The 137,040-nt window shown below is 33.6% G+C and overlaps 20 protein-coding genes and 3 long non-coding RNA genes across 27 annotated transcripts; 11 read left to right on the forward strand and 12 right to left on the reverse strand.

Moving 5' to 3' along the window:
• The first annotated feature begins 360 nt into the window (after positions 1 to 360).
• On the forward strand, positions 361 to 3,135 carry LOC105795361 (bZIP transcription factor 29). Of its 2 annotated transcripts, none has more exons than XM_012624966.2 (5): positions 361 to 593; positions 725 to 1,982; positions 2,063 to 2,195; positions 2,279 to 2,363; positions 2,575 to 3,135. In XM_012624966.2, exons 2-5 carry the CDS (start codon positions 730 to 732, stop codon positions 2,772 to 2,774), a joined length of 1,671 nt encoding a protein of 556 aa, XP_012480420.1. In that variant the 5' UTR covers positions 361 to 593; positions 725 to 729; the 3' UTR covers positions 2,775 to 3,135. The 2 variants fall into 2 exon arrangements, with proteins under 2 accessions (XP_012480420.1, XP_012480421.1); XM_012624967.2 differs by having other exon boundaries at positions 361 to 560.
• A 1,030-nt stretch (positions 3,136 to 4,165) lies between these two features.
• On the reverse strand, positions 4,166 to 6,335 carry LOC105795362 (amidophosphoribosyltransferase, chloroplastic). Its single transcript, XM_012624968.2, is given in 2 exon segments — positions 4,166 to 6,129; positions 6,132 to 6,335. Coding segments are annotated over 2 exon segments (1,746 nt in total). The 5' UTR covers positions 6,190 to 6,335; the 3' UTR covers positions 4,166 to 4,441.
• A 3,568-nt stretch (positions 6,336 to 9,903) lies between these two features.
• Positions 9,904 to 13,641, forward strand: LOC105795364 (uncharacterized). Of its 3 annotated transcripts, none has more exons than XM_052628734.1 (2): positions 9,904 to 12,835; positions 13,198 to 13,641. In XM_052628734.1, the coding sequence occupies exon 1, from the start codon at positions 10,188 to 10,190 to the stop codon at positions 12,810 to 12,812; it is 2,625 nt and encodes an 874-aa protein (XP_052484694.1). In that variant the 5' UTR covers positions 9,904 to 10,187; the 3' UTR covers positions 12,813 to 12,835; positions 13,198 to 13,641. The 3 variants fall into 3 exon arrangements, with proteins under 3 accessions (XP_052484694.1, XP_052484695.1, XP_052484693.1); XM_052628735.1 differs by having other exon boundaries at positions 13,207 to 13,641; XM_052628733.1 differs by having other exon boundaries at positions 9,905 to 12,835; positions 13,195 to 13,641.
• Positions 13,642 to 24,390: 10,749 nt separating this feature from the next.
• LOC105795366 (indole-3-acetic acid-induced protein ARG7) lies at positions 24,391 to 25,195 on the forward strand. The gene has a single exon (XM_012624974.2). It carries the CDS (start codon positions 24,503 to 24,505, stop codon positions 24,968 to 24,970), a length of 468 nt encoding a protein of 155 aa, XP_012480428.1. The 5' UTR covers positions 24,391 to 24,502; the 3' UTR covers positions 24,971 to 25,195.
• Positions 25,196 to 36,967: 11,772 nt separating this feature from the next.
• On the reverse strand, positions 36,968 to 37,650 carry LOC105795368 (auxin-responsive protein SAUR50). The gene has a single exon (XM_012624976.2). The coding sequence runs from the start codon at positions 37,571 to 37,573 to the stop codon at positions 37,244 to 37,246; it is 330 nt and encodes a 109-aa protein (XP_012480430.1). The 5' UTR covers positions 37,574 to 37,650; the 3' UTR covers positions 36,968 to 37,243.
• A 9,057-nt stretch (positions 37,651 to 46,707) lies between these two features.
• Positions 46,708 to 47,327, reverse strand: LOC128039877 (auxin-induced protein 15A-like). Its single transcript, XM_052628744.1, has one exon. The coding sequence runs from the start codon at positions 47,169 to 47,171 to the stop codon at positions 46,932 to 46,934; it is 240 nt and encodes a 79-aa protein (XP_052484704.1). The 5' UTR covers positions 47,172 to 47,327; the 3' UTR covers positions 46,708 to 46,931.
• Positions 47,328 to 48,649: 1,322 nt separating this feature from the next.
• Positions 48,650 to 49,326, reverse strand: LOC128039874 (auxin-induced protein 15A-like). The gene has a single exon (XM_052628737.1). The coding sequence runs from the start codon at positions 49,178 to 49,180 to the stop codon at positions 48,839 to 48,841; it is 342 nt and encodes a 113-aa protein (XP_052484697.1). The 5' UTR covers positions 49,181 to 49,326; the 3' UTR covers positions 48,650 to 48,838.
• A 584-nt stretch (positions 49,327 to 49,910) lies between these two features.
• LOC128039880 (uncharacterized) lies at positions 49,911 to 57,891 on the forward strand. Of its 2 annotated transcripts, none has more exons than XR_008194633.1 (2): positions 49,911 to 50,133; positions 57,680 to 57,891. It is a non-coding gene; the product is annotated as an uncharacterized LOC128039880 (long non-coding RNA). The 2 variants fall into 2 exon arrangements; XR_008194632.1 differs by lacking the exon at positions 49,911 to 50,133 and adding an exon at positions 57,088 to 57,377.
• LOC128039879 (auxin-induced protein 15A-like) lies at positions 50,177 to 50,701 on the reverse strand. The gene has a single exon (XM_052628747.1). The coding sequence runs from the start codon at positions 50,627 to 50,629 to the stop codon at positions 50,390 to 50,392; it is 240 nt and encodes a 79-aa protein (XP_052484707.1). The 5' UTR covers positions 50,630 to 50,701; the 3' UTR covers positions 50,177 to 50,389.
• Positions 51,795 to 52,348, reverse strand: LOC105795376 (auxin-induced protein 15A). The gene has a single exon (XM_012624985.2). The coding sequence runs from the start codon at positions 52,234 to 52,236 to the stop codon at positions 51,997 to 51,999; it is 240 nt and encodes a 79-aa protein (XP_012480439.2). The 5' UTR covers positions 52,237 to 52,348; the 3' UTR covers positions 51,795 to 51,996.
• On the reverse strand, positions 55,895 to 56,413 carry LOC128039878 (auxin-induced protein 15A-like). The gene has a single exon (XM_052628746.1). The coding sequence runs from the start codon at positions 56,321 to 56,323 to the stop codon at positions 56,084 to 56,086; it is 240 nt and encodes a 79-aa protein (XP_052484706.1). The 5' UTR covers positions 56,324 to 56,413; the 3' UTR covers positions 55,895 to 56,083.
• A 1,048-nt stretch (positions 57,892 to 58,939) lies between the features above and the next one.
• On the reverse strand, positions 58,940 to 59,496 carry LOC128039876 (auxin-induced protein 15A-like). Its single transcript, XM_052628742.1, has one exon. The coding sequence runs from the start codon at positions 59,377 to 59,379 to the stop codon at positions 59,140 to 59,142; it is 240 nt and encodes a 79-aa protein (XP_052484702.1). The 5' UTR covers positions 59,380 to 59,496; the 3' UTR covers positions 58,940 to 59,139.
• Positions 59,497 to 64,032: 4,536 nt separating this feature from the next.
• On the forward strand, positions 64,033 to 64,830 carry LOC105795377 (uncharacterized). Its single transcript, XR_001134238.2, has 2 exons — positions 64,033 to 64,195; positions 64,486 to 64,830. It is a non-coding gene; the product is annotated as an uncharacterized LOC105795377 (long non-coding RNA).
• Positions 64,831 to 69,242: 4,412 nt separating this feature from the next.
• On the reverse strand, positions 69,243 to 69,678 carry LOC105795375 (30S ribosomal protein S31, mitochondrial). The gene has a single exon (XM_012624984.2). The coding sequence runs from the start codon at positions 69,626 to 69,628 to the stop codon at positions 69,356 to 69,358; it is 273 nt and encodes a 90-aa protein (XP_012480438.1). The 5' UTR covers positions 69,629 to 69,678; the 3' UTR covers positions 69,243 to 69,355.
• Positions 69,679 to 75,720: 6,042 nt separating this feature from the next.
• Positions 75,721 to 76,274, forward strand: LOC105796042 (auxin-induced protein 15A). The gene has a single exon (XM_052628743.1). It carries the CDS (start codon positions 75,828 to 75,830, stop codon positions 76,065 to 76,067), a length of 240 nt encoding a protein of 79 aa, XP_052484703.1. The 5' UTR covers positions 75,721 to 75,827; the 3' UTR covers positions 76,068 to 76,274.
• A 10,223-nt stretch (positions 76,275 to 86,497) lies between these two features.
• LOC105784858 (auxin-induced protein 15A) lies at positions 86,498 to 87,529 on the forward strand. The gene has a single exon (XM_012610778.2). It carries the CDS (start codon positions 87,103 to 87,105, stop codon positions 87,346 to 87,348), a length of 246 nt encoding a protein of 81 aa, XP_012466232.1. The 5' UTR covers positions 86,498 to 87,102; the 3' UTR covers positions 87,349 to 87,529.
• Positions 87,530 to 90,241: 2,712 nt separating this feature from the next.
• Positions 90,242 to 90,792, forward strand: LOC105784859 (auxin-induced protein 15A). The gene has a single exon (XM_012610779.2). The coding sequence runs from the start codon at positions 90,353 to 90,355 to the stop codon at positions 90,590 to 90,592; it is 240 nt and encodes a 79-aa protein (XP_012466233.1). The 5' UTR covers positions 90,242 to 90,352; the 3' UTR covers positions 90,593 to 90,792.
• A 3,212-nt stretch (positions 90,793 to 94,004) lies between these two features.
• Positions 94,005 to 108,314, reverse strand: LOC128039881 (uncharacterized). The gene is made up of 2 exons (XR_008194634.1): positions 108,274 to 108,314; positions 94,005 to 94,538 (listed from the first exon to the last, which is right to left on the reverse strand). It is a non-coding gene; the product is annotated as an uncharacterized LOC128039881 (long non-coding RNA).
• Positions 95,255 to 95,810, forward strand: LOC128039875 (auxin-induced protein 15A-like). Its single transcript, XM_052628741.1, has one exon. The coding sequence runs from the start codon at positions 95,368 to 95,370 to the stop codon at positions 95,605 to 95,607; it is 240 nt and encodes a 79-aa protein (XP_052484701.1). The 5' UTR covers positions 95,255 to 95,367; the 3' UTR covers positions 95,608 to 95,810.
• LOC105795367 (auxin-induced protein 15A) lies at positions 100,203 to 101,005 on the forward strand. Its single transcript, XM_012624975.2, has one exon. It carries the CDS (start codon positions 100,362 to 100,364, stop codon positions 100,791 to 100,793), a length of 432 nt encoding a protein of 143 aa, XP_012480429.1. The 5' UTR covers positions 100,203 to 100,361; the 3' UTR covers positions 100,794 to 101,005.
• A 2,424-nt stretch (positions 108,315 to 110,738) lies between the features above and the next one.
• LOC105795374 (auxin-induced protein 15A) lies at positions 110,739 to 111,336 on the reverse strand. Its single transcript, XM_012624983.2, has one exon. The coding sequence runs from the start codon at positions 111,226 to 111,228 to the stop codon at positions 110,950 to 110,952; it is 279 nt and encodes a 92-aa protein (XP_012480437.1). The 5' UTR covers positions 111,229 to 111,336; the 3' UTR covers positions 110,739 to 110,949.
• An 8,208-nt stretch (positions 111,337 to 119,544) lies between these two features.
• Positions 119,545 to 120,073, reverse strand: LOC105795373 (auxin-responsive protein SAUR21). The gene has a single exon (XM_012624982.2). The coding sequence runs from the start codon at positions 119,975 to 119,977 to the stop codon at positions 119,687 to 119,689; it is 291 nt and encodes a 96-aa protein (XP_012480436.1). The 5' UTR covers positions 119,978 to 120,073; the 3' UTR covers positions 119,545 to 119,686.
• An 8,260-nt stretch (positions 120,074 to 128,333) lies between these two features.
• On the forward strand, positions 128,334 to 128,900 carry LOC105795371 (auxin-induced protein 15A). The gene has a single exon (XM_012624979.2). The coding sequence runs from the start codon at positions 128,437 to 128,439 to the stop codon at positions 128,725 to 128,727; it is 291 nt and encodes a 96-aa protein (XP_012480433.1). The 5' UTR covers positions 128,334 to 128,436; the 3' UTR covers positions 128,728 to 128,900.
• The last annotated feature ends 8,140 nt before the right edge of the window (positions 128,901 to 137,040 follow it).

A 137,040-nucleotide genomic window follows, 5' to 3' on the forward strand; every position in this document is an offset into this window, starting at 1 on the left:
AAAAACGTGAGTTTGAATGTGTTAAAATAGATTGGAGATGAACTATGAATAATTTTAAATATTCTGTTAAAAAGAACATATATTAGCAGAACTTGTAATGAAATTATTAAAAAAAAAAAGTTGGATCTTTAGATCTCAAAATTGTCTGATGGATTCATATCATTGCTGCCTCTAATGTTGGTATTAGGATTTAGGACTTTGGCTGAGCTAATTAAGCTGCGGAGACAAAGGGGATTAGAAAATTTTGCGAAATGCAGTCGGAATCAAATTGAAATTCAAATCCCAAATGCAAATTTCACGCGTAGAAATTAGATTACGTGCATCTCATGAAATCCAATCTTTATTTTTTCCAAAAAAAAAAAAATCCCCTCCCTAAAAAGGGGTATTTCGTTTTTCAACAGTGAAGAAAAAAAAACAAACAAAAAAGCATCCTTTTCTTCTTTTTGTCAAAGTTTCTAGAGCAAGAAACACAATCCCAATAACCCCTTTATTTCACCATTTTTGATGATTCTATCCTCTAAGAAGGTGGTAAAGTGTTTGTGTATATGTGTGTGAGAAAGGTAGCAGTATAGCACTTGTTCTTTGTTTTTAAGGTACTTTAAGAAAAAACACTACTAAATGTTGTTTTTGTTTCTTTATCTGGGTTTAATTTTAGTATGTTGTTGTTGTTTATGGCTTTAATTGAATTGGGTTAAGCTTAAATTGTTTTCTTTTTTTTGTTAAGGAAAAATGGGAGATAGTGAAGAAGGTAATACTGATTTGATGCAAAGGATTCAATCATCATTTGGAACATCATCTTCTTCGATTCCTAAACAAGTTTTATCAATGAATCATCTTGAAATACCTCCACTGAACCCTAATCAAATCAGGGCTGTTAGGCATTTCTCTCATTTTGGACAAAACTTTAACGGCGGCGGCGGTGGAGGTGGCGGCGGTGGTGATGGTAATAAAAGAGTTGGTATTCCTCCTTCACACCCTAACCAGATCCCACCCATTTCGCCTTATTCACAGATCCCTGTGTCTCGTCCATCGAGCCATCAAATGGGTTCTTCTCAGGGTTTTAGTCCCGGACCGACTCATTCTCGGTCTTTGTCACAACCTTCGTCGTTCTTTTCGTTCGATTCGTTGCCGCCGTTGAGTCCTGCGCCGGTGACCCAAATTTCGAACGATGTGTGTATGGAAGATTCGCATTCGTTGTTACCACCCTCGCCTTTTCCAAAGGCGAGTTCTCCTCGGGTTGGAGAAAGTTTGCCACCACGAAAATCACATAGGCGGTCCAATAGTGATATTCCTTTCGGGTTTAATACGGTAATGCAATCTTCACCCCCACCGTTAAGGGGCAGCGGTTTCGAGAATTCGGGTGTGCCTAGGCCAGTTCAGTTGGTTAAAAAGGAAACGAGTTGGGAAAGAGGTATTGATGGTAACGTTGAAGGAATGGGTGAGAGGAAATCGGAAGGGGAAGTCATGGACGATTTGTTTTCGGCATATATGAATTTGGATAACATAGATGCATTAAATTCTTCCGAGGATAAGAACAACAATAACGAGAATCACGAAGATTTAGATAGCCGAGCGAGTGGAACAAAGACCAATGGTGGGGATAGTAGTGACAATGAAGCGGAAAGCAGTGTGAACGAGAGCGGGAATAGTGTGACACAAGGCGGAGTTTATTCAACTCAGAAAAGAGAAGGGAACAAAAGGAGTGCAGGGGGTGACATTGCTCCTACTTCGAGACATTATCGAAGTGTTTCGATGGATAGTTTTATGGGGAAGTTGAACTTCGGTGACGAATCACCAAAACTACCTCCTTCACCCGGATCTCGTCCCGGACAACTCTCACCAAGCAATTCAATTGATGGGAATTCAGCTGCCTTTAGTTTGGAGCTCGGAAACGGTGAGTTCAATGAAGCTGAACTGAAGAAAATTATGGCAAACGAGAAGCTCGCAGAAATCGCAATGACTGATCCAAAGCGTGCAAAGAGGTATTGTATTGCTTGATTTAATATCTTTTTCGACTGTACTAAAGCATTGCCACTTAACTTATCAGTTGTTTCTTTTGAAGGATTTTGGCTAATCGTCAATCAGCTGCTCGTTCCAAAGAAAGGAAGATGCGGTACATTTCCGAGTTGGAGCACAAGGTTCAGACCCTGCAAACTGAAGCTACCACATTATCGGCTCAATTAACACTTCTACAGGTTGAAGATTTAGAGCTTTTTAATGTTATAGGATATATTCCTTACTTTCCTGTTTCTCATCCTTGAACTTTAAATCGATGCAGAGAGATTCAGTTGGGCTTACCAATCAGAACAATGAGTTGAAGTTTCGTATTCAATCCATGGAACAACAGGCACAACTCCGTGACGGTATAATCAAATTTTCATTAGCATGCTCTACTGTTTGTATCTTTTAACTTGTTTTAGATTGCATGCTACTTTCGGGTCGTAGTAGTATCGATACACATCTAGTAAAACAAAACACCAAGTCTGTTCCCACTGTTTACGAAGTCTCGTACATGGGAAAACATGATTGTTCTTAACTCGTTCCTTGCCTTATTGTGTTGCTTTTTGGACACAGCTCTAAACGAAACATTAACCGCGGAAGTCCATCGATTAAAGCTTGCTACTCAAGAACTAGGCGGCAATTCTGATCCATCCAAAGGCATGGTCTCGCAGCAGCTTCCCATTAGCCGCCAGATGTTCCAGCTACACCAGCAACAGTTCCACCAGCAACAGCAGAACGGGAACACAGCTGCAAAATCCGAGTCGAATCAGTAGCTCCCAAGTTCCGGCATTTGTAAGATTTGAAAAAAATCACCGTATGCCTCATTATTTCATAACTTCATCTGCATCCATTCATTGGTTTCTGATTTCCAAGTTTGACGAGTTTCATGGTCGTGGTAAAATCACGGTTCAACCTGCCTCAGGTATCCATCTCGGATAACGGAATAAAGTAATATATATATAGCTTAAACAATTATATATCATATATAGCTATAGTTTTTTACTTATTTATGGTAGATAAATTATATTGGAATGTAAGCAGCAAGTTTGACATGATTTGTTGCATTGACAACACAAAATATTGGCTTTCTCTTTGTTTGTTTCTATTAATTGAGTATATTGATATTTCATTTCAGATTGTTGCCATTTAAGTTTTGGGGTTTGCTTAAAATTTTCAAAATTTTTGGGGGGTTTAATTAGAATTTTTAAAAATTATGAAATGCACAATGAAAATTCAGTTTTTTATTGGTTCGGCTTTAGATTTTTTGGGTTCGGATCATTTAAGTTTGATATTAAAGTTTTTTGGGTCGGGTCATTACAAGTTTAAATAAAATATTACGGCTGTAATAATTGTTGCGATCAAAAGTACTTTTTAACAAAAATTGTAATATGTTGCGTAATTGAAAAGCCTCAAACGTTACAATAATTGCTGTTTGGTTGAATTGACCATTTGTACGAGTTTGGAAACATCGGATGTCATGCATGGCTTGGATTAATGGCAACGTGGTAAAAGTATCATATAGGCTCCTATAATAATAGTAAGAGTTTGATTATATTTCGTTTTATTTAAAAATGGACAGAGTAAATTGAATTTTTTGTTATTAATTTAATTCATTTTTACTGTTAAAAATTATCGCATGTTTTTCATTCCGTGTATAGAGACAAATTTTAATTGTATAAATGAATGAAGTTTTAAAAGATTAATTTACTTTTTGATTTAATATATCCATTTATTAAGTAAAAAGATAAAATATAATCAGATTTCTAATGTAAAGGCCCATGGCACTTTTATCTAAATTTTGCTATTATTAGGTATATCAATGCCTAAGTTATGAATTTAGTCATTAACAATTAAATTTACTTGGTTAAATTTCACTATTAGTCTTGCATTATGTGTAATGTTATAGATTTAGTTCATGCTTCCGATTTAATCATTTTTAGATTATATTTTTGAATTTTAAAATTTTAATCTAAATGCTAATGACTGTTATTAAATTAATATAGCATTACACAATTTTACAGTAACAAAATTTAACAGATATTTTGTGATTAAAATAGAAATTTCAAAACTATAAAAATAATCAAAGGTTAAATTCACAACATATGTATAATAAAAGGACTAATAACATAATTTAGCAATTAATTGTGAAGTTCTTAAGCTCCCATAATCAAAAGAAAATATATAAAAGGAAACATAAAGGCTTGCAAGAAATAATTGTCAATAATTACAACAAAATCCCTGTAATAATATGATTTCATCTATTTGTCCATTGTTTATAAGCAAAAAGAAATCAAAACCCAATATATATAAAATGGAGATTAGGTTTTTGCAAAAAGAAAATAATGGGGACAAAATTGTATAAAGCTTTCATATGGTAGAAGAACCCTAAATAAATCACTGACCAACACATAAATTATCAAAACGAGTTAAACCCTAAACCCTAAATCTTACTCTGTTGATACAACGGATCGATTTCTTTCTCAACATCAATATTTTTTGGACCTGTAACCCAACCTCCATCGATGGAATCCATAGGTCCATTCAATCCATCATCCAAGAAATCACCTACTTTTTTCACTTTAACCTCCTTCGGCATAACAGGATACTTGCCGGAGAAGCAAGCGTAACAGAACTTTTGAGAATCGCTAGCCAACATTTTCTGCAAGCTATTGAATGGGAGGAACGCGAGGGAATCACATCCAATGAACTCTCGGATCTCCTCAACACTCATTCGGTTCGATATCAATTCCTCCGCGCTTGGCGTATCCACTCCGTAATAGCAAGAACCGATAATCGGTGGGCTAGCAATCCTCATATGAACTTCCTTAGCCCCTGCTTCCTTAATCAACCTAACAATTTTTGAAGATGTGGTTCCACGAACAATCGAGTCGTCAACAACCACAACCCTTTTACCTTCCAACACACCACGAACCGGGGAAAGCTTAAGCTTAACCCCAAAATCTCTAATCTTTTGCGAAGGCTCGATAAACGTTCTTCCAACGTAATGAGACCGAATCAACCCTTGTTGAAACGGAACCCCTGCTTTAGCTGCATAACCAAGAGCAGCTACCACACCAGAATCCGGCACTGCAATCACAACATCACAATCAACCGGAGCTTCAGTAGCAAGTATTTCACCAAAAACATGTCGAGACTCGTAAACAGACCGTCCGAACACAACCGAATTCGGCAAAGCAAAGTAAATATGCTCGAAAATACATTGCTTTGGTTCAGGGTGAGGCAACAAGCAGAGTGATTGAACACCATCTTTTTTATCAACAACAAGAACTTCACCGGGATTCACTTCTCGTTCATACGTCGCTTCGATTAAATCGAGTGCACACGTCTCGGAAGCAAACACGACGGCACCATTGGTTCTCCTTCCCATAACTAAAGGCCTAAATCCATAAGGATCACGTACAGCAACAAGTTTATCTTCAGTTACAAACACCATTGAATAAGCACCTTCAAGCTTTTCACAAGCATCAACAATTCTTAAAAAAAATGGCCTAGCTTTTGAAATAGCAATTAAATGAAGAACAACTTCAGTATCTGAACTAGTATTAAAAATTGAACCATTATCTTCAAGGGTAGCTCTTAAAGTTCTATAATTCACTAAATTCCCATTATGTGCAACACCAACAGAACCAAACCTGTAACCAGCTACAAAAGGTTGTACATTTTTTAACATTGATGAACCGGCGGTTGAATATCTTACATGTCCGATTGCCATTTCACCAGGTAATTGACTAAGTTTGGTTTCATTAAACACATCGGAAACTAAACCGACACCGGTGACCGATTGAAGAACATTGTTATTCACTGCTACAATACCAGCACCTTCTTGTCCACGATGTTGAAGGGCATGGAGGGCTAAATAGCAGAGACGTGAGGCTTCTGGGTCACCGAATATACCCACAACGCCGCATTCTTCACGGGGCTTGTCATCGTCGGTGAAAGAAGGGATAAAACTGGGTTCTGGGTTGGGTTTGTTTGCCGGAAAGAAGTCGGCGATGGGGTTTTTGGAGGAGACGGTGCAGTGAGGTTTGTGGGTACGGAAAAGAGGTTTGAGAGGGAAATAAAGGGGGTTTAGTAGGGTTTGGGGGACGAGATAAAAGGGGGTTTGTTAGTGATGGGTTTTGATAGATGTGATGCTAAAGGAGAGAGGTTGGTGGTGGAGGCAGCCATGGATGTAAAACACAGTTCGAGGGAGGAAAAGGAATTGGATTTTGAAGGTAGAGAGGGAGGGGGTAAGAGGCCCTGTTTTCTCTCTCTAGGTTTTTGGAGAGAAGAATCAAAGGAAGATGTGAGGTGGCTTAGTCGCCACGAGATTCTCATAAAAGAGATCTGTGAGAATTTAAATTTAGTATAATAATAAATTTAGTTAGATTTTTTTATTATTTTGGTTTTAAAGTTTTTCCAATTATTTTAATATTAACTTTCAATTTTTAATCAGTTTTACTTTTATTTTATTAGAAAATTTGATTGAAATGTTAAAATTTAAAAGATGATAACATCGTAACGCATGTGATAATTCACATGTATTACATAAAATTTAAAAAAGTAAATAAAAAATTTTAAACTTTCCAAAAAAGTTCATAAAATTATTATCCACATCAACATTGAACTATACACGAATTGCTAAGCAAGATTCCATGTTGGTTTCATTGCCAGTCAATTTTTTGTCTAAATAAAAGAAAATTGATTAATTTTTGAAGATTGGGGATCAAATTGATCTAAAATGACGAATTATTGTCAAAGTAATTGATAGCAAGATAAATTCGTATTTTTAATATATTTATTTTTGGCTAATTATCGGATAAATGCTATTAAATTTGAGTTTTTCTTATCTAGAATGAAGTTGGTGTGTTGAATTCAAACTCTTATAAAGAGGGGCTAAATTGAAACAAAAAGCAAAGAGGAAGACTTAATTGAAAGATTGAAGATACAAGATAGACTGGATAAGGATTGAAAGGTTAAAGATTTTTTTCATTGTGACTGGATAAAGATTGAAGGATTTTTCGATATTGTTAAAGCTCTGTAATTAGTTTAAGTTTAAATTTAATTTTTAAATTTTAATTTTTTAGTGATAATATTTAGAAAAAATCTAACTAAAATTTAGCATTAGAAGTGTGTATAAATACTTTATACTACAGCCAATTGAACACACTTTTGGCCTTTGTTAGATTCTTTATTTTTTTTTCCATCCCTGTATCATACTCTATTATGTCATTTCTAACTCTTTTACTTTTACTTTTAACTTTTTATTAATTGCCTACCAAGTCCTCCCCTTTCACACTTTCTACAATTTCACTTAAACTATTTATTTTTAAGCATGATACTTTTCGTGGTTAACTAAACCTGTTTTAGCCTTAACCTAGTTATTGCTTCAACAAAGTAATTGTGAGATATAAACTCACACTAAATACTTTACAATTCGATATTCGTTATCTCTTCGGTATATGGAATAGTACAAATTCGTCCCTCAAAATTGATTCGATTTCAATTCAAAAAATGTGCGTTGGGTTGAAATCGTTTGGCATACAGTCGGGAAGTTGAGTCGGCGGTGCTGTATTTAAAACCCCACGAACAAATTGGCGTGTTCAATTGGAAAAAACTAGTTGGATTCCGTCAAAGGAGATAGTGGTCGGATTTAAATGACCCATCTATTTTATTTTCTTATTTTTTTTTGCAATTTTGAATATGTTTTATTACCCCTCATTTTTTTCCAGCATTGCTACATACAAGTCGTGGGCACGACTGTGACCGCGACAACGATTCTGGTCACGAAAAAAAGGCGAAATTAGATAACTAGTCCCCGTGGATTCGACCTTACTGCTCTATATTGCTATTACTGTTATTTGTTGTGGGAATTTATATTTGATGGTTTCAACTTTTGACGCCCATAAGTGACAAAAGTGGTAAATGTTGATGAACAAATTTATTGATGTGCCTTTAGATTTTGGCAAACCTCTCTAATTAAATTGTTTGGTTAAATCATGTGACTAGTCCCTATACTCTATATATTTGAAAAATTTTAGTCTCCTTCCTTTTATTTGAAGGAATTTAATCCGTCTATTTTCTATGATTTAAAAATACAAATCTAATTGTTAACATTATTAAAAAACTTTTATTAAATTCAAATTCATTATAATGTCATTTTTTAGGTATATGGCTACTTAATGAGTATTTTATTTTATGTCATAATGTCACAGTAGTGAGATTAAGACCTTCACGACGAAAAAACTTGAATTAAAATAAAATCTAAACTATCATTGAAATAGTTTTAATGACATTGTGGAGGCGTTAGTAGCTTTGAGATCGCATGTTGGAGTAAGTTTTTTAGATTTATGTTGGTTCATGGTAAAAGTACCATAAAAGTCTCTACTAAAAAAATGGGTAAATTAATTCATGTACGTTAGGCCATGTCAAAATTTAATTGTAGAAATGGATAAAATTTTAACAAAATTTGATATTTTTAATTTTCGAACTCTTTAAAATTTAAAATTTTTAGACTCACCAAATGATATATTTTAAATTCATTAAATTAAGTTTGTTATTTTTAAAATTTGTTATGCCAAACATATTATCATATGTGTGATGCCATGTCAATTTGTTATTTCCATTTATTACTAGCTAAAAGACCAATTAATGGATTAACAAGTATCGTTTGCGTCAAGATTGAATTCAAAATTTGCGTCTTTGAATGTTCCAGTTGAAGAATTTGGACTAAATTTACAACTGTATGCATATAACAAAACTAGTAATTAAATTTAAACAAGCAAACTTAAATATTACTGTTTGGGTCGAAACTAAAATTTCAAAATTTGATATAAAGACTGAAAATGATCAAATTAAATTGTAGAGACTAAATCCTCAATTTTGTAAAATATAAGGACTAAAACAAAATTTAACTTTCTTACAATTACTTGTTTGGCTTTGGATTTATCGAGGATAATATTTGATATGATGTATTATTATTTTATATTTGTAATTATAAAGTTTTTAAAAATATTATTTTTATTTTTATAAATATATTTTATTAAACATCTAATACAAATCATTTAAAAAATATTTTATAAAATTTAATTAAGTTTCATATATTTTATATAATTCTTAAATCATTTAAATCATCTAAACTCTTTAACTTTTAAATTGAATGATATTAGACAGTTGAGTACGTTCAAATGAACGATTTTTGAGTTGATGTAACAATAATAAAGATGTAAATTAAATTAAATATTATAATTAGCATAAATCTTATAATTACTGAAAGTATCTTTCTTTATTTAATTAATTTTTAATAACATAATAAAATTGATGAGATAATAAATAAATTTTTTTATAGTTAGACTTGATCAGAAGTCGGGCTACTCATCCAAGTCCGAATGTTCACCCAAAAAGTGAGAGGGTTTGAGCAAAAATATAAACTCAAAAATGGATTTGGACAAAAAATAAAATATATTTTCTAAACGAGGCAGGTCTTGGGTAACATTTTTCGCCCAGACCATCCATCAAGGCCTAAAGGTCCATCAAAAAAATGGATGGGTTTGGGCAAAGTAATATAAAAAATTAATACGGATTAGTCGAGTCAGACTTGGGTTTAACATTTTTTATTTTGAGTCATATTTGAGAAAAATTTTAGACCAATTTTGAACCGGACGTGGATCTAGAAAACGTGCCTAAAATTTGGCATTAACTTGGCCTTACGCGACCTATAATCTTATCAATTAAATTTTAGATATTAAAAAAAATGATATGAAAAGATAAAAAGAGATTAAATTTTAAATGTACAAAGAGTATAGGGATTAGAAATAAAATTAAACTAACATAAAAACTAGAAACAACCGCAGAGGATTAAAACCCCAAGAGTGAAAAAAGCTTCGGTTTCGTTTCGTAGAGATCGGTGTTCTTTTTTTTTTTTTTTCTTTTAACCGTCAATGCAGTCTCTCCGTCGCCCAAATTCTCAAACATTCAAACAGATCAAAGCAAAACGATGGCGGCGCCGCCTCATGGTCCTTACACCGCCACGAACCTCTCCTTTCCGTAATTTCTTTTCACTCTTTTGTTTCGGTACCGTGTTAAACGTTCCATTTTTTTGATTTTTTTTATCTGCATGTGATTTTGAAAATCCGTCGAACACCTAAAGTGCACCAAAATTTTTTTTTTTTTCAAAATTTTCCGGTATGAATTCAACCATGGAAGAACCAGAAACAAGCTTAGTTGAAGAAAGGGAAGAGCTCATGGTTTCACCCGATAGCGAAAACGAAAACAAAAACCCTTGTTTAAGAACAGCTCATTTCCTCAAACCTATTTCAAGTTCCCTTGAAACCCCACTTCCTAAGCTTCCTTCACAACGTTTTTCTTCAATTGAACCTAAAGATCTGCCTTTAAGTATCAGTTTCCATGGGTGGAGATGCAGGGCAAGTAATTGGTCGGCATGGGTTGAAAAGATGGTTGTTTTACATGAATCAACTTGGAAGGAAGCTGGTATCTATGAAGCCATCGTGAATTCAACTTATCAGATTAAGAGAAACAGTGATTTAGTTCTTGGTTTAGCTGAGAAATGGTGTTGTGGGACTAAAAGTTTCTTGTTTTCTTGGGGAGAAGCTAGTGTTACACTTGAAGATATGATGATCCTTGGGGGGTTTTCTGTTCTGGGTTCCCCTGTTTTCACCCCACTCGAAGCTGAAGAATCGAAGGAAGCCGAAGAGAATTTAAAGAGTGCAAGGATCGAAATCGTGAGAAGCAAAGCTAAAAAGGCTTGCCCTCGTTTATGGATGCAGAGATTCATGGACAGTGGCAATGAAATCGAGCATGAAGCGTTTCTTTCCTTTTGGCTTTCGAGGTATGTTTTCACTAATGCACACGAAACGATTAGGGAACATGTTTTTCCCATTGCAGTTCATTTAGCTAGAGGGACAAGGCTTGCGTTAGCACCTGCTGTACTTGCTAGTATTTATAGAGATTTGTGTTTGTTGAAAGATGCAATTACCGCTTCAACTAAAATGGGGAAAGAAGAGGTGTTTAAGCTTACCCTTTGGTCACCATTTCAATTAGTTCAGGTTTGGGCTTGGGAGAGATTTGCCGAGTTAAGACCCAAACCGAATCCGATAGTGAAAGGTGAGCAAAGGTTGGTTCAATGGCACGATGTGAGTTGCAAGGTTGAGAATGTGAGGTTAGCTCTAGAGTTAGCTAATGGAAGTTTTGAATGGCGGCCTTATACGATGCAGATTGATAACTGGAAACAACCTAAGTTTTATAGGGAGAAGGAATTTTGTATATGGACTACTGCACGTCTCGATAAAGAGCTAGAGTCCTTTGTTCGTTGTTTGAAGGTCTGTGAGCTAGTGGGGCTTGATTGCATAGAACAATACTTTCCCCATCGAGTTGCGAGGCAATTTGGAATAGATCAAGATATTCCCAGTTGTGTTCCTCAATCAAAAGATCAGACTCCTGAGCTTGCCTGGCTCAATTACTGTGAATCACTCACTGGTGTAAAATTATACATTCCTTCTTGGCTATATAAAGCTGGTGTTACGGCACGGTACTTGAAATGGTGGAACAAGTCGGTATTGGAGAGCAAAGGAGCAGCTAAGGGGTTGAAGAAATCAGCAAAGAAGCCTAAAGGAAAGAAACAAGAGAAAAGTTCTTCTGGTTGCCTTGGCTTTCATCAGACAATAGAGAGTTTCCCTGGAAAGGCTGAAGCTAATGATCCGTCGGTTTCTCCTAATTGCTCCACGAAGAGCTTGAAGAAACAAGGAGACAATATCAACAAGACTACTAATGCTAGTGGTTCCTTCTCTCGTTTTCCTCTTAGGAAATCAAAGAGTGTATCCCAGATTTTAGAAGAAAAGCAAGTGAGCAACAATGATTCTATGTCCAGCTCTTGCAGAAGGACCTCTATGAAATCAGCCAAGAATCTGAAAAGAAAGAAAGAAGTCAAGGAGAAATCTACTTCTCCCAATGTTCCTTTGGGAAGTTCCAAAGAATCAGTACAAACTTTGAAAAGAAAGGACAAAGATGAGAAAGATTCTGCTTCTCCCGGTTTCATTAAGAAATGCATGAAAAAATCCGCAGTGAGATCTAAAGGAATGAAGGAAGATACTCCTTTGTCTGCCTCTTCTAGATTTGCTTCAGGAAGCTCCAAAAAACCAGCATCGGTTGTGAAAGACAAGGAGGAAGGTAGCAGCGATTCTGCCCATCAGGTTTTACCTTTAGCGAATGCAAAAAAATTACCCAGCACTGTTGAAAGGAAGAAGGGACCCAGTGCCGATGATCCTATTTGTTCCGTGCGGAAGTTTGATGGAAAGGAAGCAGAGGATTGTCTTGAGGATAATAATCCAACTATAGCAGAAATGATGAGATCTTGCAAGAAGCGTCGTAAGGTCAAAACTAAAGATTCTGATGATGATGGAAACCCATCAGGCCATTCTCAAGGTCTTTCATCAACAATTGCAGATGACGAGGTTGTTAAATATTTGGAGCCATTAGCAATATTGGCCGAAAAGGTTATCGAGGATGAATCTGTGCTAAGAATAGGGGAAACTTTTGAAGGTCCCTACAAGGATCAGAGAGAACCAAAGATAGTGCAGGAGGAAATTGTGATGGGAGAATCAGAACAAACAGTTAAAGATGCAGAGGATGGCCTGCCAAAACAACCAGTTCCCGAAATGCTAAGCATCAATGGTGTTGAAGGAGAGTGCAGTTGCTATGCAGTTGACATACCGGGATTAACACTTGAAGCTCGGATTAGCAGGCTTGAGAAACTGGTTGAAGAGCTAAAAGCAATGAGATCTGCTTGCAAGTAGTCCATAGCTATTAGCATCAAGATGTACTTTACTCATTATCCTTTTTTCTTTTTCATTTTTAATTTACAATTAGAATAATGCATGTGTTTTTTTCTTTGATTTAGCCAAACATTGTATGTCAAAACATGTCTATTGATTAGGATAAATTATGACTGCTATGAAATTTTAGTGATTTGTGTGATTTGATAAGTTGTTTCACCCTGATTATCTGACTTATGTTCTTAATCATCACTCAGAAGATAAGTGTAAAATTGGAAAGACAACTTCCCAATAATGTTCAACCGATAATAAATTTACATATCAGCAGAATACATAAGGTATTGATATTTGTTCTTTTTTGAGTATGCTTTGGCTATGGTACTGATTTTTGTTTTCTTGATAGGAGTTTGCGCAGCTACAGCAGATTGAAAAATTGTCGGCATGAGCATTAACCACAGTCTTCTTGGATGCAGCATCTTCTTCCCTCAGGTTGCTTTGCCTTTTTATTTTTCGTTTATCTTTTCCGGCTCTTTCTTTTTAACCCTACTTATGTATCATTAGAGGTTCATTGTGTTCTTAGTTTATGTCTGTGGAGTATAAATATTCGTCTTCGAACAAGCTGTTTCCTTGGGATGCATTACCTTCTTCCGTTGGGTTGTATTGCTTTTTTATTATCTTTTTCATTTATAGCTCAATTTTTGGTTTTGAACCCTACTTACGGGGTTATTAGAGTTCGGTTGATGGTCTTCTTAGTTTATGGTTTAAAGCAGACAAACTTGTAAAGCTCAAACTCCTGGATGTATACTTGTACCATTATCTTTCTAAGCTATATGAATTCTTTTATAGGGAAGATGGAATATATTTGATGATGTTTCAGTATTGTTGAGCCTTTAGCAGGTGAGTTACGAGTTTCACTCACCGTAGATGTAGCATGTGATTCACATTGGAAGCTGCGGGTCAGCTTGCATGGCTTTCAGCCATTTCTGTTCCGATTTTGCATGACTAAGTCCATAAACATGTTTAGGAAGGCTGCTATATGCATATACTTGAGGGAAGCGCCCTATCATCTTTTAACTAAGGTTTTGACCATGAAAGCTTACCAATAGTTGTAAAAGATGGGGAAGTCAAGGGTAAAAGTATCATGGAGCCCTTGTACTAAGGGTCAGATTGCATTCTAAAAAATGGGCAAATTAGTCCATGTACGTTAGATTAAAGAGCAAACCGGTCCTTTTATTAAAGATTACATCCATTTTTACTGTTAAAACAGGTCTTTGTACGTTAGCATAAGGTACACGTGGCACGCCACATGTAACTGTCTAGTTATTTCGTTAGTCATGCTAGTTTTAACAATAAAAATAAATGAAAATTTTAATAGAAAGGAACAATTTGTATCCAGGGATTAATTTGTCAATTTTTTTTTAGTAAAGGGATAAAATGCAATATAATGCAATCTAACTCCTAGTATAAGGGCCGTCATAGTACTTTTACCGGTGGTCAAGCATTGCAGTTTCTTTCTGTGACTGATAATCGCCCGAGTAGCCAAATGTGGCTTTCGAATATTGAAAATAGTTGGATTTGAGAATCTGTGACTGATAATCGCCCGAGTAGCCAAATGTGGCTTTCGAATATTGAAAATAGTTGGATTTGAGAATCCTGTAACCATTCGAGTTCTTGGTTTTTTTCATTGCTATCAGGTAGAGACTTTAGAGTTCTTGCGTTTTTGTATTAGATTTGCTTGATGCTCACACAGGATTAGTGTCTGATCTCGGGTTTGTTCCCAAGCACACACCATATGCTAGCTTTAGGACAGATTCAACACTAAACTGGCCTTACAAAGACCCCTTCTTTATAGCCTTTGAATTGATCAGTGATTTTTAGTTTTGGGTAAACTACACTTGTAGTCACCCAACTATAGGTAAGTTTTTTTTTATTTACCCAACTATGAAAAGTTTTAAAATGGTCACTCAACTATGAGTAGTTGGGCTACCAAAAAAGAAATTTACTCATAGTTGGGTGACTACCAAGTAGTTTACCCTTTAGGTTTTAGTACTTTGCTTTGCATGAAGATCAAATTGCCATTGCCAGGTTCCAAGTTTCCAGTCATGTAATCATGTAAGGCTTTATAAACATTTCCCTACCCCTTCATTCTCTTCACTTTTCATTATGAAGGTCAAAGACCATTGTAAACATTATGGTCCATGAGAATGTTCATAGTTCACTTCTCCAGCTAAATGAGAAAAGGTCTAATTATGCTCTCAGACTATGTACTCTTCGCATATTTGAAATCTAGTCCCATTACTTTTAATTTCGGTAATCTAGGTTTTTTTTTTGTTAAATTCAATTATGTAGCATTTTTAAAACAAAGAACTGCTCAAATGACCAATATTACATGGGAAAATTGATGTTGAATTTTGGGGTTGTAACTTGTAAGGTTGTTTTTGAATCTAGGGTTGTAATGTTCTTTGCAATTGCTTTAGTGAAGTAGAATGATATATATATTAATTAATGTGACACAATGTCTAAAATTATTTATAACTTTTTCTACCCATAAAGAGAAAAATAATGCGTCATCAGCATTCAATTTATATGCTTCTGTATTGATAATAATATCTATATCAATTGAGTTAAAATTATTAAATTTTAAATCTATAAAGAGTAGAGAGATTGGGAGCATTATTAAATCATGTGAAAGTGGCTTTTTTGTCAATTAAGTCCATATGAAAGGATAAAAAAAAAGAGATTCAAGAAATCCATACATTGTCATGAGAGCATAAAAAGGCCTTCTAATGTTTTAGATGTGACAATGGTTTTATCCCTATTGCTCTAAGAGACAATATGACCCTCGGACATAGAAGCACATGCCATATTTGGTTGTACTTCTCACAACAAGATCCTTTACTGTCACTTCCGATGGAGAACGGAGACCGGTGACCTTTCAATCAAGGCTTTCCGTCAAGTGGAGAGGCCTTTTGTATGGATTCTTGGGATTTTAGAGCATGAAAACCACCCATATTAAGAGCTCTTCGAGATAGAAAAATCCACTAAGCAATCTCGACTGCGGTCAAGAACCATAAAAGAACCAAGGATGTATTGACATCAATTTTTTAAAAAAAATTATGGTAGCATTTTTAAAATTAGGCTAAAATTTTGGGCTAAAAAGAATTTGTTTAAAATATGTATTGAGTTTCAACCCAATATTCACTACTTAAGGCTTGACTTGACTTATGTTTTTAAGTTTATGCTATGTTTTTCTTTACTATTTTTGTAATGTAAAACTAATAAAATATATCATAATGTAAATATTAAAAATAATTTATAAAGTGTGTGTTGAAAAAATTAATAAAGAAACAAATATATTAACGATACTAGAGTAGAACAATATAATTTTTTTAAATATTAAATAAAAATAATATTTTTTAAGAAACTTAAAGAACTTGGATTCTCAAGTTACAAATTTTAAATAGTGTTACACTTGAACAACTATGTATGGTATTATTAGTTTGACTTGAATCCCATCTAACTTGACCAATGAACATATTTATTTGACAATATGTAATGGAGGGGCGACAGGAGGGGCTGACGTGGCCCCTTAAAATGAGAAATATAATATTGATCTTTTGAAATTTCTAAAATTTTAAGTTAGTATATTAAAATGATTAAATTGCGTTTTAACTCTCATAAAAATATACAATTTAATTTTGTCCCATCAAAAAAATTCTTGATTTCACCTCTGAGCGAGGGCGTGGATTGTCTTGTACATCTTCACCTCACTTTGCATTCAACATCCATAGATATCAATTATGTCTTTAATCGTTTTTCCTTAGTGATAGTTTAATTTAATACTATAAAATTATATATTTATAGATTATTCATTAAGATATTTTTGGTACAATTAATTCTTTTGTATGTGTATAATATAAGTATATATGAAGTATTCACAAACCTAAGATTTTGTAAATGTATTTAATATATGTACTAAAAATATAAGAAAATACATTGAATTTACTAAAGAAGTAAAATAGTAATTTAGAAATTAGAGTGAGATGAGAGGTATTTAATGGCAAATTACACTTAAGGTTATTAAACTATTAGTAAATTTACATTTTGGTCATTTAATTTTGAAAAATTACAAAATAGTCTCTAAACTATTCAAAAGTTTTCATTTAGTGATATTAAATGTAATTAACCAAAAAATTATTAAGTTAAGCTACTAACCCACCATCAAATTCTCAATACTATAGTCTATAGCTATATAACAATACCGAAATAGTTGACAAGTTTGGACTTTTTGAAGTGCATTGGCCCAATGTCAAATATCAACCCATCAGTCAACAAATCTTGATCCAAAGATAAAGTTCATTAAAAAAGAAAACAGGGTCTGGAACCAGTAGCCATTGAGACTCGAGCTGTCGAGCATGGCAATTCTCAGTTGTGTTGTGTAATGCCCTCTGCTATTTTTAATTACAGCTGAGATTATGCTTTGAGTTTGAGACAAGAGCTGACCAAAAAGAAGTTTAACTTTCAAAGAAGAATCCACTGTATTATATATAATATACATATACATATATCAGACATAATCTTTAGACAGCAGATTTTATGCTTTGTGATGACAGATAGAGCACGCCTACTTATGTTTCCCCTTCATGTCAGATTATCACTCTTAACTGAACTGTACTAATAAATCTTCTTATTTATATCACTAATTAAAGGGTTAATATATCATTTGGTACCTATATTTGGTTTTAATGTTCAAATCAGTACCTATGTTTGGTTTTAGTATTCATTTTGGTACCCAAACTAAACATCGTGTAGTCCAACAAATATTTGACGTGTACTCTAGTAACAAACAAAGGATAAACTACAATAGAGATCACCCAACTATGGCACTAAATTGAAGAGAAAAACTAAATATGGGTACTAAATAGTATATTAGCCCCTAATTAAACCCCTGAAAAACAGAAATTTATGATACTACTCTTATCATTAAACATCCCAGGGTCCCGGTTTTAAAGTTGCTTAATTTTTTTTATAGAAATTAAAATATTATAGTTGGTGTGTAATGCCAACTCCTTTTGTTTTTTCAAAGGACAGTACCTTTAAAATGCCACAAAGATGGTTGCAAAATACAGATAGATGAAAAAATAAAGATTAATTTAGTTTATGTGTTAATTATATTAATTTTAGTCCCTAATTAAGTTTGCTTTGATAAATACAGATAGATGAAAAAAATAAAGATTAATTTAGCTTATGTGTTAATGTAAATTTTAGTCCCTAAACTTGATAATTAAGTTCACTTTGGTACCTGTACTTGGCAATTAGGTTCATTTTGGTCCTTTAACTTTACAAATGTAAAAGTTTGATGATGTGAATGTCATCAAATTTTGATGGAATCCAAGTTTAAGGACCAAAACGAATCTAGTTGTCAAGTTCAGGTACTAAATTAAACAAAAAAAGTATAGGTACCAAAGTGGATCTAATTTCCAAGTTTAGGGACTAAAAGTTATATTAACCCTTAGTTTATATATGGAAATGTTAACCATTGCTTAATAATACTTGTTAAAGTGATGGTTGAATTCTACTATTAGTTCTAGTATTATGCATAAATTGTGGATTTAGTTCATATATTTTATTTTAGTCATTTGTATTTTTCAATTTTGAAATTAAAAAAACCAGTTCTGAAGTTTTCGTTTACATCAAAATTGAAATTTCAATTTCAAAAAGTATAGGAACGAAGAATGATAAAATTGGAAAACATGGATTAAATCTAAAACTTTATGCATAATACAAGGCTAAAACAATATTTAACCAAACAAATTTACCCATTACTGTTTGAGATTTTAGGACTAAAATTTGAAAATTGGAAAAGTAAAAGGACTAAAATTGACCAATTTGTAAAGTATATGGACTAAATTTACAACTTACATATACTATAAGGACTAATGGCAAAATTTGACCTAAAAGTGATATATATCAAATAAATAACCCATTATGTCAGGCTTTTGTTGGATGAAATATGTCAAAATCTCTAAAAGTGGCATTTTTCTTCGGTTGATAATCTTCCTGTCGGGTTTTTGTTCTTTTATTTATTATTTTATTTATTTTAATGAGTCCTAACGATTAGGGTTTCTCAAATTACAACTTAAATTTTAGATTAATTTTAATTTTAAATTATTTTAATTAAAATTTCAAACTATAAAATCCGAATTAATTATGTTGTTTTTCATAACATTAGTTCAAAATTAATATGGAATATATTTAAAATTTATGGATTAAATTTTAAATATATATATACTTATATCATAGACAACTTAAATCGGACATACTAAAAAATATTATAAATTTTAATGATTGATTTTTTTAACACGTTAATCCTTATGTTCAATATAAAATTCTAAGATCCCTTAATTTAATTAGGAATGGCAAAAAAAAAAAAAAAGACGGATTCTGATCCGACCTAACCTGATAGAATTGAATTTTTCTTGAAATCAGGTTTCGAGGTGAGTTTAGATTTAGGAAAAACTCACTCCGCTCCGTCTTGAGATAATTACTAAAATACTTTATATATATAATATTAGCTTAAATAAATATATATGATAATAAAATTTATATTAATGTTTGCTCTAGCATAACTATATCTAGGAAACAATTAATAGTACCATTAAAAATAATAGTAAATTAAAAAAATATTATTCTATTTTAATAAAAATATATTTTAAAAAATGTGACATAAGATAAGGTTGGAGTCAAATGTAGATTTGATTTTTTGTGGTGGGTTTGGGATGGTAAATTAATATTTAATTGCGGGTCAAGTTTAGGGCAAAAAGCAGTCCTGCCCCATTGTCATCTCTACTTAAAACTTGAGCAAAAGTCTTAAAGTCGATCGAGTCATAGTTCAGTTGAGATCGTTATTGTTGTAATATCTTGGAGAATGTGGACTCAAATGTGCTTAAGCACATAATATCCTCCAATTTTACGAATTCCATGTCGGGTCAATGTCAATTTATATTGGGGTGTATTGGGTCAGGTTCAGGGCAAAAAGCAGTCTCAACCCATTGTCATCTCTACTTAAAACTTGTGTAAATACCCTTATATATAAATAGATCAAGTCATGGTTGGGTTGACATTGTTGTTGTTGTAATATTCTGGAGAACATGGACTCAAATGCGCTTAAGCACATAATATCCTTCATTTTAAGAATTTCGGGTGGAGTCAATGTCAAGTTAAGTTGGGGTATACTGGGTCGGGTTCAGGGCAAAAATCGTCTCGTCCCATTACCATCTCCATTTAAAACTTGTGTAAATGTCTTATATAAAACCGACCGAGTCATAGTTCAACTGATATCGTTATTATTGTAATATTTTGAAGAATGTGAACTCAAATACGCTTGAACGCATATCTTTCATTTTAAAAATTATATAAAAACTTATATCCTTTATTATATAAAAATAAAAAATATTGAGTAAATGTCCCTAATTAAAATTTATATCCTTTATTAGAGCTAAAAGATTCGAAATTATAAACAAGCCTAAGCACATATTCCTAAATCTTATATTATTATTAAAAATTAATCAAGATTAATTAATATGTTTAAAAGAAAAGATAAAAGATACTGTACAGACAAAATATGATGGGATCAATTAGAGGACAAAAACATCAATACACCCAAAACATGTTTTGTATTGTTTCTTTCCATTTTCATGCTTTAAATCCATTCTTGTAATAAATTGAGCACTATGGTGGGTAACGTTGTTGCCAATAGTCTCTTAATATCTATCTCGATTGAATTTTAGTTCGGTTGATAACGTTTTATTACAATAATTTTATAAACATGAGTTCTTAAATGTTTAAGCACGTAATATCAGATAATGTGATTATTATTGAAAGGAGGTCGGACTCATTATGAGAGAAGTCTTCGAAGTAGGGACGGCACCAAGGGGGCTGGTAGAGACCCTGACCCTTCTCAAATAGAAAAATTATCATTTTAGTCTTTTGAAATTTTAAAAATTACAAGTTAATTTAATGGCAAAAAAACACTTTAACCCCCCAATGATCATTTTTTTTAGTTTAATCTCTTTAAAATTTTAAAATAACAATGCATATACAAAGATAAAATTGTACTTTGATCCCTTTAAAATTTTATAATTTAATTTTAGCCCCCCAAAGATAAACTTCTGGCTTCGTCCCTGCTTCAAAGTGTTGTCCGCCAAGAGCCAACTGACCCCTCAATGGTAGAGGTATTGTGTCTAGCGTATCTATGCTCAGTTTTGTCTCCCAACTCCAAAGAGAGTCTTCAACAGGTTCATGGAGTGGGAACGCCTCACCCACCAATGAAATGTGAGCATTTGGCCTTGGTAGAGTTCAAACCCGTGCCCTTATATCTTACCCACTAATGCTATATAAAGGCATGGGTTCGAACCTCACCAAGGCCAAATGCTCACATCTCTTTAATGATTATGGGATTATGAATGGTTTAGACATTGTATAAGAAATATATATATGCTTATGCACGTAATACCCTCCACTTTAAAAATTATAGGACTATGAATAGTTTAAATATTGTGTAAGAAATATATATATATATATATATATATATATATATATATATATATATGATTATTCAACCATGATGTGTGACATGGTGGTTGCTCACCTCTAACCATGTAGTCAGGGATTCAATCTCTGTTCAAAAGAATAAAAAATATTTCATGGCCAGTTGCTTACCTTTTCAAAGAGGATTAATAGTGAGAGAATTAGTTACTGCTAATTCCTTTAATCACAAGTGTCTTCTCAATAATGATGACTTCAAGATTCGAAATAATTATTGTTATGGATAGGGATAAATATCAAAACTATACATGAACTTCGAGTTTGTGCGAATTTTGATTTGATTTAGTTTTACAAATCACTAACAACATTATTGAATTAACACCATTTAACGTTGATATGTTGCATACACAAACAATTATATTAATCCAATATGAAAATATATGTATGTATTCATTTATTTAAATATGCACAATTGAATCAAAATCAAAGTTTCATATATGCATATGAACCGCAATTTAAGTTTCATGTGTATAATTATACCAAATCAAAGTTTATGTACCAAATTACACATTTAACCAAAGTTCATGTGTAAATTTGATATTTATCCTTATAGATATAGAAGAGGTTGTGAAGGCAAGGCATGCTTAGGATTATGAGATGATAATAAGGTTTTTGTTTTTGCATTTTATAGACAAATAAAATCTAATCAAATTGTAAAGGTGAAAATATGCTACTGATTCTTATACTATAATAAAATTTGAGATTTAATCACTATCATTAAAATTAACCATCTTATTTTTTTATATTTTAAAATTTTATCTCAAACATTGGCATTATTAATATTTTCCATCAAAATTTGTGAATCTGACATGTTTAGCTTTCATGAACCATGTGCAATATGATACGGGGGCAATCTAATTAACATGTCAAGTTGACAAATTTTGACCAGAAATACTAATAATATTAATGATTAAATTAAGGTTTTTAAATAAAAAAGGATTAATTTTATCTTTTTAAATACAAGGACTAAATCTATGCTTTTGCCAAAGTATAAGGACCTGCGACATAATTTAACCTCTCATAAACAAAAAATCATGAACCAACAATGGCAATTAATAGCTAATATAGTGATTTAATTCATATATTGTTCCTGCAATTAAAATAGTATAATTATTTGATTAATATTTAAGAAAATTTTCCATTTTGTTGCCCCTACAAATATTTCCTGATTTATTCCTTTTTAAGTAAGAAGAAAACATGAAAAGAACTTGCACATTTTCCTTTAATTTCTTTATTTTTCATGATTTCTACCAAACACAATAAATAAATAAAACAATCCTTCCTTTTATATTGATGTTTTTGTAGCTGGATTGGTTAGTACACTGGTTTTCAGTCTGATCGATTGGTTTAATTTAATTAAAAAATTATTAAAAATTATAAATAGAAAAAATAGAATAACTCGATTTAACCAATTTGTACCGGTTCACAATAAATCATTTCAACCTCTTTTTCAAAGTGGTGTATCAACTGATTCTCGATCCAACTTATCTAACTAACCAATCAGATCTTGTTCCATTAACCTTGGATCACACATAATATATTCATCCTAAAAATAAGCAAAATAAAGAAAATAACTAATAAAAAAAATAAGTATTAGGCATTTTATTTGAATGAGATAAAATAAATGATAAATATATCGTTTGAAACATTCGTTTTGAACTAAAGGTTGATAAAAAAAAATTTTGAACATTAATTTCAATAGGTTCTATCATATCTGCTCTTTTTGATATAATGCCTAGAATTACCCTTAGGCCTTCCCTAACCCTTATATAAGAGGATAATGCGTTTCAACGCATTTGAACCCGCATCCTTCTGCACTAGCAACAATGCCAATGCTAATCGAACTCAGACTCAATCAGCAAAGGTTACCTTATGTGTAGATATAATAATAATAATAATAATAATAATAATAATAATAATAATAATAATAATAATGGTAAAATTGAGTGTGAGCTTTCATATTAGGGTTACATTATGTGTGGATATATTTATTTTATTTTGGTTTAGATTCGAATACATTCCGTTTTAGTTAATTAGATTATATTGATTGTATGTAGAGTAATAAAAACGATATAAGTTAATTAAATTTCAGTTCTTAATTTGTTTGTGCTATAATAACTTGATACTATTTTATGATTAATCGGACATACATTTACATTTGTATTTTAATTGTATTATACTTGTTAACTTTTAAAAAAATATTTTTAGGTCTAGTTATAAATTTGATTCCTCTGCTTCACGAAAACTAAGAACTTAGTTTTTACTTGAATTTGTTAAAATTTGATTCTCGTACTTTATGAAAACAAACTGAAAAGTTAATCCAATTTGATGACAATTTAGCAAGAAACCACTAATTTAGCAAATTGTATGAAAACACAAATCAACAGTTTAACAATTTATATCCGATGCATTATTAAAAATCTAACATTTCAAGTTCATGTGTTAACCAATAACTATACTAATTTCTTAATTAGCACTAAATTTTGATAAATTAAAGGATAAAGCACACTAGTAGTCACCCAACTATTAGTATTTTTTTTTTGACTGCTCAACTATGAAAAGTTACAAAATAGGCATTTAACTATTCAATTTCTTATTTTTTGGTCACCCAATTATCTTAGATTTTTAGGTGTTCCTATTTTTACATTAGTCGGTTGGTGAAAAAAGAAGACAAAATTTAATAGTTGAGTGATTATTTTGTAACTTTTTATAGTTGGGCAGCCAAAAAAGAAGTTTACTAATAATTGGGTGACCAAAATAGAAATATACTAATAATTGAGTGATTACTAAAGTAGTTTACCCTAAATTAAACTATAAGATGGAAACTTTTAGGGAAGAGATTTTCATTAAATGATATTTGATTTTATAATTAAAAAAAGCAATGGATACAATCTCGTAATTATCTCCAACATCAATGGCAGTTTCTTTAACCCTTGACTTTATAACACCTCCCTTACCTTTCAGTCAAAATTCAACTCAAAAACTTGAGTGGAAAACAAATTCCCTTCGTTCACTTTTTTCTGTCACTTTCTCGAGAAATATATTTTCTTTTCCAACTAACATTCCTCTCCTTTTTTTTTTCCGTCACTTTCTTGAGGAAAAAAATGTCTCAGCGGACCGGAAAGTGCCGGAAAATCCGTCACATTGTCCGAATCCGACAAATGCTGAAGCAATGGCGAAAGAAGGCCCGCATTACGGCCAATGACAACATCGGACACGCACCGTCCGATGTCCCGGCGGGAAATGTGGCTGTCTGTGTGGGGACCGGTCTCAAGAGATACATCGTACGAGCGACGTACCTGAACCATCCAATCTTCAAATCACTCCTCGTACAAACCGAAGAAGAGTACGGTTTCAATAACGTTGGACCGTTGACCATCCCATGCGACGAGTCACTCTTCGAGGAGATTCTCCGTGTCGTGTCTCGTTCTGACTCGTCGTCGAACTCGGGCCGTTTGTTTACGTTCGAGGATCTTCAGAGACGATGCCACGTTGGCTTGAAGAATAAACAACAGATTTTGAGTGAATCTCGACCGTTGTTTCATCGGGTCGGCGATAGATCAGTCTACTGAGTTGGCTCATCCGAGTCATCCGAGTTGGAAGAATTAACAGTCGTAATTTTAAATTGTGAATTTCATCATTTTTATTTTATGAAATCTAAGAAACTAGTATTTTCTAATTTAGTTCATCTTAATTTGGTCCTTTTATTTTAAAAAATTGAAAAGCTAATCGAATTATTTGTAAATATATGAAACTGAATTGTTGATACATATAAATTATTAACTTGTTGATTTTCATATTGCCCTACTTTACTAGTTTAGCAATATGACTATTGGGTTGACTCATCTGAGTTACCCGAGTTGGAAGAATTAACAGTTATAAATTTTAATTCACAATACACTAATTTCATGTTTAATTATTTGTAAATATATGAAAATCGCGCGTTAATATTTGTTAATTTGTTGTACATAAATTGTTAATTTATTGTTTTTTTATTTTCTTATGTATAAATTATTAAATTGTTTGTTTTTCTTTCAACAATTTTAATATAAGTTCTAATCATATTTGTTCTTTTTAACACAATTTCTATAACTATCTATAGTCTCTATCTAACCCATAATTTGGAGGATAATGTACTTCAACGCACTCGAACCCATATCCTCCTTTTTATGGGTAATTCTAAGCATTGTGTCAAAAATATCATATATGATCAAAACTTATAATGATATTTTTAAATTAATATTAAGACTCAATCGACTAAATTGTTGATTTTAAATTGATGATTAAAATAATTTTTTCCTCTATTGTTTTAATTAATATTATTATTTACCTCACATTATACAAAATTTTATATTATATATAATTTTTATGTTTAAAAACAAAATTTCGTACATAAATTCTACATGTTAGAAAATTAATTTTTCTTTCTAAGAAAAATGAGTAGATAACTTTTCCTAATTATTAGAAGTTGCTTAAATTACTCGGAGAATTTTATTATAAATTTTGATAATATTTGTTTTTTTTACACAATGCTTAGGAGGATAATGTGTTTCAGCGTATTCGAACTCACGTCTTACTGCATTAATAATAATGTCCATGCCAATCTAGTTAAGACTCAGACAACTTTTTTATTTTTAATTAGTAGTGTTTTGATATGATAATCTTCTCTTAGCTCATTCAAAGGTTTTATTCTTAATATACATATTATCATTTATTTGAGTGATTAGGGCATAAGGATAAGCATAATTTTAATTATTATTTAAATATTATCCTTCTAAATTAAATTTCTTTGTTAATTGACTAATTTTAGGAAATATTTCAGATTTTGTTTTTGCATTATTTTTTTAGAATTTTTTTGGTCATAGTTTCTTTTTTGGCATAAAATTTTCTTTGTTTCCTTTTAGTGAACATTTATAAGGTAAGTGTGCTAATTGTGCAATTATTGAAATATTTCAACTATGTTTGTGCTTTTTATGTACCAAAAGAAAATTATTACAAATTTGGAGCAACTTAATTACTAATTTGCATTGTTGTCAAAGCTGTAACTGTTGTTTTTGGCGCATAAAACAGTTAATAAAATCTTTAAAATATTTTCTATGATTGCAAAAAAATCACACTTATTACTTTCCATGTAAATATATTATTTTCATTTTATTAAAATATTCACTAAAATAGTATATGATATGATTTTAAGATTTGGTTTGTGTGATAGGAATTATAAATAAATATGTGAATAAAAAATGTATTGCCGATTGAGTCTTAGTTTGATTGGTATCGACATTGTTATCGGTGTATGAGGATGTGAGTTCGAGTGTACTGAAATTCACTATCTCCCTATTTAAGAGTTAATCTTACTGCTAATCACATACTTTTATTAAGTTGATCTCCCTATTTAAGAGTTAATCTTACTGCTAATCACATACTTTTATTAAGTTGACATCTAGAATAAAATATTTATAAAAAAAATTAAGAAAATGTAAGGAAAAAGAAGTGTTGTATAAACAATAAATAAAATAAATGATGTTGTTGAATAATAAAATATAGAAAAAAAAAAAGCACACAAAATCTTCTAGATTTGACATAGTTTGTAATATAACCACTTGTCCTCATAAAGGGTAAACTACATTCAAGGTTACTAAACTATTAATAAGTTTACATTTTGGTCATTTAATTTCAAAAAGTTACAAAATGGTCATTGAATTATTTAGAAGTTTTCATTTAAGTCACTTGGATGTTAAAATTGATAATGTTGTATAAATTTCTCTGTTCGCACCGTTAGCACAAATAAAAAGTTTTCCATTCTTTTTCTTGCCCAAGTTCAACTTTTTTCATGAAATAGCTTTGAATGTCACAAAACTATAAACTAGAATCCAAACAACTTTCTCCAAACTTTGACACTGACCGTCAAATTGACTTGAATCTTAAGTATGTTCTTCTAGTCATCAATGGGTACTGGTTCGTCATACCAATTGTTTAATCGTTGCTTGGAGCTTCCTAGCCAAACTTTAAGGAAAAAAATTAATAGTCCAATGACTTAAATGAAAACTTTCGAATAGTTCAATGACCATTTTATAACTTTTTAAAGTTGAATGATCAAAACGTAAACTTACTAATAGTTTAGTGACATTGGATGTAGTTTACCCAATAATAATTTACAAGGTGAATTTTTTTTAAACAATTTCATTATAAACACAATGTCTAGAACTACCCATAGTCCCCCCAGCCCATATATAGGAGGATAATGCGCTTCAGCGCATTTGAACCCCATCCTCCTACATTGACAATAATGTCCATGCCTATCGAGCTAAGGCTTGACATTTACAAGGTGAATTTTAAATAAAAAGATAAATTTATCTTTTTCTAATTACTATTAATCGAATTATTTTGGGTATGTTCATTATTTTAATTTTTTTATTCAAGAACTTTCAAATTTAAAAGAATGAAAACCTATAAAATTTAAATTATTCTAAGGAAAATATTTGATACACTATCAAGATCAATGGAGTTTTATACCCCACAAGTAGAGTCAAGAGGTTACAAGTGTCCTATAGGGGTATAGTAAAATATTAAAATAAATATTTAAAAAGAGAGACACTGATAATTTTTAATGCTACTCATAGAATAAAAAGGGTAAACCGCCAATATACCAAATACTAACCCTTATTTTAATTTTCATTAAATTAAATATTATTATTTAATATATTGAAGGTGAAGTTTTTAACTCCACAAACAAGGTTAAAATGTCTCGATATGTATCACTTATTTTTAAAATATTAATTAATGACATGTGGCGCTTTCTTAATTAAAACACTCCATTGTCTATTTATCAAATAATTATATTTAAATTAATTATGATTTTGTTATTTTTTCATTTATTTCTCTCTTTTTATGTTTAATTAATTTTATTACCATTTAAAACTTTTAAGTACTGATAATTATTTTAAATTAATTTTATAAAAAATCTCAATTTAATAACTTCAAATTTTTATATTTTAATTAAAGTAAACTATAATTTAATTAAATTAAATTTTATATTAATTCAATGTAATTTTTTGTAATTAATAATTCATTTTTATATTTTAATTAAAGTTTAAATAGTATTATTAAATAAAATTAATAGTAGGTGAAAAGGATGGGCAAATAATAAGTCCATTTAGTTGAGGGCGTTCAAGCCCAAGTTCAATAATAGTATTAGCATTTTATCTATTTTTTTCACTTTGACGCTAAATCTTTTTATTTGTATCACTTTGATCCTTAACCTTTAAACTTTAGTCAAATTATTTTTTGCTTGATGGAAAAGTTATTTGAATTGAAATTGTAAGTTAATAGAAGGGTAAAATTACACTTTAACTCCAAAAATTATAATGGAGTAGGTAAGGGCCTTGGTCCCCTAGGTTTGGTAAAATTGCTTGTTTAGGCCTTTACATTTTGGTAAAATTTAGTTAATAAAAGAGTAAGTTTCTGCTTCCCCCCCCCCCCAAATTATCATATTCAATTTTGCCCCCAATAAAATTTCTAGTTTTGACCCCTACTAGCCCCTAAAAGTATTTCTAAATTCACCCTTGAAAACTATTATCTAGATTCTAAATTGGTTCTCAAACTTCAAAATGTTCTAATAGAGTCCTCAAACTACCGACATCTTATCAACCAAGTCCTTTTATTTCCCTAATTGTTAGCTCGAGATTAAATTATAGCTATTTTTTTAACACGATAGATTCAAGCTATCCATGCAATGGATAAACATGTATTTATTCGATCCATGTATTTTAAACATATTAACATCATACTCGAGATAGCGTATTTAACACCTAATCTAATATCCAAGTTAATAAGCTAGCAACAAAACATGATTGATACGATATTAATAATTTTAAAAAATTATGACGAAAATAATGAAAATAAAATAACAAAATATTCATATATTAACTTTAAAATGGTAAAATACATTGCATTATTAAAGAGAGAATGCAAGTTCGAATATTGAAAATAACATTGTTGAAAAAAACAATCATAAGCCTCAAACAAGCACAATAAAACGAATATATACCAAAAGGAAAACTTAATCCTAAAAAGATGTCTGACGACATCTGCTCAAAGTATCTCTTGAAAGATTTTTTTTTTTTTTTTTTGGATCCCAACATGTCTTCCCCACAAATGCACTCCTAAGTACACCGATTCCTCTTACCAAGGAAAGACAACTTAAAAAATGACGAACCAAAAATAAAATGGTTAATTTTCAAACAAGGTCCTTCTCTATTATAATTTTTTCCCTTGGAGGGACCCTGATATTCGCATATGAAAATAAACCCAAAATAACTCGACCTGAAAAATAGAACTTTAAATCGAATAATTCAAACCTAAAATAATTCGACCTCGAAAATAAACCACTTGTTAAGCAATGAAGTTGGTCGTTGGAACTTGGCATTCATGAAAATAAACGCAGGTCCCCCCACGAAGGGTCGGCATATTTTGCTCTAGGCAATTCTCCCACTATCAACTTATGCAATGTTGGGATTGAAGAGAATATACGTTGAAAATGATAGGATAAAAGGAAGAAAGTATCTGATATGCCCCTTTATTATTAAGATCTTATTAATTTGGTCCTTCTATTATTACACGGACCAATTTAGTCCATATACCATTAAAAAAAATCAAATGAGGCTGAATTTAGTAGAGTTAACATTTATTGTTTGATAGAGTTGACAATTTTAAATTTTTAATAGTTATGCAAATGAAATGTTTTTTTTGAAGTTGAACTGCAAACGAAAAATATAATTTTCATGTAATTTATTAAAAACAATATTATTTAATTTTTTAATAGTATAAGGACTAAATTGATTTATTTAATAATAGAGGGACCTCTTAGATAAATACGGTGAGCTCTAAATAAAACATATTAGAAAGGATGAAAAAAGGGTATGAATGCCTAATAGAGATCAAGGGAAATATCGATAGTAAAGTCACTAAGATATTCAAATGTTTTCATTTAGGCATTGAGTAGTTAAAATTAAATCATTGTTATATGGCCTTCTCCATTCACACGGATTGCATTGATTGAAAGCTTTTCTTTCTTTTCTCTTCTACGGGTCACTTTTTTTTAGCTTCGTGAATTAATGAACCAAAATCCAAAAAAATATCTTTTACTCGTCAACGAGAATTGATCCACCATACCAATTGCTGCTTGGAGCTTGCTAGCTGAACTTTAAAAAATAACTTAATAGCCTAGTGACTTAAGTAAAAGCTTTTGAATAGTTCAATGATCAATTTTTAACTTTTTAAAGTCAAGTAACTAAAACGTAAATTTACTAACAGTTAAGTGACTTTAGATGTAATTTAACCGATTAAAATACATGTACTAAATATTTATGTGGAAAGCTCCTCCGAAGAGAATAAAAACCACTTGCAAAGAAGGCTTTGATTTTTTACTAAACGAGTAAACAAATGATTAGTACAATATGGAGAAGATAAACTTAAATGTACAAGTTGTACATTATCCAAAACTTCGAATACAAAGCTCTAACCCCCAAAAAGAAAACCGGTAAACAAAACCCTAAATCTCATAGGCCACTCACAAAATGGGTATAAAATACTCTCCATAATTACCACAAAACTCTCACCAAAACTCATAGGTGATTACATCTTGTTGCCCTCTAAGAAAAACCCTTGCTAATTGACATATCAAAACAGGAATACAATGACCCTATTTAAATAGGCTTAAATTATCATACTAAAATATCCCTAGAACAATTAGAATTTGACTAGAAGAAAAAGTCATACGTGGAGAATACGTCACGTCGTCATGACGTCCCATGCATGCTCTCGTCACAACGTCGCCCTGGCCTTAAGTTGGAAGTTCGTCGTGTCGTCCGACCCCAGTCCTGTTTTGGCCCTTTTTCAATTGCTCGTCTAAGGTATCTACAATATGTCCGATAACTGCGAAGCACACCCCACACAATTTATGCAAAATAAAGGATGTAATAGCAAAATTTGACCAATTCTAACACTACGAAGAAACATAAATGAAAAATAAAAAGAAGCAACAAAAAGGGCATAGAGTGAGATTTGAAGTGACAAAGGCTCCTTCCATGAATTTACGTACAAACATGGGAGACAATATGCAGAAGAACCATGCAGCCAACTTGACTGGAGACTGTGTCTTTTTTTTCTTTTTCTTTTTTAATTTCCAACTCATTTTTTTTTCTGTAAATGATGTGAAAGACATGACCTGTTTTTTTTCATTAATCTTACCTATTGGTACGTACATGTCACTTCTGTCCCCCATCTTAATTTATTAGGTGCTTTAATTATTCCTTTTTTTAATAATAATTTTGTTTAAATAATTTTAATTAGCTAAAACAAATATGATTGTAGCAGCCAGCAGACAGTTTATTAATTGCAGTTGCACACTACATCTTAAAATATGAATACATTTTTTAATAATTATGCTTATCTAATGGTAAAATTTTGATGGAAGTCCTTCCATTAAGAGTTGGATTACATTTTATTCATTATATTAAAAAATAAGTAAATTAATTCTTGTACATTAAATCAAAGAGCACGTTGGTTATTCTATTAAGTATTGACGTGACTAATGGAGTAATTAGACAATCACACTCAGCGTGTCACGTGTACCTCATACTGTCATAGAGAGACTAATTAAAATCAGAATGGAAGGAAATTTTAATTAATTGTGAAATGGATGAAATTTTTTACTTGCAATACCTCGTTACTTAATAGTGTAAATGAATGAAAATTTTAACAAAATGACTAATTTACTCTTTAGTCTAATGTATAGAGATTACTTTAATTATTTTTAAATAAACGAGACAAAATACAAGGCTCTCCATGTCACTTTTACCTTTACTTAACAAGCTAACGAGGCATATCTGAAAAATACAATAAATATCATATATTATTATATACGATAAAAGTATCATTGAGGTCGTTATACTAAAAGTCAGATTGCTTTTGCTTCTTTTATTAAAAAAAGGAGTAAATTAGTCCCTGAAATTTAGATAAAAAAGCAAACTAATCTTTTTATTAAAATTTCCATCCATTTTGTTGTTAAAAACTGATCTTTATATATCAGTATGAGGTATACATGACATGTCACGTCTTACTATTTGGTTATTCCATCAGCTGCCCCAGTTTTTAACTATATAAATAGATAACATTTTTAACAAAAATGACCAATTTGCTCATTGATCTAACTTGCATGGACTATTTTACTAATTTTTTGAGTAAAAAATTAAAATACAATTTGATTCATAATATAACAACATTTATAGCACATTTACCATATATACCAATAAATCCGAACTCTTCCATTTATTTAATATTTTTCAAATAGGACCCGTGTGAGAGCAATGAGAGAGGGAGAGGAGCATGGGCAAGAAGAGCTTGAAACAACAACACAACCAAAGCAATAATAATGGTGGGGTTGAAACTTTGAAAGATTTCTTTTTTCTAAGATGGATTTTGTTTTAGCTTTATATACGTACATATAGGTTTAACTTGAATTATGCAATCAACATGAAAGAAAATTAAGAAAATTGGGCATAAATATTTACCTGAAAAATACTTCTGAAGAGAATAAACAAATTACGGATAAATAAAACTTCACTAAAATGACAAAAAAAAATCTAAAGAAGAGCATAAGATGGAGAAACAAATAAACTTTGAATCTGAAATACAAAGATTCTCCAAAATTCTCTTAATTTTATCGTTGTTATTCTTAACTATCTAAAATTCGTGTACAAATATAACTAAAATATTCCTAGAATAATCAGAGTTAGACTGAAAAAAATTTATTAGAATTTAACTAAGAGAAGAAACTCGGTTAAGTGGGAAACATGTCACCACGTTGTGACGTCACCATGGGCTCGTCGGGATGTGGTGTTACTTCTCGCCGGTACATTATAGTCGCGTCGCCGGGACGACGAATCTTCTTCATCACGACATCAACTCTGTTTCATCTTAAATGCGAGTCACACTCTATATATATATATATAATTGTTATGGTTGATGAAGAAATTGCAGAACATGCATAGACATATTTGAAGAAGATGAGCCTGTGGATGTCAATGTGCAATTTCGTGGCTGCAATTACAACGGGCAAAAAAGATTATTGCATTAAAAGAAAATGGGGATACATAGAGGACCAGTTTAATCAGTGGCAGCCTTTGCTTCCTTACTGGTCCATGTATGGAAAAGAAAAAAAAGGTGAATGTACTTGAAAGGTACTTTTATTATAGAGTTATGATCAAATTAATCCTTTACTATTAAATGAATCAATTTAGTCATTATACTGTTAAAAAGAATCAAATAATGCGAAATTTGAATAGAGTTTTTTCCTTTCCAGAATACGATAAATAAATTTGAATAGAGTTAACATATGTTGTTTTAAAAATATCTTTTACTATTTAATAAAGTTAACATTTTTAAAGTTCTTATGGTTCTATAATTGAAATATTTTATCCGGAATTGAATTACAATTGAAAAAAATTTGAGACAGTTTTTACACAATAAATGTTAATTTTGTTACGGTTTGGACTTATTTGATTCTTTTTAGTAGTATAGAGACTAAATTGATTCATTTAATAATAGAAGGACTAATTTGATCCATTCACTATAATATAGGGACCTTTCAAGCATTTTACCCAAAAGAAAAGGCAATTCAAGTAAACAAAGGTAAATGTAATATTTAGTCCTTTAATTTGGTAATATTTTCCAATTTGATCCTTGAATTTTTTTCTTGGTTTGCATTTATTCAAGAACTTTAAAAATTCCGTTAAGATATAATAGTGTGCGATTGTGTCATATTATAACCTAAAAGTTTTAAATAAATTATATAAAATATAAAAAATACAAAAATTTTGTTAAAAATATAAAACGAAAATTTAAAAAAAATCAAGTAATGGCATGGCGCAATATCATAGTGGTATGTCATCTTAATTTTATAGAATCTAAATTGAAATATCATATCAGGAAAATCAATCGAGTTCTTGACAAGGGCAAAGCTCTCTACAAATGAAAATTTGTTCCTTTAGTTTTAGAAATTATAAAATTTTAAGTTAATTCAATGGTAAAATTTTATTGAACTCCTCCTAAAATTTAAAATTCAACTACGGGCTCTCCAAAAATGAAAAGTTTATAGTTTAATCCCTTTAAAATTATAAAATTTTATGTTAATAGAATGATAAAATTACATTTTATCTCTAAAAAATTATAATTTAAATCCAGCTCCTCTAAAAAGATTTCTGGCATCGCCCTTGGTTCCTGGATTAATGTGGACCCAAAAATTAAGGGACTAAGATGGAAAAAATTGCTAAATTCAGGACTAAATATTACTTTATCAAAAATATATATATGGCTCTAATGGTTTGATCATATGGTCCCGGTCGAGCTAAATTATACCACCAATGACCAAATTATAATGTACTCTGTTGTGAGAATTTGTTTTTTGTGCACCTGAGAGGTTGTCTATATAGTTTACAAGATGGGTTAGTTTTGGGTTAATTGTACAATATGTCCCCAATGGTTCAGATTCTAAAGTGATCCCAGAGTTCAAAATGTTTTAGTTTCAGTCCCTCTAATGTGCTAAAATTTTAGATTTAATCTCTATACTTTAAAATTTAACATAATTTAGTCCAAATAGTTAATACAGTTAACTTTTTTTATTAAAGCATTACACGGTCATATATATAATTTGAATACCACATTTACTTTTATAATGTCATAAGTTCGTATTTCAATCAAAATGATGACGTTAATTTTTCTCAAGAACACCATTCCATTATAAAAAAAGTATTTTATCATGATGATGTGGTACAATCTCAGAGTGTCATTTCAATATTTCAATAACTAGATTGGTGGTCGAATAGGTCTAACCATTGATTTCCGATTCAACTAGTTCAATTGGTTTGATTGCTAGACTAACGATAATTAAATAAATAATTAAAAATTCATAATTTTTTTAAAAAAAATTAAAAATAAAAACAATTTTTTTATTAAACCGGTTCAACTTTCAATTTTTACCAATTTCAAATAATTTTCGAGTCAATTATTCCAACCCATTTGTTTGGACCATTATATCGATCAGTTCTCATCCGTCCAATCTGGTCCTATTCTAGTAACACCGGTCACATCATCAAATCTTGACAGAATCTAAGTTCAGGGACTAAAATAGCTATAGTTGTCAAGTTTAAGGACCAAATTGGACAAAAAATTTCAGATTCAAAAATGAACCTAATTACTAAATTCAAGGACCAAAAATTATATTATCCATAATAATAACCCAAAAAATTATTAGAGTTGTTAGACAAAAGAAAACCATGTTACGATTCAACTAGTTCAATTGATTTGATTGCTAGACTAACGATAATTAAATAAAAAATTAAAAATTCATAATTTTTTTTAAAAAAATTAAAAATAAAAACAATTTTTTTATTAAATTGGTTCAACTTTCAATTTTTACCAATTTCAAATAATTTTCGAGTCAATTATTCCAACCCATTTGTTTGGACCATTATATCGATCAGTTCTCATCCGTCCAATCTGGTCCTATTCTAGTAACACTAGTCACATCATCAAATCTTGACAGAATCTAAGTTCAGGGACTAAAATAGCTATAGTTGTCAAGTTTAAGGACCAAATTGGACAAAAAATTTCAGATACAAAAATGAGATTACTAAATTCAAGGACCAAAAATTATATTATCCATAATAATAACCCAAAAAATTATTAGAGTTGTTAGACAAAAGAAAACCATGTTCCTGTTTATCCACGTTCGAATGTTTTCCTTACATGTCCAGCACTACATTTGGCTAAAGTAAAAGGTTAACTATATATATATTTTGACATATTTGATATTTTAATTTATATATACAAAATATCATTTTAAGTTTTAAAATACATAAAATATTTATTAAATTTATTGATAAAGAGTTTAATATTCTTTTAACACTCGAATTAATTTGAATCATGTAAATAAAGAAAACATTACAAATATAACTTTGTCCTTTGTTTATGAGTTCAGTCGAGTTCGATTTTGAGTTTAGTAACGGACCAATATAACTAAAATCTCGTAATAGAAAAGATTAATATACTTTTTGAAGCTTGAACTTGGAAATTGTTCGGCATAAACTTTTTTTTAGTCTACTTTAGTCTTTAAACTTGACAATAATTCTCATATTAGAATTTAAACTTTATCTAAGTCTCCGAACTAGCATTTAGTACCATAGTGAGGTTGAACTTTTTTTTTTTCTATCCAGTTATCACGTTCAAGCTCTCATATGAGAATAGTTGTCTAATTTAAGCCCCAATGTGAAGACATTTGTAAGTTATCAAGTTTAAGCTCTTATATAAGAATAACTGTCTAATTTAAGCCCCATGTGAAGACATTTGTAAGGATTAACTTAGACAAAACGGATCTAATAGCGAAAATGGATCTAATTATTAAGCTCAAGAATTAAAATAGACAAAAAGAAAAATACAAGTACCAAAATGAATCTAATTACAAATTTTAGGGAGTAAAAGTTATATTAACCCAAATTAAAAAAAAAATCGGAGGAGATAACAACATTGCTTTCCTTAACATTTCAACATCTCTCACAGCAATGCAAACCGTGAGGAAACAAAGGTTTGTACAAATTATTTAAAACCCAGAAAAAAATTTCATAGTTTCATGGGCACAAAGTTAGATTCCCTAATCACTAAACAAACATTAAAAAAAACCCAAATTAATGGGTTCAGAATATCATAAAAAAAAACAGAAAAATCGATGTTAAAAAAGAAGAAGCTTAGCGCCGTACAATGACGATGCCGCCGTGCTATGCTTTTCATCTTCATCGGAGCGTGGAGGTGAGAGATCGAAAAACGACTTCTTCACAAGGGATAGTGAGTCCCATATCGTGATCGAACCCGAACTCTTCTTCGGCTCGTCGGAGTAAGCATTGGAACTCGGGGTGAGTCAAGAACGAGATGGGTACAATGTACCTGCTCCTGTTTTCGCCGACGTAAACGGCGAAGTGACCTTTGGGTACGTCTAAGGGAGGGGTGAGACCAACGTCGTCGTAGCCACCGCCGTGTGGTTTCTTGCCTAAACTCGAACATCGTTTGAGGATTTGTTTGAGGACGGCGGTTTGTGGTAGCTTGGATGATTTTCCGATCGCCATTGTTGTTTTTGTTTGGTGAAAAAAGGAGAAAATAGAAATAAAAATGAAGGCTTTGTGGTTGTGGAGTGTGAGAGGGTGAGAGAGGACGGAGAAAGGGGTATTTATTTATGATGAGAGTTGGAAGGTGATGGTAACCGTCGGGTCGGGTCGGGTCGGCTTTTCAGATTTCGAGTAAGTCCTTTTAGAATTTATCCCTTTAATCAATTAATTATTGGTAAATTTCTTTTTTAGTCATTCAATTATTTGATTTTTTATCACCAACTATTAAATCATCAATGATAGCTTTTAAAGTTAACCCTTAATATTTTTATTTTATATTAATTTAGTCTTGATTCTAAAATATTTAACCCTTACCACATTGTGTAATTTAGTTTTTTCTTCAATTTTACTTTTCTCTATATCTCTTCCACCTAAAAAGCTAAAAAGCAAATCTATCAATTAAATTTAAACTAAAATATATGAAAAATCTAAAATAATAATTTTTATCTTTTCTCATTCTTTTAAAATTAACCTTTAATGTTACAAATAAAATTAAAATTGCAAAAAAAAAAGAGATCACTTTGACATAATATATAAATGTTGAGAGTTAAAGTTGTTATTTTGCCAATTTTAAAAACTGTCAAGTTATCTTTCCGTGGTGACCCCCTCCCCAAAAAAATTGAATGCTTGGGTGACTATTTTGTAACTTTTCATAATTGGGTGACCAAAAAAGAAATTCACTAATAGTTTAGTGACTACCAATGTAGTTTACCAGTGTATAGTTTGGTATTTGACTTTGATATTTTTCTTTAATGTGGTATTTGTATTTGACAAAAATTACACATTTTGGTACCTGAAAATAACAATGTTAAATTTTTAATGTTTAATTCACTTTTGAAGTTGATTCGATGAAATTTCATAATTAGATAATAATATCAGCAATTAACTCTCATTAAATCAACCCTAAAACCTAAACTAAACCTCATCCGTCGGGCTGTTATGTGACAATTAAATGTAAAATTAAGCAAGTACACCATTAATACTAAATTTATTCTATTAACAAAATCAGATACCAAAAAGCCGATGTATCAAATTGAACATTGAAGTCAAACATAAATACTTAACTGAGACAAAAAAAATTACGTATCAAATTCAAAAAATTCAAATACCAAAATGAACATTAAAACCGAACTTAAAAACCAAATCAAGGGTGTAGCTAGGGGGTTGACAAGGCCCCCGACCCCCCTAAAATAAAACTTTTTTCATTTAAGCCCTTTAAAATTTTAAATTAGTAAAGATAAAATTGTACTTTGGCCTCCCTAAAAATGATAAAATTTGATTTAATCATTTAAAAATTATAAAATATAAAATATTAAAATGATAAAATTATATTTTTATTATCGTAAAAAATACAATCTAATTCTAATCCTCCCTAAAGAAATTAACTAAATTAAATATTAAAATCAAATTTAGATATTAAATAATATATTAACCTGAAAAGTTCACTCACACAGTTTATACAATAAAACATGTTTACATTTTAAAGGGAAAAAAAAACAAAAGACGCTAAGGTCAATAAAGATACTGAACAGTCGCAATACAGTATAACGTTGCATGTGTCCTTGTTTAGTATCCTAATTCCCAGGTCTCTCTGTTAATAGTTACAAAACAGAACTAGATTCTCTTACACGACAATCAACTAGTCTTGGTGAAATTATATTATTATTAATTACCACTAATTAAGTTGGTTTTTAACTTGTTTTTTACTCTTCTTTTAAAAATAAAACGAAAATTTTAATTAATTTATTATAACCTGTTTTAATCTTCAATTTATCTCTTTCTCTTTCTTCTACCTTAAATCACGGACCGATGATGACTTTTTACTGTAAAGTACGACAGTTTTTTTGTTGTTGTTGGCTCTGGACTTTTGTGGTTACTTTGTCTTGTGATTTTTTTTATTCTATGGTTAAATTAGTTATATATGTCAAAATAATAATAATAATAAAATAAATTGATCTTCTTAAAATTTAAGAAAATATATCGTTTTTTAGAGAGTGTGTGAGAACGCACTCAGCCTGTTGACATGTCAGGAAAAACGTACTTAATTGGACGTGCTTTCTTTATAACTATCAGAAAACGCGTCCAGTTGGTTGTGCTTTCCCTTACATTTTTACAGGAAATCTTGTCCAATTGGATGCACTTTTCTTGACATGTCAGTAGGAAAGCTCATTTAACTGGGCGTGATTTCATACACTCCCTTCAAAAATAATCTATTTCTCTAACTTTTAAAAAAAACGACCTATTTAGCTAATTAACTTTTTTTTCGGTATATTCAACTAATTTAACCCCATTTATTAAGAGTTAAATTGTATTTTGTTCATTTTATTCAAAATATAAATAAATTAGTTCCTATATATTAGATAAAAAGTAAATCGGTCATTCTGTTAAAAACTGATCTATATATGTCAAAATAAGGTACATACCACACATCAATTTTTAACAATAGAAATAGATGAAATTTTAATAAAAATGATGAGTTTGATTTACTTATCTTTTTAGTAAAGGAAAGAAATTAAAATTTATTTTTTATTACAAGAATTTCTATAATATTTTTACAGGTTTTCTTATTTGGGAGGGAAAAAAAAACACAACACTTCATCAAAGCATGTCTTCAAGGCTTTTTTTGGGGTTTGCAGAAACCCATGTGTGTGTGTGTGTTCTCTTTTACTAATGGATTTGCAGGTTTTGACCACAGTTGCATTGTTCTTGTTCTTTTTCATGGTCAGTTTCAGTTAGTCATATTTCATTTGAAAATTGCAAAAAGAAAAACCCTTTCTCTCTCTGAAATTATCTGCAATTTCTGGGGTTGTGCCATTGTTTATTGCAGAGCCTATGACACACACATTATATATTCGGGGAGGGATCATTTGGTGGAAAATTAAATTGATTTTATATTATTTTATAATTTTTTATATTATTAATATTTTAACAATTTAATTATTAAATTTATTATGATATTTATATTTGTCATGCATGTAAATTTTTTAATCGATCTGAAATATTCATCATATGGATCTAAAATTTATTTATATTAATATATATTTAATGGTTGAAGATGTTTTCATATAAAATGAATAGTTAAAATATTTAATTTATGTCAATTTTGACGTGATTAATCTACATGAATGAAGTATAAAATATGACAAATTTTAAAATATTTATCGTATAAAAGTTATAAAATTATATAAAATACTTTAATTTTACACTGGTTTAAGTGAATTCCTCCTAGTATATATAAATATACCTTTTGTAGTTTTATCTTATATTGTTTCTAATACCTAATAGTTGCATACATTAGACAAAATTTACTTAAAATACATCTATATCGTTGATCGCTAAAAGTACTATGGAAATCTCTATACTAGGGGGTCAGATTGCATTTTGCCCTTTTTACTTAAAAAATGGGCAAGTTTGTCATTGTATGTTAGATTAAATAGCAAATTGACCATTTTTGTGAAAAAAATTCATCCATTTCAACTATTAAAAACTAGCATAGCTGATAGAATAATCAAATTGTTACACATGGTGTCCCACATGTACCTCATTTTAACGTATAGGGGTCGATTTTTAACCGTAGAAATGAATAAAATTTTTAATAAAAGAATCAATTTACTCTTTGATCTAATGTACGTGGACTAATTTACTCGCTTTTCAAGGAAAGATGACAAAATGTAACATGACTTTTAGTACACATGCTTTCATGATTCTTTTATCCTTTTTAATCACATCTAATATTGCAGTTTATTTCAGCAGCAATACCAAGCTGCCTAAACCAATTAGTGGTGAACCTTGGAACTAAATTTTAGGGCTAATTAAATTTTTTAAAAATATTAGGAGTTCAATGAGATTTTTTTAAAAAAATTGGGGTCAAATTATTTCTTTTTAAAATTTTGTGAAATTAATGATAATTTCCCAAAATTTTTAGGAGAGTTTAATTAATTGTTTTTTTAAAAAATAAAAGGTATAATAAAAATTGCAAAATTTTGAGGGAATTTAAATAAAAATTTCCAAAATTTTGGGTAGGCAAGACCCCATTGGTCACCATTACCATTCGCCCCAGAAACTAATAAAATTGGTGTATTATAAAAATGGTTTTTAAATCGGACCGATAGTTGAATCAACCAGGTCACTAATTTGTCAGTTCAATTGGTCCGATTAAATTTTTAAAAAAAAATTAGTTCAACTAGTTCAGCCGTTGATTTAATTAGTTTGTATCGGTTTCTAATCTAACCGGTTCAAAGTCGCTTTTCAAACCTCAACCTCAACCAATTCTCAATCCAACCAATCAGCCCGATTCCATTACGGTGAATATAGAATCAATAAGGAATGAAGTTATGGTTTATTATTATTATTATTATTATCCATTAGAGAAATGTTGGGTGCTGAGAAAGTAAGTTCCAAAAGCAGAGATGTGTTTTCAATTGCATATGGTACAGTGGAGTTGTCCACCATCAAAATAAGGAAAAGCTTGGGTCAAATTATGATTTTGATCCTTTTAGTATACTTAAATTGGTGATATAGTCCATACACTTTAATTTGACATAATTTGACCTTTTTACTTTTATAGTATCATTAATTAGTCCATATAGTTAATACTTTTAATTATTTTACTTAAAACATAGATGTGAATTTTAACCTCAATAGTTAATGGTATCATGTTAGTATGATGAGTTGAAAGGAGTGTTACGTCAACATTTTAACCGCAGTAATTAACAGTGTTCACCATTTGAATTAACTAATGATATTATAAAAGTAGATATACAAAATTATGTCAAATTAAAGGCAAATACTAAATTTCAAATTTGAGCATTGTAGAGGGACCAACACCAAATTTAACCAAAAATAATTGTTACACTTAAAATGTGCACCACTTGAATATTCCTTGGCCTGACCTGGTTCCATTTCAAGGTTTAAAAAAAAAAGAGAAGCTTTTTCTCCATGTTCTTAAGGATCATAAAGTGATCCAAAATTTTGGAAAATTTTCATGATATCCTTTAAAATATTTGAAAATTTTAATTAGGTCCCTTAAAAAATTTTAGAAATTCTAATAGAGCCTTTCAAAAATTTTAATTAGACCCTCCAAAATTTTTGAAAATTCTTATTAATCTTCTCGAAATCTTTTAAAATTTTAATTAAACCCCCTAAAGTTTTTGAAAATATTAAGTAAACCCTTCCAAGATTTAATGTCACGTTTCGTCGCCGCCAGTGGCAGGGCCCCAGCTCCCCTAGAATGAAAAATTTTCATTTAAGCCTTTATAATTTATAAAATTTTAAATTAGTAATGGTAAAATTGTATTTTGACCCCCCAAAAGATAAAAATTTAATTTAATCATTTAAAAATTATAAAGACATAAACTATTAAAATGATAATATTATATTTTTAGTATCGTAAAAATATACAATTTAATTCAGCCCAAAAAAATTTGTGACTCCGCCACTACCATCGCTTTTCCTAAAAAAAGAAGCAGCTATTATCTCCATGTTCTAAGGCTCATAAAGTGCTCCAAAAAGGCATAAGATTTAATCTCTAATACGGCAATGTCCTTCACATTTTCATCTTCATCTGTCTTCTCTTTTTGTTTTTCTCAGACCACAAGACACAAAAATATTAGTACATTATTTGGTTTTAAAAGGTGAGGCCAACTGTAATGCATTAATAATAATATTATTATTAGAGGTCAATTCCTCAATTGATTCCAAATCTTCTTTAAATCAGCTGAAATGAAAGACCAAAACTCAAATTCATAGTACAGATATAAAGCATTTCTTTTTTTGAGATTATAATGCATGATTTACGGCGAAAACAAAGAACAAAAAAAAGGAAAAAAAGTGATCAATTTAGTCCCCATAAAGTCACCATCTACATGAGGGACACATTTGCATGTTCTGTGAATGATATTGGGTGGGGAAATATTGGATGAAAAAGAAATAATAACAAAGGCCCACCATTGATCACCTAAATAATGTGCTCTGTTGAGCCATGAGAGGTTGGGAGGAATTGTGTTTTCTGGGTACACTGGTGGATTTTCGTATTAAGTAGTTTAATTGATTTTTTTTAAAAATTTTTGGGAGTTTAATGAGAATTTTTAAAAAATAGAGAGACTACAAATGACATTTTGAAAAAGTAAAGGACTAAAAAGGATCAAATTATAATAAAGAGATTAAATTCGCAAAAAATCGATAACATAAAGACTTTCTGTATAATTTGATAGCATAATGATAAATTTAGTTCCTAATACTTATATTTTTTCACTTTTACCCCAATTTCTTTCTTTTTATTTTTGGATCACTTTAGATCCCAACTTTCAAAAACTAATCAAAATGCATTCATTTGGGTCGAGAAAAAATTTCATAAAAGAAGTTCAGAAAGTTATCTATATTAACAATGAATTATATGAGGATTACTAGTATTGTAAAAAAATAAATAATCCAATCAACTTTTCTTTTCAACAAAAAGCATTTTGACTGAACTTTGAAAGTCGGGGATTAAAATGATAAGAAAAAGTTAAGACTAGAGCGACAGCGACAAAAGTAATAAACATTAGGGGTCAAATTTGTTATTATGCCTAATTTGACCGGTACGTGAAGGCTATGTTACTCTAACACCCCTACGCTGTCCTGAAAAGCCAACATAGTAAAGTCCCGTGAGAGCATTTCCCAACTGCTTTTAAACCGAAAAAAAAAAAACCATAGTTTTATTATTATTTTTCAACCATAACTCAAAAAACTGTAAACTGCCATCTTTTGGAATCTTTTAACAGTACCTCAAAATTGTAAAACATCATCAGTTCCCTAAATCATGTTTTGTCCTTTCTACCACCTGCTTTCTTTTTACCACTTGAACAGTTGAACTAGATATATGTACAAGATGTAATCTTGTCAAAAGAGGTATTATGGTGTTTATTATTATCGATCCATTACTCAAATAAAATCGACCCGGTTCTCTTTATTGTAATAGTGAAAGTTTGCATCATCATGCAAGCCACCCTATAATTTAACCATATCCCACAGAATCAAACATTTGAGTTCATAGGATTTGTTAGTTAAGATTCATGATTGTGTTCTAGGAAGTTAAGCTAAATATTTGATATGAAAGTATATGAGGAAAGGTATCTTGCAAGTTGCTAGGTTTTTGGACCCACTATAACAAAGAATATTAACAATATTTTTGAAATTAGAGGATATATATATGGAAGTTGTTAAGAGATCCCTGTATTATAAGAATTATATATATCTAATTAGTATCTTTATTATTAAATAGATTAATTCAACCCACGTATTATTAAAAAGAATCAAATAAAATAAAATTGTAATGGAGTTAATATTTACGGTTTAACAAAGTTGATATTTTTAAAGGTTTTATGATTTTATAGAAGACTTTTTTTGTTTAGAATTGAACTAAAAATAAATAAATTTTAAGATATTTTTAATACGTTGGACTTATTTGATTTTTTAATAGTATAGAGATTACTTTGATATATACAGTCCCTATAATACAAGGATCTCCCAAATATTTTACCATATATATAAAGGGCTGTACCTGGTTTGTTCACAAAGCCAACATGATAATGGCAATGGAATTTATAATATTGAAATGAGATTTGACAGTAAAGGCAAGGACCCCTTTTAAAGGCCAAGTTGTTGACCCCATTTTCGTGTACAACCTACAACAAGAGAGCATCATCATAAGGACTGGTTTTAGTAACACACTACTAGGGGAAGGGCCTTTTTGCTTTATTGAAGATTTTAAATCTAATATAATGATTTCGGTGTGAGATTATTTGATGGTTAAGTTTACTAATAAATGTGTATTTTTTTAGTACATTAAGAAGGATAAAATCATAATTAAATTAGACGGGCCAGGTTATTTCAGAGAAATCATTATGCAAGTTTTGAAGGGGGTTGCATATACCTATATATGTTCAAAGGTCTTGAAAATGCTATTACTGTTAATCAATCGGCTACTCGGTTACGTTCTCTAAATACATGTGTCACTTTAATCATTTAAGGCAATTGAGTAATAATAAATATGTAATTTTAAAAAGCACATCATCAATAAAGTAATGAATAATTTTAAAAGATCATTAAAAATAAATATAAGTGCATGTAGGTTCGTATAAACCTGTTCATGATCTAAACTACTCGCCTAGGTCTGAAGGTTTGCCCAAAATTTGAGAAAGTTTGGACAAAAATATTAAACCTGAAAAATGAGCTTGGGCAAAAAAGTTAGGCTCATTTAAAATATGAGCTGAGCCCAAGCTTGACCTGGCGTGACCCTTTTTTAAGTTTGTAGTGTTTTACATTATGTTATTTTTTATATGTTATGTAATTTATAACACATAAAAATTAATCTATAGCAATATATAATAATATAATGTAAACATTAAAAGATATTAACATAATTATATATAATATTTTTTTTGGTAGAAAATGACAACATTAGCGATTACATTAGATAAAAACATAATCAAGAGTAAATAGACATGTTGCGATCTCTTCCCAACAAGTTAATGACCGAAGCTGGTGGGGATCTAAATAAATGTATCAAAGAGCTACCTGTATTAGTACATTTAGTTATGTGATCAACAACACCAGCTCAATCCATGAACACCTCTAAGCTCATACACTATCAAAATATTTAGAAATTCCCATGACTATTTTTAGTAATGAAAAGGAAAAATTTTCTATTAATTTTGAAGAGATCTTATTTTTTATAAAAGTTTTTATTTATCTTTGTAATTTCAAGTTTAAAATTGTATTATTTTAAGTTAATAAATATGCATTTTCCTCTCGCATTGATTTTTTTTTTGTCAATAAAAATTATATTTAAGGACTAAAAATCTTACTGTTGTCTGCTTGTTGACAAACGGTGTCCTACAATTGGAAAGGACTAAAAAAATGAGAGTCAAATATGGATATGCAGTTGCAGAAATAATAGACCGGCATGATCGAGAGCTCGAGGTTGCAGACATTAGCTCTGGATTTGTTGAATGTCATTTCTTTAGAGTGGTTGCTTAAAACGAAGTTTTCATAGATAACCGGCGTATGTGGTTCTTTGAGCTTGGCTAGAACATGCAATTTTGGACCATAGGAGATTGTGAAAAGAAATAAAATTTCAAATGAATTATGTGTTTGGAACTGTAATTTTCCATGCTGGTTAATCTAAGTTACATTAATCACCATCTGTAATTTTCCACTTAGGGAGACTTATTATTTGCTCCACAAGGCAAAAAAGGATGGGAAAAAAGTGTTTACATAGTATTAATGATGTTTGCTTTACAAAAATGTATTGACTGATTTGTGTTAAATCTATCACAAGTCAGTTCAATCGAGAGGTAACATCGAGAAAGATGTCTTCATTGCAAGGAATTGTGAGACCACCAGTAGGATGACTATATCCAAACTCTTCTTCTGACTTGCCTAGAAAATCTTGAAATAAAGGCTGGTTCAAGAACGACACCGGTATCACGAACCTCTTCTGGTTTTCTCCGACATAAACCGCAAGGTAGCCCTTGGGAACTTTCTTAGAGCTAACGATACGAGGCAAGCGGATAGCCATTGTTGTTTTCCGATAGACGTATGCTTTGAAAAAGGAAGAAGAGGGAAGATTTCAGATAACTTGGGGAAGCAAGCTTGAGAATGTTGAAGGTAGGTGTTGGCAATGAACTTAATCTTACTTGTATATATAGATGTAAGGGGCAGAGAGGAAATCATGTTCATCTACTATTAAGTGGGGGATATGGAATGAGTGGTGAAGGTGCAATTGATGGGGTCTGATCCGTAATGAGAAAGACATGGGTTCATGGGGAATCACATGGTGTTGTCTTCCAAAGGATGATAAAGAATTCCATGGCTAAGGCTTGAAAGAATAACCGACTAAGGACAGACTGCTTTGCCGTTTATTTCAGGCTACATTTGAGACATATAATCTGTCAGACAATGACAGGAAACATATAACATGGGTGACCTTGACCTCTCCTATTACACTCATGTCTTCCTTTGGTGAGTAACTTGTAAGACAAGCCCTTCTGAAGAGCGCCTTAAGTGTGTGGACATGCTACAACTAGTCCTCATCGGAACCCCAATTGGTTGCATTTTATTCTGGTTGTTGTCTATGCCATGCTACAATCAAATTGTTCCATTACAATATTAAGCCTTGACAGCTAACCAAAATTTTCTGGTATGTTGTGCTATATATAGATATGAATAACCATAGAGATGAATCTGTTTTTAATCCACATTTCTGATATTGTTGAGTTCTCTGCATATATAAGTTCAAGTCACTTTGTCTATATAGTTAAAAATTGATTTCTGGCTTTTGAAGAACAGTGAGACATAGGTATTAATTCTTTGTCAAATCTGCATTAAGAAAATTACTTTGAAATTTATGAAAGAAAATTTATCATTTAATAACCTTACTAATATGCAAAAAAGAATACTTGTAGTCTATGTTACCAGGACTTGAGCTTGAGTATTTACGGGTGTTCTCGAATTTTTCTAAGTTTTTTTTTTCCTTATATTTGGAGGATCATATACTTTATATTCGTGTTTGAATTTGTGCCAGACACTTGTATTTTGAAGAAAATGAAGAGTCCAACTACAAATGATTTTATCTTGATTTTAGAGGCAAGCTTGAGACATGTAATGTGTTATACAATGACCAGAAGGAAGCAAATATGGACTACCTTGACATTCTATGTAGACTCGACTAAGAAAATAAATATAAAAAACAGCAAGATTTTATCTTTCTTTGCTGTTGAAACACAACTAAAAATTGGGGATAAGACACTTTTCTTCAAGGTCAAAATCTTTTATATATTTGGAGGATCATACTCTCATACTTACAGCCAAATATGTGTTGGATATAGGTGTTAGAAGTTAGAACAGATGCTTTAAGAAAAATGAAGAGTCTATATAACTTAGCATGTTGGTTGAAGTAAATTTTGAACAATGTAGATCATTTACAGTAAAAATAAAGATGAAACTAACAATAACAGGGGAAACTCTGAAAAGAAATAAAATTTGAAATGGACAATGTGTTTAGAACTGCCATCTTTTGTACTGATTGATAGAAGTTACACTAACAACCATCTCTAACTTTCCACTTAGGGAGACTTGTATTTGCTCCCCAAGGCAGAAAAGGATGGGAAAAAGGTGTTTACATAGTGTTAGTTTTGTTTGCTTTACAAAAATGTATGGGTTGATTTGTGTTAAATCTCTCACAAATCAGTTCAACCGAGAGGTGACAACGAGAAAGATATCTTCATTGCAGGGAATTGTGATACCGCCGGTAGGATGACTATATCCGAACTCTTGTTCTGACATGCCAAGCAAATCTTGAAATAAAGGCTGGTTCAAGAATGACACTGGTATCACGAACCTCTTCTGGTTTTCTCCAACGTAAACTGCAAAGTAGCCCTTGGGAACTTTCTTAGAGCTAATGATACGAGGCATGCGGATAGCCATTGTTATTTTTGATAGATGAATGCTTCTAAAACGGAAGAAGAGGAAGATCTCAGAGAACTGTAGTACTTTGAGAATGTGAAGATAGGTGTTGCCAATGAACATTTTCTTCTTTGTATATATAGATGAAAGGGGTAGACAGAAAAATCATGTTCCTGTGTTGAGTGGGGATGTTCAATGAGTGGTGAAGGGGAAATTTCTGGGGTCTGATAACTAATAAGAAAGACATGGCTTCATTAGGGGAGGATCACATGGTGCTGTCTTGTAACTCATTATCAAGAATTCCACGGGAAAGGCTTTGAAAAATTAGTTTGCCTATCCCTTAAGGCAATAGAAACCGACCAAGGACTGGTCGAATGAAAGATCTGGGCCAGTAAAATTCTTCTTTACAATAGGAGAGTTGTACCACTTCACCATTTATGCCAGTGCCTACTTTAGAGACATATAATCTATCAGAAAATGACAGGAAACATGTAACATGGGTGACCTTGACCAAGCATGTTGATTTTAATAAGGTATGGATCTTGTAAGACAAACCCTTGTGAAGAGCACCTTAAGTGTGTCCTACAGGTTGCAAGTAGTCCTCATCAGAACCCAACTAGTTGCATTTTATCCTTGTTGTTGACTAGCCGTGCTGCAATCAAATAGTACTATGGAGTTGAAGACAATATTCAGCTTGACAGCTCACTAAATTTCTGGTATGTGCTGCTATATATGGATGACCTTGCAGATGAACCTGTTTTTAGTCCACTTATTTGATGGCATGGCATGTTAAGTGTTCTCTGCATATTTTGACGATTCATTATTATATATAAAGACTAATTCCTACTTGAGAAAAGAACGAAGCTTTAACTCTTTGGCTAAAAGATTGCAATAAGGGGATATAAGACTATTCATTATTATAGTCTATGTTACTCGGGCTAGTGCTTGAATGTTGAATACATTTTCTATGTTTTTTCATATATTTGGAGAATCATGCTATTTTGGACTCATGTTTGAATATGTGTTGGATGCATGTATTCTAATGAAAATGAAGAGTCCGAATAACTTAGAACAAGGTAGATCATTTACAGTTAATTTAAAGATAGGAAATTCTGGAAGTAAATAAAATTCCATTTTATTGATGCGTTTTGAATTGTCATTTTCCATACTGATTGATAGAAGTTACAGTAAGCACCACCTCTATTTTTTCACTTAGGGAGACTTGTATCTGCTCCCCAAGGCAAAAAGGATGGAGGAAAAAATGTTTACGTGGTGTTAGTGATTTTTGCTTTACAAATTTGTATAGGCTGATTTGTGTTGATTCTCTCACAATCAATTCAAACAAGAGGTAACATCGAGAAAAATGTCTTCGTTGCAGGGAATTGTGAGACCGCCTGTAGGATGACTATATCCATACTCTTCTTGTGACATGCCAAGCAAATCTTGGAATAAAGGCTGGCTCAAGAACGACACTGGTATCACGAACCTCTTCTGGTTTTCTCCAACATAAACTGCAAAGTAGCCCTTGGGAACTTTCTTAGAACCAATGATACGAGGCAAGCGGATAGCCATGGTTGTTTTCCAATAGAGGTATGCTTCAAAAGGGTAGAAGAAGATCTCCGAGAACTGTAGTACTTTGAGGATGTGAAGATATGTGCTGCATATGAACATAATCATACTTGTATATATAGATGTAATGGGGCCAAAGGGAATGAGTGGTGAAGGGACATATTGCTGGGGTCTGATCAGTAATGAGAAGGACATAGGGTCATGGGGAATCACATGGTGTTGTCTTCCAAAGGATTATCAAGAATTCATTGGTAAATCACATGGTCTGATCAGTCATGTGTTAACTTCAATGAGTAACTTGTAAGACAAACGCTTGTGAAGAACACCTGAAGTGTGTCTTATAGGCTGCAACTAGTCCTCGTCAGAACCCAACTTCTTGCATTTTTATCCGTCTTGTTGTCTATGCTGTGCTGCAATCAAATTGTACCATGGGGGAGAAAGACAATATTAAGCCTGACAGATGAATATGATTTTAATCCACATTACTGATGGCATGTTTGTGGAGTTCTCTGCATATATTGACCATTTATTAGTAACAGTAAGCTTAACACTTTAGCTAAATGAATGGGATAAGGGGAGATAAGACGACTGGTCAAAAGGGAATTTGAATAGAAGAAGTGATGATGATGGTGGCCTTACATTCCACTTGCTGACATCTATATATTAAGTAGTCATTGTTTGCAAAAAGGAGAATAAAAGTGGGTGGTGAATTTTACTTTGAATTTCCTTTACAGGAACAATGGAGACAAAAGAATACAGAAATTTACATTATGTTAGATTATATATGTACAATTATATTCATATTGGACAGTGGGAAGCACCCTTACTACTCGTATATGTAGAGAAAAATGATAAATGCTAGTAATTTACAGTTAGCTTGTAATATGAAGTAATTGTTGAAAAATATGGATCACTTACAGTTTAAAGATGAAATTAACAATAACAGGGTACCATAGGAAATTCTCAAAGGAAATAAATTTTCAATTGAATGATGTGTTTTAATTTTCATCTTTAAAATGCTTCTTCAAAGTAGAACAGTTGTACTCTACTGCTTCTCCATTTAACTTGGCTTGTAGTATGAAGTAATTTCGAATAAGGTAGATCATTTAAATTATATTAAAGACGGAATTAACGTAAAACAAGAAAAAATTTCAGAAAGGAAATAAAATGACAACTGAATGATGTGTTTGGAACTGTCATTACTGAATAGATAGGAGTGTTACAGTAATCACCATCTTTAGTTTTCCACCTGGGGTGACTTATATATCGGCTCCCCAAGACAAAAAGGATGGAGAAAAAAATGTTTACATGTATTAGTGATTTTTGCTTTACAAAATTGTATTGACTGGTTTGTGTTAATCATCTCACGATCAATACATGCGAGAGGTAACTTCGAGAAAGGTGTCTTCGTTGCATGGAATTGTGAGACCCCCGGTAGGATGACTATATCCGAACTCTTCTTCTGACTTCCCTAGCAAATCTTGAAATGAAGGATGGTTCAAGAATGAAACCGGTATCACTAACCTCTTCTGGCTTTCTCCAACATAAACTGCAAAGTATCCCTTGGGAACCTTCTTAGAACTAACCATACGAGGCAGGCGGATAGCCATTGTTGTTTTTGATGGATGTATGCTTCAAAAGGGAAGAAAAGGAAGATATCAGATAACTTGGAAAGCAAGCTTGAGAATGTTGAAGGGAGGTGTTGCCAATGAACTTACTCTTACTTGTATATATAGATGTGTAGGGCAGAGAGGAAATGATGTTCATCTATTATTAAGTGGGGGATGTGGAATGAGTGGTGAAGGTGCAATTGCTGGGGTCTGATCAGTAAATAGAAAGACATGGGTATACGGGGAATCACATGGTGTTGTCTTCCAAAGCATTATCAAGAATTCCATGGCTAAGACTTGAAAGAATAGTTTCCCTACCTTGCCGGGAAAATGAACCGACTAAGGACCTACTCAGATATGGAAGATTCGGATTCATAAAAGCTTCTTCCTAGTAGATGATTTTTATTACTTCACCATTGACGTTAGAGCCAACCTTTAGAGACATACAATCTGTCATGCAATGATAGGGAACAAGTAACATGGGTGACGTTGACCTCCTATTTCGTACAGACTTCACATAAAACTTGCAAGACAATCCATTGTGAAGAGCGCCTAAAGTGCGTCCTACAGGCTACAACAACTCCTCATCTGAACCCAACTTGTTGCATTTTATCCAGGTTTGTTGTCTATGCCGTGCTGCAATCATATAGTTCTACAGGGGTGAAGACAATATTCAGCTTGACAGCTCACGAAATTTCTGGTATGTGCTGCTATATATATATATATGGATACCATTACAAATAAGTCTGTTTTTAGTCCACATTTCTGGTGGTATGTTTGTTCTGTTCTCTGCACAATTTTTACTATTCATTATTATATTGGGGAGATAAGATGTGAGGTCAAAGTCTGAAAGCTATCCAAACTAGAAGAAAGTTCAATGAAGGCTTCTTCTGCACATGGGACTGTGAGACTACCCCTTGGATGATTCAAAGCCAAACTCCTCTTCAGTCTACTTTATCAGTTCTTGAAATGAAGGGTGCTTTAAGAATGAAACAGGAATTATAAACCAGCCTCTTTTGGGATTCACCTACATAAACAACAAGATGGCCTTTGGTTATTTATGCAGCTGCTGTCACCTTTTGGATAGTAATATGCTTAGTGTGAACATATTTGACGTTACCTTTTGGATAAAAAATCTGCTATTTGATGTTACATTCAGTCATTTGTATATTTGTCTCCATTTACATGATTGGAGTTTAGAGTACTTGAAAATTTTCTTGAATTTGAGCAATGTTGATTAACCATATTTCATAGAACCAAGTAAGTAAAAAGAATGATGTGGGAAAGACGTCCATATTAGGCAAGTTTACTTTCTGATAAAACTAATCAGCATGTATCATGAACTTATCTCTCTTTTACTTTTCTCTTTTTTCCTTTAAAATCTTTTGTCCTTAGGTTCGTTTTATTAATCACTTAGTCCCCTGCCTCAAATCTTTATATATCTTAATTCTTGGGCAAATCTACATTAAGAAAATTACTTTGAAAATTATAACACGAAATTGATCGTTTAATAAGCTACTACCATGCAAAAGAAAACTTGTGATCTATCTTAACTAGACTTTGTACTCATGTTTGAATATGTGTTGGACACATGAAATTGAACGAAAATAAAGGGTCCAACTCCAAATAACTTAGCATGTACTCACGTTTGAAAGTAATTTTAGAACAAAGTAGATCATTTACAGTTTATATTAAAGATGAATTAACGCGAACAAGTAAAAAATTCAGAAAGGAAATAAAATGACAATTGAATGATGTGTTTTGAACTATCATTACTGATGGATGGGAGTGTTACACTAATCACCTTCTCTAGTTCTCCACTTGGGGAGACTTATATCAGCTCCCCAAGGCCAAAAGGATGGAGAAAAAAATGTTTACATGTATTAGTGATTTTTGCTTTACAAAATTATATTGCCTGATTTGTGTTAATCATCTCACAATTATTACAAGCGAGAGGTAACTTCGAGAAAGGTGTCTTCATTGCAGGGAATCGGGAGACCGCCAGTAGGATGACTATATCCGAACTCTTCTTGTGACATGCCTAGCAAATCTTGAAATGAAGGCTGGTTTAAGAACGACACCGGTATCACGAACCTCTTCTGGTTTTCTCCGACATAAACTGCAAAGTAGCTCTTGGGAACTTTCTTAGAGCTAACGATACGAGGCAAGCGGATAGCCATTGTTGTTTTCCGATAGATGTATGCTTTGAAAAAGGAAGAAGAGGGAAGGTTTCAGATAACTTGGGGAAGCAAGCTTGAGAATGTTGAAGGTAGGTGTTGGCAATGAACTTAATCTTACTTGTATATATAGATGTAAGGGGCAGAGAGGAAATCATGTTCATCTACTATTAAGGGGGGATATGGAATGAGTGGTGAAGGTGCAATTGATGGGGTCTGATCCGTAATGAGAAAGACATGGGTTCATGGGGAATCACATGGTGTTGTCTTCCAAAGGATGATAAAGAATTCCATGGCTAAGGCTTGAAAGAATAACCGACTAAGGACAGACTGCTTTGCCGTTTATTTCAGGCTACATTTGAGACATATAATCTGTCAGACAATGACAGGAAACATATAACATGGGTGACCTTGACCTCTCCTATTACACTCATGTCTTCCTTTGGTGAGTAACTTGTAAGACAAGCCCTTCTGAAGAGCGCCTTAAGTGTGTGGACATGCTACAACTAGTCCTCATCGGAACCCCAATTGGTTGCATTTTATTCTGGTTGTTGTCTATGCCATGCTACAATCAAATTGTTCCATTACAATATTAAGCCTTGACAGCTAACCAAAATTTTCTGGTATGTTGTGCTATATATAGATATGAATAACCATAGAGATGAATCTGTTTTTAATCCACATTACTGATATTGTTGAGTTCTCTGCATATATAATTTCAAGTCACTTTGTCTATATAGTTAAAAATTGATTTCTGGCTTTTGAAGAACAGTGAGACATAGGTATTAATTCTTTGTCAAATCTGCATTAAGAAAATTACTTTGAAATTTATGAAATAAAATTGATCATTTAATAACCTTACTAATATGCAAAAAAGAATACTTGTAGTCTATGTTACCAGGACTTGAGCTTGAGTATTTACGGGTGTTCTCGAATTTTTCTAAGTTTTTTTTTTCTTCTTATATTTGGAGGATCATATACTTTATATTCGTGTTTGAATTTGTGCCAGACACTTGTATTTTGAAGAAAATGAAGAGTCCAACTACAAATGATTTTATCTTGATTTTAGAGGCAAGCTTGAGACAGTAATGTGTTATACAATGACCAGAAGGAAGCAAATATGGACTACCTTGACATTCTATGTAGACTTGACTAAGAAAATAAATATAAAAAACAGCAAGATTTTATCTTTCTTTGCTGTTGAAACACAACTAAAAATTGGGGATAAGACACTTTTCTTCAAGGTCAAAATCTTTTATATATTTGGAGGATCATACTCTCATACTTACAGCCAAATATGTGTTGGATATAGGTGTTAGAAGTTAGAACAGATGCTTTAAGAAAAATGAAGAGTCTATATAACTTAGCATGTTGGTTGAAGTAAATTTTGAACAATGTAGATCAGTTGCAGTAAAAATAGAGATGAAACTAACAATAACAGGGGAAACTCTGAAAAGAAATAAAATTTGAAATGAACAATGTGTTTCGAACTGCCATCTTTTGTACTGATTGATAGAAGTTACACTAACAACCATCTCTAACTTTCCACTTAGGGAGACTTGTATTTGCTCCCCAAGGCAGAAAAGGATGGGAAAAAGGTGTTTACATAGTGTTAGTTTTGTTTGCTTTACAAAAATGTATGGGTTGATTTGTGTTAAATCTCTCACAAATCAGTTCAACCGAGAGGTGACAACGAGAAAGATATCTTCGTTGCAGGGAATTGTGATACCGCCGGTAGGATGACTATATCCGAACTCTTGTTCTGACATGCCAAGCAAATCTTGAAATAAAGGCTGGTTCAAGAGTGAAACTGGTATCACGAACCTCTTCTGGTTTTCTCCAACGTAAACTGCAAAGTATCCCTTGGGAACTTTCTTAGAGCTAATGATACGAGGCATGCGGATAGCCATTGTTATTTTTGATAGATGAATGCTTCTAAAAAGGAAGAAGAGGAAGATCTCAGAGAACTGTAGTACTTTGAGAATGCGAAGATAGGTGTTGCCAATGAACATATTCTTCTTGGTATATATAGATGAAAGGAGTAGACAGAAAAATCATGTTCCTGTGTTGAGTGGGAATGTTCAATGAGTGGTGAAGGGGAAATTTCTGGGGTCTGATAACTAATAAGAAAGACATGGCTTCATTAGGGGAGGATCACATGGTGCTGTCCTGTAACTCATTATCAAGAATTCTACGGGAAAGGCTTTGAAAAATTAGTTTGCCTATCCCTTAAGGCAATAGAAACCGACCAAGGACTGGTCGAATGAAAGATCTGGGCCAGTAAAATTCTTCTTTACAATAGGAGAGTTGTACCACTTCACCAGTTATGCCAGTGCCTACTTTAGAGACATATAATCTATCAGAAAATGACAGGAAACATGAAACATGGGTGACCTTGACCAAGCATGTTGATTTTAATAAGGTATGGATCTTGTAAGACAAACACTTGTGAAGAGCACCTTGAGTGTGTCCTACAGGTTGCAAGTAGTCCTCATCAGAACCCAACTAGTTGCATTTTATCCTTGTTGTTGACTAGCCGTGCTGCAATCAAATAGTTCTATGGAGTTGAAGACAATATTCAGCTTGACAGCTCACTAAATTTCTGGTATGTGCTGCTATATATGGATGACCTTGCAGATGAACCTGTTTTTAGTCCACTTATTTGATGGCATGTTTGTTAAGTGTTCTCTGCATATTTTGACGATTCATTATTATATATAAAGACTAATTCCTACTTGAGAAAAGAACGAAGCTTTAACTCTTTGGCTAAAAGATTGCAATAAGGGGATATAAGACTATTCATTATTATAGTCTATGTTACTCGGGCTAGTGCTTGAATGTTGAATACATTTTCTATGTTTTTTCATATATTTGGAGAATCATGCTATTTTGGACTCATGTTTGAATATGTGTTGGATGCATGTATTCTAATGAAAATGAAGAGTCCGAATAACTTAGAACAAGGTAGATCATTTACAGTTAATTTAAAGATAGGAAATTCTGGAAGTAAATAAAATTCCATTTTATTGATGCGTTTTGAATTGTCATTTTCCATACTGATTGATAGAAGTTACAGTAAGCACCACCTCTATTTTTTCACTTAGGGAGACTTGCATCTGCTCCCCAAGGCAAAAAGGATGGAGGAAAAAATGTTTACGTGGTGTTAGTGATTTTTGCTTTACAAAATTGTATAGGCTGATTTGTGTTGATTCTCTCACAATCAATTCAAACGAGAGGTAACATCGAGAAAAATGTCTTCGTTGCAGGGAATTGTGAGACCGCCTGTAGGATGACTCAAGAATGACACTGGTATCACGAACCTCTTCTGGTTTTCTCCAACATAAACTGCAAAGTAGCCCTTGGGAACTTTCTTAGAACCAACGATACGAGGCAAGCGGATAGCCATGGTTGTTTTCCAATAGAGGTATGCTTCAAAAGGGTAGAAGAAGATCTCCGAGAACTGTAGTACTTTGAGGATGTGAAGATATGTGCTGCATATGAACATAATCATACTTGTATATATAGATGTAATGGGGCCAAAGGGAATGAGTGGTGAAGGGACATATTGCTGGGGTCTGATCAGTAATGAGAAGGACATAGGGTCATGGGGAATCACATGGTGTTGTCTTCCAAAGGATTATCAAGAATTCATTGGTAAATCACATGGTCTGATCAGTCATGTGTTAACTTCAATGAGTAACTTGTAAGACAAACGCTTGTGAAGAACACCTGAAGTGTGTCTTACAGGCTGCAACTAGTCCTCGTCAGAACCCAACTTCTTGCATTTTATCCGTCTTGTTGTCTATGCTGTGCTGCAATCAAATTGTACCATGGGGGAGAAAGACAATATTAAGCCTGACAGATGAATATGTTTTTAATCCACATTACTGATGGCATGTTTGTGGAGTTCTCTGCATATATTGACCATTTATTAGTAACAGTAAGCTTAACACTTTAGCTAAATGAATGGGATAAGGGGAGATAAGACGACTGGTCAAAAGGGAATTTGAATAGAAGAAGTGATGATGATGGTGGCCTTACATTCCACTTGCTGACATCTATATATTAAGTAGTCATTGTTTGCAAAAAGGAGAATAAAAGTGGGTGGTGAATTTTACTTTGAATTTCCTGTACAGGAACAATGGAGACAAAAGTATACAGAAATTTACATTATGTTAGATTATATATGTACGATTATACTCATATTGGACAGTGGGAAGCACCCTTACTAGCTTGTAATATGAAGTAATTTTTGAAAAAATATGGATCATTTACAGTTTAAAGATGAAATTAACAATAACAGGGGTACCAAAGGAAATTCTCTAAAGAAATAAATTTTCAATTGAATGATGTGTTTTAACTGTCATCTTTAAAATGCTTCTTCAAAGTAGAACAGTTGTACTCTACTGCTTCTCCATTTAACTTGGCTTGTAGTATGAAGTAATTTCGAATAAGGTAGATCATTTAAAGTATATTAAAGACGGAATTAACGTAAAACAAGTAAAAATTTCAGAAAGGAAATAAAATGACAACTGAATGATGCGTTCGGAACTGTAATTACTGAATTGATAGGAGTGTTACAGTAATCACCATCTTTAGTTTTCCACTTGGGGTGACTTATATATCAGCTCCCCAAGACAATGGATGGAGAAAAAAATGTTTACATGTATTAGTGATCTTTGCTTTACAAAATTGTATTGACTGGTTTGTGTTAATCATCTCACGATCAATACATGCGAGAGGTAACTTCGACAAAGGTGTCTTCGTTGCATGGAATTGTGAGACCCCCGGTAGGATGACTATATCCAAACTCTTCTTCTGACTTCCCTAGCAAATCTTGAAATGAAGGATGGTTCAAGAATGATACCGGTATCACGAACCTCTTCTGGCTTTCTCCAACATAAACTGCAAAGTATCCCTTGGGAACCTTCTTAGAACTAACCATACGAGGCAGGCGGATAGCCATTGTTGTTTTTGATGGATGTATGCTTCAAAAGGGAAGAAAAGGAAGATATCAGATAACTTGGAAAGCAAGCTTGAGAATGTTGAAGGGAGGTGTTGCCAATGAACTTACTCTTACTTGTATATATAGATGTGTAGGGCAGAGAGGAAATGATGTTCATCTATTATTAAGTGGGGGATGTGGAATGAGTGGTGAAGGTGCAATTGCTGGGGTCTGATCAGTAAAGAGAAAGACATGGGTTTACGGGGAATCACATGGTGTTGTCTTCCAAAGCATTATCAAGAATTCCATGGCTAAGACTTGAAAGAATAGTTTCCCTACCTTGCCGGGAAAATGAACCGACTAAGGACCTACTCAGATATGGAAGATTTGGATTCATAAAAGCTTCTTCCTAGTAGAAGATTTTTATTACTTCACCATTGACGTTAGAGCCAACCTTTAGAGACATACAATCTGTCATGCAATGATAGGGAACAAGTAACATGGGTGACGTTGACCTCCTATTTCGTACAGACTTCACATAAAACTTGCAAGACAATCCATTGTGAAGAGCGCCTAAAGTGCGTCCTACAGGCTACAACAACTCCTCATCTGAACCCAACTTGTTGCATTTTATCCAGGTTTGTTGTCTATGCCGTGCTGCAATCATATAGTTCCACAGGGGTGAAGACAATATTCAGCTTTACAGCTCACTAAATTTCTGGTATGTGCTGCTATATATATATATATGGATACCATTACAAATAAGTCTGTTTTTAGTCCACATTTCTGGTCGTATGTTTGTTCTGTTCTCTGCACAATTTTTACTATTCATTATTATATTAGGGAGATAAGATGTCAGGTCAAAGCGAGAAAGCTATTCAAACTACAAGAAAGTTCAATGAAGGCTTCTTCTGCACATTGGACTGTGAGACTACCCCTTGGATGATTCAAAGCCAAACTCCTCTTCAGTCTACTTTATTAGTTCTTGAAATGAAGGGTGCTTTAAGAATGAAACAGGAATTATAAACCAGCCTCTTTTGGGATTCACCTACACAAACAACAAGATGGCCTTTGGTTATTTATGCAGCTGCTGTCACCTTTTGGATAGTAATATGCTTAGTGTGAACATATTTGATGTTACCTTTTGGATAAAAAATCTGCCATTTGATGTTACATTCAGTCATTTGTATACTTGTCTCCATATACATGATTGGAGTTTAGACTACTAGAAAATTTTCTTGAATTTGAGCAATATCGATTAACCATATTTCATAGAACCAAGCAAGTAAAAAGAATGATGTCGGAAAGACGTCCATATTAGGCAAGTTTACTTTCTGATAAAACTAATCAGCATGTATCATGAACTTATCTCTCTTTTACTTTTCTCTTTTTTCCTTTAAAATCTTTTGTCCTTAGGTTTGTTTTATTAATCACTTAGTCCCCTGCCTCAAATCTTTATATATCTTAATTCTTGGGCAAATCTACATTAAGAAAATTACTTTGAAAATTATAACACGAAATTGATCGTTTAATAAGCTACTACCATGCAAAAGAAAACTTGTGATCTATCTTAACTAGACTTTGTACTCATGTTTGAATATGTGTTGGACACATGAAATTGAACGAAAATGAAGGGTCCAACTCCAAATAACTTAGCATGTACTCACGTTTGAAAGTAATTTTAGAACAAAGTAGATCATTTACAGTTTATATTAAAGATGAATTAACGCGAACAAGTAAAAAATTCAGAAAGGAAATAAAATGACAATTGAATGATGTTTTTTGAACTATCATTACTGATGGATAGGAGTGTTACACTAATCACCATCTCTAGTTCTCCACTTGGGGAGACTTATATCAGCTCTCCAAGGCCAAAAGGATGGAGAAAAAAATGTTTACATGTATTAGTGATGTTTGTTTTACAAAATTGTATTGCCTGATTTGTGTTAATCATCTCACAATTATTACAAGCGGGAGATAACTTCGAGAAAGGTGTCTTCATTGCAGGGAATCGTGAGACCGCCAGTAGGATGACTATATCCGAACTCTTCTTGTGACATGCCTAGCAAATCTTGAAATGAAGGCTGGTTTAAGAACGACACCGGTATCACGAACCTCTTCTGGTTTTCTCCAACATATACTGCAAAGTAGCCCTTGGGAACCTTCTTAGAGTTAACGATACGAGGCAGGCGGAAAGCCATTGTTGTTTTTGATAGATGTATCCTTCAAAAGGGAAGAGGAGGAAGATCTCAGAGAACTTGGAAATCTAAGGTAAAGAAGTTTAGTACTTGAGAATGTGAAAGTAGGTGTTGCCAATGAACTTAATCTTACTTGTATATATAGTTGCAAGGGGCCAAAGGAAATGTTTCTCTATTAAGTGGAGGATGAGGAATGAGTGGTGAAGGGACAATTGCTGGGGTCTGATCATTAATGAGATAGACATGGGTTAGTGGGGCATCACATGGTGTTGTTTTCCAAAGCATTATAAAGAATTCCATGGCAAAGACTTGAAAGAATAATTTGCCTACCGTTTCCGGCAGAACAAACCGACCAAGGTCCCACTTGAATATGGAAGCTTTGGATCCTTAAAAACATTCTTCACGGTAGAAGATTCTTATTACTTCACCATTTACATTAGAGGCAACCTTTAGAGACAAACAATCTGTCATGCTGAATTCACTCAAAAAATGTGTCCTACATGCTACAACTAGTCCCCAGGCTGTTGGGTATGCTGTGCAGCAATCAAATAGTTCCACGGGGGAGAAAGACAATACTAAACCTGACAGCTGACGAAATTTCCGGTATGTGTTGCTATATATGGATAACCTTAGAGATTAACCTGTTTCCGTTCCACATTTTTCTTGGCATGTAAATTCATGTTGTTTGCATATATTGACTATTCATTATTATGTATAATGTGTTGAAGGACAGATTTGATAGCATAAGCCATTAAGCTCAAGTCACTTTGTTTGTTTTGTTTTTGTCGAAACCACTTTTTTTGAAAATAAAAAATTTTAGGTTGTCGACTTTTAAAAAAAAATGAAAATTGGGAGTCGCCACCAATCTTTATTAAGATGTGATTGAATCACCTAAAACGATTTTGGTCTACGAGTTTTTTAGAAAAACGGGTTCGGGAGTCAGTTACATTCGAGGAAGGATTAGCACCCTCGTAACACCCAAAAATTGGTACCAAATTGATTAATCAATGTCTTGAAGTCGAGAGTAAAAATGCGATCCTTAATTAAATAAAATTATTTATTATAACCTTCTCATTTTGAAATAAGAAAAATATCACACCCAATACGTTAGGGCACAACATTTTACTCTTTTCACAATAAGTTAGTCAAAAACTCGTATAATAAAATTTAAGAAAATATCTAATTGTTTAAAATTTATGAAGAAATCGTGGCCCAATACGTTAGGGCACAATTTCTTAAAATCCAAACATTTAATATTTCCTTTATTTTTTAAGAAAAATCTTTATCTCGAGAAATCAGCGTGTCACATCCAATATGTTAGGACACAACATATTGAATTCTCGATGATAAGTTTTATTTTGTTTAGTTTAAAGAGCAATCCTCGATTGTTAGATTTTACAAAAAAATCGGAACCCAATAGTTAGGGCTCAATTTTCTTGAAAAAATCCTAAATACGAGTATTATCTTTATTTTGAAAAATTTCATTTTTAAATTCGAATAAAAAATGCTGTAATGTTATGTTGAATGTATGAATAGATGCCCTTAAACAAATATCAATAATAAATACAACAATTACATAGAAATAATATGAATAAATAAATAAAGATAATGACATGCAAAATATCAAATAAATGGGCAAGATAATAATAAAAATATGCAAACATAAATTGATAAACAAATGATTGAAATAAACAAAAAAGATGTATACATGTACACATAAAAATATATAGGTTTGAAATAATTAAATAATATCTACATTATCAAAACTAATTAAATAAATAAAATATGTGTATATATAAATATGCTAAAAATATTAGTTTTTAAAAAGGGTATAAATACGTACATAAAAATAACTATACATATATATATAGATAAAATAATAATAATTACATATAAAAATAAAAAATAATTACATTATCAAAATTAACTAATTTTAAGAAAAATATAAAAAAAACTAAATTAAACTGCAAGTAAAAACATCTGAGGTAAATCCGAAAATAAATAAAGTCTGGAGGACTAAATTGAACGCGCAAATTACATAAAGGGCCTGGAAGAGAAATTTTCTCTTCTCCTCTAAGACGGCGCCGTTCAAAAGGGTTAAATTGAAAGTTAAAATAAATTAAAGGGCGAATTTAAAAGATAAAAAAATCTAATTGAAAGTATATTAAAAGGCGGAGGGACCAAAAGCGTAATTTGCCCCTCCGCATGAAAAACACGCGGATCCTATGTCCGGGTTGGGTCGACGCTCGGATCCCCCTCCTTCAAACGGTGCCGTTTTCAATTGGCTATTTAAGCCAAAATTATTAAAAAATTTCATTTCTCATTCCTTAAAAAAAAAAAAACAGAAAATCCTTCAAAAAAAAAGCTCTCAACCTCTCCCCTCTCCTCCTGACACCGGCCTCTAGTCCGGTCATCGCCACCATGCATTGCCGATCTCTGGCGGCAGCGCCAGTATCTGATGGCGAAAAGGAAAATCCCTACTTGGCCTTTCAGGCCCCCTTATGCCCAAATCTGGGTTCAAATCCTTCAAAATATCAACAAAAAGCCTCGAAGAATCATGAAACCTTTTGGTTTCTGGCCACCGATCCTCGGGGGTGGCTCCCTCGACCGTTTCACTGAGATCTGGGCACCTTCAAAAGGTTACCTCTTTCCTTTTTATTTGTTTTTATTCGTATAAAAGTAAATAAAACAATATATAAAAAAAAACTGTAGATACCAACCTTTGAATCGATTGTATTGCTCTTGGTATTGAGTTTGCTGTTTTCGGTTGTGGAAATAGTTGTTTTTTATTGCTTTCGAATTCGGGATCCCCTTACAGTGTTCGATGGCCCTTTTTTTATAGCCGATAATATCAAAAAATAAAGAAAAAAATCATATTCCATATCTTCTTAATCTGTAATCTTTGATTCTTATTTCCTTTTGTGTGCAGATGAATATCCGGGTGGAGATCCGGCCTGCGTGGAAGATTGGAGTTGCGGCGGCCGAAGCTTAGAAACCCTAGGGTTTTTCATCTGTTTTGGGCCATTGTAATTTGGGGCACTGCTTTGTTTTGGTTTGGGCCTTGTGGCCCGTTTGTAATCGGACTCTATGGACTGTTTTCATTTATTTGTTTATCTGGTACGGGCCGGGTACAAATTGGGTATTACAGTTTTTTTTTTGTATCGATGAGCTTTTTCATAGTATAAGATTGGTATTGTTTCACCATTGATGTTAGAGGCAAGCTTGAGACATGTAATCTGTTATACCATGACCAGAAACATATACATTTGGGCTACCTTGACCTTCTATGTTGACTTGACTAAGAAAATGAAAATAAACTAAGGGGCATGAATATATCTTTTTTGGCACTGTTTTTCAAGGTCAAAATCTTAGCTATAACATATATGAAGGTATATTTGTTACGTGCATATATTTACTTATTATTGATTATTAAAGTCTCATTCTCACCCCCTTTTTCATCTTACCTATGTAGCTGACAAATTGGGGGTAAAGGGTAAGGTATCAGATCAAAAGGAAATTTGCTGTAAATTGTTATGTTAGTACAGGTACTCTGAAACCCATAATTCTCATGTCACTGAAAAAATCGTAATGGTAGGATATGCAGCTCTAAAGCTTCTCAATAGCTAAGGCATGAAAATATGTATTAGACAGTAGGAAACACCCTCTCAACTAGTATATATAGAGAAAATATGTCACATGGACTTGCCTACCAGAAAGTGAACAAAGCTGGTCTGAACTTTCCCTGTTACTTTATACTATCTTGAGATTTAATATCACCACTTCACTACGCAAATCAGTGGCTGTCCCACCCTGAACTGATATTTGTTTGCAGGAGCTGTCCGTAATGCAATATGCCAGTTATCGATGGTTAAATTGTAGGGGCAACTCTGTGGACTAGTCTAACATTATCAAAAGTTCCACTGTCAAATTTCCTGTTTATCTTCATTACCTCCAGACACCAAAACAAGCAAGTTGATCAGTTCATGTGATGCTGTTGCTTGACATATCCTAGAGGAGAGTGATGGTAAAAACCGGGGACTAATCTGACAATACAGTATATTTAATGGGTACATTAAGCTAAATAATATGCTATATTTTCTTTAGAATGATCAAATCCACCACAAATTGTCAAAGATAAAAGAAAATATAACATTTCATTGTATCAGCCAACTTAGAAACTTTTATAGGTAAAGGCATACCATTTAGTCAAATGACTTGGTCCCATACCTCAGATCTTTATCTATCTTAATCCATTGTCAAAGCTGCTGAAGGAATTTTTTTACGTGAATTATGAAACTATATACATGTAGTTTATATTATGCATATTTGAGGGTGAATATTGGAGGATTATACTCTTGTACTTACATGTGAATATGTGTTGGATATAGGTGTTAGAACAGATATTTTAAGAAAAATGAAATGTTTATATAACTTGGCTGGTATGTTGAAGTAATTTGTGAACAATGTAAATCATTTACAGTTAAATTATATATGAAACCAACAATAACAATGGGACCATAGGAAATTATAAGAAGAAATAAAATTTCAATTGAATGATGTGTTCCAAACTGTTACAGAAGCTACCATCTCTAATACTCCACTCAGGGAGACTTATCATCTGCTCCCCGAGGCAAAAAGGATGGGAAAAAAGTGTAAATGGTGTTAGTGATGTTTTCTTTACAGAAATGTATGAGCTGATTTGTCTTAATTCAAGCGAGAGGTAACATCGAGAAAGATGTCTTCGTTGCAGGGAATTGTGAGACCGCCAGTAGGATGACTATATCCAAACTCTTCTTGTGACATGCCTAGCAAATCTTGAAACAAAGGCTGGTTCAAGAACGATACCGGTATCACGAACCTCTTCTGGTTTTCTCCAACATAAACCGCAAAGTAGCCCTTGGGAACTTTCTTAGAGCTAATGATACGAGGTAGGTGGATAGCCATTGTTGTTTTTGATAGATGTATGCTTCTCAAAGGGAAGAAAAGGATGAACTCAGATAACTAGGAAAGCACGCTTGAGAATGTTGAAGGTAGGAGTTGGCAATGACCTTAATCCTACTTGTATATAAAGATGTATAGGGTAGAGAGGAAATCATGTTCATCTATTATTAAGTGGGGAATGTGCAATGAGTGGTGAAGGTGCAATAGCTGGGGTCTGATCAGTAATGTGATAGACATGGGCTAATGGGGACTCACATGGTGTTGTCTTCCAAAGTATTATCAAGAATCCATGTCAAATACTTGAAAGAATGGTTTTCCTACCTTGCCGGCAAAATGAACCGACTAAGGACCTACTCAGATATGGAAGATTTGGATCCATTAATAGCTTCTTCCTAGTAGAAGATTTTTATTAGTTCACTAATGAAAATAGAGGCAACCTTTAGAGACATATAATCTGTCACGCAATGATAGGGAACAAATAACATGGATGACTATGACCTCCTATTTCATACAGACTTCACATAAAACTTGTAAGACAAACCCTTGTGAAGAGCGCCTGAAGTGTGTCCTACAGGCTACAAAAACTCCTCATCTGAACCCAACTTGTTGCATTTTATCCGGGTTTGTTGTCTATGCCGTGCTGCAATCAAATAGTTCCATAGGGGTGAAGACAATTACTCCACATTTCTGGTGGCATGTTTGTTGAGTTCTTAGCATATTTTGACTATTCGTTATTATATTGGGGAGAACAGATGTCAGGTCAAAGTCAGAAAGCTATTCAAACTACAAGAAAGTTCAAAGAAGGCTTCTTCTGCACATGAGACTGAGACTACCCCTTGGATGATCAAAGCCAAACTCCTCTTCCAGCCTGATTTATCAATTCTTAAAATGAAGGGTGCTTCAAGAATGAAATTGGATGGCCTTTGGTTATTTATGAAGCTGCTGTCACCTTTTGGATAATCTGCTTTGTGTGAACAAGTGCAGGTACTCACAAACACGCAAGTCTTATGAACTGAGAAAAGTTGCAAGGCAGAATATGTTATCTCTAAGGCTTCTTAATAGCTAATGCAAAAAATATATATATGAAAGAGTTGGTAGCCCTCTTATTCTTATCTCAAAATGGTCAAAAATCCATTTGATGTGACATTCAGTCATTTGTATATTTGTTTCCATATACATGACTGGAGTTTAGAGTATTTGAAATTTCTTGCATTTGACCAATGTTGATTAACCATTTATATATAAAACCAAATAAGTAACAAGAATGAAGTTTGCTTTCTGATAATACTAATCAATATGTATCATGAACTTATATCTCTTTTACTTTTCTCTTTTTTCTTTAAAATGTTTTGTCATTAGCTTTGTTATATTAACCTCTTAGTCCCTTGCCTCACGTCTTTACATATCTTAATTCTTTATCAAATCCGCATTAAGAAAATTACTTCGAAATGTGTAACACGAAATTCATCGTCTAATAAGCTACTACCATGCAAAAGAATACTTGTAGTCTATCTTACCCGAACTTTGTGCTCTTGTTTGAATTTGTGTTGGACACATGAAATCGAAAGAAAATGAGGGGTCTGACTCCAAATAACTTTAACTTAGCATGTACTCATGATTGAATCATTTATGGTTTAAATTAAAGATGGAATCAATGCGAACAAATTAAAAATTCAGAAAGGAAATGAAATGACAACTGAATGATGTGTTTGGAACTGTCATTACTGATTGATTGGAGTGTTACAGTAATCACTATCTCTAGTTTTCCACTTTGGGAGACTTATATCAGCTCTCCAAGGCAAAAAAGATGGACAAAAAAATGTTTACAATGTTTACTTTACAAAATTGAATTGGCTGATTTGTGTTAATAATCTCACAATTAATACAAGCGAAAGGTAACTTTGAGAAAGGTGTCTTCGTTGCAGGGAATTGTGAGACCGCCAGTAGGATGACTATATCCGACGTGACGTGAAACTGGATTTCATGATGCGCTAATGCAGTTTTTAAAGTGTTTTTTACTTGACATTCTACAGAGATTAAAGGAGAACCTTGAGCTCTGGGGCAGATGCTTGTTCCTTAGCTCACACTTCCAATGTTAATGTAACTTTGGAAAACACAGGGTTTGCAAATGTTGATTTTTAGCAAAAGTTTAAATGATCTCTCCTCTCTTATTCTAAATCAGATTTAACTATGAAACTTAAAAAAAAAAAAAACTATATCCAGTATAGCTATGAAATATGACATAGCTTCCAAAAATTTGGATACGAGATATATCTTCAAAGGTTCGCTGTTTAGGGTCTGCACTAGAATTTCAGTACTCTGGGCAGCACTAGAATTTGAGTTTCACCAGCAACCTCATTTGATGGGTGATCTATCTATGAGGCCTATGGCAATCGGAATTGCCTCTCCTAACCTAAACTTTTTCTGAGGCCATGCTTTATGTTGCAGCAGATGAAAACCAAACCCTTGAATTAAACCAGCGACATGCATTCAAGAAAACATCCATGAATCTGGTTCTTCCTAAAACCATGAAAAATCATCATCTCACTCCTAAATTCCCAATTTTGAAATGAATGGTATCTTATTCAAGACCACTCTAATTCCTAAATCAGACTCACAGTTTCTCAGGGGCTCTGCTTCCTCAACTACTAATAATTGTTGCATATAATAAATAGGGTTTTCTCTAGTTCTTATGCATCAACCATTCAAAACACTTAAACAGTTTCCAGAACTTAAACCAACAAATATAAAAGCAAAGCTAATAATAACAAAAACCCTGAAAAATGTACAAAAATTTTAGCTTTATTTTTACAGCTATTACAAAAGAGAAAAAAAAAAGCATAGATTTTGAAAAATAATCAGATGAGCTTGAAGGGGAGAGGCCAAGGGGTGGACCTGGGAACTTCGACCTTGTCTTTGATACGTTCAATCTTCTTCTCCTTCTTGGGCCTGGCGTTCCCGTACGATCCTTTGAATCTCTTCCCTTTCTTCGTCTTCTTGTCACCTCTGCCGCAAACGGTCGGTGCCGGTGGCGACGCCATTGCTCCAATAGGCGAAGCCGATGATAGAGGAGGCCACTGCTTCATCACCACTCTCCTTGCTACGGCGCCGCACCACTGAATCATCGCCATTTCCTCTGCTATCTCTCACTAACGGAGGCAGACAATAGAAGCCTAGAAATAGAATCATTTATTTGTTAAGTGGGCTTTATTTTTTCTTTTGATCTGATATATTTTGGGCTACCTATTAACCAACCCTCTTTCAATTGCTTTCATTTAATCCACTTTTTTTTTTTGTTTTATATTAATTTTATTTTCAAAAAAAAACTTTGTTTTCTGATTTTTAACTAAAATTTTTCATAAATATTTTTAAAACGAATAATGTTTTAAGTAAAATTTAATATTCAAGTACTTATATATATATATATACTAGTTTTTTATTCCTGTAAAGCACGAGATTTTTGTATATAATAATTAAAATTTATTAAATTAGTTCATATGAGTTTTAATATTTTTAATATTTTAAAAATAATTATTAATTTAAAAGATCAAAATATTAATATCACTTTTAAAAATATTATAATTGATATTAGAATAAATTAAAAATAATAATATTTGATAAATAAAATATTTTTAGATTAAAAATCTAGAGACATGTGCTTTGTTTGGAACTCAATGAGCCTAACACACCCACTATAGAGGACTTATGACCTACAAGTTCTGAAGTCGGTTAACCTTTTATTTTCTAACTTCTTAATGTACTATAATACTCATGCGGTAGGGTCGACCATATATTATTCACGCGGCAGAACCGACCATATATCATTCACGATATACAAAGAAGTTAACCCAAGTGCACTTGTTAGATATAGTTAGTCTGTTGCAACTGGGTTTGTCATCTTATCCACGATCAGTGTCGAACTGTTGTCATCTTTTACAGGTACTGCTACGGCTCATGAAGTCTGGAGCAAGGCATGTCAGTTGTTCGCAGCAGCGTCTGCTGCTAAGGTGTCTCGCTAAAACATGAGTTACATTCTCTAAATAAAGGACATTTATCAGTAACAAATTATCTGACTAAGATCAAGAAACTGTGTGATCTGCTTGCTGCTTCGGGTAACCATGTGTCGAACGATGAACAAGTTGGTATCGTTCTTGCGGGGCTTTCAATCAATTTTGAGGCCGTTGTCACAGTTGCCTCATTTGTGCAGGAGCTGTTGAAAATGGATCGCCTGTTGGATATCCTCCTTGAATGTGAGAATAAACAACAGAGATTTGTGCTCGAGACTCCGATGCAGGCTAATCTGGTGCATCACTCCTCTTCTTCGTCTTCTCTGGCTTTTCCTTCCGATTCAGTTTCTTTTCAATGGAGTGGTCGTGCCTTCTCCCACGGTCGTGGCTGGAGTTCGATGTTAAGATATCAACAATACTGAATTGTTATTAGAAAATTAACTTGAGCTTCAGTACAGCTACTATTGCTTATTTATAGCAGTAGAAGTTAAACTGATCTAACTAACTTTAACCAACACAAGCAGTGGTTATTCATTAGCTAACTAACTAACAGACTATAGCTCTAACATTCTCCTGGTTTCGTTTGAATTTTACAACTCTTGTCATGTAATTGAACTTGTAAATCCTGTCGAAAGCCAGCAAAATGCTTTGGAGGTATAGGTTTTGTAAGAACATCAGCAATCTGCTTAGCAGAGGGTACAAAATTACTTGTAAGGCACCTGCAGCCACTTTTTCTCGTATGAAATGATGATCAATTTCTACGTGCTTCATGCGAGCATGATGGGTTGGATTGGTAGCCATAGACACTGTAGAAGTGTTGTCACACCAGACAACTGGTGTTTGACACATTGACACCCCGACTTCATCTAGCAGTTGTTTGATCCATAATAGTTCAGCAACACAATTAGCTAAACTGCGATACTCAGCTTCAGAGGATGACCTGGACACAACCGATTGCTTTTTGAAGCACCATGCAACTGGATTGGAGCCAAGATAAATCACATACCCCGTGGTGGAATGCCTGTCTTCAACCGAGGCAGCCCAGTCAACATCTGAATAACCTATCAACTTGAGCTGCCCTTTGGAGAAAATTAAACCATAATCCATAGTCCCGACGAGGTACCTTAGAACACGTTTTACAGCTTTCCAATGATCATCACTGGGAGAATTCATATATTGACTTAATTTGTTGACACAAAAAGCCACTTCAGGACGTGTAATGCATAGGTACTGAAGCATACCAACTGTGCTTCGATATAACTGACCATCAGTAACTAGTGAATGTCCATCAGAGGCAACTAGTTTTGGGGTACTCACCATAGGTGTTGGCGTGGGTGCAGCCCCAGTCGTTCCAGTTCTCTGTAGAATCTCTGAAATATACTTTATTTGATTGAGGTACAACCCTTGAGACGTGTGTTGTACTTCAATCCCTAAGAAATAGCTAAGTTGACACATATCTTTGAGTGCAAATCTATCATGAAGTAGACGAATGACTGTGTCTATTTCTTTAGCAGAACTTCCTGTAAGTACAATATCATCAACATATGCCATAAGCAATAGTTGATGTCTAGCAGAGGTTCAAACGAATAAGGACTGGTCTGCTTTTGAAGCACAAAAACCAAGGTGATGCACAAGATGTTGCTTGAGCGTCTGAAACCATGCACGAGGTGCTTGTTTTAGCCCATAGAGAGCTTTGGTCAACTTACACACAAGTGGCTGCCCATTAGGTCCTTCAACTTCAAAACCAGGTGGTTGAGCCATATATATTTCTTCTGTCAGATTCCCATTAAGAAACGCGTTGTTCACGTCAACTTGCCTCAGAGACCACCCCTGCATAACCGCAACAGCTAGAACAGTTCTTATTGTTGCTGCCTTGACAACTGGGCTAAAGGTGTCTCTAAAATCAAAACCAGGGTGTTGAGAAAACCCCTTTGCCACTAAACGTGCCTTGTACCTTTCCACAGTGCCATCAGCTCGCTTTTTGACTTTAAAAAGCCATTTGCACCCGATGATCTTTCTATTTGCAGGTAGAGGGCAAAACTCCCACGTCTTGTTGCGCAAAAGAGCCTGCAACTCATCTTGAATAGCCGTTTCCCAACAGGCATGTTGCATGGCATCATGAATATCAGTAGGAGGTTCAGTGAGCTCATGACTGACCCCACTCAAATACACTTTTGGTTTGAAAACACCAGTTTTGCTTCTAGTAATCATTGCATGTGAATTAACAGGCAGCATAGGAGATGTAGTAGGCACTGAGGACCTAGTTGAAGGAGACTGTTGCGAGTTGGTGGTTAAGGGATAATCCTGAGCTGGATTGAGACTACCAGGAGGTGAACCATTAAGCAAAGAGTTCACTGAGCTGGTCATGGGAGCTGAATTACGACACAGTACTGGTAAGACTGCTGCATTCGGTTCCGAATGTTAGATTTACGGGCGTCTTGGTCATCTGGCCCAGCATTGCTACTACCGATTTGACTAGTATTTTGATGGCATTCTGGTGAACGATCACTCTCGGTCTCCTAGGGATTTTTTGGTGGATGAGTCGGCGGCAAATTGGGAGACTGGTTTTCGTTCTTTTCGTGATTCTTTTGCTAATAAGGTTTCTTCTAATTGGCTTCACTCTGGCCCGGTTACATCTTTAGGCCCTGTGGCTAATCAGGTCACATATCTGCCTCAACCCAATGTTTTTGGTTTTGGGCGTTCTGTTGTGTTTGGGCCTAGCTCTCAGTCTATTGGTCATATTGTGTGTGTTGGGTCATGTGGTTTTCTGTCTGCTGGGCTTTCACATAGGACTGCCCTAAGTTGTGCTTCGGTTGGGCTATTGTCTAGATCTGCTTTGGGCAATACTTGTGCAACATCATTTTCACCTAGGTTTGTGCATTTTCACACTGATTCTAGATCTTCACATTTCCACGCTGATGGCATTTTGTGTTTTACTTAGTTGGGCCGAATGTTTCTGAATCTGGGTCTGGTTTCGGGTCACCTGTTGCTCACTCTACCAGGCTTGTTTTACCTCCTACATTTTCTGCTCAACCGAATGTTTCTTTGCCCCAACCGTCTGTTGAGCCATTTGTTTGGTATCCCGACTTGGGTGTCACTAATCACATGTGTCAAGAGGTCTCGTTGTTAAATAAATCACGTGAATATTCAGGTAATGTTCCTTTACTTATGGGTGATAGTACGAGTGCCCGTATTGAACATTTGGGACACAATATAATTCCTATGTCACGTAAATTGTTGCATTTAACAAATGTGTTGCATGTGCCTAAGATTCGAAAAAAATTTGCTATAAGTTTCTCAATTTGCTCCGGATAATAATGTATTTTTCAAGTTTCACTCGTTTCATTGTCTTGTAAAGGATGTACAAACACAAGAGATTTTGCTTCGAGGCCACACGAATGACGAATTGTACTTGGTTTTCTTTGGTATTGCCAACTATTGATATAGGGATCGTTCGAGGAGCCGAGATGTGTCTTCATAATACAGAGTTGGGTACTAAGTCTAATTTGTTTGAGTTGTGGCATCGTTGACTTGGACATCTGTCATTAAATGTTGTTAGTTTAGTTTTAAAGACTTTGTTGATACTAATAAATTACAGCATGTCTATTCTGCTTATCAACAATGGAAGTCCCACAAGTTACCGTTTTTTGCTTCCACCACTGTATATCATCCGTTTGATTTAGTTGTTTCAGACTTATGAGGACCCGCTTCTGTTAGTTGTGGGCCTAGTTGGTATTATATTTCTTTTGTTGATGTATATAGCCGGTTTACATGGTTGTTTCTTATTCAAAAGAAGTCTCAAGCTATTGACTGTTTTGTTCAAGAGAAGGTTGCTGATGAGTCTCTTGTTGTTGGTGAGGTACCCGCATGTGATCAAGTTGCCGATATCTTCACCAAACCGTTGTCTTCTTCTCATTTTTGTAGGCTCCAATAGCTTTCTCAATGTTGTAGTAGTTGGGTGAATGTTAAAGATAGTTAGTCTGTTGCAACTGAATTTGTTATTAGTTAGTAGCAGTTATTTCCTTTTGTATGTGTATAAATTCACTACTCGTGTATTCATTCAAACAAACAATAATTCACAAGATTATTCACAAAGTTAGTGTAGTTAGTTTCTTGCTAGTTTATATGTCATCTAAGCATTTAAAGCTTTAAACGAGACTTACAATTACAAGAGAAGAGAACACTTTTATTAATATATAATATAATTACAATATGATACACACTTCTCTATTGCGCAGACTTGTAAGAATGAAACTCCTACCCCTATTTATAGAGTTTAGTGGTCATTGGATTGTTGATACATGTCAACATCACTTCCATTAATTTTACAAATATCTAATAGTTAGAATGTTTTCATTTAAAATATTTAATCTTCTAGATAATATTCTATTTCTTTATTTTATATTCTAGAATCTTTTAAAGAAAATATTTGTTAAAAGATAAATTTGATATTTATCTAGAAGTTGCATTGAGGTTCAACAAATTTGTTAAACAATGAACTGAAATATATATATATATATATATATGGGCTACTTTCACCTTCTATGTTGGCTCTAAGATTCTCATGACATATATGATACATATATTCCTGTTGATGTGGTCCATTGACATATATCATGAGAGAGCTGTCACATGGGCTTGCCTGCCAGAAAGTAAATAAAGTTTTATCGAAACTTTCCATGTTGCTTTATATTATTTTGAGGTCTAAGATCGCCACTTCACAAATTAAACCAGTGCTGTCCCACCCTGAACTGATATTTGTTTGGAGGAGCTGTTTGTAATGCGATATGCCGATTATCAACGGTCTAAGAATAGTTTTCCTGTATTGCTGGCAGGTAGGTCCTTAGTCGGTTCATTTTTCCGGCATGACAGATTGTATGTCTCTAAAGGTTGCTTCTAATGTCAATGGTGAAGTAATAAAAATCTTCTACCGTGAAGAAGCTTTCTAAGGATCCAAATCTTCCATATTCGAGTGGGTCCTTCGTCGGTTTGTTCTGCCACAAGGGGTAGGCAAACTAATCTTTCAAGTATTCACCATGGAATTCTTGATAATGCTTTTGAAGACAACACCATGTGATTCCCCATGAACCCATGTCTTTCTCATTACTGATCAAACCCCAGCAGTTGCACCTTCACCACTCATTCCACATCCCCACTTAATAATAGATGAACATGATTTCCTCTCTGCCCTACACATCTATATATACAAGTAAGAGTAAGTTCATTTGCAACAACTCCCTTCAACACTCTCAAGCTTTCTTTCCAAGTTATCTGATATCTTTCTTTTCTTCTCTTTTGAAGTATACATCTATCAAAAACAACAATGGCTATCCGCCTGCCTCGTATTGTTAGTTCTAAGAAAGTTCCCAAAGGCTACTTTGCAGTTTATGTTGGAGAAAACCAGAAGAGGTTCGTGATACCGGTTTCATTCTTGAACCATCCTTCATTTCAAGATTTGCTAGGGAAGTCAGAAGAAGAGTTCGGATATAGTCATCCTACCGGCGGTCTGGCAATTCCCTGCAACGAAGACACCTTTCTCAAAGTTACCTCTCGCATGTATTGATTGTGAGATGATTAACACAAACCAGCCAATACAATTTTGTAAAGAAAAAATCACTAATACATGTAAACATTTTTTTCTCCATCCTTTTTGCCTTGGGGAGCTGATATAAGTCTCCCCAAGTGGAAAACTAAAGATGGTGATTACTGTAACACTCCTATCAATTCAGTAATGACAGATCCAAAGTCCAAACACATCATTCAGTTGTCATTTTATTTCCATTCTGAATTTTTTTACTTGTTTTACGTTAATTCCATCTCTACCTTATTCTAAACTTACTTCATACACAATCTAAGTTAAATGGAGAAACAGTAGAGTACAACTGTTCTACTTTGAAGAAGCATTTTAAAAATTGACACATCATTCAATTGAAAATTTATTTCTTTAGATAATTTCCTATGGTACCTTTGTTAGTTTCATCTTTAAACGGTAAATGATCCACATTTTTTCAAAAATTACTTCATTTTAAACTGTAAATGACTAGGATTTATCATTTTTCTCTACATATACGAGTAGCAAGGGTGCTTCCCACTGTCCAGTATTGTTGAAGTTGGCCAGCATGCTGCCTAGTTGCACCAGAAACAGTTCGAGCCAGTGAAGTTGCAGCAGAAGATCGAGTTACTGTTTTGTTTTGTTACTTTTGAATTGATATTTTGTAACTTAGTTGAAAACAAAAACAAGTTGTACTTGATGTTTAGGTGCTGATAAGATGAAAAATCAGCTTGTCTATGTGTGCAAATAAGGTTTTGTAAGTTACAATGTAATTAGTGGAGTTAGGTAGTGTTTTAGGTGCTGATTTGTTTATGCTTACCAGCTCATGTCTGGTATTTGTATTGGCTTTAAGCCATTTTTCAATCTTAATGAAAAATTCATTCAATACTCTCTCTTTTAGCTTTCATTTTTCAGTTCTTAGAAGCTTAATTTTGTCTTGAATTCTGTTTGTTTCTTCTGCAAGTCTCGAGCCTTGTTGCTCAAGTTTCAGCTGATCTTACTTGCATTTTGTTCTTAACAGCAACAATTGGTATCTAGAGCTATAATTTCAACACTTAAAACGATGGCTTCATCAGGCTTCTCACCAGCTGCACCACCAGTCTTTAATGGAGAGGGATATCACATATGGGTGGTCAAAATGAAGACCTATCTGCAGGAATTCGATCTATGGGAGGTGGTCAACTCAGATGTTGAACCTGCACCACTTAGAGCCAATCCAACTGTGGCTTAGATCAGGCAGCATGCTGATGAAAGAACCAAGAGGTACAAGGCCATGTCCTGCATTCAAAACTGTGTGTCAGATGTGATCTTTACAAGAATCATGGCCTGTGAGACACCAAAGCAGGCCTGGGACAAACTAAAAGAGAAGTTCCAAGGAACTAAAAGAACAAGGCAGTAAACAATTTTTGAATTTGAGAAGAGATTTCGAGAACTTGAAGATGAAGGAGGAGGAAACAGTCAAGCAGTATTCAGATAGGATTATGGCTATGGTGAACAACATAAGGCTTCTTGGAGAACAGTTTAATGAAGTAAGAATAGTGGAGAAGGTAATTTCTACCTTACCTGAGAGGTATGAGGCAAAAATATCATCCCTTGAAGACTCAAGAGACCTGACTAGCATGATAGAGCTGATCAATGATCTTTATGCACAAGAGCAAAGAAGAGCCAACAGGCTCGAGGAGCACCAAGAAAATGCCTTCCAAGCAAAAATTAAACCTGCCTCGAGCACCTCTGCCTACAAAGGCAAAAGGACTTGGAGAGAAAAGCCTAAGTCAGATGCTGTAAGAAGAAGGGATCAACTCTGCAGGCATTGCAAAAGACCTGATCATTCAGAAGCCAATTGCTGGTTTAGACCAGATGTGCAGTGCCAACACTGCAAAAGGATGGATCATGTTGAAAAGGTTTGCAGAAGTAAAGACAAACCAAGGAAAAATTAACCACAACAGCCAAAGGCTGAAGCTCGAGTAGCAGAAGAAGGCAGTGACCATGAAGCATGCTCATCCACCAAAGAAAAGGCCACAAATGGATGGCTCATAGACAGTGGTTGCACCAACCATAAGACACCAGATGCTGCCATCTTCAAGTCAATTGATAGAAGCTTCAAAACAAAGGTGAAAGTAGGTAATGACCACTTCATCAAGGCAGAAGGCAAAAGGGATGTGTTGATAAGCACTCCCACATGTAACAAGCTTGTTTCAAATGTGTTGTTGGTGCCTGAGATTGACAGAAATCTGCTCAGCATAGCTCAGCTACTGGAGAAAGGCTATTCTATTGTGTTCAAAGGCAATAAGTGTCAAATCAGTGATCCAAGTGGATCCAGGCTCATGTCAGTCACTATGGCTGATAAAAGCTTTGTTGTTGACTGGACAAATGACTCAGACTCAGCCTACATAGCCTCATTAGATGAATCCAAGCTTTGGCACCAAAGGCTTGGTCATGCCAACTACAGATTGATGGACCAGATAACCAAAGAAGATCTGGTTGAGAACTTCATCAATTCAGTTGAAAATGAGGAAGTTTGTGAAGTATGTCAGCTAGGAAAGCAGGCCAGACTGCCATTTCTTTCAAACAAGGCCTGGAGAGTTTCAGAAAGACTGCAGCTTGTGCATACTAATGTGTGTGGCCTTATGAAGACTCAGTCACTAAATGGCAGCAGGTATTTCATTCTATTTATTGATGATCACTCGAGATTTTGTTGGATTTATTTTTTGAAGCACAAATCAAAGGCGGCCTCAGTGTTTTGGAAGTTCAAGGCTGCTGCAGAAACTGAAACAAGCTGCAAGCTCAAGACCTTAAGGTCTGAGAATGGAACTGAGTACACCTTAGTTCAGTTTCAAGCCTTTTGTGATGAAGTAGACATCAAACACCAGCTCACCAACACCTATACTCCTCAACAGAATGGTGTTAGTGAAAGAAAGAATATAAGCTTGATGGATATGGCCAGGTGCTTGATGTTTGAGAAGAATTTGCCCAAAACCTTGTGGGCAGAGGCAGTTAACAAAACTCCATTTCAGTCCTGGTTTGGGTTCAAACCATCACTGGCTCACCTGAGGATCTTTGGTTGCATATGCTATGCACATGTCCCAACTGTGAAAAGGGACAAACTGTCAAAAAGGGCTCAACCTAGCATACTGGTGGTATTTGATGAGATGTCAATGTGGAACTGGGAGAAGAAAGAACCAGAGGTAGTTTCTGAAGACCTTGTAGCAGATCAGACTGAATCTGATCAGAATGGTCCTGAAATGGACATTGATGATGAACCAGTCAAGGGCACTAGACCCTTGGATCCTTCAGCAAATAAGGTGCTTGTGAGTAGAGATGTGGTATTTGATGAGATGTCAAGGTGGAACTGGGAGAAGAAAGAACTAGAGGTAGTTTCTGAAGACCTTGTAGCGGATCAGACTGAATCTGATCAGAATGGTTCTGAAATGGACATTGATGATGAATCAGTCAGGGGCACTAGACCCTTGGATGAGATTTATGAAAGAGCTCAAGTAGCCATAGTAGAACCAAGCTGTTTTGAAGAGGCTGAAGCTCAGCAAGGGTGAAAACATGCAATGGCTGATGAAATCAGTATGATTGAGAAGAATCAGACTTGGGAACTAGTTGAAAGACCAACCAACAGGAAGACCATTGGAGTGAAATGGGTCTATCGAGTCAAACATAATGCTGATGGAAGTTTGAACAAGTTGAAAGCAAGGCTAGTTGTGAGGGGGTTTAGCCAAAAGTATGACATAGACTATCTAGAGACCTTTGCACCAGTGGCCAGGCTTGACACCATCAGGTTGCTAGTTACCTTAGCAGCACAAATACAATGGAAATGTAATAGCCCGAATTTGGGCCTAGTCGAAACAGTGGTTTCGGGACCACAAATGTAATATTTTGAAAATTTCTACAGTAAGATATTATCCTTGGTATAGTAAAATAAGGAAATAAAGTAACAAAAAGAAAAATTTTGAGTCATGTCAACATTGAGAATTATATTATGACATATTAATGCAAGAAAGGATTAAATCGCAAAAGTGAGAAAAGTATTGTTGCCCAAGAGTAAATACTCAAAATTTGAAGGGTTAAAGTGTAAATATGAAAAAGCTGAAGGACCAAAGGTGTAAATATTTTAAGGGTGGAATGAACTAGAAACTAAGGAAAATGGATGAATTAAGACCAAATTGAATAAGATAAGAATTATGAGGGACTAAATCATAATTTTACCAAATTAAGTGTGACTCAATGATGGAATTTTAAAAGATTATGAAGGGCAAAATGGTCAATTAGAAGAGAGAGAAATCTAGAAGGCAATGATAATGTTGGTGATATTTTAGATTAATTAATTAAATAAATGTTAGTTTATTAATATTTTAATATGATTTTAAATGATATTTTATTAATTTATTATTATTCTATTTAATATATATATGAAAGGAAAGATGAGGAATTATCATCTTCTTCCCATGCAACCAACGTATGAAGAGGAAAGAAAGAAAGAAACTTTCTATTCTTTACAATTTGGTCCTTTATCAAAAATTCACCATTTTCACTTAGAAATCAAAAGAATTTCCATATCCATCAAGAGAGAAAGATAACAAGGAGACTATGGGAGCTAGAATATCAAGTTAGATTCAAGAAATAGAAGCTGGAGGAGAGAAAATCAAGTTAAAGATTGAAATCAATTGAGTAAGGTAAGAACATCAAGATTTCAATATATTTTGAGTTTGATATTATTGAAAATGTATGAAATTGATGTTAATGTAGAGTTTTATTATATAAAGTTTTATGTTCTTGGTATGTTAGTGAAGAGAAAATAAGAGAAAATGATGAGAAATAGTGTAGAGAAAGAAAATAAGAGTGTTATAAACTTAGTAATCAATATTTTACACTAAAACAGTTTGGACAGCAGCAGTAGGTTAACTTTAAAAAATCACCAAAAATTGTGGGAATTGAATTAGAAGATGAATAAATATTAAATTGAAGCTTATTGAGTCTAGTTTCTCATAGAAGAAACGGTGTAAGCAATAGAATTGTAAATCATGAGATATAATAAATTTTGTGAGACAATGTCAAAATGATTTCGGGCTCCCCTGTTCTGACTTTGGAAAATCATCAAAAATTAAAGAAAAATAATTATGAGTTATAATTTATATGATTAGAATCCTTAATGAATCTATTTTCAAATGAAATCCTTGTATGGTAAAAACAACCTCAAAGTTTCAAAGTGGCTGGTAAAAAAGACATGGTTTACAGATTGAAGAAATCCTTGTATGGCTTGAAGCATGCACCAAAGGCCTGGTATAGCAGGATTGATAGCTACTTGGTCAGTTTAGGATTTGAAAGGAGCAGTAGTGAGCCAACATTGTATGTTAAGAAGGAAGGGGTGCAAACTCAGCCCATTGTATCATTGTATGTTGATGACTTGTTGGTGACAGGAGGAGACCAAGCAATACTGATCGATTTCAAAGTCAAGATGCAACAGATGTTTGAGATGTTTGATCTAGGAATGATGACTTATTTTCTTGGCATGGAGGTGATACAAACACAAAATGGAATATTCCTAAGCCAGAAAGCCTTTGCTTCCAAAATTCTAACCAAATTTTCCATGCAGAACAACAAGGCAACAAGCACTCCAGTTGCCATGGGAGAAAAATTATCGAGCCAATGCAATTTTAAGCAGATTAGTGAATCAGTTTATAGGAGCTTAGTTGGCTGTTTTTGTATTTGATTGCCACTAGGCCAGACATTATGTTTGTTGCAAGTTTAGTCTTAAGGTTTATGCACTGTTGCAATGAGAAGCATTTTCAAACTGCAAAAAGGATGCTCAGGTATATCAAGGGTACCCTGAGTTATGGAATGCTGTATAGCAAAGCTAAAAGCTTGAAATTGGTTGGATATGCTGATAGTGACTGCGCTAGGTCCATAGATGACATGAAAAGCACCTCAGGGTATCTGTTTACCCTTGGTTCAGCAATTTTTGTTGGAGCTCGAAGAAGCAAACAGTAGTTGCACAATCTACTGCTGAAGCTAAGTATGTAGCAGCAGCAAGTGCTGTCAACCAAGCCATTTGGCTAAGAAAAATCATGGCAGATTTGAATGTACACCAAAGGGAAGTAACAGAGATCTTTTGTGACAACCAGTCTGCTGTTGCAATTGCAAAGAATCCAGTGTTCCATGGAAGGACAAAGCACTTCAACATTAAGCTTCATGTTGCCAGAGAAATGGAGCAAGCACAGGAAGTGAAACTGATTCATTGTAATTCAGAGGATCAACTTGCTGACATTTTGACTAAGCCCCTTAGTGTATCAAAGTTTGAGCACTTGAGAATGAGTTTGGGAGTTTGCAGCATGCAAGCCAAGAAGGAGTGTTGAAGTTGGCCAGCATGCTACCTAGTTGCACCAGAAACAACTCGAGCTAGTGAAGTTGCAGCAGAAGATCGAGCTCCTGTTTTATTTTGTTACTTTTGAATTGATATTTTGTAACTTAGTTGAAAACAAAAACAAGTTGTACTTGATGTTTAAGTGCTGATAAGATGAAAAATCAGCTTGTCTACGTGTGCAAGTAAGGTTTTATAAGTTACAATGTAATTAGTGGAGTTAGGTAGTGTTTTAGGCGCTGATTTGTTTATGCTGACCAGCTCTTGTCTGGTATTTATATTGGCTTTAAGCCATTGTTTAATCTTAATGAAAAGTCATTTCAAGTGTTGTTCATTCAATACTCTCTCTTTTAGCTTTCATTTTTCAATTCTTAGAAGCTTAATTTTGTCTTGAATTCTGTTTGTTTCTTCTGCAAGTCTCGAGCCTTGTTGCTCAAGTTTCAGCTGATCTTGCTTGCATTTTGTTCTTAACACCAACAAATATATATATAATTGTACATATATAATCTAACATAATGCAAATTTCTGTATAATTGTGTCTCCGTTGTTCCTGTAAAGGAAATTCAAAGTAAAATTCACCACCCACTTTTATTCTGTTTTTTTGCCAACAATGACTACTTAATATATAGATGTCAGCAAGTGGAATGTAAGGCAACCATCATCATCACTTTCGCTATCAAATTCCCATTTGACCAGTCGTATCTCCCCTTATCCCAATCATTTAGCTAAAGTGCTAAGCTTTTACTGTTACTAATAAATGGTCAATATATGCAGAGAACTCCACAAACATGCCATCAGTAATGTGGATTAAAAACATATTCATCTGTCAGGCTCAATATTGTCTTTCTCCCCCATGGTACAACTTGATTGCAGCACAGCATAGACAACAAGGATAAAATGCAACAAGTTGGGTTCTGATGAGGACTAGTTGCAGCCTAGAGGACACACTTCAGGTGTTCTTCACAAGGGTTTGTCTTACAAGTTACTCATTGAAGTTAACACATGATTGATCCGACCATGTGATTTACCAATGAATTCTTGATAGTCCTTTGGAAGACAACACCATGTGGTTCACCATGAACCTATGTCTTTCTCATTACCGATCAGACCTCAGCAATATGTCCCTTCACCATTCATTCCCTTTGGCCCCCTTACATCTATATATACAAGTATGATTATGTTCATATGCAACACATATTTCACATCCTCAAAGTACTATAGTTCTCTGAGATCTTCCTCTTCAACACTTTTGAAGCATACTCCATCGAAAAACAACCATGGCTATCCGCTTGCCTCGTATCGTTGGTTCTAAGAAAGTTCCCAAGGGCTACTTTGCAGTTTATGTTGGAGAAAACCAGAAGAGGTTCGTGATACCAGTGTCGTTCTTGAGCCAGCCTTTATTCCAAGATTTGCTTGGCATGTCACAAGAGGAGTTTAGATACAGTCATCCTACAGGCGGTCTCACAATTCCCTGCAACGAAGACATTTTTCTTGATGTTACCTCTTGTTTGAATTGATTGTGAGAGAATCAACACAAATCAGCCTATACAATTTTGTAAAGCAAAAATCACTAACACCACGTAAACATTTTTTCCTCCATCCTTTTTGCCTTGGGGAGCAGATACAAGTCTCCCTAAGTGAAAAATTAGAGATGGTGATTACTGTAACTTCTATCAATCAGTATGGAAAATGACAATTCAAAACGCATCAATAAAATGGAATTTTATTTACTTCCAGAATTTCCTATCTTTAAATTAACTGTAAATGATCTACCTTGTTCTAAGTTATTCGGACTCTTCATTTTCATTAGAATACATGCATCCAACACATATTCAAACATGAGTACAAAATAGCATGATTCTCCAAATATATGAAAAAACTTAGAAAATGTATTCAACATTCAAGAACAAGTCCGAGTAACATAGACTATAATAATGAATAGTCTTATATCCCCTTATTGCAATCTTTTTGCCAAAGAGTTAAAGCTTCGTTCTTTTTTCAAGTAGGAATTAGTCTTTTTATATAATAATGAATAGTCAAAAAATTCAGAGAACACTTAACAAACATGCCATCAAACAAGTGGACTAAAAACAGATTCATCTGCAAGGTCATCCATATATAGCAACACATACCAGAATTTGAGTGAGCTGTCAAGCTGAATATTGTCTTCGCCTCCATAGAACTATTTGATTGCGGCACGGCAAGACAAAAACAAGGATAAAATGCAACTAGTTGGGTTCTGATGAGGACTACTTGCAACCTGTAGGACACACTTAAGTCTTCACAAGGGTTTGTCTTACAAGATCCATACCTTAATAAAATCAACATGCTTGGTCAAGGTCACCCATGTTACATGTTTCCTGTCATTGTCTGATAGATTATATGTCTCTAAAGTAGGCACTGACATAAATGGTGAAGTGGTACAACTCTTCTATTGTACAGAAGAATTTTACTGGTCCAGATCTTTCATTCGACCGGTCCTTGGTCGGTTTCTATTGCCATAAGGGATAGGCAAACTAATTTTTCAATGCCTTTCCCATGGAATTCTTGATGATGAGTTACAAGACAGCACCATGTGATCCTCCCCAAACGAAGTCATTTCTTTCTTATTAGTTATCAGACCCCAGAAATCTCCCCTTCACCACTCATTGAACATCCCCACTCAACACAGGAACATGATTTTTCTGTCTACCCCTTTCATCTATATATACAAAGAAGAATATGTTCAGTGGCAACACCTATCTTCACATTCTCAAGTAAAGAAGTTTCCAAGTTCTCTGAGATCTTCCTATTCTTCCTTTTTAGAAGCATATATCTATCAAAAACATCAATGGCTATCCGCCTGCCTCGTATCATTAGCTCTAAGAAAGTTCCCAAGGGCTACTTTGCAGTTTACGTTGGAGAAAACCAGAAGAGGTTCGTGATACCAGTATCATTCTTGAACCAGCCTTTATTTCAAGATTTGCTTGGCATGTCAGAACAAGAGTTCGGATATAGTCATACTACCGGCGGTCTCACAATTCCCTGCAACAAAGATATCTTTCTCGATGTCACCTCTCGATTAAACTGATTTGTGAGAGATTTAACACAAATCAACCCATACATTTTTGTAAAGCAAGCATCACTAACACTATGTAAACACCTTTTTTCCCATCCTTTTTTGCCTTGTTACTGTATCTTCTACCAATCAGTACAAAAAATGACAGTTGAAAACACATTGTTCATTTCAAAATTTATTTCTTTTCAGAGTTTCTCCTGTTATTGTTAGTTTCATCTTTATTTTAACTGTAAATGATCTACAGTGTTGATTTACTTCAACCAACAAGCTAAGTTATATAGACTCTTCATTTTTCTTAAAGCATCTGTTCTAACTTCTAACACCTATATCCAACACATATTTGGCTGTAAGTATGAGAGTATGATCCTCCAAATATATAAAAGATTTTAACCTTGAAGAAAAGTGTCTTATCCCCAATTTTTAGTTGTGTTTCAACAACAAAGAAAGATAAAATCTTGCTGTTTTTTATATTCATTATCTTAGTCAAGTCAACATAGAATGTCAAGGTAGTCCATATATGCTTCCTTCTGGTCATTGTACAACACATTACATGTCTCAAGCTTGCCTCTAACATCAAGATAAAATCATTTGTCGTTGGACTCTTCATTTTCTTCAAAATGCATGTGTCCGGCACATATTCAAACATGAATATAAAGTATATAATCCTCCAAATATAAGAAAAAAAACTTAGAAAATTCGAGAACACCCGTATTCAATACTCAAGCTCAGGTCCTGGTAACATAGACTACAAGTATTCTTTTGCATTTTAGTAAGGTTATTAAATGATAAATTTTCTTTCATAAATCTCAAAGTAATTTTCTTAGTGCAGATTTGACAAAGAATTAATACCTATGTCTCACTGTTCTTCAAAAGCCAGAAATCAATTTTTAACTATATAGACAAAGTGACTTGAACTTATATATGTAGATAACTCAAAAAATCAGAAATGTGGATTAAAAACAGATTCATCTGTAAGGTTATTCATATATATATATAGCAGCACATACCAGAAAATTTTGGTTAGTTGTCAAGGCTTAATATTGTCATGGAACAATTTGATTGCAGCATGGCATAGACAACAACCAGGATAAAATGCAACCGGTTGGGGTTCCAGTGAGGACTAGTTGTAGCATGTACACGCACTTAAGGCGTTCTTCAGAGTGGCTTGTCTTACAAGTTACTCACCAAAGGAAGACATGAGTGTAATAGGAGAGGTCAATGTCACCCATGTTATATGTTTCCTGTCATTGTCTGACAGATTAAATGTCTCAAATGTAGCCTGAAATAAACGGCAAAGTAGTCGGTCCTTAGTCGGTTATCCTTTCAAGTCTTAGCCATGGAATTCTTTATCATCCTTTGGAAGACAACACCATGTGATTCCCCATGAACCCATGTCTTTCTCATTACCGATCAGACCCCATCAATTTCACCTTCACCACTCATTCCATATCCCCCCCTTAATAAAATATGAACATTATTTCCTCTCTGCCCCTTACATCTATATATACAAGTAAGATTAAGTTCATTGCCAACACCTACCTTCAACATTCTCAAGCTTGCTTTCTAAGTTATCTGAGATCCTCCACTTCTTCCTTTTTCAAAGCATACATCTATTGTAAACAAAAATGGCTATCCGCTTGCCTCGTATCATAAGCTCTAAGAAAGTTCCCAAAGGCTACTTTGCAGTTTATGTTGGAGAAAACCAGAAGAGGTTTGTGATACCAGTGTCATTCTTGAGCCAGCCTTTATTTCAAGATTTGCTAGGCAAGTCAGAAGAAGAGTTCGGATATAGTCATCCTACCGGCGGCCTCACAATTCCCTGCGATGAAGATATTTTTCTTGATGTTACCTCTCGCTTGAATCAATTGTGAGAGAATCAACACAAATCTGCCTATACAATTTTGTAAAGCAAAAATGTCTAACACCATGTAAACATTTTTTCTCCATCTTTTTTGCCTTGGGGAGCAAATACAAGTCTCCCTGAGTGATAAATTACAGATGGTTGTTACTGTAACTTCTATCAATCAGCATGGAAAATGACAGTTCAAAACACATCATTCAATTGGAATTTTATTTACTTCCAGAATTTCCTATCATTAATTTAACTATAAATGATCTACCTTGTTCTAAATTTACTTTAATATACATGCTAAGTTATTCGGACTCTTCGTTTGCTTTAGAATACATGCATCCAACACATATTCAAACATGAGTACAAAATAGCATGATTCTCCAAGTATATGAAAAACTTATATCCCTTATTGCAATCTTTTAGCCAAAGAGTTAATAGCTTTGTTTCTTTTTCAAGTAGGAATTAGTCTTTATATATAATAATTAACAGTACATGACTTAGTAAAATTTTTTTGAAGGTAAAACATATAAAATGACATTTTTTTATTAGACATAAAATACATATAAAAACCATACAAAATTTCTTAAATGTAAAGATGTAAATGAAAGAGGATAACCTTTGTGACAAAAAGAAAACTAAAATGAAGTTATTTAAATGAAATAGGGACTTGAACATAACTGTGAAAAATATAACATGACCTAAAATGAAATTAACCCAATATCAAACTTTGAATATTAACTCAGATTTTAATGGCCTTCTTTTCTTTTCTTTCTTTCTTTCACGGTTTTTTTTTTTACCAAGTCATGTACAAATAATGAATAGTCAAAATATGCAGACAACACTCAACAAACATGCCATCAAACAAGTTGACCAAAACCAGATTCATCTGTAAGGTTATCCAAATATATATATATAGCAGCACATACCAGAAATTTTGTGAGCTGTCAAGCTAAGTTTTGGCTTCACCCCTATGGAACTATTTGATTGCAGCACGGCATAGACAAGAACAAGGATAAAATGCAACCAATTGGGTTCTGGTGAGGACTAGTTGCAGCCTGTAGGACACACTTCAGGTGCTCTTTACAAGGGTTTGTCTTACAGATCTACACCTTACTAAAAATCAACATGCTTGGTGAAGTCAGAATGTAAGAGGAGGTCAAGGTCACCCATGTTACATGCTTCCTGTCATTGCCTGACAGATTATATGTCTCTAAAGTAGGCACTGACATAAATGGTGAAGTGGTACAACTCTTTTATTGTGAAGAAGCATTTTACTGGTCCAGATCTTCCATATTTGAGTGGGGTCCTTGGTCGGTTTCTATTGCCAGAAGGGGTAGGCAAAGTATTTTTTCAAAGTATTTTGCCATGGAATTCTTGATAATGAGTTAGACGACAACACCATGTGATCCCCTCTAATGAAGCCATGTAGAACATGATTTCTCTCTACCCCTTTCATCTATATATACAAAGTAGAATATGTTCATTTGCAGCACTTATCTTCACATCCTCAAATACTAAAGTACTTTACCTTTGCTTTCCTTTTTCAAAGCATACATCTATCTAAAACAACAATGGCTATTCGCTTGCCTCGTATCGCTAGCTCTAAGAAAGTTCCCAAAGGCTACTTTGCGGTTTATGTTGGAGAAAACCAGAAGAGGTTTGTGATACCGGTGTCGTTCTTGAACCAGTCTTTGTTTCAAGATTTGCTAGGCATGTCACAAGAAGAGTTCGGATATAGTCATCCTACAGGCGGTCTCACGATTCCCTGCAACGAAGACACCTTTCTCGAAGATACCTCTCGCTTGTATTAATTGTGAGATGATTAACACAAACCAGGCAATACAATTGTGTAAAGTAAACATAACTAATACCATGTAAACACTTTTTTCCCATCCTTTTTGCCTTAGGGAGCAAAACAATAAGTCTCCTTAAGTGGAAAATTACAGATGGTTGTCAATGTAACTTGTATCAACCAGTATTGAGAATGACAGTTCCAAACACATAATTCACTTGAAATTTCTTTTCTTTTCACGATCTCCTATGGTACAAAATTACTTCATAGTAATATATATATTTTATATAATTTGAAAGACTTTACATGTTTTTCTCTGTCCTAATAAGATGAGATTGATCTACATAACAAAGTTCATGACTGTAATTGCTTTATATTATATATACCATTTGTATATATATAAGTATGAACTTCGAAAGTATTAATAATAATGATTTGAACTTAATTGATGAAGCTATCTGTTCTCCAACACAGTACATCTAATTTCCTTTTGACTTGACATTCTATCTCCCCTTATCGTAATCTTTTTTGCCAAAGACTTATATATGAAGAGAACTCAACAACGTCAGAAATGTGGATCAAAAACAGATTCATCTGTAAGGGTATCCATATATATACATAGCACCGCATACCAGAAAATTTTATGAGCTGTCAAGGCTTAATATTATCATGGAACAATTTTATTGCAGCATGGCATAGACAACAACCAGTATAAAATGCAACCGGTTGGGGTTCCAATGAGGACTAGATGTAGCATGTACGACACACTACGGGCGGTCTTCGTAATGGATTGTCTTACAAGTTACTCACCAATGTAATAGAAGGTGAAGGTCTCCCATGTTATATGTTTCCTGTCATTGTCTCACAGATTATGTCTCTAAAATAGCCTGAAACAAACGGTAAAGTAGTCGGTCCTTGGTCGGTTATTCTTTCAAGTCTTAACCATGGAATTCTTTATAATCCTTTGGAAGACAACACCATGTGATTCCCCACGAACCCATGTCTTTCTCATTACTGATCAGACCCCATCAATTGCACCTTCACCACTCATTCCATACCCCCCACTTAATAATTGATGAACATGATCTCCTCTCTGCCCCTTATATCTATATATTCAAGTAAGATTAAGTTCATTGCCAACACCTAGCTTCAACATTCTCAAGTTTGCTTTCCAAGTTATCTAAGATCTTCCTACTCTTCCCTTTGAAGCACACATCTATCAAAAACTACAATGGCTATCCGCCTGCCTCATATCATTAGCTCTAAGAAAGTTCCCAAAGGCTACTTTGCGGTTTATGTTGGAGAAAACCAGAAGAGGTTCGTGATACCGGTATCGTTCTTGAACCAGCCTTTGTTTCAAGATTTGCTAGGCATGTCACAAGAAGTGTTCGGATATAGTCATCCTACAGGTGGTCTCACGATTCCCTGCAAGGAAGACATCTTTCTCGATGTTACCTCTCGCTTGAACTGATTTGTGAGAGAATTAACACAAATCAACCCATACAATTTTGTAAAGCAAACATCACTAACATCATGTAAACACTTTCCTTTCCCATCCTTTTTTGCCTTGGGGAGCAGATAATAAGTCCCCCTATGTGGGAAATTAGAGATGGTGGCTTCTGTAACAATTGGAAACACATCATTCAATTGAAATTTTATTTCTTTTTAGAATGTCCTATGGTCCCCTTGTTATTGTTGATTTCATATACAATTTAACTGTAAAAAATTCACATTGTTCACAAATTATTTCAACTTCCAAGCTATGTTATATAAACTATTCATTTTTCTTAAAATAGTTGTTCTAACAAGGGGTGTTCATATAGTTCGGTTAAAACCGAATTAACCGACCAAATCGTCTCATTCTGTTAATCAGTAGGTAGCCAAATTTAGTTCGGTCGGAGGTCAGTTAATGATTTTTTGAAATTTTGATTATCCGTTAATTCGGTTCGAAATCGGGTAATTATCTGAATTAATCAATTAACAGAAATAAATAATATATATTATATATAATTGTTAGCTTTTTTTGGTTGTTTACTTTCAAGATTTATGTAATGTTTCTAATGTCTTGTTTTCACCTCCATTTAAAATTATTTGAACTATTGCTTCAAAAAAATATTTGAACTATTAAAAAATAAACATTAGTAATGTATTTTTTTACATATTTTATACTTATTTTAATAAAAATTTCAGTTAATGTATTTGAAGAAATCTGAGGTATGGGACCAAGTCATTTGACTAAATGGTATGCCTTTACCTATAAAAGTTTCTAAGTTGGCTGATACAATGAAATGTTATATTTTCTTTTGTCTTTGACAATTTGTGGTGGATTTGATCATTCTAAGGAAAAAATAGCATATTATTTAGCTTAATGTACCCATTAAATATACTGTATTGCCAGATTAGTTCCCGATTTTTACCATCACTCTCCTCTAGGATATGTCAAGCAACAGCATCTCATGAGCTGATCAACTTGCTTGTTTTGGTGTCTGGAGGTAATGAAGATAAACAGGAAATTTGACAGTGGAACTTTTGATAATGTTAGACTAGTCCACAGAGTTGCCCCTACAATTTAACCATCGATAACTGGCATATTGCATTACGGACAGCTCCTGCAAACAAATATCAGTTCAGGGTGGGACAGCCACTAATTTGCGTTGTGAAGTGGTGATATTAAATCTCAAGATAGTACAAAGTAACATGGAAAGTTCAGACCAGCTTTGTTCACTTTCTGGTAGGCAAGTCCATGTGACATATTTTCTCTATATATACTAGTTGAGAGGGTGTTTCCTACTGTCTAATACATATTTTCATGCCTTAGCTATTGAGAAGCCTTAGAGCTGCATATCCTACCATTACGATTTTTTCAGTGACATGAGAATTATGGGTTTCAGAGTACCTGTACTAACATAACAATTTACAACAAATTTCCTTTTGATCTGATACCTTACCCTTTACCCCCAATATGTCAGCTACATAGGTAAGATGAAAAAGGGGGTGAGAATGAGACTTTAATAATCAATAATAAGTAAATATATGCACGTAACAAATATACCTTCATATATGTTATAGCTAAGATTTTGACCTTGAAAAACAGTGCCAAAAAAGATATATTCATGCCCCTTAGTTTATTTTCATTTTCTTAGTCAAGTCAACATAGAAGGTCAAGGTAGCCCAACTGTATATGTTTCTGGTCATGGTATAACAGATTACATGTCTCAAGCTTGCCTCTAACATCAATGGTGAAACAATACCAATCTTATACTATGAAAAAGCTCATCGATACAAAAAAAAAAAAAACTAAATAAACAAAGTGACTTGAGCTTAATGCTATCAAATCTGTCCTTCAACACATTATACATAATAATGAATAGTCAATATATGCAAAGAACCATGAATTTACATGCCAAGAAAAATGTGGAACGGAAACAGATTCTTCTCTAAGGTTATCCATATATAGCAACACATACCGGAAATTTCGTCAGCTGTCAGGTTTAGTATTGTCTTTCTCCCCCGTGGAACTATTTGATTGCTGCACAGCATAACCAACAGCCTGGGGACTAGTTGTACCATGTAGGACACATTTTTTTAGTGAATTCAGCATGACAGATTGTTTGTCTCTAAAGGTTGCCTCTAATGTAAATGGTGAAGTAATAAGAATCTTCTACCGTGAAGAAGGTTTTTAAGGATCCAAAGCTTCCATATTCAAGTGGGACCTTGGTCGGTTTGATCTGCCGGAAAGGGTAGGCAAATTATTCTTTTAAGTCTTTGCCATGGAATTCTTTATAATGCTTTGGAAAACAACACCATGTGATGCCCCACTAACCCATGTCTATCTCATTAATGATCAGACCCCAGCAATTGTCCCTTCACCACTCATTCCTCATCCTCCACTTAATAGAGAAACATTTCCTTTGGCCCCTTGCATCTATATATACAAGTAAGATTAAGTTCATTGGCAACACCTACTTTCACATTCTCAAGTACTAAACTTCTTTACCTTAGATTTCCAAGTTCTCTGAGATCTTCCTCCTCTTCCCTTTTGAAGCATACATCTATCGAAAACAACAATGGCTTTCCACCTTTCTCGTATCGTTAACTCTAAGAAGGTTCCCAAGGGCTACTTTGCAGTATATGTTGGAGAAAACCAGAAGAGGTTCGTGATACCAGTGTCGTTCTTAAACCAGCCTTCATTTCAAGATTTGCTAGGCATGTCACAAGAAGAGTTTGGATATAGTCATCCTACTGGCGGTCTCACGATTCCCTGCAATGAAGACACCTTTCTCGAAGTTACCTCTCGCTTGTAATAATTGTGAGATGATTAACACAAATCAGGCAATAAAATTTTGTAAAGCAAACATCACTAATACATGTAAACATTTTTTTCTCCATCCTTTTGGCCTTGGAGAGCTGATATCAGTCTCCCCAAGTGGAGAACTAGAGATGGTGATTAGTGTAACACTCCTATCCATCAGTAATGATAGTTCAAAACACATCATTCAATTGTCATTTTATTTCCTTTCTGAATTTTTTACTTGTTCGCGTTAATTCATCTTTAATATAAACTGTAAATGATCTACTTTGTTCTAAAATTACTTTCAAACGTGAGTACATGCTAAGTTATTTGGAGTTGGACCCTTCATTTTCGTTCAATTTCATGTGTCCAACACATATTCAAACATGAGTACAAAGTCTAGTTAAGATAGATCACAAGTTTTCTTTTGCATGGTAGTAGCTTATTAAACGATCAATTTCGTGTTATAATTTTCAAAGTAATTTTCTTAATGTAGATTTGCCCAAGAATTAAGATATATAAAGATTTGAGGCAGGGGACTAAGTGATTAATAAAACGAACCTAAGGACAAAAGATTTTAAAGGAAAAAAGAGAAAAGTAAAAGAGAGATAAGTTCATGATACATGCTGATTAGTTTTATCAGAAAGTAAACTTGCTTAATATGGACGTCTTTCCCACATCATTCTTTTTACTTACTAGGTTCTATGAAATATGGTTAATCGACATTGCTCAAATTCAAGAAAATTTTCAAGTACTCTAAACTCCAATCATGTATATGGAGACAAATATACAAATGACGGAATGTAACATCAAATAGCAGATTTTTTTATCCAAAAGGTAACATCAAATATGTTCACACTAAGCATATTACTATCCAAAAGGTGACAGCAGCTGCATAAATAACCAAAGGCCATCTTGTTGTTTATGTAGGTGAATCCCAAAAGAGGCTGGTTTATAATTCCTGTTTCATTCTTAAAGCACCCTTCATTTCAAGAACTGATAAAGTAGACTGAAGAGGAGTTTGGCTTTGAATCATCCAAGGGGTAGTCTCACAGTCCCATGTGCAGAAGAAGCCTTCATTGAACTTTCTTGTAGTTTGAAAAGCTTTCTCACTTTGACCTGACATCTTATCTCCCCAATATAATAATGAATAGTAAAAAATGTGCAGAGAACAGAACAAACATACCACCAGAAATGTGGACTAAAAACAGACTTATTTGTAATGGTATCCATATATATATATAGCAGCACATACCAGAAATTTAGTGAGCTGTCAAGCTGAATATTGTTTTCACCCCTGTGGAACTATATGATTGCAGCACGGCATAGACAACAAACCTGGATAAAATGCAACAAGTTGGGTTCAGATGAGGAGTTGTTGTGGCCTGTAGGACGCACTTTAGGCGCTCTTCACAATGGATTGTCTAGCAAGTTTTATGTGAAGTCTGTACGAAATAGGAGGTCAAGGTCACCCATGTTACTTGTTCCCTATCATTGCATGACAGATTGTATGTCTCTAAAGGTTGGCTCTAATGTCAATGGTGAAGTAATAAAAATCTTCTACTAGGAAGAAGCTTTTATGAATCCAAATTTTCCATATCTGAGTAGGTCCTTAGTCGGTTCATTTTCCCGGCAAGGTAGGAAAACTATTCTTTCAAGTCTTAGCCATGGAATTCTTGATAATGCTTTGGAAGACAACACCATGTGATTCCCTGTATACCCATGTCTTTCTCTTTACTGATCAGACCCCAGCAATTGCACCTTCACCACTCATTCCACATCCCCCACTTAATAATAGATGAACATCATTTCCTCTCTGCCCTACACATCTATATATACAAGTAAGAGTAAGTTCATTGGCAACACCTCCCTTCAACATTCTCAAGCTTGCTTTCCAAGTTATCTGATATCTTCCTTTTCTTCCCTTTTGAAGCATACATCCATCAAAAACAACAATGGCTATCCGCCTGCCTCGTATGGTTAGTTCTAAGAAGGTTCCCAAGGGATACTTTGCAGTTTATGTTGGAGAAAGCCAGAAGAGGTTAGTGATACCGGTTTCATTCTTGAACCATCCTTCATTTCAAGATTTGCTAGGGAAGTCAGAAGAAGAGTTTGGATATAGTCATCCTACCGGTGGTCTCACAATTCCCTGCAACGAAGACACCTTTCTCGAAGTTACCTCTCGCCTGTATTGATCGTGAGATGATTAACACAAACCAGTCAATACAATCTTGTAAAGCAAAAATCACTAAATACATGTAAACATTTTTTTCTCCATCCTTTTTGTCTTGGGGAGCTGATATATAAGTCACCCCAAGTGGAAAACTAAAGATGGTGATTACTGTAACACTCCTATCTATTCAGTAATGACAGTTCCAAACACATCATTCAGTTGTCATTTTATTTCCTTTCTGAAATTTTTACTTGTTTTACGTTAATTCCGTCTTTAATATAATTTAAATGATCTACCTTATTCGAAATTACTTCATACTACAAGCCAAGTTAAATGGAGAAGCAGTAGAGTACAACTATTCTACTTTGAAGAAGCATTTTAAAGATGACAGTTAAAACACATCATTCAATTGAAAATTTATTTCTTTAGAGAATTTCCTATGGTACCCCTGTTATTGTTAATTTCATCTTTAAACTGTAAGTGATCCATATTTTTCAAAATTACTTCATATTACAAGCTAACTGTAAATGACTAGCATTTATCATTTTCTCTACATATACGAGTAGTAAGGGTGCTTTCCACTGTCCAATATGAATATAATTGTACATATATAATCTAACATAATGTAAATTTCTGTATTCTTTTGTCTCCATTGTTCCTGTAAAGGAAATTCAAAGTAAAATTCACCACCCACTTTTATTCTCTTTTTTGCAAACAATGACTACTTAATATATAGATGTCAGCAAGTGGAATGTAAGGCAACCATCATCATCACTTCTTCTATTCAAATTCCCTTTTGACCAGTCGTCTTATCTCCCCTTATCCCAATCATTTAGCTAAAGTGTTAAGCTTACTGTTAGTAATAAATGGTCAATATATGCAGAGAACTCCACTGTAATGTGGATTAAAAACATATTCATCTGAAAGGCTTAATATTGTCTTTCTCCCCCATGGTACAATTTGATTGCAGCACAGCATAGACAACAAGAAGGATAGAATGCAACAAGTTGGGTTCTGACGAGGACTAGTTGCAGCCTGTAGGACACACTTCAGGTGTTCTTCGCAAGCGTTTGTCTTACAAGTTACTCATTCAAGTTAACACATGACTGATCAGACCATGTGATTTACCAATGAATTCTTGATAATCCTTTGGAAGACAACACCATGTGATTCACCATGACCCTATGTCCTTCTCATTACTGATCAGACCCCAGCAATATGTCCCTTCACCACTCATTCCCTTTGGCCCCCTTACATCTATATATACAAGTATGATTATGCTCATATGCAACACATATCTTCACATCCTCAAAGTACTACAGTTCTCTGAGATCTTCTTCTACCCTTTTGAAGCATACCTCTATTGGAAAACAACCATGGCTATCCGCTTGCCTCGTATCGTTGGTTCTAAGAAAGTTCCCAAGGGCTACTTTGCAGTTTATGTTGGAGAAAACCAGAAGAGGTTTGTGATACCAGTGTCGTTCTTGAGCCAGCCTTTATTCCAAGATTTGCTTGGCATGTCACAAGAGGAGTTTGGATACAGTCATCCTACAGGCGGTCTCACAATTCCCTGCAACGAAGACATTTTTCTCGATGTTACCTCTTGTTTGAATTGATTGTGAGAGAATCAACACAAATCAGCCTATACAATTTTGTAAAGCAAAAATCACTAACACCACGTAAACATTTTTTCCTCCATCCTTTTTGCCTTGGGGAGCAGATACAAGTCTCCCTAAGTGAAAAATTAGAGATGGTGATTACTGTAACTTCTATCAATCAGTATGGAAAATGACAATTCAAAACGCATCAATAAAATGGAATTTTATTTACTTCCAGAATTTCCTATCTTTAAATTAACTGTAAATGATCTACCTTGTTCTAAGTTATTCGGACTCTTCATTTTCATTAGAATACATGCATCCAACACAAATTCAAACATGAGTCCAAAATAGCATGATTCTCCAAATATATGAAAAAACATAGAAAATGTATTCAACATTCAAGCACTAGCCCGAGTAACATAGACTATAATAATGAGTAGTCTTATATCCCCTTATTGCAATCTTTTAGCCAAAGAGTTAAAGCTTCGTTCTTTTCTCAAGTAGGAATTAGTCTTTATATATAATAATGAATAGTCAAAATATGCAGAGAACACTTAACAAACATGCCATCAAACAAGTGGACTAAAAACAGGTTCATCTGCAAGGTCATCCATATATAGCAGCACATACCAGAAATCTAGTGAGCTGTCAAGCTGAATATTGTTTTCAACTCCATAGAACTATTTGATTGCAGCACGGCTAGTCAACAACAAGGATAAAATGCAAATAGTTGGGTTCTGATGAGGACTAGTTGCAACCTGTAGGACACACTTAAAGTGCTCTTCACAAGGGTTTGTCTTACAAGATCCATACCTTATTAAAATCAACATGCTTGGTGAGGTCACCCATGTTACATGTTTCCTGTCATTTTCTGATAGATTATATGTCTCTAAAGTAGGCACTGGCATAAATGGTGAAGTGGTACAACTCTCCTATTGTAAAGAAGAATTTTACTGGCCCAGATCTTTCATTCGACCAGTCCTTGGTCGGTTTCTATTGCCATAAGGGATAGGCAAACTAATTTTTCAAAGCCTTTCCCGTGGAATTCTTTATAATGAGTTACAAGACAGCACCATGTGATCCTCCCCTAATGAAGCCATGTCTTTCTTATTAGTTATCAGACCCCAGAAATTTCCCCTTCACCACTCATTGAACATCCCTACTCAACACAGGAACATGATTTTTTCTGTCTACCCCTTTCATCTATATATACAAAGAAGAATATGTTCATTGGCAACACCTATCTTCACATTCTCAAAGTACTACAGTTCTCTGAGATCTTCCTCTTCTTCCTTTTTAGAAGCATTCATCTATCAAAAATAACAATGGCTATCTGCATGCCTCGTATCATTAGCTCTAAGAAAGTTCCCAAGGGCTACTTTGCAGTTTACGTTGGAGAAAACCAGAAGAGGTTCGTGATACCAGTGTCATTCTTGAACCAGCCTTTATTTCAAGATTTGCTTGGCATGTCAGAACAAGAGTTCGGATATAGTCCTCTTACTGGCGGTATCACAATTCCCTGCAACGAAGATATCTTTCTCGTTGTCACCTCTCGATTCAACTGATTTGTGAGAGATTTAACACAAATCAACCCATACATTTTTGTAAAGCAAACAAAACTAACACTATGTAAACACCTTTTTCCCATCCTTTTCTGCCTTGGGGAGCAAATACAAGTCTCCCTAAGTGGAAAGTTAGAAATGGTTGTTACTGTAACTTCTATCAATCAGTACAAAAGATGGCAGTTCGAAACACATTGTTCATTTCAAATTTTATTTCTTTTCAGAGTTTCCCCTGTTATTGTTAGTTTCATCTTTATTTTTACTGTAAATGATCTACATTGTTCAAAATTTACTTCAACCAACATGCTCAGTTATATAGACTCTTCATTTTTCTTAAAGCATCTGTTCTAACTTCTAACACCTATATCCAACACATATTTGGCTGTAAGTATGAGAGTATGATCCTCCAAATATATAAAAGATTTTGACCTTGAAGAAAAGTGTCGTTTCCCCAATTTTTAGTTGTGTTTCAACAGCAAAGAAAGATAAAATCTTGCTGTTTTTTATATTTATTTTCTTAGTCGAGTCTACATAGAATGTCAAGGTAGTCCATACTTGCTTCCTTCTGGTCATTGTATAACACATTACATGTCTCAAGCTTGCCTCTAAAATCAAGATAAAATCATTTGTAGCTGGACTCTTCATTTTCTTCAAAATACAAGTGTCTGGCACAAATTCAAACACGAATATAAAGTATATGATCCTCCAAATATAAGAAAAAAAACACTTAGAAAAATTCGAGAACACCCGTAAATACTCAAGCTCAAGTCCTGGTAACATAGACTACAAGTATTCTTTTTTGCATGTTAGTAAGGTTATTAAATGATCAATTTTCTTTTATAACTTTCAAAGTAATTTTCTTAATGCAGATTTGACAAAGAATTAATACCTATGTCTCACTGTTCTTCAAAATCCAGAAATCAAATTTTTACTATATAGACAAAGTGACTTGAACTTATATATGCAGAGAACTCAACAATATCAGAAATGTGGATTAAAAACAGATTCATCTGTATGGTTATTCATATATATATATATATAGCACAACATACCAGAAAATTTCTGTATACTTTTGTCTCCATTGTTCCTGTAAAGGAAATTCAAAGTAAAATTCACCACCCACTTTTATTCTCTTTTTTGCAAACAATGACTACTTAATATATAGATGTCAGCAAGTGGAATGTAAGGCCGCCATCATCATCACTTCTTCCATTCAAATTCCCTTTTGACCAGTCGTCTTATCTCCCCTTATCCCAATCATTTAGCTAAAGTGTTAAGCTTACTGTTAGTAATAAATGGTCAATATATGCAGAGAACTCCACTGTAATGTGGATTAAAAACATATTCATCTGAAAGGCTTAATATTGTCTTTCTCCCCCATGGTACAATTTGATTGCAGCACAGCATAGACAACAAGAAGGATAGAATGCAACAAGTTGGGTTCTGACGAGGACTAGTTGCAGCCTGTAGGACACACTTCAGGTGTTCTTCACAAGCGTTTGTCTTACAAGTTACTCATTGAAGTTAACACATGACTGATCAGACCATGTGATTTACCAATGAATTCTTGATAATCCTTTGGAAGACAACACCATGTGATTCACCATGACCCTATGTCCTTCTCATTACTGATCAGACCCCAGCAATATGTCCCTTCACCACTCATTCCCTTTGGCCCCCTTACATCTATATATACAAGTATGATTATGTTCATATGCAACACATATCTTCACATCCTCAAAGTACTACAGTTCTCTGAGATCTTCTTCTACCCTTTTGAAGCATACCTCTATTGGAAAACAACCATGGCTATCCGCTTGCCTCATATCGTTGGTTCTAAGAAAGTTCCCAAGGGCTACTTTGCAGTTTATGTTGGAGAAAACCAGAAGAGGTTCGTGATACCAGTGTCGTTCTTGAGCCAGCCTTTATTCCAAGATTTGCTTGGCATGTCACAAGAGGAGTTTGGATATAGCCATCCTACAGGCGGTCTCGCGATTCCCTGCAACGAAGACATTTTTCTCGATGTTACCTCTCGTTTGAATTGATTGTGAGAGAGTCAACCCAAATCAGCCTATACAATTTTGTAAGCAAAAATCACTAACACCATGTAAGCATTTTTTCCTCCATCCTTTTTGCCTTGGGGAGCAGATACAAGTCTCCCTAAGTGAAAAATTAGAGATGGTGATTACTGTAACTTCTATCAATCAGTATGGAAAATGACAATTCAAAAGGCATCAATAAAATGGAACTTTATTTACTTCCAGAATTTCCTATCTTTAAATTAACTGTAAATGATCTATGTTGGAACTTAAGCAGTAAAACAAAAACAAAAACAGCAGACTAAGCAAAGAAATCGAAGCATAAACAAAATGAAAAAAATTGGGAGAATTGTAACCGAAAAAATTCATCTTAATTTTTCATTCAAAATTTGAATAATATATAAGTTACAAAGTAATGGGCAGTTAGCTAATGACTTAATTGCTTCCACTAATACAAGACTAAGATTTGTTTGAATTACACACAAAAGATAGCTGACATATCAGCTATTACATCAACTTAGATCATAAACTAATCCTACTAACTTTGTAAACAAATTACAAATGAATTAGCCAAAGTTACATAGGAAAAAAATGATCAAAACATATTGTTGCATTCGGTTCAGCTCCATTTCTGCACTTCAAACAGTCTTGCTGCTGGTGTTGTGCTGAACTGCAACTGGTCTCCTGTTGCAATGCAGGCCAAAGCTAGTAGCTCCTAATGGCTTAGTTAAAATGTCAGCCAATTGAGTTTCTGAGCTACAATGGACAAACAAGATTGACTTCCCTTGATTGCTCAGCTTCTCGAACAAAATGGAATTTGATTTTAAAGTGTTTAGTCTTGCCATAAAAGACTGGATTTTTGGTTATAACAACTGCAGATTGGTTATCCACCCTAATCTCAGTTGGTTCAGCTTGTTCTTCATTAAGATCATATAGGAGCTTCCTAAGCCAAATGGCTTGATTAACAGCTGCAGCTGCTGCAATGTATTCTGCTTCAGCTATGGATTGAGCAACAGTTTGTTGTTTCTTTGAACTCCAGAAGAAGACACCTGATCCAAGTGTAAAGAAGTAACCAGAGGTGTTCTTCATGTCATCGGCAGAGCCAGCCCAATCACTATTAGAGTATCCTGCTAGCTTAAGCTCCTTTCCCTTCTCAAACTTGACTCCATAACTTGAAGTTCCCTTGACATATCTGAGAATTCTCTTGGCTGCTTTGAAATGAACCACATCATAGCAGTGTATAAACCTTGACAAAAGACTAACACCAAACATAATATCAGGCCTAGTTACTGTTAAGTAAAGCAAGCAACCTACCAGGCTTCGATATTCCTTCTCATCAATTCTCACTTGATTCCCATTGCTAGTCAGCTTCTCCCCTTGAGCCACAGGTGTGCTGACTATTTTGCAGTTCTGCATATAAAGTTTATTAAGAATTTTTAAAGCAAAGGCATGTTGAATAATGAAAATACCTTGATCAGATTGATGCACTTCCATACCAAGGAAGTATGTCATGACTCCCAAATCTGTCATTTCTAGTCAGCTTCTCCCCTTGAGCCACAGGTGTGCTGACTATTTTGCAGTTCTGCATATGAAGTTTATTAAGAATTTTTAAAGCAAAGGCATGTTGACTAATGAAAATACCTTGATCAGATTGATGCACTTCCATACCAAGGAAGTATGTCATGACTCCCAAATCTGTCATTTCAAACACCTCTTGCATCTGCACTTTGAATTCACTAATCACTTCATGTTTGCTTCCAGTCACAAGTAAGTCATCCACATAGAGAGAAACAATCAGCAATGTCTCACTTTCTGACCTCTTCACATAAAGTGTAGCCTCAATAACACTTTTTTCAAACCTGAGCCTAGACAGGTATGTGTCAATCCTATCATACTAGGGTCTTGGTACCTGCTTCAGGCTATAAAGAGTCTTTCTCAATCTATAGACTTTGTCTTCATCACCTACAACTTTGAATCCATCAAGTTGCTCAATGAAAATCTCCTCCTTGAGGAAACCATTCAAAAATGCTGACTTAACATCTAATTGATGAACATTCCATTACTTCTGAGTAGCCAAGGCAAAAAAAAGTTTAATTGTGTCCAGCCTTGCCACTAGAGCAAATGTCTCCGTGAAATCGATGTCATATTGCTGGCTGTAGCCTTTTACCACAAGCCTTGTCTTGTGCTTGTTCAATGAGCCATCAGCATTTTACTTGGCTCTAAACACCCACTTAACACCAATGACCCTCTTATGATCAGGTCTGTTCACCAGTTCCCATGTATCATTCTTGTAGATCATTTTCAATTCAGCTTCTATGGCCCTTTTCCAATGTTTGTCATTGGCAGTTTCTTTAAAATCAGAGGGTTCAACTATTGCAACATCACATCTTTGATAGATGTCAATAATAGTTTTGGTGCCTCTCACAGGAGCATCATCAATGGCTTCATTGCTGGGTCCTTCTTCAGCAGGTTCAAGAACAAAATCTTGCTAATCTTCTTCAATCAAGCTGGCATCAACACCTTTCCAGCTCCAAACCTTACATCCCTACTCACCAAAATCTTCTTTGTTGAGGGATCAAACACTTTATAGTCCTTCTTAGTACTACTATAGCCAACAAAGATCCCTGGAACAACTCTTCTTTCAAGCTTGGTCCTTTTTTCTACTGGAGAGCATAACACACACAGCCAAACACTTCCAGGTGTGAAACAATTGGCTTAAGTCCATACCAAGCTTCAAAAGGAGTCTTGTCCTTGACAGCATGAGTTGGTAGCTTATTGAGTAGGTACACTGAAGTATTGACTACCTCAGCCCAAAATTTGCTTGGCAGTTTGCTCTGAAATAGCAAATATCTAGCCATATCAAGCACAGTTTTATTCTTCCTACCTGAGACCATTGCCGGAATCGAGCACGAAGCATTACCTAACTTAACTTACTAAATCGGAGCATAAAAATTTTCTTTTTAAAAAAAATTAATTCACTCACGTTCAATCAATATGTCCCTAAAAAGGATCATCAAGACCCTAAAACATGCAATGAAAATGGTTCAGGTCCAAACCGGGAATATTAAAAATTTTTCAAATACTTAAACAAATTAAAAATAATTTATCACTATTCACAATAAAACTGTCCAACTGCACAGTAGTCACTAAATTAATTATAACTTGAGTTACGAAACTAGAAATTTAAATATGTAAAATTTCTCTAAAACTAGACTCATATATCTTATTATCATAAAATTTTCAGAATTTTTGGATTGGCCAATTAGTACAGTTTATTAGTTAAAGTCTCCCCTGTTTCACTATTTGATAGTTTTGACCTCTCGTCACTAAAAATTAATTATCTCATTGTACAGATTTCATATGCTACTTCCGCTTGTTTCTACTGAAAATAGACTCACCAAGGAATCAAGAAATATAAATTATAACTCATAATTATTTCTGTACAATTTTTAATAATTTTCCAAATTCAGGACAAGGGATTTCAAAATCATTCTGACCCTATCTCACTAAAATTCAAATATCTCATAATATAAAATTCATTTGCCTATACCGTTTCTTTCATATGAAAATAGACTCGATAATATTTAATCCTATCTCACATTCACTATCTAATTCCATTACTAATATCCTCAGTGAAATTTTCAAAATCACATCATCACTCTTGTCCAAGAAAAAAACTATTCCATTGTATTTTTTTTACTCTTTCATAATTTCTTTGTATTAACTAGCATTTAGGCATACATAACACTAAACATATTCTTAATTAGTCATCTCAATAGCTAATCATTATCAAATAACTTTACTTCCCTATTTCAACCTTTTTCGAAACACAATCCAAACAATTAACCATGTTATTTAATCAAGCATGAAACCACACATATCAAAATAAACAAGCCATTTTTGCATGGCTCATTATACATATATATACATCATTCAAAATATATTCCAAAAAGTAGTATAGACTATACATGCCATAAGTTTAAGTTTAACTTTTATAGATACCGATAACGGACGATAGTGTGATTGATTTCGTTAACGATCCCCGATCCCGCAACTAACTTCCAAAATCTATAAAACCGAGGCAAACACATATGCACAGTAACCTATCAAAGCTTAGTAAGTCATAAGCAAATAAACAATCCAATGTTATTAATAGTTCAATATCACATAACCAAATTATTCAATTCATATCCATATATATATATAAGCATTAAAAAAAAAACATAATTGTGATATCACATACCCTTATCATTTGGCCAAATATAGTCTTTAATACACACACACATACTTTCATTTACATCATCTAATTTGTATCACAAATGAAATAACCAACTTACCTTGATATCATATATTATTTAACTATTACATACTTGTAATATCATGTACTTATATGTCACATTCATCATTCACTGGATCCGCACAATTTGTGCTAAATAATTTGTTGAAGCTATAATGACGTTGCACAATTAGTGCTCTCTCTTATTTAACGAAATTGATCTTGGTATTGCACACTTAGTGCTCGTTATTCGACATCGTCATTTTTGTTTCGCACACTTAGTGCCCGTTATTCAACGTCTTCATTTTAATTTCTCACACTTAGTGCCATTCGTATAGCCATAGCTATTCCATACTCGCACACTCAGTGCTAAATATCGGTAAATCACATCCACATCTATTTCTGTTACCCGAACTTAAACACATTCAGCTACATATATATAAATTTGCATGTTTTCATTTCAGAATATATATAACTAATATTTATTTAGAATTTATATCATCTATTTGCTTATAAACTTACCTCGGATAACGATAAACCGGAACGGAACGATTAATCGACGACTTTTGTTTTCCCCCGATCCAAGTCCGATTTCTTTAATTCTTGACCTAAACATATTCAAATTAAACTCATTCAAACATAATTTCATTCAATTCAGTCAAAAACGCATAAATAAGTAACTTTCACTTTTGCCCCTGACATTTCACATTTTTTACAATTTAGCCCATATTTCACAAAATACAAAATATTCCAAATTTGACCACACTATGGCTTGGCCGAATATTCCCTAAACTCATATAAGTCCATACATGTCATTTATTTCACATATTTAACACCTATTTTATAACCTTTACAAAATGGTCCTTTTAAGTGTTTTCATGGTAACACCTTTTACAAAAGTTGTTTATTTAACAACTAGGAGTCATTTTCTTCCATAAAAATGCAGCAACATCACATGGAAAAACCCTAGACTTCCAACTATTTTGCAAAATAGTCCCCTCATTAGCTAGCTCAAGCTACAAGGGTTCCAAAAGTACAAAAATTATCAAAGAATGGTCATCAAAACACTTACTTGTAAGGAGAAAAGCTTGCTGAAATTTTTAAGCTCTCAAACCCCTACTTTGCTGCTAATTTTCGGTGATGAAGGTGGAGAAAAAAAGATGATATCACTCTTTTCTTTATTTTATGATAAAAATCAATTTAGTCACCAAATTTTTACCTAACCAATTGACCAAATCTTTTCTTTGTCCCTATGGCCGGCCACCACCCTAAACAAGGCCTAATTGCACATTAGGGACCTCCAATTAATATTCTATAGCTTTTAGACACCTTTAGCTTGTAAAGTAGAACTTTTACACTTTATGCGATTTAGTCCTTTTATCAAATTAAGCACACAAACAGTAAAATTAAATCACGAAATTTTCACACATATTAATTCACAAGTTATAAACATAGAAAATAATATTTAAAAATTTTTCTAACTCGAATTTGTGGTTTCGAAACCACTATTCCGATTAGGATCGAAATCGGGTTGTTACACATACTCCATTCTGTTGAGGAGTATACACTGTTGTTAGCTGATTGTGAATTCCAACTTGTTCACACAGTTTCTGAAACCTTTCAGATAGGTACTCAGTGCCATTATCAGTTCTCAAGGCCTTGATCTTGCAACCTGTTTGGTTTTCAACTAAACCTTTGAATTTGCTGAATGCTTCAAACACTTCAGATTTTTGCTTCAAGAAATAAACCCAACAGAACCTGGTTAAGTCATCTATGAACAAAACAAAATACTTATTGTCATTCAATGAAGAAGTCTTCATTGGTCCACAAACATCATAATGAACCAATTCAAGCTTTTCTCGAGCTCTCCATGCACTGTTAGCTGGAAAAGGCAATCTAGCCTGCTTACCAAGCTGGCAGACTTCACAAACAATGTTTCTTATCTCAACCCTAGACATGTCCTCAACCAAGTTCAGCCTATGCAACAAGTCAAGTGATCTATGGTTAACATGGCCAAGCCTTTTGTGCCATAGGCCAACATTATCAACAAGACTGGTGTAGGCTTTCTTCTCGAGTTGATTCACATTGAGCATAAAACACTTGTCCGTCATTGCTACTGTGACTAACTTCTGGCCAAATGAATCTTTAACAATGCAGGAGATATCTTTAAAGACCAAAGAATATCCTTTTTCCACTAACTGACCAACACTAAGCAGATTCTGATCTATGTCAAGCACAAAAAACACATCAGAAATGATTTTGTTACCTGAACAAGTCTTGATCACAACATCTCCTCTGCCTTGAGCTTCAATTAGATTCCCATTACCAATTTTGATTTTTGCAGCAAAGCTTCTATCAAGGTCTTTGAACAGCTTCTCATCAGCTGCGCCATATGGTGTGAGCAACCACTATCCACTAGCCAGTCACATCTGACTTTGCTTGTGCTAGCAAAGTAGGAGGCTGTGACAAACAATTGGGAGAATTATAACTGAAAAAATTCACCTTAATTTTTCATTCAAAATTTGAATAATATATGAGTTACAAAGTAATGGGCAGTTACCTAATGACTTAACTGCTCCCACTAATACAAGACTAAGATTTGTTTGAATTACACGCAAAAGATAGCTGACATATCAGCTATTACATCAACTTAAATCAAAAACTAATCCTGCTAAATTTGTGAACAAATTAAAAATGAACTAGCCAAAGTTACATAGGAACAAAATGATCAAAACATATTGTTGCATTCGGTTCAGCTATATTTTTGCACTTCAAACAGTCTTGCTACTGGTGTTGCGCTGAACTACTGCTGGTCTCCTGTTGCAATGCAGGCCAAAGCTTAACAATCTACCTTGTTCTAAGTTATTCGGACTCTTCATTTTCATTAGAATACATGCATCCAACACATATTCAAACATGAGTACAAAATAGCATGATTCTCTAAATATATGAAAAAACATAGAAAATGTATTCAACATTCAAGCACTAGTCCGAGTAACATAGACTATAATAATGAATAGTCTTATATCCCTTTATTGCAATCTTTTAGCCAAAGAGTTAAAGCTTCGTTCTTTTCTCAAGTAGGACTTAGTCTTTATATATAATAATGAATAGTCAAAATATGCAGAAAACACTTAACAAACATGCCATAAAATAAGTGAACTAAAAACAGGTTCATCTGCAAGGTCATCCATATATAGCAGCACATACCAGAAATTTAGTGAGCTGTCAAGCTGAATATTGTCTTCACCTCCATAGAACTATTTGATTGCAGCACGGCTAGTCAACAACAAGGATAAAATGCAACTAGTTGGGTTCTGATGAGGACTAGTTGCAACCTGTAGGACACACTTAAAGTGCTCTTCACAAGGGTTTGTCTTACAAGATCCATACCTTATTAAAATCAACATGCTTGGTGAAGGTCACCCATGTTACATGTTTCCTGTCATTTTCTGATAGATTTTATGTCTCTAAACTAGGCACTGACATAAATGGTGAAGTGGTACAACTCTCCTACTGTAAAGAAGAATTTTACTGGCCCAGATCTTTCATTCGACCAGTCCTTGGTCGGTTTCTATTGCCATAAGGGATAGGCAAACTAATTTTTCAAGGCCTCTCCCGTGGAATTCTTGATAATGAGTTACAAGACAGCACCATGTGATCCTCCCCTAATGAAACCATGTCTTTCTTATTAGTTATCAGACCCCAGAAATTTCCCCTTCACCACTCATTGAACATCCCCACTCAACACAGGAACATGATTTTTCTGTCTACCCCTTTCATCTATATATACAAAGAAGAATATGTTCATTGGCAGCACCTATCTTCACATTCTCAAAATACTACAGTTCTCTGAGATCTTCCTCTTCTTCCTTTTTAGAAGCATTCATCTATCAAAAACAACAATGGCTATCCGCCTGCCTCGTATCATTAGCTCTAAGAAAGTTCCCAAGGGCTACTTTGCAGTTTACGTTGGAGAAAACCAGAAGAGGTTCGTGATACCAGTGTCATTCTTGAACCAGCCTTTATTTCAAGATTTGCTTGGCATGTCAGAACAAGAGTTCGGATATAGTCATCCTACCGGCGGTATTACAATTCCCTGCAACGAAGATATCTTTCTCGTTGTCACCTCTCGATTGAACTGATTTGTGAGAGATTTAACACAAATCAACCCATACATTTTTGTAAAGCAAACATCACTAACATCATGTAAACACTTTCTTTTCCCATCCTTTTTTGCCTTGGGGAGCAGATAATAAGTCTCCCTATGTGGAAAACTAGAGATGGTGGCTTATGTAACAATTGGAAACACATAATTCAATTGAAATTTGATTTCTTTTTAGAATGTCCTATGGTCCCCTTGTTATTGTTGATTTCATATACAATTTAACTGTAAAAAATTCACATTGTTCACAAATTAATATTTCAACTTCCAAGCTATGTTATATAAACTATTCATTTTTCCGGTTAATTCGGTTCAAATCGGGTAATTATCCGAATTAATCAATTAATAGAAATAAATAATATATATTATATATAATTGTTAACTTTTTTTGGTTGTTTACTTTCAAGATTTATGTAATGTTTTTAATGTCTTGTTTTCACCTCCATTTAAAATTATTTGAACTATTGCTTCAAAAAATATTTGAACTATTAAAAAAAACATTAGCAATGTATTTTGTTTTTACATATTTTATACTTATTTTAATAAAAATTTCAGTTAATGTATTTGAAGAAATCTTTGATTCGGTTAATAGTTAAAAATTTTTATATTTCAAGTAATTCGGTTAATGATAATTCGGTTCAAGTGTTAACCGAACCAACCGCTTGAACACCCCTAGATAAAGATACGGGATATGTGTTGGATCTTTTCCAATTTTGTGATTGGATAGAAAAGAGGAAAAAGAAATGATAAAGAGAAAAAAGAAAAGAGTTGAATGTTTAAAAAGGATAAAACACATGGTTGTTGGAAGTTAGAATCGAACTAGATCAATTGGACTGGTTACATTGAGAATCGATTAGTGTATTGCTAAAAGAATTGAATTGGTTTTTGAATGAATCACTTGAAATCAGTTGAACCAGTGCAAAAAACCTATAGAATTAATTTTTATATTTTTATAATGAACTAATTCAACGGTCCGATTTTAAAAACCATAACAAAAATTAATTTTAAAAAATATATTGAATGTTAAAACCCCAATAAGCGTTTTATATATTAGTCTTGGGTTTGAAGGCCCAAAATTTTTAATTATAAGAATAAATCCATTCCAAATAATATATTTAACATATATTAAATTAAATTTTTTCAAAATTATTTATATACAATATTAATGTAATGTATTTATCATCACATAACCAAACCAATAATTTATATAATTAAAATTTTATATTATATATAACGAGCCTTTGTATTCATATTCTCTTCTTAAATCTTTTTGTGTCATATCTTGAATCATAAAACTCTCAAGAAATGTACTTCTATATGATATTCATAATCGAGTTCGAACAACATAATTGTACCATATAATCAAACATTTACAATATTTTTAAACACAAAATTTAATCTATCACTTAACTTAATTCATACGACAACCTTTTTATTTATTTATTCGGTACTTAATCAAATTATAATTACATTACATACACACAAAAATTAAACTCTCATCTCATGCCAATACATAAAATCCATGATTATATTAAGAAATTGAAAGAATTAATTAGTTGCAAATTACAACAAATCCACCTCTTATTTCCCCACTCAAGAGACTTGTTAACCTTCTCCCAAGGCAAAAAAAAAGTGAGGTGAAAAAAAAAAGTGTACAATTTAGCAATGGTGTTTGCTTAAAAAAAAAAAGAAAAAAAGAAACAGTATTCATCGACCAAATTTTAGTTAATCCCGTTCAAACGAGAAGCAAGATCAACGAAAACGTCTTCGCCGCAAAGAATTCTAAGACCACCGGTCGGATGGTCGTAACCGAACTCTTCTTCGGACAAACTCAATAGCTCTTGAAACAAAGGATTGTTCAAGTATGACACCGGTATCACAAATCTCTTTTGACATTCTCCTACATACACCGCAAAGTATCCTTTCGGAACATCCGCTGTTGACGATGCTCGAAGGATTCTCTTAGCAGTAACCATACGCATTGGCAGACGAAAACCCATAATTTTTTCTATCGAAAGCGAATCGAAAAGCTTTTTATTTCGATGTTTTTAAGGTATCGAAAACAAACTTTGGGTTATTGCCAATGAAGTCAATCATAATGTGTGTATATATAGATGAAAAAGGAGATAAAAGGGTTCATAAGTGGTTCACATGGCGTTGTCTTCCAGTTCATATTAGCAAGCCTGGATGATAAACTGACTCAATTATTCCAGGACCCCACTCTGACATGGATGATTTGAATGGTTGAAAAAACATATACATATATATTGCTTGAGACTTAACAGTTATATTTTTATTTTTCATTTATGTTGCTATGGATGCTTGAAACATGCAATATGTTAATTTTACTTGTTGAAGCTTGGGAACAAGAATGGGGGATGTAATGAACTTGGTTAGGAATTTCGTGAAGGTGTTCGATGTTAGGGGGATTGTGTTCGAGATGTGTTGTTGTTAGGGTCGGTCAATCGCTATCAACACCTACTAGGAAGTCAGTGAGGAAGGTGCATGGAAAAACACAAAAGTTGGGTGGTTTGTAATGGTGGTTTAGACTAGAGCGTAAGACATTGGATTTTGTGAGTTACTTGAATTTGATTAGAAATTAAGAAATTCCAACTTGATTCAGTAATTATTAAGTTAAGTTCGAGCTTAGTAATATTTGATTCGAACGGTTTGCGAGTCTTATCCAATTTTTCATGTTTTTATAGGGTAAACTTCAATAGAAGTCACCCAGCTATGGGATTTTTTTTAGTCACCCAACTATAAAAAGTTACAGAATGACCATCAAACTATTAGTAAATTTCTTTTTTGGTCACTCAACTATTCAATTTTGTCTTTTTTTAGTTACTATAGTTGGCTAGCATAAAAATGTAAGCACCCAAAAAATCTAAGATAGTTGGGTGACAAAAAAAATACAAAATTGAATAGTTGAGAGACCAACTTGTAACTTTACATAATTTGGTGACCAAAAAAGAAATTTATAATAGTTGGGTGACCATTTTGTAACTTTTTATAGCTGAGTGACAAAAAAAACTATAGTTGGGTGCCTATTAATGTAGTTTACCCTTTTTTTATACTGTTAAATTACCTTATAGCCCAAAATATATATTATTAATCCTAAGCTTTATTTTCAAGCCGAGCTCAAGTACAAAAATTAGCAAACGAGCTTAATCGAGCTAGGTTATATCTTGAGTCGAGCTCAAACTTAAAAAAATTATTCGATCAAGCTCGAGTTGAGTATCGAGCTCCAAGTTTCAAGTTGAGCTTGAGCTTAGCAATATTTGGGCTTGGCTTGGCTCGATTATACCCTAGTTTAGACTATAGAAAATGCGGAAAATCATTAAAGTGGAGGTGATTTACACCGTAGATGATGTGAAAACCTACTAGAAATGGTGGTTTCAAAGTCTAAAGAGCTTAGAGAGCTTTTTAGGATGGGTAACTCAATGTTTTCAAAACTAGATCGAACCAGTTGGTTGGATCAGGAATCAACCAATACACTAATTCGAAACAAGGCAAAAAAATTAGTTGACCTACGAATCAATAAGGAGCAATTGAACCAGATTTTATATTTTTAATATTTTAATACTTTTAAATTTATATGAGTTTTTCAGTAATTTATTTGATTTAAATTAGACAAACCAATTGAACTAAAAATTAATAGGATAATAGGATAACTTGACGTGAGTTCTACTAAAATGATGTTTTACTATATATGAAATGGCTGTAGACATAATAGGATAACTTGATAGTAATAAATGAAGAAATGCAGAGTTTAATGTGTAAGTTCTTATTCTAAAATTCTGATTTCAAACTTAGTTTTACATAAGGCTCATCTAGAGTATTTATAGGCTCAACTTCTCTTAACAGACTAGCTAACAACTCAGCTCTCCTGTAACTGCATTCTAACAAATTCATTTATCTTAACATGCATCCATCTCCTTCTCCGAACAAACCCGAAGAAAATTCCGAAACCTAGTAAAGGACCCAACTGATAGTGGTTTAGTTAATACATCAGCAACTTGATCAGACGCAGGAACTTCACCAACCACAACTGATCCATCAGCAACCTTTTCACGAACAAAGAACAAATCTAACTCCACGTGCTTGAATTTGGAATGTAACACAGGATTGGTAGCAACAGCAACGGCACTGGAACTGTCACACCAGATATTAGGCGGAGCAGAAGACTTAACATGCAACTCCTGAAGTAAGGAAAGTAACCACATAACATCACTAGTTACAGCAGCAAGACTTCGATATTCAGTCTCCGCCGTAGATCGAGACACGACCTGCTGTTTCTTAGACGACCACGAAACAGGATTTGACCCAAAAAATACACAATATCCTGAAGTTGATCGTCGATCATCGAAATCCAATCCCCAATTAGCATCAGAAAACCCAACCAACGATAATAAACCAGACCGACGAAACGTAATCCCAAAATCAAGTGTTCCAGCCAAATATCGCAATATCCTCTTAAGTGCACCCATATGAACCGTGGTAGGATTATGCATGAACTGGCAAACCCTGTTTACCGCATACGCAATATCAGGCCTAGTAATAACCACATATTGTAAAGCACCAGCCAAACTCCTATATTCCGTCGGATCTGACAATAAATCCCCGTCATCCTTGGAAACATGAGACGAACTAACCATAGGTGTATGAACACTTTTAGCATTAGACAAGCCACTTCGTTTTAACATATCCTGAACGTACTTTTTCTGGCATAAATGAAGGCTCCCATTAGAGGACCTAGTAACCTCAAGACCCAGAAAATAATGCAGACTTCCCATATCTTTGAGCGAGAACTCATCATTCAGCAGCTTCACAAACCAATCAATAGAAGATGATACACCTCTAGTTATGATTATGTCATCAACATACACAAGAACATAAAGTATGGAGTCAGAGCAAACCCGAACAAACAACGAAGCATCAGATTTGGAACCAACAAACCCAACTGCTAGAAGAAAAGCCTTTAGCTTCTCAAACCATGCGCGAGGAGCCTGACGTAAACCATATAAAGCCTTTTTTAAACGACAGACCAAAGGTTTTCCATCAACTCCAAGCTGTACATATCCCGGAGGTTGCTGCATAAACACTTTTCTATCAATATCACCATTTAAAAAGGCATTGTTAACATCCACCTGACGAAGTGACCACCCTTTAGTGACCGCAATCGATAAAATAACCCTAATAGTCGCAGGCTTGACCACCGGACTAAAGGTTTCTTGAAAATCACATCCCGGAACCTGAGAACAACCTTTCGCAACTAAACGTGCTTTGCACCGTTCAATCGTACCGTCTGGATTTTTCTTGACTTTGAATAACCATTTGCAGCCAATAACCTTGCGACCTGATGGCATGGAAACAAGTTCCCAGGTACCATTTCGGATGAGTGCATCATACTCAGCTTGAGCAGCAGTCTGCCACTCAGGGCTAGCAAATGCTTCTTCAATCGTTGAAGGTTCACTAACTTCAACCGCAAGAACTTTAGGTTTGAAAATCCCAGCCTTTGATCGAGTAGTCATGGGATGAACATTCGTATCAAGCACAGAAATCTCTGGTCCTATAGGAACAGATGGAATTGGAACAACTGGTGTGGGAGACTGATCATTAGGATACGAGTTAGTACTTCCGGAATTAACAGCAACTTCATTTGGAGAACCCGGATCTTCATTAAGAACCGGAACACTAGGAGAAGTAGTACTCGTTGGATCAGTATTAACTTCATCCGGAGGAACCGAAGATCCACTCAAAACACCCGGGCATGCCAAACCAGTAACTATGTTCCTATGATCAGAAACATTAGTCTGAACTACCGGAAAACACGTAGGTACAGTATTTACCTCCCAAGAGGAGCATGATAAAGACGCCGGAGAAAGAAACCGCGACTCATCAAACTCTACATGACGAGATATAATGATTCGACCATCAGGTAAGAGACATTGATACCCTTTGTGACAAGAGCTGTATCCCAAAAACGTACACGGTTGAGATCGAAAATCTAGCTTGTGACGTTGAAACGGCCTCAGATACGGATAGCAACAACAACCAAATACCCGCAAATGCTCATAGGTAGGATCACACCCATACAACACTGTATACGGAGTCTTACCATCCAGTACTGGTGTAGGAAGACGATTTATCAAATGAACCGCGCATGTAAACGCATAGGCCCAAAACTCCATTGAAAGCCCTGCTTGAGCTAACAGAGTAAGCCCCATTTCCACAATATGTCTATGTTTACGTTCTGCAACACCATTTTGTTCAGACGTATGAGGACAGGTAATGCGATGAATAATGCCTTGATCAGCTAAAACCGAGGCAACCGCTCTATACTCCCCGCCCCAGTCACTCTGAAACTGCTTGATAGACTTGCCGAATTGATTCTGCACGAGTTTCTGAAACTGAACAAAGCACTTCACAGCTTGTGATTTTTGTCGAATTAAATACACCCAAGTGAAGCGAGAACACATATCAATAAACGAGACATAATACCAATTTGACCCAGAGGCAACTGAGGCAGGGCCCTACAAATCCGAAACAATCAAAGAAAAAGGGTCAGTATATTCAGTAGTGGAAACCAGAAACGGCAATTTATGAAACTTTCCCTTTTTACAAGCAGTACAAACATCGCTTATTTCAACTTTATTTAATTTGAAATGACAGCTATCAAGAACATTCTTAACAACTTTCGAAGACGGATGTCCAAGACGCTTGTGCCACAGTAAACAAAACTCACTATCAGCAGTCTGAGTTGAAAGATCAACCTGAGCAGTGGATGGATGAAACGAAACAGGAATAGTAGTATCGGATATGGAGAATTGATAGAGCCCATTATGTATACGGCCCGTCAGCAAAACCTCCTGTGTCACGCTATCCTTAATCACACAATAATTTGAGTGAAACTCAAAGAAAACACCATTATCAGTTGCAAATTGTGATACCGACAATAAATTCTTCCGAATAGCCGGCACACATAGTACATTAGATAATCGAAGTACCCTAGACTTTGTAGCCAAAACACCCTGACCAATAGATGAGATCATAGCAGGCGAACCATCACCCATTAAAAGAGAAGACGTACCTGAATATGGAACAGCATCATGTAGTGCCGAAGGATCTTGACACACGTGATTGCTGGCTCCCGAGTCAGGATACCAAGATGATGAGCCAACCGGCCTTGAAATCGGAGAGTCCGACTCATCTCCACTAATGCCACGTGGTGTAGAATTTATATGTGAGCTAGATATCGACGGATCAGAGTAGTCAGTCGCATGTAAACTACCCAATCGAGGAAGTCCAAAACATGGATTTGATGCCGAGAAAACACGAGCTCGTGGCTTAGTCTGCCATGGAACACCTATATTATCTGATGGCTTTGATGGACCCAACTGCACATTATTCGAAACTGGATTAGTAGCTATGAAAGGATTATTACCAATATGTGGCCCAATACCATTCTTCGGCCCAACACCACTATTAGGCCCAATAGTACCATCAATACCATTATTCGGCCCATGCTCTTGAGGCCTAAATGTTTGGCGCTCATTAGGCTCCCTATGCGGTCTGGGCCAACAATTTTGCCCACCATGAAATGGACCATACGGCCCCACCTGTTGCTCACAAAATGCATTAGTCCCATCAGCATACCACTTTTGACCACAATCATAATTTTGACCAGCAAAATAATTCTGACCACTTCCATTATAATTTTGACCATTTTCAAAATAATTTTGACCATGGTTAGAGAACCTAGGCCTTGTGTTTTGCTGTGCAGACCATCCCCGAGGACCAGAGGCAGTTGGGACTTGCGGCGGACATGGCGCCTGAGATGTGTCATCCCGGTGATAGCGATAATAGCACCGCTGAGCAACATGGCCGAACCTCGAGCAGATCTGACACTGAAGTCGCGGCCGGAAGTTCCTACCACGGCCACGAGATCCCGAACGGCCTCCACGCAACGCGCCATCCTCGACCGGCGGCGAAGACTCCTCCACAAGATTTGCCGCATACACAACGTCTTGAGAAGCCTGCGCCTGCCTGTTCTCACACTCAACAAGCGCAGCCACTAAACGCTGAAACGGTAGAGGAGTCGGCGACAGCGATGCAGACGAAACAACGCCCTCAAACTCTGACGGAAGACCGGCAAGCAAGACCGCCGTGCGTTCCGCCATCGAGATAGGATCACCAGCCGCTGCCAAAAGTGCACAAATACCCTTCAACTTAGTAACATACTCACGGATCGACATGTTACCTTTTTTTAGAGAATGAAGTTCATGACGTAGGCGCGACTGCTTGAGATCCGTATCTGCAACGAACAATTCCAACGCCGTCGTCCACACATCCGAGGCCGATTGAACCTCCGAGAACGAACTCAAAATCGACGAACTTATAGTAGAGAGGAGCCAAGACGTGAGAAGATTGTCTTGCTGTTGAAAGGCAGAAGACGCCGGATTCAACACCAAAGCACCGTCTGGTGCAGTGACGAACTTCGGCGGAGCTGTAACAGAGCCATCAAGAAAGCCAAACAGTTCATATCCATTAACGATAAACCGAACCTGTTGCTTCCATTGAAGAAAGGATCCTTCATCAAGCTTAACAACATCGTGCCGAGGGAAAGAATTGACCACACGATCATTGGCAAAGGCAGCTCCACGCGACTCAAGTGACTCCGAGGCAGCAGAAGTTTCATTGACGTTAGCCATGAACACGACTCACCTGGCGACTGATACCATGAAGAAATGCAGAGTTTAATGTGTAAGTTCTTATTCTAAAATTCTGATTTCAAACTTAGTTTTACATAAGGCTCATCTAGAGTATTTATAGGCTCAACTTCTCTTAACAGACTAGCTAACAACTCAGCTCTCCTGTAACTGCATTCTAACAAATTCATTTATCTTAACAATAAATACTAATGAATATGTATATGAATCAGGATTTTCGTTCTGAGAATATTTATTCTTTTTGACATATTACTTAAAATTATCTATAACCCTTCTTAACTTATAAATAGGAGGATTATACATTTCAACGCACTTGAACTAAGTCTTCTTGTATTGACAATAATATCCATATCAATTAAACTAAGTCTCAATCCTCATGATTGTCTTCTTTCTCTAAGTACTTGCATATAATGAAGTGAGCTTTGCAAAGCCGATACTCAAATGATAAATATGCGAGTACCTAAAGAGAATCGATTTGAATTATATGTATCACGACACGGTTCGACGAGTGACAAGACCAAATAGGGTTACGGACAAATGTACGTGAAGTTCACATGAAGTTGGGTTATAGTTTCATGTCTGGCCAGTTTCCAAAGACCTGCTGAGAACATAATCATATGTAAATTGGCAGTCTAAGGCCCATTGACAGCTAAGAAATAAGTAATCTAATTGCATCTCATTATTGGACAGATAATAATAACACCCCCCTTATCCACTCAGATAATTTCTTTATTCAAATAATAATAATTTAAGTTACATATCCAAAAGTAAAATGGATACGGGTTATCCGTCTAAGTTTAAAGATTCGTTCGAAATTTAAGAAAATTTGAATAAAAATATTAGATCGAAAAAATAGATTTGGGTAAAAATTAGATCTGTTTAAAAATATGAATTAAATTCGAGCTCAAACAATTAATACCCAAGCTCAATCCAATCCAAAACGTTTTCTAAGTTTATAAATATTATATTATGTAATTTAGAATGCATGAAAATTAAATTTGTATTAATATATGATATTATAATGTAAACATTAAAAATTTATTAAGTTGCATTTATATAAAATTGTAATAAATGAAAAACTATTAAATTAAAAATATATAAATTTTTTTAAGTTTTAAAAAATGATTTGGGTTGATTTGGATAAAATTTTAGGCCATAGTCCAAGCGGATCAAGCTTAAGTAAATTTAAAGTGTATCGATATCATGCTTAAACCCGGTATGAACTCAGCTCTATCTGACCCATGAACACCTTTACTTTTATAGATAAAAGTGATATTATATGCTAAAAATTTTAATTAATTGTTTAAAATCTAACTATTTATATTTATTTTTAAAGAATTTTTACGAGATGTTATCATATCATTTAATAATCAAGTATCAAATACCAACCTTTAATTATATGCATACAAGTCCCTTGTTAAAAATGAGTTTGTAATATCCTATCATGGGTGGCCACTTGGCTCGATGTGTGAATCTCATGTGAATTCTTTATAAATTTATCTCGATTAGTTAATTAGTTAAAGATAGATATTCGATTCGATTCTTGTAATGACTAATTTTGATTATAACAATTGATATAGTCGTAACTTAAAAATGAGAAAAATAATTTGTCATTTAATATATTGGTTACAAAGAATTAGGTTCACAAGTGAATGGGAATGCAAAAACAACCCACCATTTTTGCACTTGCAAATTTGGTTAAAAGGTTAGCCATTGCCATATCCAACACTCATGAGCCTTGCATACTATCAATGAGATCGATGAAAGCTTCTTTGGCACAAGGGATCGTTAGAGCACCCATCGGATGATTAAACCCGTACTCTTCTTCGGCTCGACTCAACAAATTTCGAAACAAAGGATGGTTGAGGAATGAAATCGGAACAACGAATCTCTTCTTTTCGACTTCACCAACATAAATAGCAATGTGGCCTTTAGGCACTGATGCTGTTGTCTCCGAAAATGAAAGACTCCGCTTTGGACCCGACTTAGCGTTGATGAGCCTCGGCAAGCGAAAACCCATAATGGTTTTTATGAGGTAGTAGTAGATGAGGAAATATTGTAAGTATTGGCACACAATGTGGGTTAAGAAAAAAAATGTATTTATAGAGTGCAATGCTTTGTTGGTTCAACAGGCTCAAGCTAATTAAGTGGTGAAAGAGAGAATGGTTTAGGGACATATGTAGTGAGGTATCACATGGCCTTGTGTCCCAACATCTATATGCTGCTGTACAATAATGGCCCCTTTGAAATACTATTTAGGGTAAATTTTATTAGTAGTCACTCAATTATGATTTTTTTCTTTTTTAGAATTTAATTATGAAAAAATATAAAATGGTCATCCAACTATTAGTAAATTTCTTTTCTGGTCACCAGCTGACGAACGGGAGTAACTTTTAAAATTGACATAATAGTAACTTTAACTCTCAACATTTATAAATTATGTCAATTTAGTCTTGATTCTAAAATTTTTAATACTCAACATTTACACATTGCATAATTTGATATTTATTTTTTTTACAGTTTTGCTTTTCTTTGTGACATCGAGGGTTAATTTTAAAAGAATGAGAAAATATGAAAATTACTATCTCGGATTTTTGGGTGTTTTCAACTTTCGTATATTTTTAATCAAATTTAATTGATAATTTTTTTAGCTTTTTAGGTGAAAGGGTCACAAAGAAAAGTAAAACTACAAAAAAGACCAGATTACACGATATGTAAATGTTGAGGCTAGATTTCTTGGAATCAAGACTAAATTGACACAATGTATAATGTAAGGGTTAAAGTTGCTATTATGCCAATTTTAAGAGTTATCACTATTTTGGTGACCAGAAAAGATAAAATTGAATAGTTGTGTGACCAAAAATGAAATTTACTAAGAGTTGAGTGACTACTAATGTAGTTTACCCTATTCAAAATTATCATCTCCATTAGCTGCTATGAATCAGTAGGTTACTGCCCTACATGTTTTGCTGATAAATAAGGATTCAAGACCACAATCTAGCTGTTTTGCTTTGCTTTGTACCTGTTTGTTCTATGCCTGTGTTGAAAGTTATCAGTTCCATGTGACATTGTTCGACGTTTTCGATAAACGAAGATCGGAAGAACTGGAACTCCTCCATATTTAAGGCTGAACATAAGTACCATAAACCATACCAACCAATCTTGTAATCTTATGATATTATGCCACATTCACCAAATCTGGACTTTTGAAAAGATAAATGGATTAGACAAAGTAATCTAAAGTCAAAGACCGACACCGGAAAGTCAACTCAGTTATCATGAGAACAACGAATTTCTAGCACTAAACAGGTTCAAAGACAAGGCCTAGAAAGGATTGGAACTTTAAATTGTTAAAGTGGTGCAAACCCCTTTTTGTTTTAGTGGTGTGCAGGGCATAACATTGATAGTTCCCAATCTACAACTTTAAACACCCAATGCTTGAGTTTTGATTGGACAACATAAATTTTGATAAGGGTTAAATCACTATTTAGGGCTTGAATATCATAATTTTTTTCATATAGAGGCTTGAACTTTTTTTTATTTCAAGTTAGGCCCTGAATTAGGTAATTGTTCTCATATTGGGACCTGATCTTTTTTTTTGTTCAAGTTAATCATTGAACTTGACAATTGTTCTCATATTGTGGCCTAAACTTTAGGGTTTTCAAAGGTTAACTTGAATAATAAAAAGTTCAAATCACAACATGGAAAAATAATTGTCAAGTAACCAAAACAAATTAAGACCAAAATGCGGGAAAAATTGTCAAGTTCAAGTCTTAAAAAATTATTTAACCCTTTTGATAAAGAAGGGAACATTTTAATGCTACCATATAGTTCATGAAAATGGCAGAGTTCATCACTTGTATGAGGTATAAATTTCTGGGAAACTTACTAATCACTTACCATTTGGTTGAAGTTGAACAGACATGAACTTTACATATACATGTATATGTGGCTATAACAATGCATGCAAAATCATGGTTATTTATAGGTAAAAGCACTATAAAGCTCTTTGTAATAAGAGTTAGATTGCATTTTCCCCCTCTATTCAAAAAATGGGCAAATTAGTCCCTATATGTAGAATCAAAGAGCAAACAAATTCTTTTGTTAAAAATTTTATCAATTTTTACAGTTAAAAATTGGTCCTTGTACATCAGCATGAAGTGTACGTAACATATCACGTATAACTGTCTGGTTATTTCGTCAGCCATGTTAATTATTAACAGTAGAAATGAATGAAAATTTTAACAGAAATGATCAATTTGCTCTTTGATCTAATGTACATGGACTAAGTTTCCCATTTTTTAAATAAAGGAGACAAAATGCAATCTAACTTCTAATACAAGGGTCTCCATGTTACTTTAACATCTATATGCTGCTGCAAATTGCAATATGTATATCATATAGCTCAACACTATGAAACAAACAATAATGGCCCGTTTGAAATACTATATATCATGGAAGCATGGCCCATATGATCTTGATGAAGATGACTTGCCTTAGCATACCATATGGATGGAAGGCTATATGTTCAAAATTATCATCTCCACTAGCTGCTATGAATCAGTAGGTTACTGCCCTACATGTTTTGCTGATAAATAAGGCTTAAAGACCAGAATCTAGCTGCTATGCTTTGTAATGTTTGTTCAAGTTATCAGTTTCCATGTGACATTGTTCGACATACTCGATAAACGAAAGATCGGAAGAACCGGAACTTGGTTGGTTGAGCCTCCATATTTAAGGGAGTACACTTTCAAGGCTGAACCCAAGTACTATAACCATACCAACCAATCTTGTAATCTATGATATTATGCCACATTCACCAAATTTAGACTTTTAAAGAGATAAATGGATTAGACAAAGTAATTTGAAGTCAAACACCGACTCCGGAAGTCAACTCAGTTATCATGAGAATAAGGAATTCCTAGCACTAACCAATGTTTTCTCATCATGATCACAAGGCCTCGAAAGTCAACTATTGAACCACCTAGAGGATTGGAACTTTAAATTATAAGTGGTGCAAACCCCTGCTTTTTGTTTGTGTTGGTGTGCCCCCAATCTACAACTTTAAACACCCAATGCTACCATTTGGTTGAAGTTGAATAGATATGAACTATACTTATGTCCTTACATGTAGCTGTTGCTGTAACAATCTATAAACATACCAGAAACAACTATAGTAAAGCTTACATATTGATGAAGGATGACTGTCATCTTAGACAATTCAAGCTCTAAAATGAAGGATGACTGTCTCCAACATAGACAGTGGTGTGCCTGCTGTCTCTAAGGACAAAAGCCAATGACTTTGTTTCATGTGCAAACTCCTTTTTAAGTTTTATTGGATCTTAAGATGAATCTATAAAGGTTTTGGGAACAACCAAGAATGTTTACCTGGAAAGCAAATGCTGTAAAAAAAAAGGTGTCTTTATAAACCCAAGTTTCTTTGACTCGGAAATGGAAAATGACTCACTTTAATGGGGTCTGTTTAAGGACAGAATTCTTGAGTCACATGGATATGCAACTATGCAAGCAAGACTTTTGCAATCATGGATTATCCATGACCTACCAAACAATAGAAAAACAATCATGGTGTTCCAGCTGAAATTCATATGGATTATCATGGACCTTATGATTCCCAATGCATGCCCAACATACCAGTACTATATGCAGATAAATAATTCATTATTTTGCTAAATGGAAAGCCAATACTAGACATCATTCAGATCAAATTGTGGTAAAAGTATAATGGAAGTCCCTATATTAAGAGTCAGATTACATTCTGTCCCTTTTGCTAAAAAAATAGGCAATTTAATCCCTGTACATTAGATCAAAGAGCAAATTGATCTTTTCTAATAAAAATTTCATCAGCTTTTACTGTTAAAAACTTACGTTGCTGATAGAATAATAGGACAATTACATGTGGCATGTCATATGTACTTTATTTTGACATACATAGACCAATTTTTAACAATAGAAATGGATGAAATTTTTAATAAAATGACCAATTTGCTCATTGATCTAATGTATAAAGACTAATTAGCTCATTTTTAAAATGGAGGGGACAAAATGTAATCCAGCTCTTAATACAAAAACCTCCATGATATTTTTACCATCAAATTACTTACTATTTGATCAAACATACATAAAAAATAGCCTTCAGTGCCATGTTCACAAGTCTTGTGACCTTACGGATTAGACTCACAACCAAACTATTATCCATTCATGTGAAGTTGTTTCTTGACGTGTACAAGTGATGAGTTGGTGATGAACATTATAGCTATGGGGGCCTAAATTTGAAAGGATGATAGGTTGAATGGAAACATAGAGCCTATATGCTGCCATTTTCTTACAATCCATGGCTTTGTTTAGAGACTTCTTTTATATGTTTCTGCATATTTAAGTGATTGGTTCTTATACCATTCTATTATTTGGATTGATAGACACATGTGTGGCTTTCTCTAAATACTGACATTTTCTTTATGGCTGGATATGGTTTCAAAAAGAGAACTAGTGATTATTGGCTCAATATGACTATTAGACTTGCAATAAGAAAGGTGAAATTCACTGAATGACTAAATTTCAATTGTGGATGCACAAATTTCTACTAGGACACTATGTCTGAAACACAAAATTATGAAAATATTTATATTAAGAGTCAGGCTACATTTTACTTTCATTATAAAAAAAAATAGGAAAATTAATTCATATATGTTAGACCAAAGAGCAAGCTGGTCATTCTATTAAAAGTTTCATTCATTTTGTGTTAAAAATGGGGTTTGTATGTCAGCATGAGGTACACGTGGTATGCCAGGTGTAATTATTTGATTAAAATTTTTTATCCATTTCTACTATTAAAAACTGACATGGCTAAAATGGACAAATTAGTCCTCATATGTTATATCAAAGAGCAAGCGATCCTTCTGTTAAAAATTGTCCATTTTTACTATTAAAAACTAGTTGTTGTATATCAACATGAGACACACTTGACACGCCATGTGTAACTATCTGGTTATTCTATTAGTCACATCAGTTTTTAATTGTAGAAATAGATAAATAATTAGACAATTACACCTAACATGTCACGTGTACCTCATACTGACATATAGGGGCCAGTTTTTAATAGTAAATTTTTTTACAAAATGATCATTTTTCTCTTTGATCTAATATATAAGAATTAATTTACCCATTTTTTAATCAAATGGGATAAAATGCAATCTAACTCCTAATATAAAAACCTCTATAATACTTTTACCCAAAACCATATGATTATCCCGAAGTAGGATGTAGGAGGAACAATGTGAATTTTTTTTTTTTCTTTTGTGGATCTCTTTCATCCAACATTTTCTTTCTTTTAATATCTTTTTTTTTCTGTCATAAATTTCTATGTTTTCTTGTACCTTGAGGATTTTGTCTTAAGCATATGATAATCTCTTGTTATGTTTGATAGAGACAGATTAGGAGAATCTAGTATTGTCTCTGATACATGAACCAAGAACCAAGAACAATATACCTAAGGAACTTGCTGTTATCGTCCATTGCATTGCCTTTCATGGGGGCACAAATGAGTTCACCGTCGATGTTGGCTTTTTACCTACATGCACCAAAAGAGCATTGCCAAAAAATAAAATGAAAATCAGTCTCTTCCTATTTGGAGCAGGCAAGAGTTAGACAAATAACATTTATCTTTTGCTCAAAAATGAGTAAATTGGTTTTTCTTAAAAAAAAAAGTAGATCAATTTAATCCCTATCAATTTTAAAAGTGACCAACTAAGGACAATTAATCACGATTAATGTTTTCCATAAATTGTACATGATTTTAATTGGTACAATAACAAATTTAGCCCTCAAAGATTACACATTCTTTTAATTTGCTCCTAATTTAACAAATTTATCTCGCAATATTTGTGTAAATGTACAATTGATGGAATACATCCTTACGAGGTCTCTTTCAAAATTAACAATGATTAAATTGCTTCAAAGCTTTTGAGAAAAACTACTTTACTAAATTTCGAAAGTGAGAGGAATTGAGAAATTTTTTACCTTATCTTTTTAACCATGTAGAGAGAAGTATCAGTTTTATGAAACTCTAAGTTTGTTCCTACCCTTTGCTGAGAATCATCAAAGGTTTTCCGAATGATAAACGGTTTAAATAAGGCATTGATAGTTATGTAGTTCATCTTGACATAGACCATTCATTCACATCAACAGTATTATAAGGACATTAATTCTTATTCTTTTATCTTTATGCATAATTCGACATAGACCATACATAGAACATTCAAAGATCTAATATGTGCATGTATGTAATGTGAGTTGATATACCAACAACATATATTTCACACTAATAAACAATCAGATTAGTTCTAACAAAAGAAAACGAAAAAAAAGATTTCATATTGGGTTTGGATTAGGGTGAGTAAAATTCAATTTTATTAATCGAAAAATAATTGAATTTCAAGTTAATTGAATTGAGTTATTCAATTATTCGAGTTCGAATCGAGTTGAATTTTACAATTTGAATAATAGATTGGTGTAAATACTCTTTTGATCCCTGTCAAGTTTGAAAATGAGCAAATTAGTCTCTCTTAACAAAATTACAAAAAAATCAAAATAATTTTAAAAATTAAAATAGTTATAGAAATTCTAAATTTTATATTTTTAAAAAATTATAAAATTTCAAAAAAATCTAGAGAATATATAAAGAAAGTTAAAAATTAAAAGTTTTCTAAAATAATAATTTTGGGATCTAAATAAGTTAATTAATGATTCAAGTTTATCGTATTTTTATTATTATTTTACTTTGAAAAAGTTTTCAAATATATATGGTTTCAAATTTATGTGTTCTTATATGAAATTAGTTATCTTGTAACAAAATTTTAATATGACATGTTTAATTTTTTAATTTAACTCAAACAATTTCATTTGATAAAATTCGACTTGATTTGAAAAAAATTCAAATCAAGTTAGGATGACAAAATAAAACTCGTCAACTCGATTAACTCGAAATTTTCACTTGATTCAACTTGATTCGATCGAACGCTCACCCCTAGTTTGAACTTGGCAATAGTTCCCACATTAGATCCTGAACTAGGCAATTGTTTCCACCTTAAGGCTTGAACTTTTTTTTGGTCCAAGTTAGTCTATAAACTTAGCAGTTGTTCTCATATATGGCCTAAACTTGGCAATTATTCTCACATTAGAATCTAAATTTTAGAGTTGTCAATGAAATATCATGTACTAACTTAAACAAAAAGAAAATTCAAGCTCTAATGTAAGAACAATTGTCAAGTTCAGAGCCTAATTTAGATAATAATAACAAAAAGTTCATGTCTCAATATAAGTATAGTTGTCAAATTCATTTGATAAAAAGTGATTTATCCAAAAAAAGGGGGAACCTTTGATTGAAGTAACAAAATATAAAATCATCCTGTCATGTTATGTTTACAGCCATAAGATTCAGTTTTGCAACTCAAACTCAATAAAGTCCTAAGATTCTTGAGAAAGGCAATTAGTTCAAAGATAATGCCAAAATGGAAATGATAACTTAAAAATTTAGAAATAACTTGTTTTTAGCAAATTAATCCATAAATGAATGGATAAGGAGAAAAAATCTATTACTGTTACAAAAAAAGTTAGATGATCATTAATGGTTTGCCTTTAAAACATTGTTTCAAACAAGTGGTGGGGATATAGAGGCATAGCAATATCAAAAGTATGTTGGGCAGTTGGCACCAAGAAAAGCAATTTACGAAGGCACAGGAAGTCTAAGTTCAATGCTTTAAGAGAACTTAAGCAAAATAAATAAATGTATCTTTCAATACACTAAGGTCAAGAACATGGCTACCATTGTAAAAGTCAGTGCTTTCGAAGTTCAAAACATTGGGAAATATATATATTATAAATTTTCACAACTTGTAGCCTCCAATTTTTATTGCTTTTTTTTTCCTCCTAAGTTCTTGTAGGCCAGCAATGCCTAGCAACAGACAAAGCAGAACCATGTGAAACTTAACCAATTGCTTCACCTGATATGTTCCTTAAACATTCTCTCAATAAACATATCCTTACCATGGAGGAGCTGTGAGTCCGATTACATTTTTTTATTTAAAAAATTTTATCTACTATAAAAAATTGATGATTATACGTAGCGTGCCACTTGTATTTCATTCTGACATACAAAGACCAGTTTTTAATAGTGGATATGGATGAAATTTTAACAGAAAGATCAGTTAATTCTTTAATCTAATCTACAAAAATTAATTTACCTATTTTTTTAATAAAGAGAATAAAATATAATCAGACTTTTATTACAAGTGTCTCTATAATACTTTTACCTATTCCTCGCTCTGTCTATATATACATTTAACCATTAAAGATACCATTTCAAACCACCCAAGTCTTTCCCTCTTCAAAAACATTCCATCACTTACAAAAGCAAAAAAAAAAAACCAAATCTTTTCTATCTTTTTTGTGTTCTTCTCTAAGATGGGTATTCAACTAACAGGACTAGCTCAAGCTAAGCAGAAGCTACAACGAACGCTATCGGGACGACTCGGCAACACGAATGTTCCTAAAGGCCATATTGCAGTTTATGTTGGGGAAAGCAACAAGAAAAGATTTGTGATTCCTATAGCTTATTTGAATCATCCATTGTTTCAAGACCTTTTAAATAAAGTTGAGGAAGAATTTGGGTTTAATCATCCAATGGGTGGTCTTACAATTCCATGTAGTGAAGAGTATTTCATTAGTTTAACAACATCATTGAATTGTTCATAGAGGTATTTCATCATCAACCATGGATGCATTAAAAAGAATAGCAGTCTTTTCATAAATTTTTCGTTTTTTTTTTCTCTCTTTTTCCAGTAGGGGTTAGCTAATTCAATCCCTATGTAAACACTGCTGACAACAAAAATCCTATTCGTCTATGAAAAAGTTGGATTAATGATGAACCCCTTTTCCTTATATTTTCATGGAAAATTCACAAATTGCATGTAAAATTAAGATCAAACTACTTGGCAAAGCATTGAACAACTTACAAGAAGTATATATATAACATTCAGAGACTCTTAAACCATTCATGAAAAAAGAAAAAAAATGCTTGAAATCATTCAATCTTGCATACCCAACTTATCATTACTTGTAATACTTGCTTTTATCCATGACATTTGTTTTCTCGTTTAACCTCAGAAACTTGCTGCTTTCAGTTTTAAGACAGAACTGAAAGCTTGCTGGGTCTCACGTGGTCGTTAGATTTTCATGACATTTAAAAAATTTTGATATAATAAATATGATGGATTGAATGGATAAAATTGAGTGATTATAAATTATAATGTTTTGAATTGGAAATTCATCATATCGAAATGCTTTTCTAGATTTTATATGAAAAATAATTTTTTTTTAAATAATAACTTATGCTTTGTAAAAATAAAGGGCTTTGGGTAAATTCTTTATTAAGTTGGATCCTAATTGAATGTAAATATTCTAGTATAGATTATATTTATAAAAATTATTTAATAATTAAATTATAGGTAGAGTAGTAAATTAGTTATCAATAAACAAAAGAGTTCGGATTTATTGATACAAAGAAGAATAGGTGATGTAGATAAATGGTTTACCCTGTTTAGGTTTGGGTGAAAAGCCATCAAGTAGGGTGGACAAAGTCAAAAATAAGGAGGAGTAGATGGAGCTTGGAGTGAGGTAGTAGGAGAGATGTAGGATGCTTATCCTTGACCTTAGGCCCCAGGCCTTATATACATGTTCTCTCTAATCCCAAAGTGCCACGTATCGAGTCGCTGTTGGAGGATCAAGAGTAAGTAGTCAAGTGGTTTGGCGTCATAGGCTTAGAAAGAGTGGCGTTATGATGTGTCTTCGGTCATCTCAGATGGGACATGGTAGTTGAGACCTAATGTGGTCATTAATTTGTAAGTTTGTTTATTTGGCAAGTTGTAAGGCCGAAAGGTTCTTACGAGGAGTTCCTCCAAGGGGCTTCCTTGTACTGCTCGTAGACTTAGCTGCTTGAGCTATCCTATAGAGGTGTAACCATGTTCAATTTTAAAAAAAATTTAATTGTTTTATTTAAGCATTTCAATAAAAATCATAAAAGACAAAAACACAATTATATTAATATTCATTACTTTATTAAAACAATTTTTAAATAATTTTCCAGATTGAATTGATGTTGAGTTGACTCATAATACCAACTCAGGCACACCATATTATTATAAGGGTATTTTAATCTTTTCATACTTTCATCGTGGTGGCTATATGACCAAGCCCCAACATGCATGCACCGGGGCATAGAATCAACAATATTATACTTAAATATCTAGCGGTTTTATTGCCAGTGTGACAAGTCAGTTGTAATATTTATAAAGTTACAATAGAACACCTAAATATTCCAAGGACCGAACCCAAAAGAGTCAAAGAAAAAATGATTGCTAAGCAACTCACATGCAAATAAGGAGTCTAACTAACTACTCGTTAAGTTTTATATTACGGCAAATCATATCAAGGTTAATTATACTAATTTGCTAACTAACACTAAAAAGGACTAAATCGTAAAAAAGATAAAACTTAGGCAAATAACAATTAAATAAAAAAGTAGTTGGTTGACTTCCATGTTGCTAATTAACCTTAGGCAAATAATAATTAAATAACATTTACCCAAAATCGTAAAAAAGACAAAACTTAGGCAAATAACAATTAAATATAAAAAAAGTGGTTGGTTGTCTTCCATGTTGCTAATTAACCTTTGGATTAGGGATCTAAAAGGCTTAAACTTCTAATTGGCTCAACTTTACCTCTCGGTCAACATTTTACCAAATTAGACGATTTAGTCCGATTTATCTCTCGACCTCACCAAACTAACTCGGGCTAACTGAGTTTATGCTCAATAGGCTCTCCTCTCAGTCTCACCTACTTATATATTCCCTTAGAGAAGTCAATTCTAAGTTTTAAAGTTTATTCAATTTAGTACAGTTTTTATAATTTAGTCCTTGTGTCAAAAACTAACTAAGCAACATTTCCATCAACCAACCGCCCTAAATTTAGCTACTCATCATCATTCCAAAACAAGCAACAACCCAACATACATTCAAATTATGCATTAACATAAGTACAAAGATAGGGTTAAAGAAATCTTAGTGTTTTCTTGATAGTTGCTTGAAGAAGATGAAGGTGGCAACAATGGTGGAACAAAATAACACTAAAGATAAGATTTTTATCAAATAAAAGAAAATGGAGCTTAATTATATTAATGATTAAGGGTTAAATTGAAAATAGAAAGCAAGTTTGAGTACTAAAAAGAAATTAAGACCAAGCTATGGTGAAACTTAACTAACTAACTACCAATACCACTAAAAATCAGAAAAGTTTGATGCTAAACCTTAAAAGGATGAAGAAGACAACTCTGGCCCTAAGCTAAAAAGATAAAAGAACAAAAATAAAGCAGCCTCCTTTTCTTTTCAGCCAAAAGTGGCTTTTAACAATTGATTACAACCCAAAATTCTAGATCAAAATGCCCCTGGACATTGTATTTTGATTAGTGCTGGTGTTGGACAAAAACTACTATTGCAGTTATTTAAGGTACATGAACTAAATTGTAAAAGTTTATCGATATAGGTTTTTAATTGGCCAAAAGCTTAGGAATTTAAATTGCAGTTAGTTAAATGTCTAAAATATTAATCAAACCAATTTTAATATATATTGGTGGATTAAAACATTAGCATGTGATTATTAAGTTAGTAAACAAGGTTAATTAAAATTAAACATGACTTAATTAAGTATAAAAGTAAAATTTAAGTGGGATGAATGAGAAGACTCATCTTCTCCCTTCATTCACCACCAAAACCAAAGAACAAAATGTGAAGAAGAAACCTTGAGAAGCTTTGTACATTCGACCCTTAATTAGGTAAATTTTCTAGGTCATTTTCTTGTAATTTTTATGTTTTTAAAGTCATGCGAGCTTCGTTTAGCTAGTTCATATACCAATTTGTAAAACTGTTAAAGTTTTTGAAAGTTGCAATTGTTTGTTTTTTTTTAATAAATTGGTGTTAAATTGTTAGATTTTGAGCTTAGATGTAAAAAAGGACTAGATTGTAATGTTTAAATGTTAGTTTTTGAGCATAAGGACTAAAGTGTATAAAGTGTGAAATTGATGTGAAATTTCTGTAATAATAGATAATAGAGGGTCATAGAAGGATTTCATTGAGATTAGTTTCAAAATTTAAGCTCAAAATTGAAAGTTATGGCAAATTTTGTTTTAGAGACTAAATTGAATAAAATGCAAAACTTTAGGGTAGTAAAAATTAAATTAAATTGGTTCATGCATATTATGGTATGATATAAAAGTGTTTGTTATTGATAAATTGAATTGAATAATTGTATAGATCGAGAATTGAAACAAATCGAAGATAATCGAGGAAAAGGCAAAATTATTTATTAGTCCTTGAAGATTACATTGTTTGTTGTTTTGACCGTAAGTTCATATGGAACTTATTGTTTTGTTTCATGTTATAATTGAATTGTAATTATTTTGATTATTAGTTTATATAAATGTGCATTTGGTGATTTTGGCATCAATTGGACTAAATTGCAAAGTATGAAAAATATGGTATTTATGAATAGGTACTGTAATTGCCTAAATTTAAGGTTATCGGAACAATGGTTTCAGTAACCACAAATCTGATTTAAAGAGAAATTTATTTTAATATTTTTGCATGAATATTGATATAATAGGAAAACCATATGAAAATATCAATAGAAAAATTTTACCTAGGTTTAGTGGTTAGTTAGAAAAAGAAATTATTGAAGAAATTGGGTAAAAAAACAAGGTATCGAGACCTCGATCTCATAAAACCAAGTCGAAAATATTTTTATAAATATTTATGAAATGCTAGTAATGTGCTATTAAAATTTCGTTAGAAAATTTTAATGTTTGGGTAGTCAATTAAATGAAAAGGACTAAATTGGAAAAGATGTAAAAGTGGCTGGAATGATTAAATAGCTTAAGTGTCTAATGAGGAAGGATTTAAAAGGAAATTAGACACAAAATTTATTTGGGTTGGACGGCAAGGGCATGAAATCATCAAGAAAATGGATGATTTAAGGGCAAAATTGGAATATTGCATAATTAACTAAATAAAATTAGGACTAATGTAGAAATATCTAGATTTCTTGTGATTTCTCTTCATTCTTATCAGCCAAAATGCCATAGGAGGGGTTCTTTAAGCTGGTATTTCATAAATTTTGGACCAAGTGAGTTAATCCTTGCCTTTTTCTTGTAATTTTTGTGTTTTTAAGACTTTTACAATTAGGTTCGACTATTAAATTCCTTAGTTTTTTATTTCATGGATGAAATTGAAAGTCACCATGGTTGTGTGCTGTAATTTTATGATGAAATAACATGAAATTGAAGCTTTAATTTGTTTATGATATGATTTTATTAGGTAATTTCAATAGAAATTGATTTTTAGGACCTAATTGTGAAAAAGTTGGAATTAAAGTCTAGTGCTGAAATTTTGATTCCCAAGGGTTATAAAGTAGTATAAAGTGATAGAATAAAGTGTTAATTAAGAAAAATCAGCTCAATTGAGAGGTTAATTGAGCAGGGATGAAATTATCATTTATTAAAAGCTTAGGGGAAAATGGTAATAAACATCTTGCACTAAAACAGTTTTGGACAGCAGCAGTAGACTAATTTTGAAAAATCACCATAAATTTTGGAAATCAAATTAGAGGATGAAAAAAATATGGAATTAAAGCTTATTGAGTCTAGTTTCTCATATAAGAAACGGTGTAAGTAATGGAATTGTAAATCATGAGATATAATAAATTTTGTGAGACAATGTCAGAATGAATTCGGGTTTCCCTATTCTGACTTTGAAAAATCATCAAAAATTGGAGAAAAATAATTAGGGGTTAAAATTTATATGTTTAAATTATTAATGAGTCTATTTTCAATAAAAACAAACAAAAACATCATCAAATTTTTTTACTAAAAGATAATTAATTTTTAGCAAAGAAAGGTCAAAGCTGTTAGACAGCAGAAAAGGGGTAAGTTTGAAGATTTTACTGTACTTATTGGCTAAACCAAAAATTTTAAAAATTTTATGGTAGAAAGGTATTTGAGTCTAGTTTCAGAAACACCAAGCGGTTTTTAGTTTGGAATTCTGTAGCTTAATATATAAATAATTTAGTGACTACGACTCAAGTAGACAGCTTTGAATGAACTATAAATAATAATGGAATTATAGAGAATGTTACATATGAACATGAAATGTATTAAATTGATGATTAAATTTATTTATTTAGATCCAGAAAATTCAAATAAGAAGCTAGATCGGGGAAAGGAAAAAGTTCGGGATTAGTAGATTTTTTAATACGAACAAGTATCGAGGTAAGTTCGTGTAACCTAAATTATATTCTTAAATGCTTGAAATGTATGTATTGATGTGAATATGATTTAAATGTTCATTATATGAAAATTGATGAAACATTGATATATTTGATAAAAAGGGGAAGTAATCCAGGTTGAATGAAAGGAAAATTCGATGGATCTTTAAAAAGGAATTGAAGGTAAAAAAAAATCTAGCCCGGATGGTGATCCTATCCTGATATAGCCCTCCTGAAGAATATGTGTAAAATAGATTTAGCCCGGACGGGTAATCCGAATTAGGGTCTGAATTTAGCTTGGACTGGTAATTCAGATCCGAGCTCATTAGAGTAAATTGTCGTTATAGGGGATTTAGCCTGGACTGGTAATCCCGCTGTAAGGATGAGGTTCGTGGGAGTGTGCTCTCTGAGATGGAAATGTGCGCACATGAATATGAATTGACAGACCCGGAATAGTACGCTAAAAGTGTATCTCTGGAAATCCATCGAAATTCTGAGAAACTCAACTAGATAAATATGAGAAATAATAAGGATAATTGAAAACATGGCTCATCGAGCATTAATCTTTGTATTGAACTCATATGATGCTATTTGATTAATGTTTTGGTTGAGTTTGTGTGTGATAAGTAAATGGTAGATTGAATGGATGTATGAATATTTATTGTATTATATTAAAAATATTAGGTAAGTATAATTCTTGTTACATGAGCTTACTAAGCACAACATGCTTACCCTGTTTTCTTTTTCCCTGATTCGTAGTATTAAGAGCTCGGAGGTCGGATTCGGTCGAAGACACATCACACTATTAACTTCAACATTTTGGTATATTAAGAAACTTTATTTTGGAAATCAATGGTGTGTATAAGTTGATAAAGTAAATGTTAATGTGAAATGAATGTAAAGTTAGTCATTGGTATGGCTATCAAATCCTGGTTTTGGTGTGATGAGGCTATTTTATAGATATGCGTAAATCTATCTTGAAAATATGTTGAATTGAATTGGTTGATTTGGTTTGATATCGGTGTATGTTTTGGGTTTCGGAGGCCCATCTAAGGGACATCATAATATGTTTCAATAAAAGAATAGTATTTAACTCGTAATAACGGAAAAATTAATTCGGAAAACTCTGGTAATGCCTCGTACCCTATTCCGACGATGAATATTGGTAGGGGGTGTTACAGGTACAAAGTACCAAAATGAAAATGGAATGTTTATAAGGTTAGTATGACATGTATAAGTTGTTATAAGGATTGAAATTATATGATTACAGTAATAATGCCCGTGTGACCTTAGTAAAGGATTATGATACGTACAGCATGCCATTAAGGGCAAAAATGAAAATGATCAAGGATTTACATGGTTATATGAGATCTAGCATTTGTTGCGGATTCTCGGTTTATATGTATCGTTGGTTTTGCCTGGACTGGTAAACTCGATACGATGTCAGCTTGTGTGAGCAAATTCATAAATGTCAGCTTGTGTGAGCAATATAGTCTTGTGTATCCGAGTTGATTTACTAAGGTTCTCTCGAATGAAAATGGTAACCTAATGGAAATGTAATTTTTGAAATTATTTGAACATGAATTAAGTTACATATGCTTTCAAATTGAATATGAATTGGATGGTACATGATTTTAAATGGAATTGTTGTGTATATATATATATATATATGTTTTGTGGTATAAGTTCTTGATATGTAAGTGAACTAACCTATTGGTTGTATTTTTTTATATGCATATGGTACTATAAGGATGCCAAGGGATGCCATATAGAATGCCAATGTATTTAAATGTTTAATTTGTTGTAATGTTAAGGTAAGTTAAGTAAATTTCATATGGACTTACTAAGCATTCAATATGCTTACTCCATTGTTTCCCTTTTTCCTTGTAGATTGCCAACTTACGGAACATGTCTATCGGATCGTCGAGAAGCTCACACTATCCCATTATTGATTTGGTAGTTTTTCAATTGCTTTAAAGTTCACTTTTGTGGCATGTACATAGGTGTTATGTATTAGTTAAGCTTGAATGTTGGTATACTTTTGAAACTTATCTATCACATGATTTTGGAAAAGTTAATACCTAAAAAAATATGTATGTTTTAGTAAACATGTGTGAGATATGTTTATGACCATTGAAATGGTATATTGAATGCAAATACGTATGTTTCAAGAATATAGGTAAATGTTTGACAATTGGATATTTACTTGACATGTATGCAATGGTAATGGAATGATGATTCTAATGGTTGATTAGGAGCTATAAATTGATACGAGGTTGAATATGGACATTTGTACTTGTTTTGGCATGTGAATAGAATGCTTTGATGCAAGTAAGTTAGCTAAATGAGTACAAAATGTTAAGTTTGTGTGGAAGCTTTGAAATAGGTACCAAATGGCCCAAATTTTAGCAAAAATAGAATCCACGTCTCAACGAGCAACTTCCCTCGTCGTAACGTCGGCTGACAGTGAGTCACGTCACAACATTGTATGGCCTAAGGTCATGACATGACAAATTGTTTGGTAACGTCACGGCGTGGAGGAGGTGATGTCACAACGTCGACTCTGAATTTTCAAAACTTTATAATTTGGTTCTATTTCAAGCTCGAGTCAACAAAAGAGTTTTCGGAAGCTCGATTGAGGCTCGAATTTGATTGCTTAACTTAATGTAAATGTGATTAACACTTAACTGCATGTTT

This window comes from Gossypium raimondii, chromosome 3 (assembly GCF_025698545.1).
Source record: "Gossypium raimondii isolate GPD5lz chromosome 3, ASM2569854v1, whole genome shotgun sequence".
Classification (NCBI taxonomy): Eukaryota; Viridiplantae; Streptophyta; class Magnoliopsida; order Malvales; family Malvaceae; genus Gossypium; species Gossypium raimondii.

Excerpts from the sequence above, each read along its gene's own strand:
- LOC105795361 (XM_012624966.2), top strand. The coding sequence starts at position 730 with ATGGGAGATAGTGAAGAAGGTAATACTGATTTGATGCAAAGGATTCAA. Across the intron at positions 2,196-2,278 it reads CTCAATTAACACTTCTACAG|AGAGATTCAGTTGGGCTTAC; the intron begins GTTGAAGATTTA and ends AAATCGATGCAG. Across the intron at positions 2,364-2,574 it reads ACAGGCACAACTCCGTGACG|CTCTAAACGAAACATTAACC; the intron begins GTATAATCAAAT and ends TTTTGGACACAG.
- LOC105795364 (XM_052628734.1), top strand. The coding sequence starts at position 10,188 with ATGAATTCAACCATGGAAGAACCAGAAACAAGCTTAGTTGAAGAAAGG.
- LOC105795366 (XM_012624974.2), top strand. The coding sequence starts at position 24,503 with ATGTCTCAGCGGACCGGAAAGTGCCGGAAAATCCGTCACATTGTCCGA.
- LOC105795368 (XM_012624976.2), bottom strand. The coding sequence starts at position 37,573 with ATGGCGATCGGAAAATCATCCAAGCTACCACAAACCGCCGTCCTCAAA.
- LOC128039877 (XM_052628744.1), bottom strand. The coding sequence starts at position 47,171 with ATGGCTATCCGCTTGCCTCGTATCGTTAGCTCTAAGAAAGTTCCCAAG.
- LOC128039874 (XM_052628737.1), bottom strand. The coding sequence starts at position 49,180 with ATGTTCATTGGCAACACCTATCTTCACATTCTCAAAGTACTACAGTTC.
- LOC128039879 (XM_052628747.1), bottom strand. The coding sequence starts at position 50,629 with ATGGCTATCCGCTTGCCTCGTATCATTGGTTCTAAGAAAGTTCCCAAG.
- LOC105795376 (XM_012624985.2), bottom strand. The coding sequence starts at position 52,236 with ATGGCTATCCGCCTGCCTCGTATGGTTAGTTCTAAGAAGGTTCCCAAG.
- LOC128039878 (XM_052628746.1), bottom strand. The coding sequence starts at position 56,323 with ATGGCTATCCGCATGCCTCGTATCATTAGCTCTAAGAAAGTTCCCAAG.
- LOC128039876 (XM_052628742.1), bottom strand. The coding sequence starts at position 59,379 with ATGGCTATCCGCCTGCCTCGTATGGTTAGTTCTAAGAAGGTTCCCAAG.
- LOC105795375 (XM_012624984.2), bottom strand. The coding sequence starts at position 69,628 with ATGGCGATGATTCAGTGGTGCGGCGCCGTAGCAAGGAGAGTGGTGATG.
- LOC105796042 (XM_052628743.1), top strand. The coding sequence starts at position 75,828 with ATGGCTATCCGCCTGCCTCGTATTGTTAGTTCTAAGAAAGTTCCCAAA.
- LOC105784858 (XM_012610778.2), top strand. The coding sequence starts at position 87,103 with ATGGCTATCCGCTTGCCTCGTATCATAAGCTCTAAGAAAGTTCCCAAA.
- LOC105784859 (XM_012610779.2), top strand. The coding sequence starts at position 90,353 with ATGGCTATCCGCCTGCCTCATATCATTAGCTCTAAGAAAGTTCCCAAA.
- LOC128039875 (XM_052628741.1), top strand. The coding sequence starts at position 95,368 with ATGGCTATCCGCCTGCCTCGTATGGTTAGTTCTAAGAAGGTTCCCAAG.
- LOC105795367 (XM_012624975.2), top strand. The coding sequence starts at position 100,362 with ATGTCCTTCTCATTACTGATCAGACCCCAGCAATATGTCCCTTCACCA.
- LOC105795374 (XM_012624983.2), bottom strand. The coding sequence starts at position 111,228 with ATGGGTTTTCGTCTGCCAATGCGTATGGTTACTGCTAAGAGAATCCTT.
- LOC105795373 (XM_012624982.2), bottom strand. The coding sequence starts at position 119,977 with ATGGGTTTTCGCTTGCCGAGGCTCATCAACGCTAAGTCGGGTCCAAAG.
- LOC105795371 (XM_012624979.2), top strand. The coding sequence starts at position 128,437 with ATGGGTATTCAACTAACAGGACTAGCTCAAGCTAAGCAGAAGCTACAA.